Source organism: Acanthaster planci, linkage group LG01 (assembly GCF_054643075.1).
Source record: "Acanthaster planci isolate LZ-2023a linkage group LG01, COTS_SCS, whole genome shotgun sequence".
Lineage (NCBI taxonomy): Eukaryota > Metazoa > Echinodermata > Asteroidea > Valvatida > Acanthasteridae > Acanthaster > Acanthaster planci.
The window spans coordinates 1,085,817-1,200,478 of NC_141777.1; the positions used below are offsets into that span (position 1 = coordinate 1,085,817).

A 114,662-nucleotide genomic window follows, 5' to 3' on the forward strand; every position below is an offset into this window, starting at 1 on the left:
ACGAAGAGTTTAAAGCCCAGCAGAGCAAATCGAATATATATAGGCTGGTTATATGCATTCGGTGTTTGATTTAGTACGTTACTAATTCATTTCCATTGTGTCGTCAATTGTGTCGAGTTTTATTTATGGAGCTGTGATTTCACGAAAGAGTGAAACTTTATTTTTTTTTAAATTTAATTACAATTGATAACTTTTTTCGGAAGAGGACCCTAGAGTTGATAAGCAACAAACTTTAGTTTGACAAAATGACAAGTATTGATCACGTGATAGTGAAGAAACCCGGTTTGTGCTCCGTGTAAAATTTATATTAGTGTAAACGTTATATTTAAAGGCAATACTCTTATGCTTACAGTTACCCTCGTTTCCATTTTCCCCCAAATTTTATGAAAAAAAAACGGTCTAGCTTCAGTTTGACTGCTAAAAAAGACGCCAGCTTAAGGTTGCAATACCGTCAAAGGCTTTTAAACAGTCTTGGCCGGCCTTCCACAGCCAAACAGATGTACAGGTTATTATGATTACTGTTAACTATGCCCAGTCTTTAGATTGTAAAGTTATGCACATAAAGCCCGCGTTGAGTCAAATGGTGTTGCTTGGAATTTAGGCTTCACAAACAAATAGTCTTTCTTCAAGTCGTCCATGGGACGAACGAGACAGCGACCCAATCTAGAACCATCGTGCACTGCAAGGGTAAATTAAAGGCGAACATGCGGAGAACCGCATATTATTGCCAACGCACTTCCTGAGGAAAAAAGTGTGCTAATTATTGGCACCGTTAGTGCGGTAATCATAAAAAACACCCCGTCGTATGCCCCCTACCCTTTGAGGAGAGGACAAGGGGGTTTTCATCGGCTGCTCGCCCTCTGCGGGTGGTGTGGAATAGCCGGTGTTACTGGCCGGGCCTCAAAGAAGACAGAGACCATAGCGAACCTTGAAACCAAGTGACACGCTCATATTAGACCGAAAAAAAAACACTTATCGCAAGATGTCACTTCTAAATGTGCATCTGCTATCTTACTGTGACATGTGTGCCTCAACAATGGTTTGGACGGGATTGTGCGCAGGCGTAGATGATGGGGAGATATCGTACTAAATTATAATGTCGGATTTGAGTTTTGCGAGTCCATCGTTCGCTGCAAATGAGTTCAGTTACCCTCTCAATGATGATAATATTTCTGGTGCTGTATTCCTCTATTTCGAAACAAAGTTTAACGCAAAGGCCCGATGCTAATCATAGATCGGTTCATTCCCAAACGCTGTCGATCTTCCTTCTCAAGAGCTATAATATAGGCAAAACAAAGTTTTAACAACGTCGCCACAATGCAATATCTTAGAGGCGACACAACTCAGGGATACTCATCGTTAAAAGACTTTTTCATGGAAACTAAAGCGGAGAATTCTCATGAAAGTGTTCAGCGGACCGAGGGCACATAAAGACGTCTGCTTGACTGTGTTATTGAAAAAAAAGATCTGAGCAAAGTCCGAAACAGCAAGAATTTGAGAGGACCGTGGGAATCGAACACAGTGCAAAAGTCAAGCCGTGTCACCTGCGTGAGTTTGATTCAAATCCGGGTCATGTAGCTCAAGGTCGGGGTTGGGGGGGACCAAGCCTGCCCCGTGCTTGGAGTCTCCCAAATTGACCTTTATTTTGTCGGTGTTTGATACGCAGTCGTTGATAATCAACATGCGTTCAATTCAATGCGAATACAAAGTTAGTATTTATAAAAGTTAGTGTGCTGTCTTCATAAGAATATTTGGGTTTGTTCAATCGTGGCTGGAGATGTTAACTTAGTAAGTCTGTGTACGAACGAAAACGGACAAAATTGACTCCTGAGGTCTGAAAGTGAAGCGCTATCAACAGATTACACGCTTTTGCTGGCTCGCTATTTCGCGTGGGGTAGGCATTTTAGGGATGACAGTTGGAGCTAATAGCCACACACATGATCCCGGTATTTATCTCCCTTAATCCAAGCCCAACAACTGTTCGTCCAGGCATTCAAGCCCAACCCCATACTAGCTCCAGCTGAGAGGCCAGTCCACTGCGGCCGGGGCGGTCTGCCAGCATCTCATCCGCCCCACACGGCGGCGCGGCGCATCGCAGGCGTGAGCATAGACCAGGCCCAGTCCCGGGCCCATAGCCTGCCTGCAACCATTCCCTCTTCAGCCCGTGCTGTGTACAGCCTGGAATGCCTGTCCTCTTTAATTTGGTTGTCACAATTGCAAATCGGTCTTTTGTGGCCGGCACAATACGCTCGCCACCTGCACTGCTCTATTTGGGCCCTTCTGCATTGTCCGGACAAAGTGGAGACGATTTTTAGCAAGGACGGGGCCAAAACACACCCAGCGGGATGCCGCTAGATACGATCGCATCCCCGCTCGGTTTATCGAGGGCTTTTCGAGCTTTTCTGCCAATCTTCTTATGAGCCAGCCGTACACATTCAATGTGATAACACATAAACAAATTAGTGAATTTTGTTTGGCTTTGCAAAAACAGACGCTTTGCTCTGTATCCGGAAAGCATGCTACTTAATCACTATTTATAAAATGTCATTTCAATCAAAACGGGGACTTGCCAATGCACACTGTCATCAAACCCAATTACAGGTTGCTGGAAATTGTAATAACGAATTGGCCAAGTTAAAAAATGCGCAGTATGTCAGGGTAACGAAAGGGCAAAATGTATCTTTCCTTTATACCCAAGTATGAAAGATGTCACTGATAAACTTAACCTTTTTTATTGAAGGTGTGAAGGCACAAATATGGTATTACGACTGATATATGTCAATGGATCCCAATGGTCGTACTTCGATTCATACAAAGCTTGTTAGAAAAATCTTGCTGTCTTGAGCACTTTTACTATTGTAAAAATTATGACATCACATTGTACACTCTGTAGTCGTGGTTTTCGTATCATTCCACGATGTATTGATTCTGTTCTCTATCTTCATAAGGATGTTGGGGGTTTCGACAAGTGGATGTCTCAAAACGTCTCAAGAGCGTAGTAGGTGTGAACGATATCACATCTTTGGCTTTGTACAAGCCGTTAAATTGGGCTCCTGCTGGGAACGAGGGAGCATTACTTGGCCTCTAACGAGAGTGTTGGGAGGAAACCAGGGGATGGAAAGGGAACTAGAAAGGACCTGTGAAAGCACCAAATCCCGCCAGTGTTAGTCCATGTCGTCTTGACTGATGGGTGGTGATCTGTCATGATATTGTCTCTGGATGAGAAGGACATGAAATCCGTCTCATTTTGACTGGATGCACTGCCATGATGCAGTTGTTGCTGATTATCGCGTCTGTCCCGTCATCAGCTCCACAAACCAGTGTTGCAGCTTCTTCATGAACGTCCCACATCAAGAAGGACTATAGGTAAAGTATCGGGCCGACTGGGTCCATAAAGGAGCACTTGTCTCACTGAAGTTAGACCGACATAAACGGAAACATTGATTTTAGATTGACTTGTTTGTTTGCATGATTGCGTTTTTCTTTCAATACGGTACTATCATTTCCGTTCTAGACCAAAGCCTTTCCATCATGACCAAAATGCGATCACAAATGCTGGTCGGCATATTACTAACTCTAATGGGAATAGGGCTACATAGGTGATCAACTAAAAGTTTATCGGTGCACTGTATGAATAACTCGGCAAGTAACCTCTGAAAGTCCACCAGCCACCAAACCCAAACCAATCATTATAATAATTCTGAAGGCATAATGATCTCATTCCTCACAAAACCCTAATCACAGTTGTGACCGGAGGGTACAAAATGAGGCGGACGGTCATATCGTTGGTGATTCAGTTTTAGTTTCGACTAGAAAGAGCAAAGTGAGTTCTTCGTTTTGACGTATAACTCATTTTCGTATCCCGGTGAAAATGGACAAGAAAGTGGATGGAATATGTTGACATTTCCCATTGACTTTTTGATTCTTTGTTGGGGTGGTCACAATACACCATTATTTTCAAAGAAGCCATTGTTGGTCTTGTTCCCTGAATCTATCTCATTCAATGTAATCTGTCAAATGGAACGGTGCTAGACTAGTTGGGTTACATGCCTCACTTTCAAAAATTTGTGCTTAAAAATGTTGGTTAAAACATTAAGATCATCTGTAATGAACTTTCATTTCATTGCTTTCGCTTTTATTCTTAGGTTTCCTGAATCGATACAAGTGAACCTCGCTTTCATTTCAATATGGCCGTCTTGTGAAAGAGGTCAATTAAGCCAATCTTGTAGGCAAAACAATTAAATATTTGGTGATGTATTTTGAAAATGGGAACGACTTTTTGAACCAAAATCATGTTCGTTCACAACTGTGCTCGGTTCGTCATCGGTAAACACGACTCCAGAGGTGGATATTCCAAATGGTTAAAGCAGCATAGGCCCCATAAAACGTGCTTTTCCGAGACCGTTTTTTGAAAGGAATGAGTTCTAGTGAACGTTATTCCTCAACAAAGGAAAAGTCAACAGGAAAACAAGGCGTCTATGGATATATATGGAGCCAAGAGGAAAGAGAAAACATGGTTGCGGTAGTAGTGAGGGGAGGGGGAAGGGCCGCGGTAGCTACGTCTCAAAGCCTGGCAGGTTATTCCTACCCACCAAAGGATTTATGATTTTGTTATTTTGAGCTGTCCTTTACAATGTGCTGTATCAACGATGACCCCGGTCCAGAAGCAGGTTAGATGACGAATCTTTGGAAAAACGCGGGCTTATAGACAATCCGTAATGCAGACATCAGAGAAGATACTGACCGAAACTGCCTGCAAAACGAATAAAATTGGATACCACAAAACAGTAGTTGTGAAGGATTTATGTCTGTTTTTATAGCACTTTTGCGCGGAATGGCAGGGCTGGAGCTACATGTTCATGTCACGTTAACTGGCAGGAATTAGTGACAGACGATAGGATGGGCGGATTCTACCGAGCCCGGTCATCGCAGACCACGGTCAATGATCCCAGCACTGACCGACAGCTGTGGCGAAAGGGCCGGACATGCGGGTCTCTGCTACCAAGAAAGCATCAGCACAGATCATGTTTGTCCCGATGTGTACTCTAGACAGGCTGTCCTTAACCTATATCAAACGGCGGGACGGGAATCGCAGAGCAAACATTACCACAGATTGAGTACGAGATCTGGCTCCACTCTCATTATAATACCTAAACCGGCACACACGGGCTGGTTCCGCGCTCATTGCTATCTACGGAAGACGAATCGAAACCACGTACACACACACAACGGAAGAAAGGCGACATGTCGTAGTTGTATCATCGTTATCCGTATCACTCCACAGCTGTGTGTACCACAACTAATATTTGTAATAGGTTCGTTTCGGGGGTCTGTGGGTGTTTGACTTTGATCTGGCGCTAATCAATTAGGTATACATGTAATGGTGAATTGATTCCCGCCTTGGGATCCATGTTTGCTATCTGCAGGACGAGCTACGTGAGAGATCGAACGGCTCTTGGAGGCTGATAAATGAACTTCAGACGTAAACGCGTTTTGTGTTCTTTATCAACTACAGTGTACAAACCCGTGAATCTTACACAGTACCCATTACTAGCTGATAAGAACCGGGGGAGTTAAATTTAGAGTTCAAATTGAAAGATAACTTGGTGTCACACGACCAATGCACTGTTGCCCTGGTCTCATGACTACGACACTTTCTGACATCGTTCATTCAATTGTTTAAAAAAACATACTAACCCCCCCCCACAAAAAATTAAGTAAAATGAGTGGAGGAGAACAAAGAGGAAAAAAACTGAGAAAGAAAAGAGGAAATGAATGGAAATACCCAATTTGCCTGAAAATGCCTGGTATTAAACCGCCTTCCACCATACTTTATCAGTGTGCTCATGGGTGTTTGGCTGCCCCCTCCTGAGCAAAAGCGCTTTGCCTCTTCCTGGGACACTCATGCATTCGTTTTCTTCTTTTTTAAAACACGACAGCTTTTTATCGGATATAGAGTTACCGATTCCTCGACTTCTCGCACTTCTAAAACAGGGCATATCAAACAATAGTTTACATTCACTTTTACTTCTGTTAACAAAGCAAATAGGAATCATTCGTACCTTGTTTATACGGTTTGCGTTTTGAAAGAGATTTTTGACGTTTTGGTATGTTGCATGCCTCCAGGAGGCTGTAAGAACACCACACCGTGGATATAGTAGGACCGATTTCGCAATAGGGTCTGCCCGAAGCAGGCGGGTATTTTCCGCTAAAAATGCTCCTGTCGGTTTGGCACATGTCTCCAGGAACCAAACTCTTTAAAGGTACTGTTGCTCTGACTGGCAACATCCCAAGTCCCAAAAAAGCCCTACATAAGGTAAATCGTTTGCTAATAACAGAAATAACTACCCACAGCGGCATATTCATGTTTTGGTGTCGGGCAATTTCCAAAGCGAAAGCGGCTAGGCTTCGGGCTCGTTAACATGATGTTGTGGAGAAAAAATTGAAGGTCCCGACATCCTTTTATTTGCTGATGGAGTTTTTCCAGGGTTTTGGTGATAATACTTATAAACATACCGATTACTTTCTTTCCTGCTCACCTATTCTTTGGAATAAACAAACAAACCATGTGTGCGTGTGGGGGGGGCAAGTTTCCCTGCCCCCACCCCTGCTGGATACGTCACTGGTTGCCCGTATATAGCAGCAAACTTTTGTTAAAATATTGAGGAGCCTTACGTTCTTGATCCTTGCTTCTGCGGGTAATGGTTGGAAAAAAATGTATCCATCAATTGGAATTCGGCTAAAATTTATTAAAGGTTTAGCGAGGAAATTTGCCTGTTACCCGTTCAGTGGGTGAATCGGTGGGGGGAGTTGAAAGCTCCAACTGGCGCAGTTGGAAAGGCCTTCGTAAAAAAAAAAAAAACATTCTTTTGATTATTAAAAGTTAGTCCGGCTCTATGTCTTACATGACCAATTTAAATTAGACCGGCCAACAACTAACATTTATTAGTCCACAATAAGTCAAATATTAGTCAAATTTGACCAAAGTCAGTCACTTTTGACTAAAAATTAGTCCTGTCTTGATTTAATAAGTCATCAAGACCTGTCTTACTTAGATTAGTCATTTTGAGCAAAAACTGACTAACTTTTGTGTACATATTTGGAGTTGCTCTGAGCTTAAAGATAACTTCGTATTGTGCAGCAAATATTTCCAGCTCCAAGGAATTTTATTCTTTGTGCTTTTTGTCTGTGAAGAGAAACATTGGTTTCAGTTCTCAAATTCAGTTACTGGGAAGTTTTAAAGGCATCAGGATCTACTTAGAATTGACAATACAAAATACGCAAACTAAAAAAGATCATAAATTTGTACACGTTCAAGAACTGTTTATGGCCAATAGAAGTAGACCTTTTTTACGGTTATCCCACTTCAACCGAACCCCTTCAACATGATACCATTCATTAGTAGAGTGTCTTTATTGCGGCCAAGTTACACATTCACTGTCACAAGAGTCATCTTCCAGTGTTTGCGAAATCATCCAGTGCTCTCGTCGGCCCAACGACCACAATGCGGGCCCCAGTAGGCAGATGAAGCCGAAGAGCACTTGTCCGATGTTCAAATTGTTTTCAAGTCTCAGCAATTCAAAGATAATAATTCCGTGTTCAAACTTCAAAGTACCACCCCGTAATCATATTTCTGGAGATTTAAAGTCAACACACGGGACAACCTGATAGTCTTGAACCCTTCGGGGTCGCGCCCGAGTCCCTGATAACGCGTTTTTCTGCTGGCCCGTTGAAATGAGCCAATGGGCGGGGTGCAGAAAACAAGTCGTTTGGACAACTAAACCGCTTATTTTGCCTTTATATTGTCGGTTGACTGCTCCTCATAAATGCTGCAAACTGTTTGCTTTCAGGTGAAGGTCTACTCATGACATGAATAACACGTTCATTATCAACTGTTAACCTCAGAGTTACCAAAACACCTGCACAGTACAACATGAAAAACAGTGCTTGTTTCCCATTGATAATCACCGTTGTAATTATTACTGTACACCTTGTTTAATTCGGCACCGTATTCCACATGCTCGTGAAAACCTTTGCGGAAAGAAAAATATCTGAAAAGCGCTAAAGAAATGATACTTTGAGGGCGCAATCATTATCTCAATCATGCATGGACAGACTTTAGACTAAGTATCCACACACTGAAGGCACCAACATCGGACCACACGCTTAAACTAATAAGCCATTTGCAAATTAACTTTGAATAAAATCTGTAACGCTGAATTCTTTAATTTCACGCGAACATAACAACTTGAATTCTTCATACTAAAACCACTGTTGCTATACCTCGTGATTCGGGGCAAGCTTTTGCATAGCGACCACCATCTCTGGGATGGTCTAGTTCCCTTGTGTCCTTTTTCATTGAGAACAGTGTATCGTTGCAAGGCAATATGTAACTAAGGAAAAGCTTGCCCCGAATCACGAGGTATAGCAACAGTGGCATAAGTATGGAGAATTCCAGTTGTTATGTTCACGTAAATTAAAGAACTCAGTGTACCAGATTTTATTCAAATTTAACTCGCAAAAGGCTTATTGCAATATACGTGTCGTGTTTAACACTGCCGTCTTGGAATGACAATTTCATTTGCTAATATTCATACTCAGGTTAGGTGCGTCTGACGATATTTAGCAAGAATGCATTTTATTGAAGTGGCGTTAAATTGAGCACGAGACCTCACTCGGCAAACAAGAAATCAAAGACTCCATACGAAACATGTACGTCAGTTGTTAGACGATAGCGTAATACTCAGGAGGGCGGCATTTTACCCACAGAGGAGATGCAATGAATTTCGTCGTGTGCAAGTAATGCAGAATATTTTCAGTGCCCTTTTCGCTATGAAAAGTCAACCATTAAGTAAGTGCATAACAGTTCCCCAAAATTTCGAAATCAGTGCCCGATAATGATCAGCGATCAACCATGGAAATCATCGCGAGTGGAGTGTCCCTCACGCCCTCAACGTCAGCTTAGACGCGTGCGAATTCGTCGACAGCGAGCTTAGTGCGAAAGTTGCCTTGTACTTTGAAAAGCCAGATTAAAGAACATTTTCTGTCGGGTATTATCGAGCGTCCAACGACGAAACAGAAGGGGGCAGGGATTGAAAAAAGGCCACTTTTATGTGTAGATGTACACTTCGACATCCGACACACAGCATTAGCATTAGGATATATCTTAACGTATAATAATGCTCGTTCGAGTATGACTTCGATAATGCCGAGACAGGTATGTAAGGAGAAAGACAAATCTTAGTTTGCGATTTCCACCATTTAGGTAAAGCAACCCTTTTGACTAATACACGTACCAGCTTCTTTCAGGCTGTTTATTTTACCTATCTTTTTACAGGGCATCATAACATTTTACGACACTGCTTCAAGGTTGACTCTTTTGGGGGAAACCGGTATGGTTGTTTGTACAAAGCGCAAGTGAAATAGTAATTAGCAGACTGGCAACAAGTGAACGGCGCAGCATTTATCATCGAGTGGCCAGTGCTAAATGAATAGAGGCTTGTGGTAATTACATGCGTGTGGGTTTAATCCATTACGCGCGCACCTTCATTCAGTACTGATCTTAGCGAGGCGTTCCTGCAACTTCACTTCAGTGCAAACTGTCTTCAGTGCCGACCACGTCCGCAGTACGTGACTTAAAGGACTTTCTTGTGATGAGAAAACCAACAACAAATTTATATCCGACAGACATTGATAGTTAACTAGGAATCTTTATAGTTTGGATGCCGCGGTCAAATTTTAATGAAAAATTAACAGAATAGATGACTATATTGAACAGTAACGAGGCCAATACATAAAGAAACGGGCGCACAAATACTGGCTCAAGGTCTCACGAGAACGAGTATATGGAACATTGTGTGAAACAATTAAAAATCGCAGGGCAAGCACTGTGAATTTCATTGCTACGTGAGCATTTATTTCATCTCTCTTTTAGATTAAGAAAGTGTTATAAATACACTGTACAGCAATAAAGAACAGACGTTGTTTCTTCAATATACACTGCAATTATTCGGAGGTACGAATTCAATGTCACCATGTATTTCATGTAAATGCACGAGCATCAACAATAACATAAGGCACGCTCATCGACATAAATCAGAAATCTGATCCCGTATTTTTACACTGTGGAACAACTACAATTCGGTTCCGGCAATATACCTGTTAATATTCAGGTATTGAGCTTCATGGCTGCTAGGGAAAGAAAAACCTACTTTCGTACCGACGATGATTCGTATCGTCTATGTTACTGTCGAGGCTGATGATATCTAAGTAATACAGTGTGGTGATCCAGACTTGAATGTGTGCACATGGCGGTGAACACATTTAAGAAATTTCTGCATGTTTTTAAAACAAAACTAATGACATTTCATAATTTGATACAGATATAATTCATCACCGGTAATGCATACTCATGTCTTGAGTGATCCTTTCTTACAGTCCAGGTATTTTGAAAAAAAGAAGAAACCTTCAAAACCCCCATGATGTATCCTCAACACACACCAAATAAGCTGGAACAGCGCAAACATATTGCGAAAAGGCTGATGAAAATATGAATACACGCCATATATGTGTGGTTTGGCTTCATATGTGTGATTGCATATATAGCACCACACACCTACGGACAAACAAAAAAGACACTTCATGATTCGATTCAAAATAAAAAAAAATGTTGCCGAAATATGCAGATATTCTACGGCATTACTCTCGCGCATCATAAACCGGGCCAAATGGGAATATTTTCCAATCCATTTTTCAGAATTAAATCAATTCAAAATAAAAAATGAACATTTAAAAATGCCTAACCGTCGTTATCACACGCTCCTCTTGCCACACTTTGGGTCAAAGATGAAAAACTCATCTTGTTTGTTTGTTTGTTTGTTTGAAATAGTAAAAAAAAACAACTCATTTCAGAAGAACAGAAGTTATCAATTAAAAAACCCTCTCCACCCTATAGATGGGGTTCAGTTGTAAAATCTGGTATTTCGAGGGTAATCCTGTCTGGGTTTGTTGAAGTTCACTAAAATCAATCCGCACGTCCAGCATTTACTACATCATTCACAACTAAAACACCGACAAGCAAACGACAGCACCGGTCCATAAAACAGAATACTACCAGAACATTTACAGATGAGTGGTGCCGTTTCCAATGTGAGGGTTCGAAAGTATGTCAAGAGTTTTTCAGGGAAGCAACCGACACTGCAAATAAACGGAAGTTGTCTTCTTCCCCGTACACAAGGACCTGCTCTCTGGAGTCGATACATGTAGTTTCATGTCATCCTGAAGTATTTCCCAACACGTCCTGGAGAAAACAAGCTCCTGTCTGGGCGGATTAAGTAGCGTCAGCTTCACAGAGGCAAAGAAACCTACACATTGTACGTTTTAAAAATTTTTTTACAGTGCGGAATGCAAATTTGGGGAGCTTTGTTTATTTTGACGACACAACTCAATTTACCACAGGTTTAATGAGTCGACACGAACACCACCCAGGTCTGAACCAACGTATAATTTTACATGGATTCCGGATGAATGAAGCTGTCTTCCTAAACTCTCTGATGTAACAATGAAGATAACACAGAATTCCAAGTCATCTTGCAGATTGACTGCGATTCAAATGACCTCAGCTTACACATTTTGCTCATCGTTTTTTCTTCTTTCATTATTAGCATCTCTATTAAACTACATTTAATTCACATCCTTAATGACAAAGACGCTTAACACCTTAATAAACACACTAAGGAAAACCTGATTTGCTGGCATGAGCGTGAATGGAGCATACATTGCATGAGGGCCCATGGCTACACGCAGTATTAGCTCTGTATGCACAGAATGGTGACCATGGCAAACAAACAGCCATCAAATTCAGCCTGGGGCAGACATTACCTAGGGTAAACGTCAGAACATACTCTATCACTTGAGACTCCCTGATCCAAGACAGGGTACTGGTGCATTAACCTGCCTTACAAGCATCCAAATGAACAGCAGCCTCATGGAGGATTGCAACAGCTGCGTTTCAAATTTGGAGACAAAATGGCTTCAAACACCAGCAAATGGACACCATTTTCCATGCGGACTCTTGCGTGGCAAAACTTTCTCTTAAGGGTTTCTGACAACATCATGGGCTGCCGAGCAAAACCTGGCTACCAGCTAAAATAAAATGTGGTGTACACTGACTGTAACTGGTTCCCAGCTGAGTTTTGCTGATTCTCAAGTCACAATATACCAGAATGTAAAAAAAAAAAAAAAAGCAAACTAAACCAAATACCGCAAGGGCTGTAGCTGTGTCATTTCACCTTTTCCAGCTTTCATAAAACTAAGATATCATCACATAAATCACATCTGACGGTAGCCTGACAACAGAGGGCAGTGTTGATGTAAATTTTCACTGGAGCTGTGGTTGGAGAGTTGCTATACATAGTTCAGAGACATAAACAAAAATAGCTCATGTGCACAACGACATGTGCACAGGAGCCATCTTTCTGGGAACTGCTTTTGTTATGAAGGGATAGTGCAAAAGGTCTACTCACTGGCTGAGTTCTGGTGGCTTGTTCTTATATGTTCACGAACAGCTCGAGTTGTTGTTTGTGGGTCGGCTGCTTGGACACCGGGAATGTACAACCGGTTATCGTTACCAGTTATTTGTAGCATGCAAGCAACATGCAACAAGGCAGCATCCTCGTGCATTCTTTGAGAGTTAATGTTTGGATAACTGGGCTAACTTCTTTTCCATTAAACATGTTAAAAGAAATCATATCTGTCATGGAAAATTATAAATGTCAATTTTGCAAAACTTTCTATTGTCTCCTGCTTTGTAAGCCATATTGATAGTTTTTGCAGCTTTTTAAAATCAAATTTCACGAGTTTTTCTGTGTGTTTGTGTAAAACCCTAACAAGGAGGTGGTGTGTGAACCTGTTCCGAAAATGGTGTTCTTGGGTCATGTTTCTGCCGTTCGAGCACGAGAACACAAAACATGTGTCAAGAAGGCCGCCCGAACCCGACCATTGGTACCCCTGTGGAACAAAAGCCCTCAAACAACGGTTTCCATGCACAACCTTTATTTGGTCTGGGCCACCTTCCAAGCCATGGCTTTGTCTGACTTCAAGCTTTCATGCTTGAGCCAATGAAATTACTGCCAAATCTGGCTTCACTGTGCACAATTCACCATTCGTGTGGCAACATTTGGACAAATAGACCCATAATCAAGGCCCAAGACAGAGTCATCTGAGATTAAAGCTATTTGTTGGAGATGAAGTCAAAGGTTTGGAAACTGGCCTTAACATGTACACGGGCACTGGATCAGAGTAAAGCCACTTTAATATTCAAATTACTGAAATTCACAGTGAAACCAGGAACTTGGTGGCCTAACCAAAATTTCCGTTAAAAGACAATCTTTATGAAATTCTCTTACATGGTCTCTGATTTCTGGCTTTTATGCATATGCTGGAAATTGAAAAAGATTTAGGAGGAAACCAAACATTCTTCAGTAGTCATTTTGATTGAGATATTGTTAAAGTTTTCTGACAGCAATTCTGATGTCTGTGGATCAAACTATTTGTACTTCACTGTAGATAACAAAAGAGAGAAAAAGAAATCGTATATCACCCAGTGAAGGCTGACTTTTTGAAAATGTAAATTTGGCTGAACTGCCAACTGATGGAACACAGCTACATGTACATCCACTAAGCAAAATCAAGAAAATCAAACCATCTTACAGTACACCACACCTTAGCATGAAGCAGGTGACACCACAGCTCAGTAGCGACGTTGATGCTGGGATGGGGGCAGAGGGTATGAACGCTGGGCCTAGAAGGGGGATAAAGAAGGAATGGTGAGAACTGAAAAAAGAGGTATGGAATAAGAAGTGAAATGTGAACCTCGAATGGAATGGACTTGTATGATAACAGCAGGTGCCTCCAATGTTGAATGAGAGTCTGGGTTATCATTAATCATATTCATTTGGGGCAATTGAACGTACAACAAGACAATCACAAGACACAGCGGGGTGCCCAGGAGAACATAAACGTTTAAAAGTAAACTGTCGCCAAAAGGCGTATGTCTCCCAAGACATGAGTGCGAGTCCCATGTCCTGAAGTCCCATAAGGAGCCATTTGAGAATCATTGTATCATTGTAAGAAAGTATCAGTGAATACAGAAAACTCCCTTTCTATCCTTTCTTATTTCTTCCAAGAGGTGTTCTTTGGGATCAGGGATTTTCAACTTGTGTATACAAACCAGTCACAACAAAATCAAAGCAACCTTGCAAACATTTTAGTGCAACAGGTATGACTCAAAATGAGTCTGTACCATTCTCACTGCTTAAAATCTTCAAGAGATTTTCTCTCGATGTCTTGTGGTCCTTTTGACACAAATTTTGTGTGAACTGGACACAATCCCAGTGCAAAATGCCCAATGTTTTAATACAGGCAAGATAAAAAATGGAGCCCACTAATCTGGTCATTTGGCCTAGGCTTGAACACAAATGTTGAACCTTATGTGTATCATCATAATATATTACAGAACTATTTATAACAAAAATATCTGTTGCAGATGTATGGGGTGATGGATATCTTTATGAGTATGCCAAATTTTCATAATTTCATCCCATTTGGCATGTGGACAGTCCTGCACACTTGGGTTTTTTTAGGGTTGTACTGTTTTAGTTTTGTATTTTTGGTATGTAGTTTTGATATGTTTTCTACAATGCCTATAATCACAATGCTCTCCATTTTCATATGACTGAGTTCTACATTCCTACAGAAACAAGCATTACGTTGGTGAACCTCATAAATCCAACTGATTTCCACTGAGCCAGGTTTATAACTCGCAGTTCATATGGTTGGGTTGGGTGACACTGGCCTGGGTGGAATTTGAACTCTTGTCACACTAAAAATGCCACACCACAACGAAAGTAGCACCAAGTCTGGCCTAGGTCATCAGGCAGATGCTAAGTCTGATTTTTCACTGCAGAGATCGTAACAGGTACACAATTCATCAGCAATGCACAGGCCAATGACAGGAACGTTGTATCATCCACACACAAAGTACCAGGTAGCTGTAGCCCCCCCGAAGACAGTAAGCAGTCATATCGTGCATTTACTAATCAAAGAAATAAACCATCCAGTTTGGCTTTTTCACTGGAGGTTTGGGGAGTCTTCTTTTTTTTCCCCTTCGCAATGTGCGAGAGTGAAAATGCTTATTCTAGTGGTGTATCCAGGTCTTGGATTCGGGGAGGACAAATGGAATTTTTTCCCTAAACGATTCTTCAACTGTTTTCAATCGTAACAGAATCCTCCTTCCTCCCCAAAGAAAGGTGGAAGTACTGTTTCTAGAATGCAGGTGCTTTTAGTTTCTGACAAAAAAAGGCACTGGGTAATTCTTTTGTGAATACAACTATTATTTTTTCCCCCCAAACTGGAAGTGCCTCTTGCATCCAGCCAATATGAACACTGATATTTCAGTATAAGCTATTAGCAATTTTGTTAAATTCAAGGTTGTATCACCAATATGATCATTATTTCAAACAGACCGGGTTACAGACTGGCATGAAAATACAACAACTCTTTTGAAGATAACTTGACCCCCCCCAAAAGGGTGAAAAATCACCTTCTAATGACCACTGAATATGCTTCAACATCCATGTCAACAATTCAACAGTATGTTTAAAATCACTCCAGGTGGAATAGTGTTGTTGAACTCAATACCAATCTCAACAATCCACTCTCCGTTCTCCCAGGAAGGTTTGATGACGATGACAAGGATGGGGCACATAAATTACTTGGACAACTTGACACTGCCAAGTTCAGTCACTCCAGGCATGTAAGTGTACTCAAATGAGTAAAAAAAAAATCCTTTAATTAACTCGTCCGAACTAAGACCAGGGGAAAAAAATGGATGAACTCAAATTGTCGGACGTACAAATCACTCTTCTTTCTCTTGCTCCGCAAGTGTCATTAACAGATGAGGAGCAATCCTCACTCAGTGCACACGTGGAAGCACATTTAATCCCTGAGTGTTTTCAAATCCCTCTGCTATGCTCAGAAGAGGTCCAGAGAGGCAAACACACACTTTACAATCCTTCAGACCTATATTAAATTGGGGGCTAACAAATGGCTCGATAAAACACTCTGGCCCCGTCTTACACCTGTATTTGTTTCTTTCCTGGGGGGGAGGCAAACAGACCAGGAAATCATAAACCATAGTTCAATTCCAACTCCAACGAGCCAATAAAGCATGATGGTAAAAATGTCATTTATCTCCTTTCTTCTGTTATCTTTGTGGTGCCTTGATCTATCCCCTGCCAGCTCTTCCTTACACCGACTACCATAAATATCTGAAGTGGACTGCCACACAGGTGATCAACAGTATGTGGGGTGCTACTGTTTTATGAGGTGAGCAAACCGCAGGAAATTAACAGCTGAAATTAACAGCCGATCCATTCTGAATTTCGTAAAAAAAAAAAACGGAATGAACTGACACTAGCTGAAGACGATTATCATAAATGTCTGGCGTGAGTTGCTCCCAGATAAAAAAAATCCCTTTACCCAAGGCCAAAAAATAAAGTCTCCGGTTTCTGGTCACCGCACGCGTTGCTGCAGACTTGTGTGACCTGCACGTTGACAAAATAAAGAATTTCTTTATTTTGCATAAAACAATTTCAAAAGGCTGCTAAACTTACTTGATCAGCAGGAATTCAGCTACCGCATAATTTTAACATGCTTTTGATGGGTGGGGTTGAGTAATATGTATGGTGAAGAAATCTCCATAGGCCTCCGTACACTTCAATTGGGTACTCTTATCAAATGACATCATTCGTGTATCTTTACACGAAGGCCATGTCCAAAACAATTGGCTGTGGCTTGATATTATGCATGATTCTATGGGAACTGGCTGTGGATGCTGCCAAATACTTGGTGTAATTTTTAGCCATAGCCAATTGATTCGGACCCGGGCCCACATCTGTGAAGCAGACCAACAAAGTGGTCTCACATCTTGCTCATGTATACAAATTAAAAACACTTTTAAGCAACAAACAGTGAGGGGCCAGTCTATTTCTGTGTCGGTGAGGTAGTGGCGGTACATACATGTACGCATGCAGTGGCGATGGACATCACGTTATGACAACCATACATGTATGTATGTCACTTGCCAAGAACAAAGGTAGATTAGAGTGAGAGGAGATTTTACTTTCTGAGCTGAAAAGTGGAACTGTTTTTCACAACTGATTTGTGACAACTGATTTGTAGCAGCTGATTTGTAGCAACTGATTTGTAACAAATGACAAAACTATACATGTGTAAGAAATATTCATCTCTAACCCAACTCCTACACTGAGCGTCACTATGCAGTATCGTTACACTTTGAACACACACAAGTCCAACATACCATTCAGGCAAATTGTCATTACATGAATGCAGGATGCTGTGAAATGCCATTTTGCAATGGATAGGATAAACCCCTATACATGTAAATGTTGGCCAGTACAGTTTATATTGCAGCGCCGGCGGGTTCGGCCGGTGAGGGCGCCAGCTCGGACCCGCATGGAGCTAGCTGGCTGCCCCCACTGGTATGCGAACGGCTTGCAGCTTTCTCGCCTCGCGCCTGTGCAGTCCCTGTCTAGACACCTGGTGTCTGGAGCTTTGTGTGTCAGACAGCCCTTTTGCTTTCGTGGAAAAAGACAGAGCAGTTTTGCCCGGAACGGAGATTTGAGCGTGACCGAGTAGTTCTTGTCAGCGTCAGAGCCCATAGACAGGACACGCTACAATATACACAAACAGACATGGCTGTGCTTTGCTGAATTCAATTTAAAAATTGAATCTCTACAGCGGTCCTGTATATTCAATGTCGCGCAAGTTGACAGAACACTTCAAAAAGGTCACAACAAACTGAGGGGGAGGCGATTCTTTTATAAAGAAAAAAAAATGGGATGACTGTTTTTGGAAAAAAATCCCCATTCTGCCTTGTCTCCCCCCCCCAAATTGATAAAACTTGGATATGATGCAGAATCACATGCCAAGGAATTATAGTTACTAATGTCTTTCTTCAAAATTTTCATCACATGCTATTTGTGAGGATCTATGCACAGAACAGCTAACTTGAATTTGAAATCTTTTAAATGTTAAAGGGCTGATTCTTGTGTGTGATGTTTTAAAGGAAAGCTCATTGGTTGATCTAGTTTTGAAATTACACTTAATTTCAGTGCGGCAAATTGGCAATCTGCATATGACTGTAACAAAAATGGCTTCAACCTTTAATAAAACGTCAATCACTTTTTCACAGGCAGTAAAATACATAGTCTTAACACTGGACAATGACATGATCTTAATTGTGCTCGCTGTAATTCCTTAGACAGGTTACAATTGTGAATAAAATGAAGACAAACACATTCAACCAAAGCCACTCAAATATGCCCCCCCTCCAAGTTAAGCAGAACTCCCTCTCCCCACAGGCCCTGTAAGAGAGAATAAAGGACAATGCCAAGATCAACAAGGGATCGTTCTTGAATGGCAAACACAGCACAACTTCTACGAGCATGTTGGTATAACCTGGACCAGCGTGAATGAATAGAGCGCAAGGCTATGAAACGTGTTCTTGATGGCACTGTGTACATACAGACACAAAAGGAGGGAACAGTGCTGGAAGTCAAGGAACTTGTCCTGAATGGGACTGACCTGCCTAGTCCCCCCGCCCACCCACTAACTCATGCACACAAAGAACAAGTCAAGGCAGAGTTAATACGATGAAAAAAGTATGGGACTCCATCCCAAGTCCTAGGTACACTTTTCAACATCATGATCACCACGGCAACCACCCAAAACCCAAGGAAGTGTAACTTGATGCCAAATGCCTAGTGTGCATACATCCCCTATCTGGTTCAACCCTCGGAAAGATTGCCGAGAGAGACTGGGAGGGAGAGAGAGAGAAGGGGAGGGAGGGACGGGACGGGGAGAAGGCCCCAACTCTCTGACTAGTGCACGGGTAAATGTTTGCACAGGGATTTACCCTGCTCTAATCGACTTGTAGTCGGCTGGTGGACCTCTGGGCCATGACATGGGATATGGGGCGGCCGGCTGCGACCAGCCAGGCATTGTGGGCCCTTCCCCTCGCCGACGAAGGTGATCAGCATTCATTAACTCTTAATTAACCTGGGAGTCTCCTCTGCCATGGTCCCCCCCCAGCTCAGTTTATGCGGTGTTACCGCTGCTATGGCTCCAGCCACGGTGGTGAACTCTTCTTGCTCTAAGATGTCACCCTGCTCTCCTGATTCAACTTCCCCCCACATTTCCCTTCCCAACTCTGTGACCATCCCCTGAAGACAAACGGCAGTGTGCGGTGTTCTGCCCACGTGCTAGGCCCGGCGAGTTCTTGCAAGTTGAGACACCACGAACGTGCCATCTAACAATACTTGGCCGAGGCATCCACCACAATACCTGGTAGTGATTACAGAGGAGACAGTGCCCCCCCAACACGGGTCATTCTATAAATTCGGGGTCCAAATGTGTGACATTTTTGTGTCTCTGTTACACCAGCCAGCCTTGTGTAATTTGACATGGAAATATCACTGAAATTGATTTCAAACGATTTCTATTTGTTGGGCAGGTAATTTCCTTTAATTCATCACTTTCGGATATTAGAGAATGCGTTCTGAACTTACAAAATCACATGTCAGATAAGACAGGGATATGCAAAAAATTGGACCCCTGACTTATAGAATGACCCACACATAAAAGTCCAAACTTCACTAAGAGAAAAGAAATTCAAACATAAAGGGCTACTCCATTCTTACAACCCACATATCTTCCTGTATTAAAATTAAAAACTGAAATCAAGACTGAACATTTCTTTGGTTTCTGCAAAAGCAAGGCACTGAGTACTGGGTGATAAAGATGCCAGTGGTTGCAGCGGGGAAGGGAGGTTAGGAACGCCAACAAGGGTCTACCACTTGCTTTGTTGGTGGCATTCAAATGAGGCTGTCTCTCACGTGTCGGCCGTCTCTTATTACACAGAAGTCAACTTGGGCTGCATTTCCGAGTAAGCCAACAAAAGCAGGCACAAAACGGAATGACCACAGGGAACCAAGGCAGGGGAGGGGAATAAAAAAGAGGTTTCAGACAACAATGCCTGACGCACACACAGAATCTGGCCCCCTCATAATGACAGGGTCACTTTGAGCTAAAAGTGCAATTAGGCCACTACAGCATGGAAGCAAAAAAGGTGCCAAACAATGCACATGAAAAATGTAAGAACAGGTGCCTAACAATGCACAGGAAAAATGTAAGGAGAACAGGTGCCAAACAATGCACAGGAAAAATGTAAGGAGAACAGGTGCCAAACAATGCACATGAAAAATGTAAGGAAAAAAGGTGCCAAACAATGCACATGAAAAATGTTAAGGAGAACGGGAGACAAAATTACCGTGCTTGGCTTCTGGGTATGCTAACACTTTGATATGGCTGCACAACAAACATGCTCAGGAAAAGAAAATATAGAAAGTATCTTAAATGACAAAACCATCATCAGGCAGGCGCTGAGAGTGGGAGTACATGTAGAGTTGGTGTACACACGTATAGATTCCTCTACCCTTTCCGGTAATGCCCCTCTTTTTCCCCGACCGAGGACAAATGGAGAATGAATGGAGAAGCAAAGAGTGTACACAGCACTCCATGGGAAGAACATTGGCCTGCTGCAGGTCGGCCGGACAAACGAGGGAAAGAATGGTGATAGATAGCTCATATCTTGGGGATGGAATGTTAATGAGAGATGATGGAAGGGGAAGGGGGGTCAGACGGTGGGTGGTGTGCATTCACTGGCCAGGGGAGTGGACCGCCACCAGGCTTACTGCAGGAAGCCCGAGTGGATTATGAAATATTATCTTTGATCAAACATAGGAAGTGGGCAATCCAGCACGTGGAGGAAAGGCCCGTTTGCTGATGAGAGGCGGCTGACGGAACCACAAGCCACGTGCAACTGAGGGGGGGGTGGTTCATATCAGAATAAAGCTTTCAGCGAGTGGGAGCAAAAGCCCAGGTCAGGGGCCTGCTTACGCAGGTCCCAAGGAATCGATCAACAAACTCCTTTGAAAAAAAAAAAAATTTCCACCCATCACGCGTGCAAGGGGTACCGGGGAGACTGCTGGAAGTTTACCCGTCATGCTACGCGGAAATTTGAAGTGTAATTACATCAGTTTGTAGGGATACGTTTACCTGGCTGAAAGCCCTCAAGTGGCCCACTCTCCAATCTGAACGACTCATGAGGCCGGGGGCTGGGCGCACCGTATACGGTCGTCGGGCACTCGTGCCATTGTTGGAGGGGAAGTCGTTGAGCGGCCGGGCGCAGGGCCCGGCCAGTGCCAGCATCTTTCACCCAACCCCCCCCCGCACCATCTCTGATGGATTGCGGGGGACCCTCACCGACGGATCTCCCCAAGCATGGAAGATGATGACTAAATGAGGCACTCAATGAGGCTAGGCCTAATGGATCAAGACGGGGGTCCCCCCGGCCGGAAGTCGGGCCCTTCCACGGCCAAGCAGGGGGAAACACGCCACAATGGGCCACACGCAAGTGCCAATTTGTTTATCTTGTTCCCCTTAGGCGACGCATAATATCGGATGAAAACTCCTGCCCACTTCAGCCGGGAAACTTGAACCTTCATTTTGTTCCCCGTCTTGCCTCTTTCTGGAATATTCCCTTGTCATCTCTGTCTCTCATTTTTCTTGTCTCTCTCAGTTCTTCACGGTTCCTGGCGGGGGTTATGATAATGCAGGAATCACTGCGAATATTTTTTTTTCCTCCGCGGTCTCCTCTTCTTTTCTGTCATCATTCTGGCTCAAATTGCTGCGTCAACAATCAGCCAATTGGCGTACATGTCAGGCCTTCCTGCTCTCTTCTCCGCACTGTCGTGCACCCACACACCAGAATAATGCTCCATGCCTAATAGGAAAGTAAGTGAAGGCACTCCATAATGGGGAAATGGACCCTCCAAAGGTCAAGACAATTCTTCTCCATCATTAAGGAGTACTCCAGTCCAGGAGAAACTGGAGAGACACATTCTGCTCATCAAAGAGCTGATTAAATGGATCATATATTGCTGTCAGTTGAGTATAAAACAGTACCAACTACATGCAGTATGAACAGGGCAGATATGGCAATCAGTGTGGTGCCATCTTGCTTACCACTGACATATACATGTACTGTACATGTACATGAGGCCGTTTGTTTCCCTTTGAAGTGTGCAGCTTTCTACATTCTGGGCACTTACAAAAGAAAGAATTCTTCTATCTGCAAGTACATTTTGTTTATAAAACCCCAATATTTTCCAAATCTTAAGGAAAAAATTCAATTCAACTTTCTATTTTCTTTCCAAAAATAGCTCTGCCAAGTGCCCTGAAACGTACCTGACACCCTCTCCTTTACAAGCACATAAGGGCCTCGGGTCCGACCCAGAACAAATGACAATTTCTGTGCGCAATCTTCATGGTCTCTCTGTGACCTGAGGCTACATTTTGTGGCATTTTACACAATCATAAGAGGAAAGGAAATAAAAACAGGTGCCAAAACGTTATCCTTTCCACCTACATGTACCTTAAAAGCAATGTCCGGTGGACACAGCCTCCCATCCCTCCCACACCTGCCAGTGCAATGACGGCTTATTAACTGGTACATGCCATAAAAAACATACTATGGTATTTCTCTCCAAGGTCTCATAATTACATGTACTTTTCCTAAAGTACATCCCTTTTTTTGTCACATGGTGTGTGTAACGGTCCATATATCTTTGCAAACGGACTAGATTTCAATTTTGTTCATAATGTGCTGAGATGAAGAAACTGAAATAAAGTCAAAAGACTTCTTCAAGCTTCAGAAAACATTGCTCAAGTTTCAGACGAGCCCTTTCCTCTTGTAAACACTTACACAAACATGTAACATGCTGGTAAGAAGGTCAAGGAGAGAGGTATTCAGGGGGGGGATTTCATTCTCAAAATAAGAAAAAAATCTCCAGACTAAGAACAAAACCAAAGGTCACAGCTTCTTGAGGAACTAACAAATTACCAACAAATGGAGCATTACATGTCAAATAAGCATCCAATGCAAGGAAAACCCAGGTAGAAAATGCTGGTATTAATTATTGATTGTTACAGTAGCCTGTTTTGTACTGACACAAGTCAAATGAAAGGGTCAAAAGAGGACAATGATTTTCTACCTGTAAACCTACATTGTATCCAGGTACTACGTCTCCATGACCTGGGCCGGGTTCAACCCTTTCGCAAACTGCAGTCACGGGGTTGCTGTCCAGGCAACATTTGACTATTCTTGTGGTGTCATTTGACCCACCTAGTTATACTAATTTACTGGAGACCCTCAGTAACATTTCCAATGATTCAACGATGGAATTTCCAACTTGCCGTGGTTAGATTGAGTGGACATTGGGACATGGTTATACAAACTGACTATACGGTCGTTAATCAGAGATAAACCAAGAAGTGGGCTATTCACTTTCTAGCTTAAACATTTTTAGGTACATGTGCATGTACATGTATGTAGGAAACGTTAACATTCATGTACAGAATGATGCAAATAATTTGTCTAAACTTTTAAGGACGAATATTGCAAAATACTTAAGAACTGACTATTGCTTAAGGCCATCTTTGATCAATATGTCTAGGACTTTCCTCACACATTCTTAACTGAGGTTTTCTTCAATTTTTCTGTTTTCCTAGATGTATTTCAAATAATCTCTGCACTGTCTTACCGACAGGGAATGATCACATTATCTTCATAATACAGCTGGCAGAAAAAGGCGATCACAACAACTTATAATTGAAAACAAAACTGTTTTGCACTTGTGAAAGAAAGGTGATCCAGAACATTTTCACATTCAAATGTTATGTTGCCAGATATGTTCGTACATTAACAAAAACAAGACCAAAAAAAAAAAAAGGCAAGGGCTTTTGTTTTGTTCAAAATTCTACTCCTCTGCATGGGTTCACTCGCTCCAATGAGTGCAAATTAAAAAAGGGGGGGCCAAAAAGCCATCAAAGTAAAAAAAAGTTCAGACTCTCCAAACAAATTAGCTCTCTTCAGTTTAGTTTCAAAGTATGTTTCATTTCCTACAGTTGGCAACTCCCTCATGTAATGAAAAGCCTACCAGCAGATTTAAACTCTTCCATGGATGTGCACTTGCACTTTTGTCTCAAATGTTAAAAAAATTCCAATGTACATATACAAAAAGAACAGGCCATTTATGATCAATCATGTAGTCAAGCACACATTTATTAACAAGCCATTGAAAGAGGCTGGTCCTCCATGAATTCATGTCCTCACAGAGACTGTCTACATTACTCAACCCGCACTTGTTCTCAAATTCCATATTGGCCTGTCAAAAATCACCCAGTAAATATGAGCGATGCATTATTTATTAGAGTGTGCCTGATGAAGAAAGACAAACCCTCTTCCCACCCTTTTCACAAAGCTCCAGGAGTCAGTTTCCAGTGCAACTCAGTTCAGTTTTCAGGGCAACCAGCAAGTTTTTCCAAAGCCCCGTGGCAGTCCACATGTATCAAAACTGCAACAAATATTACAGGCATGGACTCACTAACATCATCTGGACTGTGGTGCTGTGTTTGTGTTCGCAAGCACTGTTTCAGTATTCTGACACAATATTGAAACAAAGGTTGTCAAGTACGAATTAACCACAGGCAGGGGTGAGATTGACCAGAGATAAAAACTAGCTGAAAACAGCTGAAAAAAGGCATAAGGAAGTTGAACTGTGGAAAATCTCCTGTACTTTTGTACACAGCCAGTGAAGATAAAAAGCTGAAATCCAAAATAAAAAAGCTGAAATCAGCTAAAAAGCTGAGAAATCTCACTCCAGGACAAAAAAGACCAGAACAAAAGAGTGCACATCGAATTTGATGGTATCAACACAACACATATGAAAGTAAGTAAAGATATACACATGTATTTATGAAAAGAGGGAAAATAAACTACAAAGCGCATAGTACAATAAACCAACAGCACTTTCTGAGTGGCACCTCAGGTACAATGCATAAAGTAATGGTGACTGTCTTCTAAAACCATCAAAACGATGTCAAATCTGGTGCTTCATTGAATTTCTGGTCAAGTACATGTACATGTAGGGAGTAGCATACCACTAGGGGTGGGGAGATAACTTGTCCATCCCTCCCCTCCCCAGGGGACATGTTGCGAATTTCCTTTTTCATTAGGAATTTTATTGAAAACAACAACATATCATACACATAAATGGTACTAACTTCGTTTCAGAAAAAAATTCCCGGTTTGCCACACAAGACTCAAAGCTTGGATACAGAAGGTTTGCATGGGAGCCATCTCGCACTGTAATTCTTTTGTTCCGTGGGAAAACCCCTTTTATACACATCCTGTGGAACAAAAGCACTGGCCTGCATGATGGCTGCCACTCAAATCCTCTATACATATGCTACTGCAAAGAATGAAACCTGGGCCCAGCCTACCTGGTGATAGCCTCCACTGCGTCCATACTGCGGCTGATGATGCTGTTGTTGCTGCTGTTGTCTGTACCTGGCCTGATTCTGCTGGTAGGCCGACTGCTGGCCCTGAATGCTACGAGACCATCCAGTCCCTCTGTAACCACTGCAGGTGAAAGAGAATCAACAGAAGTTAGAGTGGGGTGCTACAGTCGCACACAATCACACCTGTGCAGGCGTGGCATACATTGTGTGGACCCATGCACAAAAGAAGTCCACGTAATGCAGGGTACGATGGCATTGTGTGAACTCGCACATGTCCACACAATGCTTCCCCTCTCTGAAAAACAGCTCCAGAGGCATTTTGGGGTCAAGGTTATCTGCGGTAAAATGAAGAGAAACAGTCCAGGAAATCATCATCAAAAATCCAGCACAAAGGAGTTATCCTAGTGGGAGAAAAAGGAGCATTTTTCCCTAGTTTTCTTAACCACAGGAGAACAAAAGGAATGTCCACACTTTGTATGTGAAATAGGTATCGCTGTACATGTACACCGAGTTGAATAGCCCAATGGTGCAACCTATTATCAGAGTCAGGAAATGAAGACGTTACACAACATTTTAACAGAATACTATTTGATTTGTAAAATTACATTGCCGAGGGTTAAAACCAGGCCATTATGCACAAATTTGCAGTTTGTTGTACTGTAGAGTTTACTAGAGCATTTGATTGGGAGACCCATGGAGTTGTTATTACCAGCTAATCAACCTCGGGGTCTGGAAGTCAATTACTCACACACTCTGTAGCTTTCTCTTAGCTGTATCCAGTGCACAGAATTTACTGGGCTCATCTCATCTTCTCAACAAATATCCTGCAGTGTTTCACAGTGAACTAAACTAGGTCCTATTTCTGGATTTCTTTTTTTTTCGGGGGGAGCAGTTTTACAGTGATGAATAATGGTCAAATGTGACCACTGTCCACACTAAGGCTTTTAACAAGGAGAAAATAATACTGAAATCTTTGGAAAGTTAGCTGAGCTGTTAGTATGATGACTCATGGGGGAGGGGCACTTTACGTGACCTTAATTTATCCGAATGTTGTGTTTTCTTTTCATTGTAAGATGCAATGTTGTTTTCCTTTATTATCTGGGAACAATGCCAATTACACTTCCAAAAGGGGAACAATGCCCTAGAAAATAGCTGAATACACTCAGCACCATGGTGACACATGTAAAGCACATGGTGTCCCTGTGCAGCAAGATCTTGTGCTGGGGGACAGATGTCTGGGGCCACTTTTACCGACTCACTGTCTGCACTAGACCTATCGTCCCAGCCTCTCAGGACAGGTGACATGTATCTGGTCAGTTTTCCTGGACAGCAGTTGGTCAGTAAAGCTACCGGTAGCTCCTGGACTCAGGAAGAGTAACTGAGAGGAAAAAGTTATGTCTCAGGCTGTCTGTGCGGGACTTCAAGTAAGAGAAATAGCCATTGTCTCGGTAAGCTTTACCGCAAAAAAAAGTCCAGTGCGGACAGGGCTTAAAATATGCATGTCAGGCGTGGCACATATCTATCACCCGACAGCAATGTCTGATTATAGAGAATCCAAAACGGGCATGCTGCAGGCCTATGCTCTTGGTTCTCAAAATACGTTATGCTCCGATGCTCAGGAATCTTTCCAAGTAATATCAACAGTTCAACACCAATGACACATCTTACTGTGTAAGTCGGGGGGGGGGGGATTGGCTTTGATGGACACTGTACTGTGCTTACAGATTAGCCAATACAGCTAAGTCGTCTATAGTCCAACCACACATCACTACTGAGAGACACGTTGGTGATCCGTGACGAAAGGATAACACAAATCTTGAATGGAAAGACACAAGTGTGTTTTAATGTTATAAACACGGTTTAATATATAAATGTTTTATGATGTATTCACTACATATTTTTCAAATGGACACTGAAATGTTTTTTCTTTGGCTCTTTGGGGTCACAAGTTTTTGATCCCTAAATGTGAAATAATAAATTAGTAATATAAGCTGCTAAGCCACAACACGGTGCGTGTACCGGTACCATACCACAATAATAGTTATGGGAACTACACACATGTTTGTAGAAATGAAGTCTGGTGCCCACAACTACCAGAAGGTTCCAAATTTCCCAACAAAAGAAACAGTCCCACCTACTGCTGGGCCTGCCAGGGCTAGGTACAGGTACATGTACATTACGGCAGGTACTTCCACTTTGTACATTTCAGGGGAACTCAAAGATTAAACATGCAACATACATGTACATACATGCACAGGTATAAGCTGATAAGTACATGTAGACCTGCTCCTACATGAACCTGGTACATCCAATGTCAGCACTGTAACCTTCCTTAATATGTGAAATAACATTTACAACATGTTCAGGCATTTTAAAGAGGGGTCTAACATTTTAATTACTGTACATATCAAGTATAAAAATAAGTTACATGAAGATATCAGGGTGATATCAGCTTGAACAAACATGTTTCAGATAGGATGGTTTTGAAACAGGAACGTCTGCTCACAAAAAAATACATGGGGTGGGGGGGTTGTTATTCACTTGCTGGATGCACACAGTTGCCTAATCAAACATACCTTTCCTGGAAAATGAGAGGTTGGATCCTTTCAACAGAGGGTCTGTAAAGCAGTGTTCCCATTGGACTTTTTCTTCCGCGAGACATTCCTTTGTGTCAATCTACTGCGCATTCCCATGTGAACGTTTTTACCATAACAGAATGTTTATTCGCTGTGTTAGGCCTAATGACAACAGCTGATTATGTTGCTTGCGCTGTACAGATTATGAAGAAATTGGCAAAATCTGACAAAAACAAAGACAAAATCAGACGAATTCGGCCAAATCTGCCACAAAGAAGACGAACCCAAACAGAAAAAGCCCCGTACACAATGTGTCATAGCCATGGTATACAGGTAGCTTTATCCGGACACGCTTCACCGTTTATGGGTGGCATGCTGCTATAATGTATGTATGGAGCTGGAGACTGGGAACCATACAACCATTTTCATGTGCCTGCTATCGATCTGTGTGTAGGAAGTAGTAGTCTGGCATGTCTGGTGCGTATGTTCAGCATGGTCGTAGTCAATCTACATTGTATGGGAACTGGCCCATAGGACTTTTTTGCACCCCTGCTAACTTACCGTGGCTGCGCTGAAATCTTCCATGACCCCTTTAAGCCTGCTAGTTTTACATAACGATCGCGGTAAGTTGACAGGGACATCATGCGTTCCCATTGGACTTAATTTTGTAATTCTACAGGAAAGTCGCTGTAACTTAACCAAAAAACGGCCAATGGGAACGCTGCTCAGGCAGTCCTGTTTCAACCAGGAAATGCATGAATGACAAGAAATTACAAGCTTAATGGAATTTAAATACATGTAGCAACATGAACCAATGTACACCATGACAATGGAATCACAGAACAAAGTTTACAAAGCTGTGGATGATCTGCTTTTCAACTTCAACGGCTTTACATCAGTTGTGAACCACATTATAATTGGACGTTGTGTTGCATAAATTAGCATAATTTGGCCAAACTTCTTTCCACTCCAAGCCCTGCAGCCAAGCTCTACGACCAAAAGGAGATAAGGCCGAAATGGTTGCTTACCAAAGCAAAGCTACTGCAGTCACACACAGGAAACGGTACAGGGTAAATCCAACAAAAGACGGACGGCGTCCGTTTTGGACCCGACCACCAAGCAAACTGCGACAAGCCTGACAAAAACCTCGCCAGAGGTACAGAGCAAAGAGAGAATCGCTGGCATGCACGTATTTATATAACACAACCCCCCGCTCGCAGCCAGCCTACTACCACTCTACCTAGCACTGGAGATGGCAGTTGAGTGTGTAAAGACCCGAGCCATTGAGGCCCTGAACCACAGCCTTCCCACCCCCCTTGAATTTGGTCAGAAGTGTAGCACAAGTACCATTACCACAGCCAGGCTCGGGCCTGCGCCTGGTCTGTGGAGACACCTTCTCTTTCCTCTCCTCTTCCCTACCGAGCACACACCGGGTAAATCCTGTTACATCCCCATGGCCAAACTTTGCTGGCGGCATCGGACAAGAGCCCAATCTGAGAACGTGGGATGAGGTCTACGAGTATGACAACCATCCAAGTGGGGCTGAGTATTTTCTCTCCTCTTGTCGGTTTCGTTCTCCCTGCTTTTTTTTTTTTCTCCCTTCCCTCCCCTGCCCTCTCTCACTCCCTCTCTGTCAGTCTCTCCTATTTCTCTTGTCTTTGAGAGGACCATCTTGAGCTAAGTCAGACCTGGCCATCAAGACTGAACCAGAAGGGTACTTGTGGACAGCCTACTTGATTTGTCACGGGTCTAGCTTGGGTATTGGCACGACGTTATCCATTCAGACATGCACAGAATGCACTCGAGGCTTCACAAGTCAATCACTCCTCCCCTCCCCCAAAATAGCTCAGTCAATCCTGTAAAGGTCTGGTTAAAAATGTATGCGGATAAAAATCATACTTGTGTACTGAATACAGCCCAGCAAGGTTAAAGAGCATTGCGGTACATTGTCAGTGTATGCAAGTTCACACTGCATTTGGTGTGGGCTTACCAATATACTGCATTGGTTTTCCTCTGCAAATCCAGCACCAGAGGCTGGCCTCTTGATAAAAACAGATCCACGACCAAATTTTCAAGGGGGGCCAAACTTGTTATTAAAATTTCATGTACCCGTTTATGGCCTTTATGAGGAGTGAGGCTACATTTGAGGCTTTTTACTAGCATTTTGAGGGGGGATCAAAAATGCCAAAGAATTTGCCTGTCACCATATTTTTCAAATTGAAGTTTTTATGTGGCTCATTTTGGGGGGGTCATTGAGTAACTCAGACAGCTGAAGATGCGGGACCCTGCCCGCAACATTTAATGCAAATGAGAACTAAACTCCCCCCCCTACATGTATGTTACAAGAACACTGGACTGAAACTAATTCAAATAAATGTCTGTTTACTCAAAACCACAAAACAGCAATGTAAGAGTGTAGGCAACAGTAGATGCAGTCAACCCTAACACTCCAAATAAATGTACCCATGTGGCACACTCGCCTGTAAGAATAAACAGCATACAATGCAAACGGAGGAACATAAGCCAATATGCCCAGCAGCAAACAGAATAATGTTGAACTTTCATCTTTAAAAGAAGAAAACATTTTTAATGGGAATGCCCTCATAATTCCTACTTGTTTCAAGTATGTATTGTAAGCCGACAGAATTGTGCAAGCGTTCTGAGTGCTGGCTCAAAAAAAACACCGACCAAAAGTTGCAGACAAAGGCAAAGGCAGATGAAATGTGGCTCTATGCCAGGGACAGGGCACACACAAAGAGGAATACTCTTGCCATCTGGAAAGGATACAATTTTTGTCTGCCTGACACTTTCTGGCGGCAGCGTGATAAGGAGAAACAGCCGGATTGCAAAGGGAAGTCCCTCCTTGTGCGGCCTTGTTTATTTCCATTTGGCAGGACACCTGGCTCCACTCAGGTGAATACGTCCTCAGAAAAATGGTAACAAATCAGGCGGATGAAAGAGAAAAAAAGGTATCAAAAGGGAGGGGAAAAATGACAAAGGTGAGGGGGAAAGGAGAGGAAATCAGTGCAAAATCCACTTCACGTCTCCAGAGAAGGGACTGAGGTGTCAGCTGAGAGGTGCTTCAATACCAACAAGGAGGGCGGAAAGCAAGGACTTAATTGGGCTGGTCACGGGTGGCTTTTGTGCAGCTAATTGAGGAAGGGGGTTGAGGGGTCTCAGAGCCTGGTCCTTAGGACAGGGTCCGTCCATCGGAGTAACTCATCCATCTGGTGGGATGAGGATTAGGAAGGGATTAAAGTGGGATTGAGAATGGGACTCAGAGAGGTGGACTTAGGTTGTGGGCGACTTTGTCGGATAAAGCCTTTGTGCCACTTGACGACAGTCAAACTTTGACAACCGCATTAACTTAGATGTTACAGTTCACTTTGCCAACTTATTCAATGACTTCCGCACACTTTTGACAAAAACAGTAAACTTTAAATGGGGATTGAGAAGAACAATTGCTGCAAAGAGTACGAAAAAAATGACTGAATAGGCCCTTCAACTACTGATCTTTTAACCTAAACTTTACAGTCACAAGTACAAAACAAAATGTAAATGCCAATGTGTCCCCTTCTTCTACATACAAAAACATTCCTTCAAACATTGAAACATTATTCAACACCAAGTTTGTATAAATCTAAATTTTCCCTCAAAAAAGTACAAAAAAGGGCAAAAAATACACAAACAAAGATGTAAAGGTGCAACACAGAGTAAACAAAAATTCTCATTTTAGTGTCTCAAAACTTGAAAAGACCTGCATCCAACTTCCTTATCTGACCAGGTATTCCCTAGAAGACTTGTGAGATAATTTGATCTCGACAACTCATGAAACACATGATCTGCACTGACATGACTGACAGAGCACGCAGCACGCTGGACTTGCACTGGGCATCGGACTCTGCCCAGCTGCGTTTTGAGCTTTAAAATATCTGCATGTATAACCTGGAGGCTGCCATAGCAACAATCAAGTCAAGCAACAACAAAAAAGGACTATGACCGAGAAGAGACCAAATGTCGTCCCTGACACATGTACCTCAGCATCAACTAATTTTCCAAATACTATGTGCAAATGGATCCTACTTAAGGCCATCTTTTCAATTCGTTTCAAATTGTGCTGTAGCAGAGAGATCTTCATTTTAATGTATCATTCAATCTGGCAACTTAACCCAAACAGTCCTCAGTCCTCTGATAGGTGAAGGATTGAGGACTGTTAGGGTTAATAAAATGGACACTATATGGGTACAAACTACTATTAAAGGATCATATTGGTTGACATTGCACAAGATTCCTTCAAAGTCTTTATGACCTACAAGTGGCCATGGTAACCGGAGACTCATTTGTTTTAAGTCGGAAACACATTAAGCAAAATTTCAGAATTTTGGGGACAAATCTGCCTTTAAATCAAAACCAGATGTTGCGCGTCATTTTGCACATGTGCATGACGACCCTCCCCACTGATCTAACTCATTCTGGTCTCGTGAAACCACCCCCCCCCCAAGTTACAAGTTGGGGATGTCCCATACACTTGAATGGTTTACAAGAAACAGCTCTCTTGTTTGGTGGTCACCCTACGCCTATTCAGATGTGCCATAATCAGGGATCAATGGAGGATAATCCTTACAAATAGCCACCAGATTTTTTTTCTCAAACTCCTTGATTAATAACTAAGTACATGTACATGTAGGTGACTTCACAGCCTACCAACCCAAGTATTTTAGTGGCATTTGCAGAAATGTTAACTCTCACATTTTCTTATGCAGGGAAAACGGCTCTTGTACAAAATTAACCAATTTCAAAGGTATGATGATACCTCATGGAAACTTACTTGAGTGGGAGATCATAATTTTTTTTGGGGGGGTTGTACTTCTGAAGTGGAAGGATTGCATCTTGGTACCAAATACTGATTTTATTTAAGTAAGCATCAAAGGGCTGGCAGCCAAGGAGAAAAGGTTTTACAGACACTCAATGTACTGGTGAGGCTTGAAGCTCTCACAAAATGGTTTGAAGATGGCCCGCAATAAGGGACAAATGTGGAAGCAGAGTTACTTCTGAAGTAGGCTTCTAGCTTTACAAGCAGTAATGTGAGGATCTCCACTATTGGCCAACAGGTATTCTATCTATGCTTCAAAGGACTTTAATCTCATCAATTTATTTCTTAATTGTGAAGGACAGTATAAAAACATAGATCTTGCACAAAACTTCACTTTCAGGACATAACTTTCCCAGAGTTGCCCTCCACCCTGTAACAAAGCTTGGTAGTAATACACACCGACAACGCAGTGCTCTGCAAAATTTAAACTGCTCAGCACAAACTGCAAGTTATAATTCTGGGTCACAACACATTCACATGACATAAGCACTTGACTTTGCAAAGACTGTGTGAGCGTACCTTTGTGACTGTCCCTGGTGCCCACTGTAACCCACATTGTTGTTGCCCTGTCTGCTCTGGTAGGAGTTTCCTCGGTAACCTACAGAATGAACAAAGGATAGGGTACATGCAGGTGTCATGCTAACTGATTCAAACGTGAACGACTGAACTTAAAATAATGCACATTGCACCACAATATCAGACTGAAGCAGGTTTAGTCAGTATAATTACACAATAACAGTGGTTATAATTGGACCCAATGGGCAGGGATAAAAATAATGGAAAGTGCTTTGATCTTATTATTATTATTTTAATTATTAAACGAAGCATCCTGTTACCGGTACATGTGACTAATAAACTGCACTTAGGTGATGTACACATATCCGTGATCTTTCCCTTTCTTTTCCGGACAGTTCTTTTTCAAACACTGCAGTAGCCAGGCCAATTTCACCTTTCACAAATTGGGAGTTGAATGAAATCAACATTATTTCTATCAAAATAACAACTGTGGGTGACTGACTCTGGAGAAAACAGACTGGATTTGGAATGACTAGGGAGTGACCGTACCACAATCCTGCCAACAGAGAGAGAGAGAAGGGGAGAGAGAGAGAGAGGGGGGGGATAGGACTGCAAACAACAAACCCCCAAAATTACCATTCGGATTATGGTAATTACCATTCGGACCCATCTTCCTTCCCACGGTACACAGCAGAGCAGCCTAATTGCAGTGGCCGGCTCCCTGGTAGATGCCACTGAAACATGACCCCAGGGGCCAAGCAGGGGCGAATCCCACCGAGACACTAGCCCCCTCCCCCTCGCATCTGATATAGAATCAGACAGTCCTTTCTCCCATTCCCCTCCCCAAATGAGCAGACACAATGGCAGGTAGCACTCATTAGGAGCATCATGTCAGAGGAACCAGACCGGGGACAGATTATCAGTGGGCTATGGGGAGGAAACAGAGCGCGACCGAAAAGAGTAGTTGAATGCACTATTCAACAAAGGCAACAGAATGCGCCGGTTACTGCCAAAAAATAAGGAAGCCGCAAACCAATGAGGATTATCGATGGCTAAAAAGTGCCCCTGATGTTCAAAAAATGCTAAGTCTATTAAAGGCTACTCCTGGGATCGCATTTTTCGCATACTTCTCATTGGGATAAGAATAATTTTGAACCCATTTGGCCTTGTCTGAAGTTTGGACCATTACATTATTACAGATTACATGAAAGATGTCCTGACAATGCTAGATAAAAGACAACATCTTGTTTGCAACAAATGCATACACTTTAGTGAAGTAAACAAAAACAAAGTCACACTTCTCAATATCCCCAACAGCAATTGACAGTGTTCATCTACATGTAGGTTATCTTTAAAGTGAAATAACACCAATTCATGGTAGTTTTTGTTGAGAATAATTTAAAATTTGTGATAAAACATATCTAAATATTTTACGCCAAATAAAAAAAAGTCTGGAACCCAACATAGTCTGGCATCAACTCCTTTAACAGATTGATACTGAATGCGATAAAATCAGGGAACAAAACAAAACATTGCTTCCCCATACTATCCACTGTACATGTGTTTTTATGCATATAACACACCCATTTTCTTAGTACGTCAAACTTTTAAACCCCTCAATGACAAGACCCGGTACAGAGTGTAGCCAACTGACTGAATCCATGAGGATGATACAGGCATATTGTTGTTCAACAAGGAATCTGTTTCTTAAGTTTCTCTGGATTCAACCGAAATGCTAAAAATGTAGAATACTGCGAGATTTTGCAAGATTAGGGTTATAAGTTGACTTCATTTGTGGAAGGAAGCAATACAAGTAAGCAATAAGATCACCTCAAATTATATGAAGCAGGCCTACAAAACACAAGAGAAGTACAGTCATGCATTATTTGACAAGAGAGAAAGAAACATTGCCCTGTCAATCTTGTGACTGCTGATAAATCCTAAATCAATCAAAGGCAAAAGGAGCCATTTTGTAAAGATGTTCTACCAACAGCTCTCTTCAGTATCAGCAAAGATGATTAATTCTGGAGCTAATTGATTCAGTGGATGGCCCTGGACAAAAAGCTCTTTATGAAGATTGTACAGAAGGGGAACTAAGTGGGGGGTCTTGGGATGCATTAGTTTTAGCAAGAGGGGAGCACTCCTTCAGGAGTCTGCAACAACTGTGGGGGGCAGAATAGGAGGAAAGTTGGAGGTGTTTACCAAGCTCACTATGGCTTAGACCTCCTTGATGAAATGGATAAAGAGAACTGCATGTTGACACGGTCCAGGAGCTCCTCATTTGGGGCTAAAATGGTGACCATCATTACTGGAAGATGATGTCTTCTGTCTCCCACCACCAGCACCACAAAGTAACAGCCAACCTCCCACACAAGTAGCTGCTGCCAAACTGGAGATCGGTACCCTCATCAGAGTCCTCCCCCCCACTGTAGACGCAGAGGCTGTACAGGTACATTGTAGGTGGGCACCGGATATCAATTGGGCTCTCTTCTCTTTCTATTCATGCAATAGCCCAGATGCACATTTAATGAAGTGGCATCTTGGTCAACAGACCAATTATCAGATTAGAGTCATTAGTAGAGTACAGCCCAAAGGCCTCACTGGCAAATCACAATAACCAGCCAAGAAGGCGTCTGCTGATAAAAATTCTTGAATTAATTCTGTTTCCTATAAAATACCAGTTACTCATGTCACAGTTGGTTTTTCAAGTCACAGTTGGTTTAAGGTAACTTAAGGGGACTTACTTAGACATGAAAAAATTAATTGTTTTTCATGTTCCAAGCTTTTCCTTCTCATTTGCACAAAAAATGGAATTAGCAGTGCATACATATGTAAACACCATATTTAAAGAAACTGATATTTCAAGATCTACCCTTTGAATCACGGACTAGCCCTTTCACACCAAAATATGGCAGACTTTAAATTCAATTAAAAACCCTTCCATGCTAAAGGGAAAAAAAGCCACACGTTTTCTATAGATCATACAATTTTGTTTCAGAGAAACCAAGTTTATGTGCATGTACATGTACCTTGCCCAGTGGTTCTCAACAACACTTGAAGTCGGCCCCTTCCATTATTAAAAGAGGTACACTGTGCTTTATACACGTACATGTATGCATAGTGACCTATTCAGTGTTGATGACAGAAACAAGGAAATCTGCAAACAGTTTCTTTCTAACAGGTCTACTAGCAGGCACAGAGCAACTAGAGTTATGGGACGGTGATACATTCACACTACAAATCCTGTCCTCAACCACAAGGAAACAACAGATTGCTTACAATGTCCTTTGTCCATCTCACACTGCAGGACCCTGCCACTTGTACTGAAACCCCATTTTATTTACGTTTCATTTTCACACGTATGTTCAAAGTTCCTGAAGAAGACGGCCAAGGAGGGCAAAAACTCTTAATACCTACGAACAAGCCCTTTCTAAAAAAGCAAAAAAGGCAGCCTGTGGACACAAAAATCTACTGTCTGTTTTGATGTTTACTTTTTCTTCCCAGTCTTTAAAACCCACTCTGAGCTGTCAATCAATCATCCGGTTTATAGTCGACATTGAAAGCCTACTGCGAGCTTGGCGGAATACAAACCTCCCATCAGTCCACACTTTTTGTTTACTGTTTTGATACATGTACATACTTTCAGAAACAGAGATAACTGAGGTTTGAAGTGTGCGTGGGTGTGCCTGTGTGTGTGGGGGGGGTGTATGGATGGGGGGAGGTTGACTGGTGATAAGGCTCCTGGTCTTGAATTTGTACAAAGGTGGTTTACCACAGGAAAAGTAAACTCCAGGCTGAACGACAATTTGAACAACTACCAAACTGCAATTGACATTCTCGTGGGGACGTCTTTTTTGAGCATTTAGGATGGACACACCAACGGTTCAATTTCTTGAAGTAATTAGTATTACAAACCAACTTCAATACAGGAACAACAGAGGTGGCATTCATAAGTAATGGTTGGATGCATTCACACAAAATGAAACAGATACTATTGGTTGTCTTCGAGAAAATAGTGTCATTATTACTGACAAACACTTCCAAAATCTTACCCAATTCACCCCAGCACCAGCTAGGTCACACATGCATGTGAAGGATTTACAGATTAAATTTGGAAAAACATTTAACCATTTTTTTTGACGGGGGAATGGAGGGCAGAACAAGCACGCCGCATACACTGGATGAATTTTAAATTCAGTAGACTCATCAAACGGGTCTAGCTCAGAAAGCAACATTTGTAATTTCTCCAGCTCACCCAATAAGCCAAGCCAAGCTTTTAAGAAAAATGCTGAAAATAATAAAAAGCCTTGCAAATCAAATTCAAGCAGCAAGAAATGTTCCCACAGCCTTTTTTTTTCAGAGTTTTTTTTTTGTTTTTCAAGAGCCCTCATTACTATTCAACACAGACCATCAGCGGTTATTTTTTTCCCCTCGCTGTTGGCTTCACCCGCAGTCTCTGCACATAGTTCTCCCGTTCCATGCCCACTGCAATTTTTTTCCCCTCCGAGTCTCTCTTCCTTCCATGCCCCCGCTCTGGACATTACTTGCGGCACGCATGCATATCGGTGAAACTGTGTCTCTCCTTGAGAGCTGCCAATCACGCAGGCCCACGTTGTTGAGAGCGGGCAACGCGCATTTTCAAGGGCCTCTTATCCTGCGGCCTTCGCGGACGATGTCCCCGAAAAACAGAGCAGGCAGTTATGAAGAGAAGAGGGAGAACGAGCAAGGCAGAGGCAGGGGAAGAAAAAAATACCATGGTAATGGAAAAAAGAAAAGAAAAGAAGACAGAACATAAACAAAGGTATCAGCTGGAAAATAGGCTCAAAATGGCTTGGAATTTCAGAAAACAAAAAGATTGCAAGCAGCAAATAAGAACAATGATCTCCTAATAAATGGGATAAATACATGTAAGTCTACAGAACTACAGAAACGCAAGGAAAGTTTGCAGTTGATGAAAACAGCAGCGATAAAAAACATGTTCTCCTGACTCTGAGTTCTTGTGAACAAAGAAAGCATTTTAGATACATGTAGTTTCACGGCAATACAAATTTGGTGTCTGTTGAATCACCAGGGGCTTTAACACTGCGTGCGAATTTCATTTCCATTCCTTTCCCTGAATTCCTCTCAAACAGCATCAGACTTGGAGGTATGATTATTACAAAATAGGCAAAGTGGGAGGGAAGCGGTGATCGCAACATTTCCCCATGGTGACATGGCAACAGGTACCTGTCAAATGCTATTATGCCTATTTTGCACATCGCCACGGCAATGCATCAAGGAAGAGCCTGGGGACAGTTGCTTTGAAACGGAAACAAAAGACAAGGCTGAGTCCAAGATTCTATGACCATCAAAATGAATGGAAATCTCCTGGATGGAGAAAATATCCCGTACATAGTCACTCTGACTATGAGAGGCTCCCTGACTGTCCAAAATAACAAGATGGGAGGATATTGGATGTCTAATGAGGAAAATGCCTACGGCCTGAAATCAATTTATGACAGAATGCAAACCGGAGATAAGGATGCCAGGTTTGCTTTGTCCAGTCTGTCCTTGGGACACATGATGACTACTTCAAACAAAATTGAGTGAGAAAATGGGAGCTCATCTTTTTGGAACAATTGCACTGCCAGTGATTTCTTTTTTTTACACCATTTTCTGAAGCATGACCATTTTATACACGAGAAAACTCAGGCCCTATTAAGGATAGTTCATTCAAATCAAATTCAATATGGAAAAGTAGAATCTACGACCCATGCTTCCTTCAAAAAGACAAAAAAAATCAGATAGACAAAGACAGAGAGGCAAGGCAATAGAAATAACCACACAAATAAAATTCGGCCTTCTTAATAACCCTTTCCTCGGCATAATACGTCTTCAATGACAACCTTACTGAATGGCTCTTCTGAGATGCTCAGCATCACTACAGCATTATTCTAGTGCCATCAATAACAACACTGCCTGTACACCACACCGGGGCAAGATGGGCTGACGAGCAGTGTGTGAATACGCTCAGCCTGGGCTCAGCCTGAAGAGGCAAGAAACACAACTCGAGGAGCTGCTTCACCAGAGGAAGAAGGGGGGGGGAGAGCGAGGAGATGTGGTCCAGAGAAGCCTGCACCTTAACTGCATCCTCTACGTTTTTGGTTTTTCCCTCAACTAACGATGACTCTGTTCTCCATTGATGGGGATACACTACATGTACCAGTACATGTAGATGGTTGGTCAGCTGGCCAGGGCCCTCTGGTTATCTATGCAATGAGCCGTCTTGACAAAACGAGCACTTGCATGTGCGTTAAGTCTACTCACAAGTCTTGGAAAACACTATGAGCCAGGCACTCCGGGATAGAGTAAACCTTTCCTGATTGAGGTCTCATCTTCTCATCTCAAAACTGACTACACATCTTCGGCACTTAGTTCTGACAAGAAAAAGCCACACTACAGACATACAATGTGTTCTGTGATCCATGACAAGTAATGAGGCATGAGTAACTTGGGGTGAAACATATGAAAGCAAAGCCATTAAAAGGGCCCTGTGTCTTCAAGTATTTTTCACTGGAACGTTGTAGATAAGTGACCAAAATACAAGGCACTGGACAATGGTCAGCAAGGTCTGGAGTAAGAGCAGATCCGGACTACACCTAATTAGGGGAAATGGTTGCCCCATTCCTTCCCCTTATGTGTGGGGTAGTGGAGCAGGAGGGCGTTTTACATGTATTTTGGAATGCAAACTTTTCAAGTGCTGAAAAAGATTTTAGGAGAATTTAGGACTTCCACTGTTGGGAAACTGGTTGCTCTTGGCCTCACAATGGAAATGTGCACGTACACTGAACAGGTACATGAACACTGTATGTGCCACTTTGGCGATGCATTTGACTTTAAATAACACTTTGAATGTTCACTTCTGTCGAGTTGTTGCTCATCTGTCGGGGCAGCCATTTGTCAGCCATCTTCTTGACAGTGGATTCTGGGACTCTAGTCCAGTTTGGCTGTTTGGACGTCAATAATGTGATGGGCCATTTGCATCTCTCCGCATTTACATGTACAAGGCTGGGAGGGTACGCAAAAGGTGCCAATCCTTCAGTGATATCATTGCATGAATACTGTGATAAATCAATTCTTATACTGACAGGTGACACACTGAAGACAGAACTCTCAAGTGTAGAAGATAGTCATTCAGTTGTAAAAATCCTATAAAATAGATCAATATAATTTGTGCTGAAAGAAGAAAAAAGGAGTGGAGGTAAAAAGAACATGAATCTTCGATTGTTGAGCATCCCAATTGGTGACTTGACTCAATTCAGACTCACACTCAGCTACATTGGTGACTTGACTCAATTCAGACTCACACTCAGCTACATTGGTGACTTGACTCAATTCAGACTCACAGTCAGCTACATTGGTGACTTGACTCAATTCAGACTCACAGTCAGCTACATTGGTGACTTGACTCAATTCAGACTCACAGTCCGCTACATTGGTGACTTGACTCAATTCAGACTCACAGTCAGCTACATTGGTGACTTGACTCAATTCAGACTCACAGTCAGCTACATTGGTGACTTGACTCAATTCAGACTCACACTCAGCTACATTGGTGACTTGACTCAATTCAGACTCACAGTCAGCTACATTGGTGACTTGACTCAATTCAGACTCACACTCAGCTACATTGGTGACTTGACTCAATTCAGACTCACAGTCAGCTACATGTATGTTACAGGAGGCTTACAAAAACTGGGGGGGCAGGAAGCTGTGAGGAGGACCTCACCAAGAGTTCGCTAACCGCCCTTGATTTTTTTCTTGGATGGCCGGCCATAGACGCTGGTTCATTACATCGGGTAAGTTGGGGGATTAAAACAGAATGAAACACTGAAATGCCAGTCAAAAGCAATTACAAATAAAACAAACAAGGACCCTCCGAATGCACTGAAGAGGCCCCTTCAGATAGATTGTCGCGTCACGCAGTCGACAAGCTCATTTCCAAACTGAAATTGCTCTTGCAAATGTGTGGGTAGGGGAAGCATCTCTGATGTCTCAACTGCTCCCAGGCCTTTGGTTTTAATTGAATCCTTGTGTTCCAAGCTCATTTGCATAAAAATGAAAAGTCAATAAATTTGATGAATACTGCAATCATCATAAAGACGACGACATATTAAACATCGAAGTACAAATTCTTTTTAATACTTAGCTTGTGTTCTTCTGTTACGTGTTTTTGGTTTTTTTGCCAATTTATATCATGGATTATGCATTGTGTGAGTTGTTTTAATAGAAAGCCTCTGTGACTTACTTTGCATTACATGTATACCTGTACACAGAGTTATTTGTGACTGGTTGTAGAGTTTGCATGGTTCAAAATGCCCAATTTACTAGTTCACCCATCTGCCCATGTCACTGATTATAATGTTGGCCTTAGTACAGTGATAGCAATAAGGAGGCTAGCTCTTTGATGGTTTTTCTAACATATTGATGCATTAAATATTCCAAATTTTCCCCGATATGGAATCGTGCAAGCTTAATATTTTTCTACCGGTAGTTGAGCACATATTCACAATTTTTCAACCAGAAACCTGGGCAACATTTACAAATGATGATGATGCTTCAATGCAAAGTCAATAGAAGGGGGGCTTATCTCTCAGTAATTTTGGTTTTAATATTTAACCAGAAAGCAATGGTCATTATGTTTTATAGCACCACGGCACATCATTATCACCTCATAAAACCTGTGAAAATGTGGAGATGATATTCAAACAGATTCCAAATGTATCAAGAACCTCTGAACAGACACTTGAAGTTTCAATCTGATCCTTTTCAAGGAAAAATACATGTATATGCATTTGAGCAAGCAGTCCCGAGGTGCCATTTGGACATTTTCTCAATCTGAAATGCCTCCACTGGCACCTTAAATCTTTGGAAACCAGCCGCATGTTGGCAGTTTTTCCAAACAGCTTCAACGACTAAGAAACCGGTCCATTTTTACCACACTTGCAAGTAATTTCCATCAAGGAGGCATCAGCAATGGAGACGGCGCTTTGAAGCACAAAAGAATGTCTGTAAATTAGCCCTGCTGGCTGTTAGAATAGCAGTCGCCAAAATTACATGTACATGTATCTACCGGTACCTGGTCCCCCCCCCCCGCAAAGCCCCAAACTATAGTAAAAATCCCTGAATTTGCTCAACAATTCATTGGCAGTGACACAAAGAGTCTTAGTGCATAGGCACGTGTACATGTATGTGCATGTATTGTAAGCAGCAGACAATGCAATGGTACTTGCTGGTACGTCCAAACCATTCTATCCTCACTTTGTTTTGCAGCATTACAAGCTTTGTGAATGTAACAGATGGGTACGATTAAGGAATAAAGTACTCTCTCAGGTATGTGTCCTGAAATGCTGTAGTTAAACAGAGTCGTTTCTTATTTAGCCTACTGCTGAAGTTTTAGAAGCACTGTATACTTACTGTTGACTGAAAGCTTACCCCCCCCCCAAAAAAAAATCAAAAGGTTGTAAGTTAGGAAGGGCTGGAACCTAAACTGTCCTGTTTACCAGTGAAGGCACTTCACCACAGAGCTTGCTGGGGTCACCTGGCCAGAGAAAAACTACACTCCCAGTGTAGAATCAACACTTTCCCAATGACATAAATAAAGTCTTCTTATAAATAAATACGAACAGTTCTTGAAGTTCGAGAACAAAAAAGGGTTCCAGTACAAAGACATGGGCAAACCAAACTGAACTGTAACACTGGCATGCAGCTTCAAGTGCCCATGTACAGGTGCATGAATGCTCCAACATTCCAATTACATGCATGCTGTGATCAGAGAGCCATTGCTCAATTCCCATGGCTGGTAAAAAAAACAGCAACAGCGCCCCCATAGTTCTAGCAAAGTATCCAACTGCTGAGTACAAACATCTAGAAGAGAAACAGAATGTTTCAAAATCTAGCCCTTAAAGTGCAGAGCACCTGGTTCAGTAAACAAACTACACCGTGTGAGGAAAAAAAACAACAGAGGAACGTATGGCCAGAATCAATAGAGAAGCAAAAAAGAAGGCTGAATGGAGAACAATGGGCCATTCTCTTCACATTGGTTATTGATCTGAAGGAGGCTACAGACGGCAAACACCAAACACTTGGAACAGTCTTGAGTGCAACTCTTACCAGTAAACGCGGGGGAGGGGGACTTGTAAAATCTGGACGCTTTGCTACTCTCTTGTTCTGATTTTTTTTCTCAAAACATGCTGCGCATGGTATTGGGCCACAAGGTTTTGGGTTTCATGAATGCAGATTTCAATTGGGACAACTGCGAGGATGCAAGAAAAAAATATTAGCAAGCAGGATTTTGCAAAACAGGTAACGTCAATTCTTCAGAATAATAAAATATAAAATTTTCTCAGTTAAGTCAGTCTCATCACTTCACACTAACAAACAGAGAGCAAAATGTAAATTCATCAATATCCTCATTCAAAGTTCGTCCATGAACAAAAACAAAATGTCATTATTCGATGGGCTCAATAAGAGACTGGAACAAAAAAAGAGATGATGTTAGTGAGCAACAAGGTGGTCAGTTGGACAACAAAGGACCGGCGAGGGCAGTGTTTGGGTGCGGGACCACTCCAATGAGTGGGCTCAAGGTGGACCGAGTATGGCCACTGGACATGCCAGACAAAGGCTCCTCACACCTGTGCCACTCTTTAAGAGCTCTCAACTCTACAAACACGCCTCTACAAACACAGCGCTTGGCTACATATTACAAAAGGTCAGCACATTTCCCTAGATTCATCTGGCCAATTTCTTTTTTAAAATACAAATACTTTTTTTCTTTTCCAAAACTGCCAACCTCAAAAAAAATATGCTTACTTATTGAGTGGCCATTGAGCCAGTCTAACTGCAATACGGTCAAGGAGGTGCAGTCCAGCTGTGTTTGCAATACTGCTCCTACATTATTTTTTCAAGTAAACAACTTGGGTGTGAAGTAACAAGTGTACACATATCCCCCATTTGTATTTATGATGTTCCTCTCAAGTTTAAATATCACTGGGTAAAATTTTATACAGCTACATGAATGAAATTACATGAACATACATGTACGTGTATGTGTCCAACACATGTACATGTACATGTGTGTGTAGCACCATTTATATGTATGTGTCATCATTCTGCCAAGTTGGACTCATTAAAGTGTTCACCCACAATCTCTTGTTTAGTACAAAAAGTCATGCAAACTGCTTACTACATTGATCTGAAAAAACACATTTCAATCCAAGCAATATCTTTCTCAAAGGCCACCCCAGTGTCTGGCGAAGTTGACTAAAATGAGTAACAGGTACAAAAATAGTATGCTATTAAACAATACTATGCGCTGTTTTCATTTAGAATACGTGTTGCAAGGAAGCAGGTCAATAGCCTTCTTAGAGACACACATTTCAGGATTCAGTCTGAATTCAGCTTGTAACTGTTGTTTTTAGTGAAGGGTGGCATAAGAGATGCATCCGGCCTTTCGGCAGAATAGTCTTAATTTGACACTGTTGCAAGCATGTGAGCTGAAACATGTCTGACAAGCTATCACCAAAAGTTGTCAGTATCAAACCTTGTCTCAAGAATCACCACCTAAGAGAGTGCTTGAAATCTCTGGAGTAAAGTTTCATTTCTCAAGAGACTTTCTCCATTAAGTCTTTTGTTGATGTTTTGTATAACAACTAGCACAAAGAGTCCATCTTGGAAACGGAAGCAACAACTGCGAGCTTTCACTTTCTAAGCAATGTCCGGAAAGATCAGAGAGTAATGAGAAGCTTGGAATTCGGCCATTGTCTGAAAAAGTACAGGCCCCCCTATTTGGAGCTGGAGACAGGGGGAAAATGGACAGTGGTATGTTAGCACAGAGGACGAGTAAACACAGCATCGTCGTGGGCATTTTGTAGCAAGTTGACATAGGTCTCGGACCATTTAGCAGGGCTTTCTCTCCCTGCTAATCCATCTTCTTTTGCTGATGAATGGCACTACGCTGGATCCACAACGGATCATCTGCTAAACAAATCTAACCTCCTGAAATGATTTTTTTTCTTTTCTTTTTATTCAGAGAGGCTTCTGATATGTCGGATTGTTGACAGGTCCATATCTGTGCCTCTCTTGAGCACTTGCTAAAACAAATGGCCAAAGAGACTTCAATGGGGTCCTCTCATCCATGAAGGCAGGGCCCTAACTGCTGGATAAATTGAATGTACATGTAAATGTGGTCAGAGCAGGGGCAGGGCAGGGGAGAAATTCGGCAGAGAGGATTAAAGACCTATTACCACTCCATTCCACTGGGAACCCTAAATTGCAGTGGCATGTTAGCAGACCGAGTTAGAGTACAGCCTAAGCGCACACTTGACTCTGGAGTCTTCCGCTGACAGAGGGGCAGAGGGGGAGTTTGCCTAAGAAGTACAGTGCCAGGTCAAGACAACTTTGGGCAATCCTCCAGTGTAGTCAGAAACCCTTCTCCACTAGTACTAAATACTCCTTCTGCTTCCCTTCATCATGTGCCAGTCCCTCCACTCAAATATAAAAAACAATCGAGCAGGGGCCATAGCCAGTCCGATGGAAGGGGAGAGTGACCTGACCATGACTTGGATCTTTCCGTGTCTAATAAACAGAGCCGAATATGCTCGCCTGTGCTGCCGCTGTTCCTGATTTTTTTACATCCATGGCGAGTCCAACTGAGTACTGCTCATAGCCATGAGTATCCTGCTCTCAATCACAAAGATGCCTTCTTAGTCACTCTAACCCATCATATGACCAGGCTAGCTGTTACAACTGCCATGCCCACTAGAATCTACAGCACACATTTTGAAGACAAGTACCCAGGCTATGTCTAAGTAGTATACAATTGCGATACAAATGGAGAACTTTATACACTGCAGGTGATAATATTTGGATTTCATCTTCAGGTCCTGACAAAATTTGTCTTCCAAAGACCGTGCATACTGGCATTGGTACCTGTACATTTAAGCCAAACTCAATGTCAATCAGGAGGAAAAAGTGTCAGTATAACACTACGAACATCTAACAGAAGAAAACACTGAGCGGTGACAAAATGAGCCCATGCTGTCAGAGAGGCAATGGAAAATTTCAAATCAGATATACAGATGCTTGAGTGGCTTCTTACCTCCGCGCTGCTGCTGGTACTGGCCATAGCCGCCTTGCTGGCCGTAGCCACTTTGCTGACCGTAGCCACGCTGCTTCTGTTGCTGCTGCTGGTAGTAACCCCCTTGGTGTTGCCGGCTGCGTGCAAATGACTGCGGCGGCGGCACGCTGGCGTAGGGAACGTTATGCCTACAGAGGAGGACGAGGATGAAGCAAACTCTTCAAGCGGCATTTACGTTGGGGCAGGGCATTAGCGATAATTGGGAACAAAGGTGGTGAGACAAAGTTTAGAAAAGAACCTGCAAGTCTTGAAACACAAACTTCACTGGCTACGTCTGAATTTACTTGGCTGCACCATGAAATGGCATGAGACTATACAAGAGTGGCCGCCGCCAGAACTCATTGAGTCATTTGTAATTTCAGGCCACACACGAGTAAATTGGAACATGAACTAAGTGTCCTATATTTACAAAAGAGCAAACATTTTTGCCCACCTTATTTCCATGAAAAGTCGCAGAGTTAACCACGGATGAATTGGATGAATTTTTCTCCTTTTTAACAGTTTCGAACCATTTCCATTCAGTACATGTGTTGCCAGAGACGGATATATTTACAAATAGAAACAAATTCAGTTGAGTGTATCTACCAAAGCAAATGAACTGGCAGTACACTTATTTCAGTCCATAACGCAACAAAGAGGATACATGTAAGAAGTGACCGGCCAAGTGATGGTCAATTTACTTCTGTTTAGACTATTAAGTTTGCCAATGACAATGACTTGACGGCGGTTAGTTTTTTCTTTTTTAGAAGACTCAGTCGACTCCAATTAACATGAAGAATGAGTGACATCTGCTTGGTGCCTGTACCACTGAGCTACCTGTATGCGGAGGATCATCCCTTCCCTCATGGACTTTGCATGACAACAGATTGATGCCGATTTACCAGTTAAAGTGTACTGCATGTAGCGGGGTATGTTCAGTCCGCTTACAAGCTGACCTCAGCCTTAAATTTTGCTTCCTCGCTCTCTTACTGGTGTCTCTTGTAACCAGAGGGTTTGTTTTAGATGGGTCATTCCATGAGAATGGGGCATAATTTGTGACGGTGTCTATTGTTACGTGGGTGCAGTAAAAAGAACAGCTACTTCCCTGCGTGTAGATTTCAAATTGACGTTGTTACACACCTTGCAAGGCTGAATACAGAGGTGTGTATTATTTTTACAGAGTAAATAACCTACTGTACAGGTCATGACAGGTGGTAAAAGTTACTCATGTAACAAGGACACCGTCACAAGTTGTGCCCCAACCTCATGGAATGACCAAGATACTTCTGACAGGAGTGTACGATCAGCTTCAAAATATGAGTCAGTGAAATATGATCCCAGAATTGGAGTTGGATTAATACATGTGATCCGGCACGACAAAATGAGCGTAAAGTCACATTCGCTCTTTCTTATTTTGAGGGTTCAACGTCAAGCATTGAAGCGGAGGTCAATTTGGGGGTTTTGAAATATTTGGAAAGAGTAACCCGTCTTTTTAATTCCAAAGTGTTTGCAGGATCAAAGGTTTTAAATGTCATTTTCTAAGCAAGTTCGATGACAATATTTGTTCATACCAAGTTACAAATGTTGAAACAATGTTGAAAACAAAGACGTAAAGCTGTCAGGATAATGTCACATTGTCACCTTATATTTTTATCCAAAGTTCTCCACGTACATACCACTGGAGAGCTCACTCTCTGCTGAATTCAAAATACCAATATCTCGGTTTTTGAAAATTCCAACTTTCAGCTCATTTTGTGGTGACACCTCACATATACAATAAAAAACAGACTTAAAATTCCAAAGTCTGTCACTTTATGTAAAACTCCCACTTAAACTGCTTCTTAATTTACAAAATATTAACAATTACTGGTTTCTGAAACTAATAACACAGTAACAATGAATTACATGACATACAACGGCATACACTGGAGAAAAGAACGAAATAAACACTTGTTTTACACTGTCAACAAATCATAAACCACAAACACAACAAGTCCAAACATAAGATCAACCACAAATGTACATAAACATGCAGAAGACACAAAATATGTGGCATTTCTAAGGAGGAGCAATTACACCAGAGAGTATGTACCATTCACCTGGTTAAAGAGACGACATGGAGGTAATTCACATACATGCACATATTTCAACACACAGTAATTCTCAATCTCTTCCTTTGTTTAATATTGGATGACACCTTTCATAAGCTGGGAAATAGCTCTGCAGCTCAAAAAGCTAGTTTGGGAAAAATGGATGCAAATTGCAGGAAGGGATGAGATGCAGTGTCTTTGTCAACAAAGGTGCTGTGGGACACTCTGACTAGGTTCAGCGCCTCGTGTTCAACCATAAGGGCTGAGCCACAGTGGCAATCCACACAGTCATTCAGACATTCAACCACCATTCCCTGCATTTAATAGAGATGAGGGCCCATTCTCATGCACTGCTGCATCTCAAGGTTTGACCAGCGAGTGTTAAATAACTTCCCAAATTAACCCCCCCTCCCAAATAGATGTCACCTGTACTCATCTTTTTTCTACTAATTGTGCAGGCAGGCAATTAAATACCAGCCAAAATGTCCCCATGCACGCAAACAAAGCTCCTTGAAAAATTAATCACATCTAAACGCCTATAAAAAAGTTAATTATACTGTGCATAATTGAACTGGTGGTGTTTGAAATTATGAGACAGGTTATTTGTTAAGCAGTCATTGTTATGTATGACTTCTCAGTACTGCCAACTCTTACGCACAACAGTTCCTGCTTTCCAAACCACTTTGCAGTGCCTTGAAACTTACGGCACTAGTTGAGAAGATAGACTTTGATCAAACCGAAACTTGGTGTTTGTTGATTCGAGAAAACTGCCTAACAAAGATCACCCAACCAGGGACTCACAGGAAATGCATTCATGCACAATGATATTTGGAGTATGATATTTGACAGTAAAAGACCAACTTCTGTTTCTGTGTTTGCCTTTTCAGTGAGTTATACTACATGTACCTGTGGTCTGAGACCAAAAAAAATGCTTAAATGTAAACTTAAAAAAAAAAAATTCATAGCTTCTATGAAACTGTTTTTTATCTCCAAAATATTTGCGTTATTCTTAATCTGCAATTACACTGATCATTTTTAGAGGAGTGCTAACAGAATCAAATTGTGAACTGCCAACATTGTACAGCCAGCATTCATGACCATATGCCCATAATAATTACAAAATCCACACGTAATTATTCTGAAGGTTTGGTGCTGCCTTTTTCCTGCACAACATGACAATATTCAATAGCAAGAGTTACCGGTAGTTTGAGGACTTATCAACAAGGACTCAACCAGGCTCTGACAAGTCTGTCAAAATTTTCAGATATACAAGAAAAGATCACACCAACGCAAGGTGCAGGCATGTTCACTAAACTGAGAAGTAGCCAGACATTAGGGAATTGCATAAAGACTGGCGTAAAAAAGGAAGGTGTATTCAATAAGAACTATTCAAAGTGGGATCTTTGGGGTAGACATTTAAATATTGGTAATTCCAACTCAAAGGGCCATTGCATTTCTAAGGCTAAAATTTTAGCAGGCCATATCCATCAATAATTCACGTACGTAGATCTTGAATGCTGTCACCAAAGTTTCACTAAACAAACCAAAATCCACAGAACGTAAAGAGTGAAGGGGAAGGGTACAAGACCTCCTCAGACTCAAACAATTCTCATTTCTGAAGCTCCGAAGCTCAAAAGAGAGGCCACACTGGCAGGCCTGTGCCACTGAAGTAGGTTCTTATGCATACCTTGGCAAACCTACCAAGCAATGGCTTCATCTGCTTTGCAAGTGCAGCCTCACTTTCATTTCAACATAAAGACAGTGTCTATGCACAGAACCACAAAGTGTGTGGTCCAACCCTCATTTTACATGTACAGGTACCTGCACCAAGGGGGGAGGGCGTAACTCATGTCAGGGCGCTGTAGAACCACAGGGGTAAGCAGCGGCAACCAACTCCCAATTTGCCACTTCATCATCTCCACGTCTTCGTGCCCACTGAAAATGCAATCTTGGTTTAACAAGGATGGCTATGTACATGAACTGTACATACACGTGTGTCCAACGATGCACGATGACCTCTTCGGTGTTATTTCTCACTTGGATTTTTATCATTATTCAGGCGACTAGCATAACAGAAAATGTTTTAAATAATACTCTTTGTCGTCTCTCTTGAGTATGATTTAAACAGAGAAGAGTGTGATAAAACCATGCAGCAAAAGTCCAAAACAATACCACAATATCTGGGTTGCTCAGGTTGCCAAGATTTCGCTGCTGAAACAACTTTATCAAGTGACACAGTCTTGATCTGAGGTCTCTGCATCGTTGGAGATAATGTCAGTGCATGCACCTACCAGCTAAACTAGACAAACTTATGAAAGGAGTCCAGGTGCTCCTTGTACAAGGAAAAGATGCCCGTGCAAGATGGCTTTACAGTGCAGCCTGGTACCTCTTGTTAGCTTTAAAAGTCGGTCCCACACCAAACCAAACCAAGCAATAAATTGATGAGATTTTAGTTTTCCTTCTCAAAGCTGCTGTCAAAGCAGGAGATTGGCAACTGTGGTATCTTTCAGAATTTTAGAGAAAACATTTCAAAAATTCTTGAGTTCACAAACTTGGATTTGAGTTGGTGTGGAACAGATCCCATTGCATATAAGCTCATCTTCTGATGTTAATAAGCCAAATGAAGTTATGTGTAACAAGACAACATGTCCGTTTGAAATGAAAGAAAAAAAATTATATATGCACATAGTGTACATGAAGACTTACAAAATGAATCATACATAAATTTGACAGAGACATGTAAATACATGTACAGCATTAATGCTTGATTTCGTGAAACGGACAGGTAATGAAATAGGAAATTACACTGGCTCCCTACAACCAATAACTTCATCATGCACCGATGGTAGAGGCAGAAAGCCATCTTATGATACTGCCTGCAATACAAGCTTGTCATGTAACAATTTCTCTAGCCAGCTCAAACATCATGAGTATCCTGGTGAGACCAGTTTTTATTGCAGACTCTATAGAGGGCGCCCTTAACACATGGTGACTGCCAGCACATGCTGAAAACATATCTATGCATTAACCACAAACTTATAACCAAAAAGATCTTCTCTGCAAAAACGATGACTTAATGTAAAAACTCTCCACTTGACAGTCTGATTTTTTTTACTATACTCTTTACCTTTTTTCAATTAGAGATCACATTCCTTAATTAAAAAATTAAAGCCAAATCAGCATGATTCAAAAATCTGAATGAAGATTGACAGGTACAAATGTGTATACATAAACAATTTCTCAAACAGTGGGCATGTCCTTTTTTTTAATAACCATGATAACAAGGGACAAACTCCAACAAAACGATACATTCATTAAAATAACACAATTTCACAAAACTGACACAAATGATATTTATGTTTTTAAGACTAACCAACCTGTGTCAAATCACTGTACTTTTTTTTTCAATTTATTTTTTAAACAATGATAATTTTTGCCATTTGCCAGTTTTACTTTTGCCATTTTGATAAAACTCTTCAGAAAGTATCAGCATGCAAGATGTTCCTCTTCAGTACATCTGAGCTCTAACTAAAGAAAGTATTTTCGGCTGAACAGAAAAACTCTCAGACATCCTTTCAGACATCAGTTCTTAAAACCTGGCTTGGAATTGTTTACATGGTCACAGGTAGTTGCAGTAATGAAATGTCCCAGGCAGAAAGCTGTGAGAAAACGTCCAACAGATTCACGGAGGGAAGAATATTACACTTGACACTTTCTTTGACACTTTCAGCCAACTCAGAATGGGTCAAATATCACCTCAGTGAGTTGACACAGGACTATCTCCTATTAAACATGATAAGCATAAATGGAGAAACTGAAAGACAAGTTGTTATTTTTTGTAAAATAATAAAAACAGAGCATCACCTACAGTAGGAGGACATTAGTTTAATCGAAAAGCAAAAACAAGACATCATGCTCTTTGTGAAATGCTTCAAAACAGAGACAAACAACAAAACAGGAACTGAAGAAATACCACATGTCAAGAATGTGTTAGCAACCAAAAGTAAATACATGCTGGTTATTTGAAATGGCAAAACTAAACAGTGTTGGATGTTTCATGTGCTGCCCTTTGAACGGCATGCAAGCTTTATCTGAGGGCAATCTGACTCCAAATAACTTAGGCTAGGGGCGACACCTTGAACTAAACCATAACACACCAACGAGGAAAACAAATACATGTATGAGTCACAAGGAAGACAAATACAAGTAATGGGCTGGATTAATGTTTACAAAACAAAACCAAAACTCAGAAATGATGAGGAAAAGACAATCCCATGCTTGACAAAAACACACAAAACTGAAACTTCTTCGGCTTGATAAGAAGAGAAGCTCAACACAAAATGACCACCTGCTATCCCGCTGTGAAAAAATACATACAGATATTCTGATGCTGGGAACTGCGCCACAGGAGATTTCAAAGTCAAATGGTAACATTACCTGAGACTTGAGATTTCCAGCAAATTTTTCGGACATTTTCTGTAGCCTACCTAGGATTGGGTTCCCTGTGTCCATGAGCAGGATAATATTGAAACACATCGCCAACTCAACAAGTATTACAGATAATCACCACATTACAATAACTAATTGTGATACCCTGGGTTTGGAAAAGCAAATTAAAAGGAAACAAAAAACAGTGCACCTTCACACATTTGCAACTAAGAGGCCATTTTTAACAGTCAAATTCCTAGAGTAACTCCTCTGTCCATCATTAAAATGAAACTGTTGTAGTGTGGTCCACACAGTGCATTTTGTAAGCAAAAGTTTAACCTTACATAAATACAATCATCATGCATTAACAGAATTGTGAGCTTTTGTCACCCCAGATATCCACTTGGATCTCCACTTGGAACTCCACTTGGATCTCCACTTGGAACTCCACTTGGATCCCCACTTGGATCTCCACAAGGATCTCCACAGGGATCTCCACAAGGATCTCCACAAGGATCTCCACCTGGATCTCCACCTGGATCTCCACTTGGTTCTCCACCTGGATCTCCACTTGGATCTCCACTTGGTTCTTCACAAGGATCTCCACTTGAAAAATCCACTTGGATCTCCACTTGGATCTCCACAAGGATCTCCACCTGGATCTACACAAGGATCTCCACAAGGATCTCCACTTGGAACTCCACTTAGATCTCCACTTGGATCTGCACTTGGAACTCCATCTGGATCTCCACTTGGGTCTCCATCTGGATCTCCATCTGGATCTCCACCTGGATCTCCACCTGGATCTCCACCTGGATCTCCAATTGGAACTCCACTTGGCTCTCCACTTGGAACTCCACTTGGATCTCCACCTGGATCTCCACTTGGATCTCCACTTGGATCTCCACTTGGATCTCCACTTGGATCTCCACCTGGATCTCCACTTGGATCTCCACTTGGATCTCCACTTGGATCTCCACCTGGATCTGCACCTGGATCTCCATTTGGATCTCCACCTGGATCTCCACTTGGAACTTCACTTGGCTCTCCACTTGGAACTCCACAAAGATCTCCACCTGGATCTCCACTTGGATCTCCACTTGGATCTCCACTTGGATCTCCACCTGGATCTCCACCTGGATCTCCACTTGGATCTCCACTTGGATCTCCACTTGGATCTCCACTTGGATCTCCACTTGGATCTCCACTTGGATCTCCACCTGGATCTCCACTTGGATCTCCATTTGGATCTCCACAAGGATCTCCACCTGGATCTCCACTTGGAACTCCACTTAGATCTCCACTTGGATCTGCACTTGGAACTCCATCTGGATCTCCACTTGGGTCTCCATCTGGATCTCCATCTGGATCTCCACCTGGATCTCCACCTGGATCTCCACCTGGATCTCCAATTGGAACTCCACTTGGCTCTCCACTTGGAACTCCACTTGGATCTCCACCTGGATCTCCACTTGGATCTCCACCTGGATCTCCACCTGGATCTCCACTTGGATCTCCACTTGGATCTCCACTTGGATCTCCACTTGGATCTCCACTTGGATCTCCACTTGGATCTCCACCTGGATCTCCACTTGGATCTCCATTTGGATCTCCACAAGGATCTCCACCTGGATCTCCACTTGGATCTACACTTGGATCTCCACCTGGATCTCCACTTGGATCTCCACATGGATCTCCACTTGGATCTCCACCTGGATCTCCACAAGGATCTCCACCTGGATCTCCACTTGGATCTCCACCTGGATCTCCACTTGGATCTCCACATGGATCTCCACTTGGATCTCCACATGGATCTCCACTTGGATCTCCACTTGGAACTCCACTTGAATCTTCACCTGGATCTCCACTTGGATCTCCACTTGGAACTCCACAAAGATTTCCACTTGGATCTATATATATGCAGAATGATTAACTTTTTCTTACATTTGTAAGCTGATCTGACTTCTTCACCTCAATTCCCAATAAGGATATGATTCTCCAGCGGCAGCCTCTATACATTATAAATTAGTAAAATTGCAAAAATTGGTCTTGCTCATGGACACAGGCACCGTAATCTCAGTTAGTTTCTGAACCCCCTTCTGCAAGAAGTTTGAATGCTGTAAATTTTTAACCATCAATCGTATATTACCAACAAGCAATGGGAAAAACATGGTCACAACTTGAAAGGACATGTGCCCATGGAAGTGTTACCGGTATTTCCAACAAGGAAAGAGTTCACACACAGACATCACTTACTTTTCCCTGCAGTGATAAATTAGCCATCACAAAGCAACAACATCCTACAAAGTCCAATTTAGCAGAGGGAATGGTGAAGAATTTACACAGGATTGCTTAAAGTTATTTTGGATAAACCACATAGGGTTTGTGCATGGGGTGTCGTGATGTCTGTGTAGAGAACTCGTTCCTCTAGTTGTAGCCAGATAGTACACAGTTGGCCTCATTTTATGACCCGTGTAGACACCTCTGTGCACCCGTGCTGGCTTATAATCCAGCCACCCAGGAAATTCAAGCTTTGTTTTCAATTGTGTGTCTCAGTGAATACGTCCATCATACAATTCAAAGATTATTTCAATGAGCTGAGGCCTGAGCTTACCTGATGGTACGCTGGGCCGTCATACTGGAGAAGCTCCCCCCTCGGTAGCCGCTGTCCCTTTGGAAACCCAGCTGCGGTCTGTATCTGCCACCGCCCCGATTCACTCTGTCAAAATCTTCGGGCTTCAGGACCTTGCCAGGAGGCCTATTGTAAAGAACAAAATCAATACAATTTGATTAGAAAATAAAAAGCAATTATTCACGCACACTTGAGTGTAACCTTTCCCCAACGGAGATTGCAGAATGGGAGAAAAATATTGTTTGGGTTTTGCCGGGACTGCCAACAATTTGATGTTGGATTGTGTGTTCGAAACGTAAGCCAAACAGAAATGCACGGAAGAGCCAGGATAATGCACAATTTACGGTTTCAAAACCGAGCATGTCTGCGCAATGTTCAGACATAACAATAAAGTGCCCCACCAAATGTTTGACAACTCTAAGGAGGCTCAAAATATCCACTACTATGCTGGATCAGAAATTGAACAATGAGAAAGGGTAACTTACTTGGCTCCAGGTAACTGCTTGGCAGGAAACAGGTGACCTACAGGGTACTGTGGGTCCTTAAAGCTTACGCTGTGGGGAGAGATTAAATTAAAAGCAACTATCTCTGAGTTTTAAAGTTTTCTTATTCAGTAATGTTACAGAATATGTGCTGGATATCAGATGTCAAATAAAATGACCTCAAAACTATTGATGTCAGATGTCAAATAAAATGACCTCAAAACTGTTGATGTCAGATGTCAAATAAATGACCTCAAAACTGTTGAGAATGGAACCTCTTTAACTCTAAAAATGCCATGTGGCAGATTTTCAGAAATGCTGTCAGATTTTTGGATGTCACAATTTTTTGCAGGTAGTCTTGACATTTTCACTGAAAAGTGACAGGAAAAAGTAAGTGTGGGTAGAATGCAGGGTAGAGCCCTTCCGATACATTCTTCCTTGAAGAATGCAATTCATAAAAAGCCATTGTCGTTACAGAGGATCCGTCCAACAGACTGGTCGGCACTGAGACATGCTGAGGTAGAAGTCTGTAGTACAAGCTTTGTATTGCCACCCTCTGGTCTACAATGGGGAGGGGGGGGTGCTCAGAAATTAAAGCCAGGGACCCGGCATTAGTGATTCCGCATGTTCTGTCAAGGAGCTGGCGTCCAACTGGGCATGAACTCTGCTGAACCAAACACGAACAGACTCGATTGAAATATATCTCACCTTAGGACATTGTTGTGTGTGACGTCTTCCAGTGCCGGCACCGGACATTTCTTCGTTCTGAAATAACAAGGATAACCACAGTTTACTGGACGTCATCTCATCCCTTTGCTCGACTCATGCAACTTGTTTGGCGTAAACTTTTTGAGGTAATCAGCCCAACTCTACACATTAAAGTGCATTTGAGGAAGCAACTCGTAAAATGGAGGTTACCCCTTTACATGTCGGATTATTGGTTTGACACTCCTTGGAGTGTGTGTGGCTGCTCTTTGCATAGGGCATTTTCCTAGCACCAATACTGAAGTGATTTGGATGATGTAGAGCCAACATAAAATTCTCAAAAACAACAGAAACAACTCATCAATGCGTATCTTGGCATTTGAGTTTCTTGTCATGCTTTAGCAAAATACGGAATTGCAAAGCTTGAAAATACAAGTTGAATGGTGAGTCCATTCCATTACATGGGACAGCGAAGTCAATATCTCCACAAGCTTCAAAGAAAGCTAACAAATTGGTATGATTGACTTCCTCCTGTGATTTATACAATATCTGTCATCTGGACTCAAATTAATATTTGTGCTGATCCGTGAAGACAGAAAATTACTCCAGAACAGCCAGAATAAATAAGTCCCAACAGAATTTCTTTTTGACTGTAACATTCAAATAGCAATGCAAGGTCAGAATGGCAATGTCCATCCTTTTCCTATCCACAATGACTAGAAGCAAAGAGGAATGAACAGAATGGGGCATATGAACACTACATTCCATGGGTCATGCCAGCTCAGTGCATCCAGTACCGAACACACCTTACATTCCACTGGTCACGCCAGCTCAGTGCATCCAGTACTGAATATACCTTACATTCCACTGGTCACGCCAGCTCAGTGCATCCAGTACTGAATACACCTTACATTCCACTGGTCACGCCAGCTCAGTGCATCCAGTACTGAATACACCTTACATTCCACTGGTCACGCCAGCTCAGTGCATCCAGTACTGAATACACCTTACATTCCACTGGTCATGCCAGCCCAGTGAATCCAGTACTGAATACACCTTACATTCCACTGGTCATGCCAGCTCAGTGCATCCAGTACTGAATACACCTTACATTCCACTGGTCACACCAGCTCAGTGCATCCAGTACTGAATACACCTTACATTCCACTGGTCACGCCAGCTCAGTGCATCCAGTACTGAATACACCTTACATTCCACTGGTCACGCCAGCTCAGTGCATCCAGTACTGAATACACCTTACATTCCACTGGTCATGCCAGCTCAGTGCATCCAGTACTGAATACACCTTACATTCCACTGGTCATGCCAGCTCAGTGCATCCAGTACCAAATACACCTTACATTCCACTGGTCACGCCAGCTCAGTGCATCCAGTACTGAATACACCTTACATTCCACTGGTCATGCCAGCCCAGTGAATCCAGTACTGAATACACCTTACATTCCACTGGTCATGACAGCTCAGTGCATCCAGTACTGAATACACCTTACATTCCACTGGTCATGCCAGCCCAGTGAATCCAGTACTGAATACACCTTACATTCCACTGGTCACGCCAGCTCAGTGCATCCAGTACTGAATACACCTTACATTCCACTGGTCACGCCAGCTCAGTGCATCCAGTACTGAATACACCTTACATTCCACTGGTCACGCCAGCCCAGTGCATCCAGTACTGAATACACCTTACATTCCACTGGTCATGCCAGCTCAGTGCATCCAGTACTGAATACACCTTACATTCCACTGGTCATGCCAGCTCAGTGCATCCAGTACCAAATACACCTTACATTCCACTGGTCACGCCAGCTCAGTGCATCCAGTACTGAATACACCTTACATTCCACTGGTCATGCCAGCCCAGTGAATCCAGTACTGAATACACCTTACATTCCACTGGTCATGACAGCTCAGTGCATCCAGTACTGAATACACCTTACATTCCACTGGTCATGCCAGCCCAGTGAATCCAGTACTGAATACACCTTACATTCCACTGGTCATGCCAGCTCAGTGCATCCAGTAACGAACACACCTTACATTCCACTGGTCACGCCAGCTCAGTGCATCTAGTAACGAACACACCTTACATTCCACTGGTCATGCCAGCTCAGTGCATCCAGTACTGAATACACCTTACATTCCACTGGTCATGCCAGCTCAGTGCATCCAGTAACGAACACACCTTACATTCCACTGGTCACGCCAGCTCAGTGCATCTAGTAACGAACACACCTTACATTCCACTGGTCATGCCAGCTCAGTGCATCCAGTACCAAATACACATGAACCAGTGTGCACGCGCACATACCAAGAGCTCCCACCAAAGGAATGTCATAGCTTTGTGAAAACATGCAATTTTTTTTCCTGCATAGACTGGATAGTCCTACAATCCAAAACCTATTCAATACAGCATCGCACTGACCACTTACCCTCCAGGGAAGCAGATGTACTCATCATAACCAACGGTGCCTCTCATGCCATTGGCTAGGGAGGGGTCCACGTCGACATTGATTTTGTCCTGGAGCAAGAGAAATCAACAAACTGTGATTTGAAACTGAAGCAATGCCGTGCTGTGCAAAGATATTGACTAAACTTAGAGTGGAACCTATGACATCCGGAACGAGTACTCCACCCAGTAAAGTAGCGAGTCCGAAATTGACAAATGTCAACAAAGTTGGAGTAAATTTCTTGACAAAAGAAGAAAGTTCTATCGTCAATTTCAGATTTAAACCACCACACTCTAGTTCTACTAGAGCCCAGTACACCACAGGAACAGTGATTTTAGCCTTGAAGAAATAAGTCTTGGGAGCTATCCATAAAAAAAATTATTACTGTGACACCAAGGATACTACACTGGCTTTCTCAGTCACCGAAGGGGGGGGGGAATTTGTGACTTGAATTTAGCAGCCGATTGTGAAGTGAGACCTTGGGTTAGGCTCTTCAGAAAAGCCACTCGCCTTTCTCTATCTAATGGTATGAATGGTTACTAACATGGGGGGTGGGTGGAGGTTACAGCAATCGACTTGCTCTTCTGGGAATGACGATACAGAGCTGGAGGGCTCCACAGAAATCTGAAAACCAGATTTCAGGACTTTTCAAGGACTTTCCGAGACTAAATGTGACGATTTCCATGACATTTTAAAAATGCCATTTTACAGAGAAAAAAAGTTTGGTATTTAATATGAAAGGGAAGACTGCCATAGCCACTACTGTACACAGACTGACAAGGATATCACTTGTTAATTTATTATTCTGTTACCACATTAAAAGCTGCCCATCAAAAACAATCACTACATGATCTTGATTTCCATGACGTTTCAGGATGACTGTTTCTCCAGCACTTTTCCATGACCATGGGGACCCTGGCCTGTGACTTTGATACCAGTACTTGGAACTTGACTCCAACACAAAACAACACCTTCTGCAATCCCTGTGTGGAGCCTGCATGCATGTACTTACCTTATCCAAGGCATCCGAGTCATAGAGTTCTTTGAGAAACGAGAACAAGGCATTGTTCTTATGGACAAACAGGCGATCCGGTCCCAGGCTGTTCCTTTTCTCTGCAAAAATGGAGGGTGATTCACAAATACACCTTATTCATGGGGAAACCATTGTTATCTTTTTCCTGAATCTATCGTATTCAATGTAATCTCTTGAATGGGATGGTTCCAGACTATTTTGGGTTCCAAACCTCGCTTTCATAATAATAATAACAGTCAGTTCTTATATACATGTAGCTCATATCACGGAATGTACATGTATCCATGCGCTTATAATTATCCCCCTGCACAATGGGCTCATATCATCTGAAAACATTCCTGAAACGATCTCAGCTCCTCTGGGAGTATACTAGGCTAATACAGCCATTTTTGGCCCAAACAGCTAAACATAACTGTGTCCGCCCTCACTGGTACCCATTTACTCCTGGGTAGAGAGAGGCACAACATGCTGCCACCAACTGGATTTGAACCTCCCACCCTAAAATCAGAAGCTACAAACCCTGACCACCCGGGCACATGTCCCGTAGGGCTGGGTCAATTCAAATAATTCACTATTTGAATATTCAATTTCACTGTGATTGAATGTTCAGTCATACCGACTGCCAGATGAAGGAAAAACCTACATACAAAATCAGTTGCAATAATGGACACATTTGTACACTATAATCACCATAATAGCTTTTCATGTCTAAAGGTATCTCCAGCCACAATTTAGCAAGATTTGAGAGACAAATAATACTTCTTGTACTGTTGAAAATATATGTTCCTTTTCAAATTTGTTAATGAATAACGGACTTTTTGAATTGTTTTAAGGTTTCTGTGGCTTTTCATTTGAATCTGCTTGGAACAAGCCTCCACAGTGCAAATTTTTCTCAATTAAAACAAAAGAAAATTCTCCCTTCTTTTTTATGAATTTTGCATTCGAATATTCAGATTAAAAAAACTATTCGAATATTCGATATGGATTGATATTCGGATATTTGGCACAGCCTTACCTCAATTCCATTTACGTCGACTGTGACTCAACATTTTATAATTTATAACAAATTCTAAATTACTCTCAACAAAACTGGTATAAATATATGTGAACTTTTATTTTGTCAGTGTTATTTCTACACTTAGGTTCCAAAAAGGAAGAGTTTTACCTCAATTTTAAATATGTTGATTAACCACAAAATTCATTGTGTGGTGGTTGCACACTTGACATGATCATGGTTGATTTTACAGCAGTGCTTGCTCTTGGATCCAAATGTTCTTAGCTGTGGTTCTGAGCAAAACCTGGCACCAGGCAACGCATACAGTCTTCATTACAATGTAGCTTGTCGATAGAAGGCATTTTATCACGTGATCACATCCAACTCGCGGCAAGTACGCGTCAAAAGAGGGCGCTGCCACGAACGTGGAGCGTTGCGATACAGTACACGCACAAGATAACATGGACATTTTCCGGTAAATGATAGGTGTGTCAAAATTGTGATTTGGTGGAAATTTTAGAAGCGAAATTGGAATGATGGAAACAAAGTGAAAAAGCGGAAATTTGCTGCCAAAATCGAGAGGGTTGGGAGGTCTATTAAAGGTTTTACACTTAGGAAAAAACAAATGCCTAAAAAATCTTGTTTTGTGGGATGTATAAGTACAACCAATGAGGTCTTCAGATCATTAAAAAAAATGGAACAGTTTCTTACTTTCATCTTTGGTGAGGTTGGGATAAACTTCTTTAAGCGTATCCAACAAGCGCTTCTCATCCACAAAGGGTAACAAGGCAACACCTGTGTGTGAAAAAAAGATAACATTTGATGTCTTTGCTCAGTCTACCATGGGGGGGAAGGGTTCCAAATCTCACCTCTATCTTCAGGTTCAGCCTTCATTTTCACAATTTTAGTCCACTAGTTTTGAACCTAAAGCTCAATGCAGTTCCACATCTTGTTACATGTGCATCAACAATCTCTGATCTGAGGCCAAAGTTTGGGGTACTTTAATTTGGTCCCAATTATATAATTTCAAAAGTGGTTTGAGATGAGGCCAAAGACAAACATAAAGCCCAGATTCCGAAAAAAAGGCCACTGATTAAAGCCTAGTCAGCTTAGCCTAGTCAGTGAGCCTAGTCAGCTTAGCCTAGTCAGCTTAGCCTAGTAAGCTTAGCCTAGTCAGCTTAGCCTAGTCAGCTTAGCCTAGTCAGTGAGCCTAGTCAGCTTAGCCTAGTCAGCTTAGCCTAGTCAGCTTAGCCTAGTCAGCTTAACCTAGTCAGTGAGCCTGGTCAGCTTAGCCTAGTCAGCTTAGCCTAGTCAGCTTAACCTAGTCAGTGAGCCTGGTCAGCTTAGCCTGGTCAGTGAGCCTAGTCAGCTTAGCCTAGTCAGTGAGCCTAGTCAGCTTAGCCTAGTCAGCTTAACCTAGTCAGTGAGCCTAGTCAGCTTAGCCTAGTCAGCTTAACCTAGTCAGTGAGCCTAGTCAGCTTAGCCTAGTCAGCTTAACCTAGTCAGTGAGCCTAGTCAGCTTAACCTAGTCAGTGAGCCTGGTCAGCTTAGCCTGGTCAGTGAGCCTAGTCAGCTTAACCTAGTCAGTGAGCCTAGTCAGCTTAGCCTAGTCAGCTTAACCTAGTCAGTGAGCCTAGTCAGCTTAGCCTAGTCAACTTAACCTAGTCAGTGAGCCTAGTCAGCTTAGCCTAGTCAGCTTAACCTAGTCAGTGAGCCTAGTCAGCTTAACCTAGTCAGTGAGCCTGGTCAGCTTAGCCTAGTCAGCTTAGCCTAGTCAGCTTAACCTAGTCAGTGAGCCTGGTCAGCTTAGCCTGGTCAGTGAGCCTAGTCAGCTTAGCCTAGTCAGCTTAGCCTAGTCAGTGAGCCTAGTCAGCTTAGCCTAGTAAGCTTAGCCTAGTCAGCTTAGCCTAGTCAGCTTAGCCTAGTCAGTGAGCCTAGTCAGCTTAGCCTAGTCAGCTTAGCCTAGTCAGCTTAGCCTAGTCAGCTTAACCTAGTCAGTGAGCCTGGTCAGCTTAGCCTAGTCAGCTTAGCCTAGTCAGCTTAACCTAGTCAGTGAGCCTAGTCAGTTTCCGAAGGAGTTTTACTTGGTGACAAAAACCCATTTGATGACACTTGGAATCCATTACAAAGATATGACAAAAAGTTTTAATAACTGCAAGTCATCACACAGACAAGCATAATGTTCTATTTAAAAGTGACTGTTAAGCTCATTACCTTGCCATGCATACTTCTTGCCATTCAAATCAATGCGAAAGTTGGTAGGGTAGAAGTCGATGATTGGCGAATCCTGCATGATGGGAGTACACCGACTAGTTACCAATATACTCACAACAATGACAACACAGTACAACACTGGGGGCTCGTCACAGCACAGTATTTGAATTGTAACCATGAGAACCACTGCATATAGTCTGTATGAAGGTGTATCTTACATACTTCCCTGGCAGTTTTACAGTTTCATTCTTGGATTATGTCTCTGAATATGGAGGCATATAAACAGGCGAATGCCTGACGCAACAAGATGTCAACTGCAGAAATTTTCACATAAGGCTACGACTTACGATGCTGCCCATGAGTTCTCTCCAAGACGGGGGTAGGAAGTTGCCACTGGCTTCGGGGAAGACACTCATCAGCTGTTCTAGAGGCTTGAACTAAGAGAATAAAGATAGGGAGACAGAAAACAATGAGACAATCACTGATGAGTTTGTTTTATTAAACGCTGGGTTTTACACAAATTTTACACAGTTGCCAACATTTTAGCCAAATGCACGTTTTTGCAGCCATTTTCTTTTCTAATGCAGTGCCAAATATCAGTGTTTTTTTCCTCGCCAACTGCTTTGGATTACAGCCAAAGTTTGAATATATTTGCCATTTTTAAATGCAAAAGTGGAGAATGGCCGCAGACACCCCAAATGCCCTTATGTTGTCCTGCACACTCACCGGCTTGGTACCCAACTCAAACTCATGCGGCATCTTGGCCACCTCGTTGAAGTCGGATGCAAACGGCGCATAGTGATACGGATAGTACCAATCCCAAGATGGGCAGCCTTGATAGTAGTACCGAAGTACCCAGCACATCCCAAGAATGTAGGCCTCTGCCTAGGGTGTGAAGAAAGAAATAATGTCAATTAACCACTTGCTGCAGGGTGCCTTAGGAAATACAGTGTCTAAAACTGGGTGATTTTCAAAACCTTCAAAAGGTATTTTCAATTCTTTAAAAATTCACAACTTCATTTACTGGACATTTACACCCACACGAAGGACTGTCTAGTGGCTACTCTAATCTGACAGACAACATCTATTGATTTATTTCAGCCAAGCCTGTCGCCTTATAAAAAGAACCCAGATTGTGTGATGTTACTGAAGTTTCTTCTGTTCCTGAAACTGGCACAGTACGCTGCTGGCATCTTTTCAATACGGGCCAGATTAGCGTGCAGCAGTACTGTATCGCTCATCACTGAAATGCTGGAGCACTTTTGTTGCCAGCGGTAATCCGCTTGCGCTGAATGCCACATACAGTGTTATAATCTTCAAAACAACAACGGATTACCTCCGCTGTTGACAATTGAAAAAATGTTGGTAATTCCCAGCAGCTCGGTCTTTTGTTACACGGCCTAGCTCTTGTCTGATTTCGGGCACCCCAGCTATAGGTACAAACCCAAGGCACCCGAAACCGGGATCCCTGGCAAGTGGTTAAGTGACAGTTTACACAGAGCCATCTGGAATTACAAGTCATGATCAAGACAGAACAGCATTTAACAGCTAATCATGAACAGGTGGCACGTTCTGATTAGCTGGTTATTCATGCAGTATACGGCTAAATCTGGCACTGACTGATGGCTCTGCTCACCCTAAGGGAAGGATGTCTGCTTACCAAGGCACAAAACAGTAATCAAAAAGGTAAATCCTGTCACAAATGGCAGAACAAACATTTTCTTTGCTGGCACTCTAAAAAGATAGTTGCTATAGTTAGTAGAACAAGTAATAAAGCCCTATTCAAAATGCAACAGGGCCAAACTAGGATGCACCGAGTTCAATTCTCAGTGGCAATGTTTATAATGTCCGTGTCCTCCTCAGCTTAAGTGGTTTGAGTAGCCTAGCTAACAGAAAATTTGAATTTAGGGTGCTGAAGGGTTGCACTGAATACAGAAGTGCTAAGGATAACTGCTTGGTGTTTGTTTACCACTTCAGGACTTTGAACTGTACAGAAAGGCATCAAGGCATAACAACTAGCAAGAAATGTTATAAAATCAATCAACACAAAATTCCACTCCATGTTTTTTTTATACGTAACAAGAAATGTTTCTCAGCAGATGTCAACATCAACTGGGATAACATTCAACCATCTGAAGAAGTAGAAATGACTGTCCTGTCAGCTTACCACTTTGTGGCAGAATTCCTCATCGTCTCCTGGGACATCAAACTTGTGCTCGTAGTATCTCTCCTTCCATCCATCCTCCCATAGCCTACAAAACAAACAACATCTTGAAGAGCTTTTCTATTTTACACCCAGCATTTGAGAAACAAACCTTGTTTTCTTATTTTTTAGAATTTTGCGCCTTTTTTCCTAAACTTTAGAACATGTGATCACAGTTTACAAAACTCATCTGGGTCATGTTGCACTGACTTATGTGCACAATCACGCCAACCGTTTGATATGTTAAGTACTGCGAGCATTGTCAGAAAAAACACCTTAAAGTACAGTAACCTTTTTCGGAGAAACTTGATAGTGAAGCACACGAGATGAGGCCAGCATTATTGTGCACATACATGTACTCACAGGACCCGATGTCACAAACCCAGAGCTATATTAAATTGCAAATCACCAACTCACTAAGCAAAGTGAAAACTGCACAAAAAAAAGAAAAACTCGAAATTTTGTACGGTTTTTGTGCAGCAATTTGCATTTCTGCCTCTGCATGCTAAAACAATGCATCAACACAGCAAGTATAGCCCAAAACCTATTACTGACAGTAAATGAGCCTTTCGTTTTGCTCAGTGTAAACAAAGCAAACTAACCAACACCGATGCCTTGTAGATGAATTTGCTGAGGCTTTTAACATATTGCCTCATGGGCTTGTAACACTGTCAGAAAACGTGCTTATTTGTTACTTGCATACGTTAAACGCACATATTGCTTTAAGACTACATCATTCCAAATTTGTCCCGTCTTATTTCATTATACTCTGAAAACATGGACATGAACTTAAAATGTCTGGGCAATGGCGTACCGAAGTGTGATGTCATTTTGAACCAGGAAATGCAGTGCAAGCGAATGGGGTATGCACTCTGGTTGGTTTATGCACTGGTTCTCCCACAAATGCCTTTTACACACATAACTGTGCATGTGACCTATTCACTTTGGCACAATATCCCTAACCATCCTCAATCCTGGCTGAGGGTGTATCCTCACCAAAAGTGCCAAAGCAATTAGGGATATAGATGGTGTCTAAGCTTCTCCATGCGCAGAATGTGCAGTTAGCACTCCAGTCATCTATTACATCTCTATGCATAAAGCGTATCATCTCTACTCAGACACTATCCTCACTTGACCGTGTCTGTCTTGTCCAGCTTCTCGTATTCATCTTCCTCCTCATCGTCATGGGATCGCTTCATCCCTAAACCGTCCCTGGATTGGTTCCCCGTGCTCCCAGATGATGCAAAGGTTGCTTTCAGAGCCTGGGCTGCTGCCTAGTGAAAAGAAAAGGTCAGTGTTGGAAGGCCGTTACCTACAGGTCATCCAGACCATGGGTGATTACAATCAACGTCTTCGGATTCAGAAGAGTGATAGAAGGGAGCGACTTACGACGTTTGCTTGCTGGGATACAGTACTGCTATGCCGAGCATTGACAATCTCCCTGGCACTTGTCCGTGTAACATTCCGTGAAATGGCCTGCACAGGAAAATGTAAACAAAACAGTTAATTAATTTCTTCACTTTACATGACGACTATTTTATAAGGATCCATCAGATACCATCAAAGGGTGGAGTAGACATGAGCAATTACACCGAATTATCTGACTGCACATCAACACAACAATTTGAATTCCCCAGACTAAGACACTGTTGCTATACCTCGTGATTTGGGGCAAACGTTTGCACAGTGATACATCTCTGGAATGGACTGGTTCCTTTGTGCCCTTCTTATCCATGACAACATTGTATTGGTACAAGGTCTTACATAACCTAGCAAACTGCCCCAAATCACGAGGTAAAACATAGGTATAGCAACAGTGTCTTTAGTATGGAAAATTCAAATGTTTTGAGTTGACATGAATTTAAAGGACCCAGTGTACCAGATTTTATTTAAATTTAACTCACAAAAGGCTTATTGGTTCCTTAGTTGTTAAGGAAATTAATTTTGGGGAATAGAGCCCCTCGGATGTACAGTTTGTCATATTGGTCGTCAGCTGTACCACAGGCTTTGCACTGGAACCATTAAGTCCTGTGATTTATATGCATCTTGTGATAACCCAAACACAATTATCAGTACACAGTCGAACACACTTAATACAAGCTTGAAGCGACTCTCCAAAAAACCTCGTCTTACGGTAAACCTTGTGTTATACATGTTGACACTTATCCCATTCATAGAGCGCAAGCCTGGCGTGATGCACCAGCAAGCATTGTTATACACTACGGCAATGTAAGTGTGCAGCAGGCCAACATGTACCATACGATACAGTATATGCAGTGGATTAGTATTCGATGTACAGCCTTTAACTTGGTAATAAATTTTAAATCAGGGCTGGCCGCCCTGCACCATGCGGACGTGGCGTGGCCAGGCAAAGCACTCCTTGGAAACTGGTACCCGACGTTGCACGTAAATAAAGGTTTAAACTTGAGAACCAGTTCATATAAGGACCGGACATAAGAGGGCGTTGAAATTGGGGAATTTCCGTTGGTTTGTAATTGGCGGGAGGGGATCTATTTTCAACTCACGTTCACCCATAATTGTTCACGTTCAGCTAAAAAAAACGAAAACATTTTTTTTCGGACCAGACCCGCTGTGATCAAAACTCCTTTCATACCGCGACATCACAACACCTATTTTCGTCTAGAATAAAGCCCCCTCTAGTGGCACAAGCAACAGAGTCGCTAAGTCATCGTTGTCAAAACCGCCGCGCAAATTGCCGGGCAGATTATCATTTTTGGAGAACTACTGACGCACTCCATCAGGAATCACTTACTGGGATTAAGCTTTTGAAGATGCCTTTCAATTGTACTCGTATTAAAAATGCCATGGACAATGGTTTTTGACACTGCTGGTCAGGCAAAAGTGCTTGTCTTGTCAGAGTTCTCGTCTTAGCATAGCTCGTATTAAGTAAGTTTCCTGTCATAGGAATGTGTACATTTTGAACGGGACTGAAAAAATATGCTCATCTTAAGCGCGATCTAATCTCAAGCGTGCTCATGTTATTTGTGTTTGACTGTATTTGTGCACTTGAAATTTGAAGAAGTGTAGTCATTTTACGTGTACAAAAAAACACTGGTGTTCCTCTTACAACGTGAAGAAATTAAGCTACACACTGCAATCCGACACTATTTGGCATCTCAGTAAATACAGATATATCCTGGCCGACAGTATTGAGAGTTCAACTGACTTCCACTGGGACTCTGTTAAAAGAGCCGCATTGCAAAAACTGGTGGTGTGATGACTGGTGACTCATACTGTTAGGCTGGGCTGCACGTAGAATATAAGCACCAACTATGAGAATACGAGCGTTTCATAATAGTGCGCCACCAAGAGTTTGCAACGCATTGGCCAATCACAAGGTGCGAAATGTGTCGACCCTTTCCAAATGCGCATTGCCGGTCGACATGCCACTCCAGACGTGTCACTCCATTCAAATGTCCAATGCGAACAGTGGCCAACTCTTGCAAACTCTTGGCGGCCAACTATGTTGAAGCACCCGTATTGTTATTAGCGCTCATTTCATCGAGCCCACCTAAAACTAAAATTGTCATCACACACATACTTGTGCAGAATGCTAAATGTAGCGTTTCTGTGTTTGCTTAAGGTCTAGGGACTGGCGTCATGCATACGGAGAGTGAACACACAGAATATTTCTGCATTCTTGGTTTCTGACAACAGATGTACATGTACCAACCAGTGCAGAAACACAGGCATTAATGTTTAGACTGACCTGTGGCTCAAGCAAGCTTCCCTTGACAAAGTTATGGTCCTGCAGAGATAATAACACTCACAAATTACTAGCAATTCAAGATAAGGGATATTAGAAGAATAGTTATCACATGAGTGCGAGTAAGATAAATTTATCTTCAAGCAAACTTGATGTGCGGTAAAGATGTTAAAGGGGCCTATGCGCGCAAAAGTGCCACCTTTGAATTTACAGTAAATTTTGCAGTTGTGCATTTCACTTTTAGCGTAAAAACAGTACAGTTCGTTGAGTCAGAACTGGGCATTACGCGGGGTTTGACAGGGACTACGCAGCACAGTTACATGCCACACTGTTTGTTGCCACGGATCGACCAATCAGAAATGAGAATTCAAGTTTGCTTGAAGATAGACTGTGATGTCCACTGCTTTAAGTAATAACAGCACACTTGACAAGGCCTAGTTTTCTATCAATGTGAGTGACATCAGTGAGGGGCACTGTGGAAATACAGGCATCTGTGGCAGAGAATGCAGATAACACATTGCTATCTTGGACATAACCTAGTGATCACGATGGCTTCTCATCTGATTCATATGAAACCTGACTGAAAGCCTTGCACGCGTTGCAAGTTTAGAATTGGAACTAAATTCAAAATAAAAATCATATTCCACTCTCCTGGAGGCTTCTTGCCAACCTCCCAAGCAGAGAATTTGGGAGGGTTTTCAACCAAGTACAGCCAATAAATTTGAAGTCACTGAACATATGCTGTGTGATACAGCAGTTTTGAAGCCCCTCATCCTGGATTTTAAGGTATCTCCAGCAGGATCATTTTTTTTTCATTCCCGAGAGGTACATATCCTCCATAGAATTGTTTGGTTCTGGCCATTTCTGCCATTTTGACATTTGGCGTTAGGTTCTACCATTCACAAAAGGTAGGCTACCGATCCAATTTGAGCGAAGGACAAACATGTCCTATTAGAGAGACATGCCCTCTGGAATACTTTGGATCCCCTTCGCCCCCCCCTGTGCACTCTGGATCCTATTTACCAGTTTCATGCGTTTGTTCCTCTCTTTCTGGTTCCGTCTGAAGTTGAGTTCATTCTGTCTCCTCTGCTTAAAGATCTCGTCTTCCACCTCACCAAGATCTGATAAAGGGAGACAGGATGAGGACCAGCACATAACTAGAAAACCCTCTTGGGCATTTTGGCCAGACACCGTGCCTGTTGCATCAGTGGAAAGAGTTTCATATACGGACGCCAGTAACTATTCCCTACTATGACTTAACCACTTGGTGCCGGGGTCTCCGGAACCGGACTCTTTGGGTTTATACGCATAGCCGGGCTGCCCAAATCGGACAAGAGAGCTGGGCCTTGTAACAGAAGACCTTACTCAGAAAAAAAGACCTAGCTGCTAGGAATTTCCAACATTTTTTCAGTTGTCAATAGGAACAGAAATCTTGTATTGTTTTGAATGATTATACCACTGTTTGTGGCATTCAGTACAAGCAGGATTACCACAGAGGACAAAAGGGCTCCAGGGATGAGTGATACAATACCGCTGCACACTAATCTGGTCTGCATCTGAAAATATGCCAGGAGAGCACTGGGCCAGTTTCGGGAACAAAAGATAATTATGTAACACCACACAATCTGGGCTCTTTTTCAAGGCGGCAGGCCTGGCTGACATACTCAGGAGTCTGTAGATGTTGTCAGTCAGATTAGAGTAGCCACCAAACAGTTAGTCGCATGGGCGTAAACATCCAGTAAATGAAGTTATGAATTTTTAAAGAATTTTGAAAACAGAAAATTTTGAAAATCTCCCGGGTATACGTCATGCAACTTCACATCAAACCTGGCAGCATATGGTTAATAGCCATCACAAAGCAAAAACATGTCCAGAAAAGATCAGTTTAGGAGGAAAAATACCGAGTCATTTACTTAAATACTTAAACCTTTTCACACCAGTCTCAAAGGGTTTATGCACGGTTGTCAAGTACTGTAGCATCCGCATATGGAACTCTTTCTGCATCGATTCACATCACCTTTATGAGGCACCTGTCTGCACAAGCAACTAGGTCCAACAGGGCAACTATCTCCCAAGGCCAAACGAGGACCAGGAGCAAGTGGTTGCCAGCCTTCACAAGATCTAACAGTGGCATTATTCAATGGGACGACATTAGCTCTTAATGTCTCAACATAGCCAATTTATTCTGCTGCTGTTGATTGTCCCGTGTGACGTACCACTAGATTTGGACACCCACTTTCCTCCTGTTCATCTGCCACCATCTTTTCCCTCCAACAAAATAAAGGTATCAACCCATACTAGATTTCCTTCATCAAATCACAGCAATGAATTCCATTAAACATTCTTTTACTCTTGATGATCGGGCTTTCAAAGTATGTGCTGTGGTCAGGGCTTGACTCCCAAGGAGTTTTCAACCAAGTCCGTCCATACTCATGAGTTGGAACATGCAGCTGATTTCAATGTCTGTCAAATACGAGGTCTTGTCTGAATTTACTAATTGACTGGGGCTTGACATTACACACGAGTCTATGGCAGCGGCTCCAGTCACTACCCACAGAGGTGTGTGCAATATCAAAGCCTCAGCCACATAGTTGGCCACAGCCTGAAGTACCTGTCATGATGAGCTGTACTCTCTCAAGATTCACAATTCCGCTGTCTGTCAGGTAACCCTGGAAACGACAAAAAAATTGACGGTTCAGAGAGAGTGTGGGCTGACATTCTGTGGGGGTTATTGCAACTTCAAAAAAAAAATGGACAAGACTTATCACACAAGCTCGTACTGCATGATTCAAAGAAAATAGCAACAAAGCAAAGAAAAGGATAAAGGGTTCAGGCAATGAAGTTTTCCCAGACATAGCTGCCACCTGACAGTCATCTTCAATGAATAAAAACAGGAAATCTTTTCAGGTTAAACGTACTGAAATGCGAACTTCTAAAAAACTGTTTGTGCTTTTCTCAAGAACGGAGGGTGCCGTTGCTGTGATGTCAATCAGTGAAGACACTGCTCCGTTTATAGGGCTTTCTGTTCAATTGTGAATACAAAACTTGCTTACTGAAAACATTTCTCCAAAAATGTGGAAAAAGTTTTTACTGGCTGATCGAAATGTATTAAACCAATAAATAAGCAAAGGAAATTTGAAACAGAGAATTGCAAAAATTTCCAAATAAATTTTGCACTCAAGTCAATGTAGTGTTAAGGCTTTCTCCCTGGAATGACATCACAGCTTTGCTCATGAATATGGAAATAGCATTAGCATAGAAATAGAAAGACACTAAACATCTTTCAAAATAGCAAAACCAAAATTGGAAACAGGTTAGTAGAAACATAAGTGCGAATTTTCAAGACTGTAGTAATATACCTTCTAATACATAGACCCTTTAACGGACCCAAGACATAATGGCATCATACTGTGTCTTTCCTATGGGCACTTGGCAGATCTCATCCTTAAATGGCTCCCACTTGAAGGTACACAAAGAATGACATCATTATGTCTCAGGTCTATTGAATGTCAACTTATAAAGATGGGTCAATGTCATAAATTTCACTTGTGATGTCTTACACCTGTTTTGTAGACAGCTTTCTTGTACAGCTTCTGTAATCTATCTATCGCACCCTCCCTGGGAATTTAGAAAAAAGGAGGACCAGGTTACAGTTGGTATCTTGCTGGTGGACACTACATACATGTACATGTACACAGTCACTGCGTACGGTCTACAGCAAAGGCTGTGCATTGAAAGAGAAAGGCATGTTCAGCACATCCTTCAACAAGCACCCTCAAACTTGCAGGCTGTGTTGTCCTACCAAAGAGACTATCTCTTGCTCCTGCATGGAGCATACTGCAGGTATATGTATAGTCTCCATATCGAGGCTGCTAAGCATAGGACACATTTTCAAGGCACCATGTGGCGAACACCCACAATGCCATGTGATACAGATTGATTGTGACCAGTGCTTCTCATAGGAAATTTGCTAATAAAGGCACATAATTTGTTTCACTGTTTTTGCTTACAAGCTCCATGTGACTGGCCAATGGTATTTTTATTTTACAAACAGCCATCTGATTTTGAGCAGGGAAGCGCAAAGGATTTGAAAAAAATGATGTGTTTTAACCTGTTGATATTACATGACTGTGCTCTAAATTGAATTTATAGTAACAGAAAAAAGAACGATTTCTGAGGAAATCTAGACACCTGCTTTCTGCCACATCTGAAAAGTTGGAGATGTTTTGAGGATTGTGTTTGAGGATATCATTATGGTCATATGCATGACTAAGAGACGGCAAATGTTAACAACATTGTCCCTTGGGTTGGGTCATGTACAACATGCCTACACAGGTTCACGTGCAAGCTCTGCACGGACTCTTCTGAGCACTGAAAATCAAACTCTGTAGGAATGTACAGTCTTTGTCTGGGCTCCGCGCACCCAAGTTCAAACAGTCTCCCCCACTTCCGCTTATCATTGGGGGGGGTATTTCTTCTCAAAGCGGATAATGAGGCCACAGCCAAAGCCCATCCATGAATGTCTTTCTCTTGATGAGCCAATCACCAAAGATGCCCCATGTTTAGACAAGCTGTCCAAAGTGAACTCCCTACTTTTCAGGCAAATTAGGATGTCCCGTTATCTCACCTGATCTGCAGCGATGGCAAATGAGGCAGGAAGTCATTCCCAACGAAGAAACACATGAAGACCCAATCATCAATGGCTCTCTGCAAACAGAGGCAATTAACAACACTCTTGAAAACACTCTTTCATGTCTTCTTGCCTATCTGTCATCTTTTCAGAATGGATAAATCACTCCAAAAGTTATAAATGTTAACCAGGTATTAAAGGCAAATTAGAAAATTCGGGTGGCCATGTTTAAAGTGAACTGAAAGATTTACACAAGTTTCGGGACAAACTTATTTGGGCACACAAGGGAACCTGCACCAACATGTTGCAATAGCATTTTTGAATTTGAGAACTCACCTCCAGATCAAACGGAAAGGGCAGTCCAGTCATCCACAGTTCTTTTTCCAAGTACTGCAATAAAGTAGCAAGAATAAGAGGCGTATCATCCAAATTATTATTCTCGGTGCGCCGCACGTGGACGCACACAGCCTCCCGTGGCAGCCCGCCGATGTGCGGCGCCGTACGGCGCTGGTAGAAAACATGCATAACAATGGTTCACGGCCGAACGCATTTTATGACATACAGCCGGCGCGGAGCGCTGCCACGGATCAAGGAGGTAGGAATTTGCACTGATTTGCCTTGTATAAGTTGGCCTTGTTTTGAAAAAGAACTGTCACGATCAGAAACATAAAGAACGTTATTGGGGACGTTAATTTGGACTGAGCCTGGACTGAACAAATTAGCAACAGGATCAAAAAAACTTTGCATATTTGCAAGCTCCCTTCCATTTCCTTCAATTCTTTACATTCCTCACCAATCCAACGCAAAAGTCACTGGCATTGTTAATATTTCCCTTGCCCGCGAGAACCGCAGCAAGGTGAAAAGAATGCGAAGAACGTTGGTGGTTTGGATGCTTGTAATAAAAATAATAACACCATAGGACAGGGAAACAATCAAATCAACAAATGGTCCAGATTTGGATAAAGAAACACTGAGATGGGAAGATTGATATACTTGGAGGATTGGATGCTTCGAGTAAAAAAAAAAAATTACGCGGTTGGGCGGGGAAAAATAAAAACCAACAGGTTTCAATAAAGAAATGCTCCGTTGGGAAGGCTTAATATATTGACATGTTGGGTGCTCAGCATATTCATAATGATTACGCGGGGATAGGAAAAAAAAAACATGCATGATCCAGGTTTGGACAAAGAATGCTGAGATGGGAGGATTAATATTTTGATGGGAGGATTAATATTTTGGGTGCGGTGGATGCTCCGAATGAAAAGGTTTGGATGAAGAAATGCTGCGATGGGAAGGATTAATATTTTTGGCGGGTTGGATTCTATATTCCATGACAAGTTCTGTTTGAGATGTGAAATATAAGCTTCTTTTAAATAATTTGTTCTCAGAAAATTTCTAGAAAAGACGTTTTGGCTGGATTTGTTTCCCACTTTGACATTTTTGAACGGTTTGTACAAAATTAAAATTGACAAAAATCTACAGGGCGATAGGTCACTCGCTACGCGTGATTCAAAATAGTTTTTTCACACTCAACGGTCATATAAACATTTGTATCTGCTTTTAGAGCCACATAGCTGACAAATAGCTGACATATAATTGCTTGGAGGGGCCTATATATTCAGCAAGAAATGAGACCGAGGGGTACCCCCCCAACATGTCCAATTGCTATACACTCCCTAGACTTTTGTTATCTAACACATCCTCCCTAGATGTATGAAAGAATTCCTCAGATTCCAGTGAAACAATGACCAACACAAAGCAAGGGGGTTCTCTCGGTCTCATATCTTGCTTCACATGGAGGGGCCAATGTTGAATGGCAGGTACACTGTAGTTTTAAGTAATGTAAAACTCTCTCAGCTCTCCAGGGCACTATGACCACAAATCTTCTCAGCTGTGGCAGAACCTGGAATTTAGCACCACTGGGTGCTGCATCCACTGGGAAGATCAGAGATGGAAAAGAACTGCTGCAAAGCGCCGGGTGGGATGCGGTGCACTGATAAAAATAATTTGGACGCCTGCCCGGCCCATAGCCTGCCAATGGTTTTGAAGTGATAAATACACAGGGGTAGAGAACAAACATTTTCATTTTGTGCTGTAATGACATGTATATCTTCAGCCTAAAATAGGGAGAAAATGATCCTTCTGCATCCTTATACAAAATACACCCCCTTCTGTGAAAGGACAGCAGAACAAAGGCACCGAGCTTTAAATCATCTTCAAAAAGAATCTTGACACATTACCATAAATTATGCTTGCAACTTGAGGAGTGGATGGCAAGCAACTTATTTGACATTTATCCCACTTTTTTGGATATTGTTATTTCTTGTATCTACCATTCCGTCAGAGTACATCTTGAATCAAAAAAGAAATTTGGAATTAGATTTTAATTCCAAACAGCACAGGATTGTGCTGGCAATATTCACGTCCATTTTTTCACGGTTGGCTAAACACAGTGCATGGAAAAAATTAACCCTAAACCTTGGAAATGCATACACCCTATATGCGGGAAAAAAAACAAAAACGGATAACGTAATTTTGCAACTCCTGGCAATCAAAATAGCCTGGGGCTAGTCCATATTCGACCTGATCAAAGTCAGGGAACTAGACTCATCTCTCCTATCACCACATTCTCTATATATTACAAACCATCTATAGAAATGTACCTCTCTTAAGATGTTGAGCCGTAAGAAAATAAACTGTGTCTCCTCGCCAGAAGGTGGGGGAAGCTCATCAAACTGGATTAGAAACAAAAGATGTGAAACCAAAACAGTACGTAGCTGATGTCAGAATGGGCTTCAAGAGCAATGGCCACCTGTACTGTCCGCATTAAAACCCAGATGCTTACAGCCCACAAGTACCCAGACCTACATGTAGCTCTCAACACAAGATTCAGACACAGCTTAAACGAAAGACAGACCATTACGCGTACATTCAGTACCCCTTCACTGCCTAAGAGACAGGCTGGGGGGAAGTATTTCAACTGGGCAGATATTTTGTAAATGGCCGGATGGCTGACCAATTACTGGAGAAATTCAGACTTGCCATATTGGACCTACCTCCCCTGCCTTCTCCTTGGGTAGTCCTGTGCACTCGTCCATTTCATGACCTATGAAAACCAGAAACCCAAGTATTAGAAACCCAAATCTGCAAGTGTGCACTGAGTGAAACAGTATCATGTAACACTCTTCTGCAAAGATGGAGCATTGATACCAGAGATAGACTTAGTCGAGGGTTGCTGGCACTGCATGAATATCACACCGAGGCTCAAGAGGTCTCATGTTAACTGACTGCATTTCAGATGTTCATGCATTAGTTTACCACATTGAGAAAAGGTATAATCAGAACTGACTGAGATTTGTTTCTGCTGTAGGAAACTGAGAGAGATTGCAGAATTCCACAGGCTAAGATCATCAGATATTTCTTGTAAAGTGATAGATAGTGGCCAATGAACTTACGCAATGGGATGCCTTTTCTGCAGTGGGACGGAACTCACTGGTATGTTCTCAACCTTTACACATATGCGGATTTCTGACAAACCACAACATCCTAAATTGGTTTTCAAGGCATGTGATGTGCATGTACCACCTGCCCAAGAATGGTTTATGAAATCTCCCAATTCTGGTTGTTGAGTTAAGCCTTTATTTCCCTCACCAATTTGATTGCAGAGTTCACAAGGCTTCTTTTGGTTTGGTTTAAACTCCTCCCTGATGATGGTGAAGTGTGGCTCGTGTGTGGCAAGACCTACAAACGACAACAAGATGCACAGGATTGGAAAACAAGTACAAATGGAATCCATCAGAAACAGTACAATTGTGTTAGATATTTTGCATCTTAGGTATAAAATGCCTCAACGTGATTCAAAACTTCCAAACTGAAATTGAATTGAAAGTGGTTCCTTTGGCTTCAACAACTGAATCCCAATCTGCTTGTGTTGTAAAAAGCAAAACACTTCAATTCCACTCACCTAACATGATGAGATCCGCTGTAGAGGCAAATAAACAGGGGAGAAAAAGAAAGCCATTCAGCACACATTCCTGACCTCTTACTCAGAGGAGTGTACACATCAAAATTGAACTCATATTGTAAATGGCAATCATTGTGTTGGATGCAACAATAATTTGCAACCTTCCAGCAGAACTCTTGAGCCATTAATTAGTGAGATAGCAACAGGTCAACTTCCGAACAATGTGGCTATTACATGTAACATGGAGGTTCCTCTAGCTAACAGTGATCCAGATTCTAAAAATAAAACAGCAGCACTGTCTGTGATTTTTTAAAGCAGCCAATGAAAACTGTGCAGTGAATTTCAGAATTAACCATCCTTACTGGCGCTGGCTGAAATGACCGATTAGTTGATGATACAGAGCCATCCTTAAGACAAAAGACAATAGGTGAGCTAGATAAGATATTGAACAGACAATTGAAAGCAATAAAAAGACTATTCCAGACGAAAAGCCACATACCATCAGCTCCACAAAGACAGTGGTGTGTGTTCGGATCATGGTCAGGGTTGCCTGCGAAAACAAAACAAACAATTCCATAAGAGAGAGTTGTTATTCTCCTTGGACAAGACCAGCCAAATAAAACCTACCAATACATGGACAAAAATCACTCTGGTTGTTACGTTAGTGGATTCTATACAAATCTGCAACTTTTAACACTTTGCCTTGTTTGGATTATGATAGATTCTGCAGGGTGTTTGATACAAGGGGATTTTCCACAGAACCCAACTAAATATGACAGCAGGCACATTGTTATGAGGTAGGGTCATGGTTATAGGTGGGACCATGTTAATAGGTGGGACCATGTTTATAAGAGCCTAGAATCAACAGGTCTTGTTGACCGAGTTCAGTATTTGATGCTGTCCATGCAAACTATACCAAAGGTGGACTTTTAAACTAAAACATATAGAATGTTCTTGATGGAATGCAGGTGATACAAGGAGAAAGCAGAATTTGAGGTAGGTTAGGCCAACCCTTTAAAAAGAAAAAAAAAAGATTTGGTAGCCACTGGCTCCTAATGGGGAAAAATCTAGGTGCCTGCACTTTCATGAAAATTTAGGTAATCAATTGGCCCCAAAGGGAAAAATATTGTCGCCAGCAAAAAAGACGGCACTAACTTTTGATCATAGTCTACAGTAAAACTTAGGTAGAATTAGTACCTGTAATAAACATGGTAAGCACACATTGGTAACCTTCTGTACTTAATTGTGTACAGATTTGACGGTACTGTGCCACCTGATCGCCATGTGTGCTGAATATTCATGAATGTACATGTACATGTACACACAGACATGTAGTATAAATACATGTACCCGTGTTTACATCGTCCATCCATAACCGTAGAATCATAACCCACCCCCACATGTACACCACACAATGTGCATGTACATACACGAGCGCCAATGAGGTCAATCCAGGAAATCAGGGTTCTTGCCAAGGGGTTCAGCCACAGACGTCATGTCGTCAGTAGTTTCAGCATGTCAAGAGACACCCCGCTGCAGGAACAGCGCTATTTCCGACACTCTAAGTCACAGTGCCACCCTTTCATTCCGGTATGAGCTCCGATTCAGGATTCATTTATGTTGCCGTTGAAAAGCAGCAAAAACTGGAGCCCAAGCCGTGATTTATAAAATGGCCCTGGTGTCCATATACAGGGCGTCAACAACGTATGTTTAGATCGGGAACCAACCAACACTGACTTGTGCCGGTACCCAATGCAGATAGTGCATGTGAATACAATATACATGTTATGTACATGTACAGCGCACAAGGTAAACTTGAAATTCATGATGAGATTTGTACTGCCATTTATACCTTTCCAGAATGAATTTCGAGTACATAATTATTGCTTTTTTATTTTCAAGCACACTCAAAATTGTTCAAGTACATGTTGTATGTAGTTTTGAGCTTTCTTAAGTCGCAAATGGCGACTGTATGGTGAAAATATGATCGCATTGGCAAAAATTTGGCCGCATTTGCAACCAATTTAGGCACTATTAAAGCACAGGTTACAGATTCACAAATGCTTAGAACCAATTTAGGCACTATTAAAGCACAGGTTACAGATTCACAAATGCTTAGAACCAATTTAGGCACTATTAAAGCACAGGTTACAGATTCACAAATGCTTAGAACCGATTTAGGCACTATTAAAGCACAGGTTACAGATTCACAAATGCTTAGAACCGATTTAGGCACTATTAAAGCACAGGTTACAGATTCACAAATGCTTAGACCCAATTTAGGCACTATTAAAGCACAGGTTACAGATTCACAAATGCTTAGAACCAATTTAGGCACTATTAAAGCACAGGTTACAGATTCACAAATGCTTAGAACCAATTTAAGCACTATTAAAGCACAGGTTACAGATTCACAAATGCTTAGAACCAATTTAGGCACTATTAAAGCACAGGTTACAGATTCACAAATGCTTAGAACCAATTTAGGCACTATTAAAGCACAGGTTACAGATTCACAGATGCTTAAAAGGCCTACCTCTTTGCCTCCTGATGTAGTCCATGATTTTGTGTTCTCCTTCCCCAGGTGCGTTAGCATCGGAGAGAATCACCTGTACAAGAAACACAGGTAAGAATGTCAGGCTATCTTCAAGCTTAACAAAAGAATCAACAGAATCATGTCACTTTCGAATACACCAACGTCCAACAGATTTCTTTCAATCAGATGATACAAAACATATCATCTCCTGATGATGGGTAGAGCGGGTTAGCCGAAACACAGAGGGCATATCTTGCCAAACAACTGTGACAAGAAACAAGAAGTGCAAGAATGTTGAGACTTATGAGAAGTGGGAACTAAATAAGTACTCCGCAAGTACACACCACTACATACTGCAAACCAATAAAAACAACAACACATCCTGTTTTAATACCAACGGAGCTAAGCAACCTTCAACTAGCTGCAAGCATTCCTCGCCAAAAAGTGCAACAACTGAGGCAGGCCAACTGCACTGCCCTCTCACCTTGATATTCTGCCAGCCCAGGGCATTGTTGAGCCTATCTGTTATGTAGTAACGAAGGCACTCAGCTAACCTGGCCATGAACTCGGTTCCCTGAAAAATAAAACACCACAAAATGGTCTCATTTTTGGGTCAAACTGAAAATTTCGCTTATGCACTGTTATTAAACACTGAACTGGCCCAAAATGTGTCATTATTTTGGGTCAAAAATCTCTCCACTTAAAATGACAAGATGCCATCACCCTCTTTCATGAATTACTTGGACACCAAAAGTGGGACCTGCTGAATCTTAAGAATGGAGACAATACCTTCTCATAGATGTCAGCCCAGAATTTCATTGGCCAAAGATGGCGCCCTTGCACGACACTAATTTTTTTGAGGGGATGGCATAGCTACAGATCCATTTTCAATGTCTGGAGAGAGTTCTGGGAGAGACGCCAAATGCTCAGCAACGTAACGCAGTCCTTCATTGTAAGAAAATCCAGGACAGCTACAAATCCCTCCCCTCAAATCTCTCAGGACAGCAAATCACTCTTCTTAAAATAAACCATTTAACAGAAGTGCAAAATGAAGTCAAACGATAGTTGGTACCCTGAAGTCTATTGTTTCCACTTTTTCTGATGGCTTATAATGTTCTGGGGGCAATTTTGAAATTAATCTAGTTTCAGTTCATGAAAACATGGGTTTACGACACATAAACCATCTCAGTGCTTGTTTTCTTTTTATTTGAACCAGAATTTTTATACTAATTAACTAGTGTTACATGTAACTTTCAACCTACAAATCAACAGATGTACGTGTCCCTCTAATTAAAACAAAAGTGGAAGTGAACCTTTCTCATCCTGATTTGAGCATTTCTTTCACTTGAAACATTAACAGTAATCATAATTTTGAGAAAAAAAATATTTTTGAAATTTCAAACTGCACTTCAACTTTGTTCACTGATGCAGACTGTAATAAATAATCTACCTTAAACAAAATGGGAAAACGTCACAGCAACAAGCATGTGCGAACGTGACAATGTTTATGTATGATTATGGTCCGACACGCTGGAGGGTTTCCTGTACAAATTCAATGGGCACATACGTTGTATGTATGCACGGAGAAACGCTTTCATGATGAGCAATAGCTCATGGCACACTGCTTTCTGCTTAAGCGCCAGAAGAAAGAAGATCAATACAGATTGCCTCTCTTGTCGCTGAAAACTTTTAACCGACCAATAAAAACATGCAACAGATTGTACCACATACAGCCAAACTGTGCACACCATACCTGTACATGCAAGCATAATTATGTACAGTGTACATGCTATACGAGCATGCAGGGCCGGCTGGCCGGTCCAAAAGCAGGCCACGCTTGCGATAATCGTATTCGTACAATAATTGTACTTTATAGGCCTAGGTATGAAAGTAGCAGCAGTTTAAATGAGAAATCCTAAGTTACATACGAATCATGAAGTCCTTTTTGGTGATGTTGTCCACTGTTTTTGTCATATCGCTCATCATTTGTAAAGTGCCCTAAAATATTTTTCAGGAGTTTAATCTTTTATGCTCCATTAGGAGTGTTGAGGAGCACGGTAGGAGCGCCTGCACGATCGCGCTGCTTAGAAACGATGGACCGGTAACAATTAAATGAGATCTAACCTCCCCAGCCTGGCAAATGGGCAGTTTTCACTCTAAACAACTCCAGGGTTAAAAATGAAAACTTGTTACTTTAACACTCACTGGTGTGATACAGTTGCTGTCAAAGTGCTCCCCGCTTGGTTTGGGAGGTGGAAGGCATCCTCCTCTAGAGTACACCTCCTCCCGGATGCGAGCTATAGTCTCTTTCTTCTCTCTAGTGACAGGTAAGACATAAGGTATGCAAGAAATGTTACAAGGGCAAACTAGGTACAACAAAGAAAAAAATGGATCATTCAGCACATCTTGTTTCCAGGGCAACCATTCATAATGCTGCTGAACCACGTTAACATCGCATGTGAAGATTCTCTGCTCACTGTGGAACAAGTTTTTGCACTTCTAGCGATCTTCTCTTCAAGGGTTAGCAAACTGGGGGTCAGCTTGGCATAGAACTTTCACCTACGCAGCCCGGGTTCAATTCCTGGCTTGGTCCAGTGTGGATTGGGTTTTCAGTCCCGACCTGAAACAGGACTATACTAACCCTCCTATGGTTTTACAGCACAAATGTGCACAAATGCCCACAGTCACTGGTGAGCATCTAGTTTCTATATGGAACTCAAACATGCACAGGTTCAGTGTGTACACAGTAGATTGCCAGCACAAAATGACCCAGGGTCTTTTGTGCAGTCCTCTTCACTGCATTTGGTCTACTGCACAATGATGCACATGAAACAGTGAAGCACAGTTGTTGGGCACCACAAAAGTGCAATCTGATATTCCTGTGAGGGACTGTTTTTTAATGAAGCAGCAAACCGCATACAAGAATGTTGGCATGTAAGTTATACTGGTACCAAGGTTGTAGCTATGCTGGCTGGTGCTGGCCGGTGCTAGCCACCACTCAGGATGAAAAATGAAACTTGCCAACCAGCACAAATTCCAATCTGGATTGTGAAATCTCACCTTTTAGTCATTGACAGGCCAGATGTTCGTTTTTCTTCCTTTTGCAAGTGCTGATTTTTCAGTTTTTCTTTTTTTACCGATGTAATGGCCAGGCTAAACTTTTTATGAACAGCAGTGAACAGTAGTGTACATGTACATACACGTACATGGTTGGCTCGAGAGTGCATACATGTACATTGCAACCAGCATTCTGTAAAAAAATAGCCGGCACTAAAAACCTCCTAGCTACAACCCTGATAAATACAAAGGCATAATGTACATGGTATTCACAAAATGCAGTTTGCCACTTTGTAAACATGATGATGAACTCAGAGAGTAGCTACTAGGAGTTCACAGAGCTAGGCACTTTGCAAGTACTCAATACAGCCACTTTGTAAACATGACGATGAACTCAGAGAGTAGCTACTAGGAGTTCACAGAGCAAGGCACTTTGCAAGTACTCAATACAGTTATATGGGTAATGACAACATCAAAACTTGCCCAAATTCAATATTTAGCATTTGATCTGTTGAGGGCGATGCCGGCAACACTCATAACCTTTGCAAACGTACATGTACGAATAAAAATAGAAACCCACTGTTTGCAACCACTGAAAGTAATTTTATGGGAAGAATGCAACCTTAATACTTGAAGTAAATGTATTTTAGCTGTGATGGAAATAGCTGGATTCACACTGCAAAATGGGACACATTTTGCATGAAAAGTGAGCCAAACATGATATTGATGTGCTATTTTTGCGAATGAAAATTTCTCGTAAAATCGTGCAAAACAATGGCCATACAACCCGCTCCCGCTGGTCACTGTGCACGCAGCGAGCTCACGGCATGGATCGGATCGGAAACTGGCCTTGTGCGGAGCGCTAGCGGCTTCAAAGCAAAAATGAATTGTTTGACAAAACGAACTCGCGCCCAGTTTCTTGTCCTAGTTTTGCGCAGCGCGAGGCCCAAGGATCATGGGGGGAAACGAGGTTGCTGTGATTTGGTGGGATTATATAGCACGTGTAGTTCAGTACAATACGGTACGAGTGCACACATCAGGCAAAAATATACATTAAACGTGGGATAAGTGGCACCATGAAGTACACGTTGGTACATACATCCCAAGCACGATACCAACTTCGCACGTACGTATTGTGCATAAGCACGTGTTAACTTCTGTCATTTCCTGGTGATCAATGCCCAACAAAAATGCCGAAAGCACCGTCCAAATGCACCGTTGATAAACGGCAGAGCACAGAGATATGCCATGGCTGAAACAAAAGAATCAGCCGGAAGACATGGCCTTTACTGTGAGTCATGTAGCTTGCAAGAGGCCAAAATCAAAGCCGTTCGAAAGTCTGCAGAACATTTGTCAGATCTCAAAGCAAGCACAGACTCTGACAGCCACTTCAGATCAGTGCAATTTGTAGTGATGGATCCCATTTCCCTTTTCTTGTTAAATATTTGACTTATGTGTAAGTCACCAACCGTTCTAGGTCAAATGTAGAACATCTCAGGAGCTAAAATGGCACCCTAAAAAATCATGAGTAGGGACTCCCTGATAGCGGGTTTTTGTTTATTCTCTCCTTGTGTAAAAATTTGTTTCTCCACCCAAGTTTTGGCCAGAGCCATAGCCAACCACCATGCTATACCATACCTGTGTGTTGTTTCAATGTTTAGCCTTGGTGTACACATCAGTCGATATGTAAACTGTATACCATGGTATAATGGTACTGAATTAGGCCTATTTATTTTTTGCTAGTCAATTTCATCAAAATGCTAATCAAATGACAATATGATTAGCAAATTTGCTAATCAATTTTATTTTGTTATTTCCATCACTGCTTAGGGTCTCAATTGTAAGTCCCTGCCACATCATGTGGTTCAAGGAGGGGTGTGTTGCATATACATGTAGGCATCCCAATTTTTCTCCCCAAAAACAGGCCAATTTGAGAAATTTCCTGATCCAAGAAAGAGATTGCAGGTCAGGTGTATTTCCAACGCTTCTGTCTGACCTGGATTCCTTGGAGGCCCTGAAGCGACGGGATCTCTGCTGGTTCATCTTTGCCCTGGGTGCCACGCCATCGATGGCCATGTACAGCAGCCGTCGCGGCCGGATGATGCGCATCAGTCTGTCGATGTACTCAAAGATGGCCACCATCATCTCGTCCTCGTTCTTTGGGGCCGGCCTATCAGACAGAAGGACAGAAACAGACAGCATAAGGTCCTATTCTACAACTTGAATTGTACAACTCTCCCAGATGATATTAGCAATGCCTAGCACACAGTGAAAAATGCTGCTACCTCTCAGTTCACTCCAGAGCCTCCCCTACTCACTGAAGAGAAAGTGTACACGGATTTCCAAGGGTGTTGTCCCAAACTAGTCCACGTCGTTTCCTCCATCATGTCTCTTTGAATACCATTATACTATACTACATGTATCTGCATGAAAGTGGAGCAGTTTTCATTCATTCATAACCAGCTGAACCAACAGCTATGAAAGCAGTCATCACCACTAAAGAGGAGGTCAAATGCAAATGGGGATCTTTCTCCATCGTAGCTCATCAGCTGACTGGTTCCTTTTCTCAATTACTTTTGACAAACAGTGCACAGACTGTGAAAGATATTGCTGTCTGGTGCAAGTGGTCCATGTTGGGACTGCTAGTGAGCAAAGCCGCTCTACCGTGTTGTGGAACTTGGTCCACTAAATGCAGGAATGCAACTGGATGGGGGGAACAGAGACCTGTATGTTCCATTGTTGTCCTGTAGATTAAGCATAACATCCTTCAATTTTAATATGATTTTGCACACACCCTAGGGAGTTAGGGTTGAGGAATCTAGATCCATCCTTGACACTACATGTACACTGTGCACCAAATCAAATAGGGGAGGGATAAATGAAATGGTCATGATCATCCTACTCACTTGTTTTCTGGGTGGCAGCAGGGATGGATGATGCCATTCATGTCCAGGTAAAGATTGTCAAACTCAATGTCATTGAGGTTGGGTTCGCTGATGTCCACTGGCACGGGTACACCATCCACCACCTTCAACTGAACATGAATTTAAAGAACAAAAGTAAGAAATATCGTTTGTTCATTATTCTGGTAAAATACATGTAGATCCCCAACTACATGTGCATGTTCATAGGTGCATGCAACTATACGTATACTAGGACGGAGCATTAACATCGCATGAAAAGGGTTCGAATTGATGAATTCTTGCGATATTTCTCAGCAAGTGTTGAAATAGTCAAAGTTGTATGTCGACTCTACAGCCATTTTAAAAATTCCAGGCTGATCTATTCACCTCTTCATTCTGAAGTAAGTGACACCATTAAAAATATGTGTACATGTATTTCAAATGGAACCTCAGAGGCACAAGTTGCTGTCCTTAAATGTGCTGAAAAGGGGAGGGGGTTGTCCAGGTAATATCCCACAGTGATGAGTCGTACTGAATGATGGTAAAATGTAACAGATTCAGTAAAGTTCCATGTGCATAATGACCTGAAGGAGAAAGAAATCCCTGAACTGAGTTTATAATATCCAAAAAAAAATTAGAAACATTATTAGGCCAGCAAAACTGTCAAGAATCCATCCAGCAGTAGACGGAACTTTACCTTGCCATGAGACAATCATTTGAATTCCCTGAAATATTCTGGTTAAATTATGTACCCGGACTTCACATCTGAGTGTTTGAAGTTTAGCGGCTAGCCGCAATGAATTTTTCTAGACAATTTTTCTGTATTACTCTGTATTCTTCTTCAATACATGAAAACTCTTTTACATTCCTGTTTGCTTAAAATGCACTGAAAACTTCACTTTTTTAAACACTTAAAATTAGCCATGCTTTCCTGGACAACTGAGGGCACTGTTGCTAAGATGTAATCCACGGAAGACTACGGCTGTGTCCCAAATGAGCTTCCAGAGCTGCCGCTAGGTCTTTTCGGTGGAGGGGGTTAGTATTGGGGGTATCTTTACTTGTTTTCATCACGTGACCGCCATGAGGACACGCCACATGCTGTGCTAAGTACATGTAGCTGTCACAGATTGCAAGACTTGGAAATCCCCCCCCCCCGCCACCATGACCACCAAAAATGGTCAAACTACATGTAAGATGCAGAACAAACACGGTCATTGGTGGGCTCAATGCATGCGCAATCTGATAAACACAAATGGCATGAACAGAGTGAACGTCAGCAGGTGGAAGCAAGAAATTGGTGAGCAAAAATCTAATTTTTAAAAAAAAATACGCCTTGAAACCTTGTAAACCCCTTTAAGAGCTATAGATTACTCAGGTTTGCCAACGGGAAAATTTGATTTAATAGCTTTGTTACACCTTTGAATCATTCACCTATCAAGTTCGACTCCAAAACCCCATAGCTATGATAGCGTTACAACACCATGTAAACTGTTTTGGCTCCAAGTCACAAGGAGTATCACGGAGTAGTCACTTTGAGTTCTCAAGTAGGATGCCAGTCATTGGTCCCTACAGTGACATAGACCTACAGAGAGAAAAATGCATGCATGTGCCCACTCAAAGTCATATGCTTACAATGCCATGTCATGAAGTGCCATTTTTAGATGAATTGTGTCAAGTGTGAGATGTATAAACTTGGATAAAGTTAAGAAATTTTCTACAGGAATTAGTCAACTGTAGTGCTGCAGTTGGGCCAGCCCAGCACCAGCATAATTTTCTGCATAGTGCCTGCTGCAGGCATTTGCGCCGTTGGTTTACGTGACGGATGTCGAACAACCCGACCGTTTACCAACTTGACTTCCTTATTAACATTTTTTTGGGGGGGGGACTTCAATTTATTCTTATGGCTCTAGGAAAACATTCTTGGACTTTTCATTTTGTGGGGGAATAATGGCTTCGTTTAGAAACTTTTTTGGAGGGTGTACTTAATAAAACTTGATATGTCTTGATTTCTTTTGGAAATGTTTCTGGTCTCTGTTTTAATTTTTAGGGGATGGTTGCCTTCCTTATATAAACTCTTTTCTTTTTTTTTGACAAGTTACAACTGATATCACTTTAGAAACTTTGAAGTGAATAAAAACATGACATCACTCCATTATCATGGTGGACTGCACGGTGAAGATTCTAAATTGCATGCAACGACGGCTGGCCACATTGACCAGCGTCAGTTGCCTGACCATGCACGACATCGATGTGTCTCACATTAATGTCACTGCACCCGTGCGTAGGGAAGGCAGTGTAGCCAAAATGGCAAATTAGGTGACAAACACATGACTAAGAAATCAAATTATTGTTCAAGTTAATTACAGTTATTATAAGCTCTGATTTCTGTGAAGGTATGAGTTGTCTCATACGCAAAGTTGCGAGTTGTCTTTACTGGAAGTACGACGTCGAAGATGCGACTCGACAAAGGTACGAGTTGGTACAGTTACATGTATGTTGAGTCGATGGTACGAGTTGGGACAGTTGACCAACATTGACCCCTTCAACCCCCTGATCCATGGCAACAGTAAGATGCACATAGTGTTCAGTTGTGTATGTGTACAAGACGTGTGTTGATGCCACGCATACAATGCAACTTGTTCAAACACGAATCTCTGCACGACAACAGAGGAAATGTACATGTCAATCCAAATTGAATTCTCAATAATGAAAGCTCAGTGTACCCAAAGAAAGAGCATATGTTCTACTTCAAAGCTGTACAATGTATATCCATTTGGTGGTCTAGCTTGTTAAAGAAAGCGGCCACCTGGTGGTGAAATAAACTGTAGGCTACCAGTTTTTGATTTAATTTCGAGTGTAACGCCCTGGAGGTTCAATGAAAATTGTGGAAACTTACTTAGAAAGTTGTCCAAAAATGACAAAATGTCTTTGACATAAGCTTAAACAAGAAATAGCTGTTATTTCATTTCTTCATCATCAATAATGACCATAAAATGTTTTGTGTAGCTTGTCATGCTGGAGGTATAATCAACTGTGCCTTCAACAGTAATCACATGATTTTTGCCTGTTTACTTAGACCTGGAGGTTTTAATGAAACAAATTTAAACTTAACTGAAAAATTATGGCACAATTGACAAAAATTTCCAATTTAATATTTTCCGATGTATGGCACCTTAATAAAACCCGGCCTGCAGTATTTTGAAAAACGAAGGCAGCGCTTTGTGTGTTGGAAGTCAAGGCACCTGACAGGTGCTGTAGATGCATAATTCATGTTGTCACAGTATTGCTTAGTAATAAGTTGCACTCACACTATGCTAGTGTAAAGTACGCCCGCAGCACGTACGTGGAGCATGGCACAGTGACATGCATATTAATGTTATTCAAATTTAATTGCAACAGTTTCCTGTTCGTCTGCTTGTTGATTGTGACATTTGGGAGTGCTACCAGCGACTGTTTCCTGGTCAATGTGTCTTGTGCCCCGACTACATATGGGCCTCTCCTGCGGTTCCGTTAGAGGACCATGTTCGTCCATAGACTTATTGGCCAGAAACTCTACATGCCCGTATCTGAATGGGAGGAGGCAGCGAGAAGTTCAAGGTTTAAGTTTATGGAAGCCAGTCGGTGGTGACAGAGGTACTTTTGGTGAGTTTGGAAATTTTGAGAACCATTTTCACCTTATTCTATATACAGGCGTGGAGCGTTAGTATGACGATCCCATCCAAAATCGAAAAAGAGGAATACTAACGCTCCACTCAGTAGAGCTAGCATGTAAATATCACACGCTGGGTTTTCAAGGCACCATACATCGGAAAATATACGATTTTGGAAAGCCTTAGCCTAGGGTGCTCATACATGTACATCATGTACTACTACATGTCATATGAAAGTCCAAACTCTGAGGAATACATACGCCAGTGTAAGTAAAATTGTCGAGTCATTCTCATTTTGGAAGATTATTAGGATTCAAAGTTTGTGACAATCCTGCAGTTTGGATTTCAGGCATTTAAGACATGCCTTGAAGTAGGGCTGTGGTGGCGACAGATAAGAGATTGTAAAAGAGAGCCACTACAGCCCTACAACTTACAAGTCTTTTCGCAAATACTGCATAGGTGATTTTACACAATGGTAGAAAGGCATTGTCGTTGTGGGAAGGAAAAAGGAGCAGACATTACACCTTTTTCCTTCCCATAATGACTTTCTACCATCTGACCATTGTGCGATTTGCGATAAGGCTCACGTGCGGGGCTAGGGCGTATTAACAAACTCATTCAGAATGATGTCGGAAATAGGTGTCTTTTGTATCCTAATGGACGTGATACAACTTGTTTCGGCAAAACCCGCAAGGTTTTAATCCCTCTTTGAAGTAAAATGACCTAGGCCTACCTTTTCCTCATTACAATGTACGACTATGGATGGGTACTTTTTACTCAACCATCTAAAGAAGGCTGGAACTCCCATGGTGACGAGAATTTAATGGATAACTTTTCAGACTTTCTGACAAACCAATATTTCCTCTCGGGATAGGCCTGTCCGTGCGTCGCGTGAGTGAAGTGAAACAGCGCCCTCTTCATTGTGTTCGGCGTGTTTTTCGATGAAGCCTTGACGCCTGAGTGGTTTGGATGTCTTGGAGCATGCTTGGCTTGGAGGAAGAGGCGAAGGTTGTGTAAGTCGGTTCCACTGTCTGAGTTTCCTCTCACGGGCCACTAGTAATGTTTGATTTTATTTGAGGTGTTACTTTAAAGTCATTCCTTGCTTTCGCAATCCATGCTTAATAAGCTTTAGCTGTAGGCCTACTTGTTTACTCTGCCATGTTTTGACTGGTATGTCCTATACGCCCCAACTATAGCATAGGGCCCAAGTCCCAACTACGTGTATATGGGCTGGCCCAACTATTGTTGACCAATGTCTGTGGGAAATATCTCAACATTATTCAAGTCAATGTGTTTCACACTTGATGATGACACAATTCATCTGAAATGTGGCAGTTCATCTAGCTAGCCCTATGATCGATGACATGACATTTGTAAACATATGACTTTGGCACATGCTGGGCACATCATGCACACGGGACCTCTCTGCTGTAGTTGAGCCGGCCCAACTGTAGCACTCTAGTTGGGACGGGCCCAACTATAGTTGGGACTGATGCTGTAGTTGGGGTGTTACATACATGACACTCATGCGTGATGGAGGTAAGCCAAGGTTGGACGTTGTCTTCATTTCATTACAAAATGCATAGTACAGTCAAGGAGTCTGCCTGGGCTAGATGGAGGTATGACCAACACTCTTACCATCTGACCATTGAGCAAGCTCTCTAACTCTAACCAACAAGACACCCAGCCTACCCACTACTGTACCTGTGTGACGTCCGTGGGACGGAAGCGCGGTGGAGGACAAGTTTACCCCACACTTTGTGCTGGGGGTCGACGTCTTCATTGCACTGCAACTAACGTCAATCCTGTTGTAATGTAAAACTTTACATGACTGGCGTCCAACCTGGCATGCCTGGGCTTACACTTTACAGTCAGTGGCTTACTCCAATCCAACTTGGAGCATAGAAGAAGGATGCCTTGGAGTCCAAGACTAGTCGTTAGGCATCTTAGATTAAGCCTAGCCTAGGTCTACACCATCATGATGACAATTGAGCCCAGGTCAAACGCCAGTCTTCATGACAGCCCTCTGTAACGTAGTACACGTATACGGTGAGGGAGTCCATCTGAGCTGAATGACCATCCACAGTCTAAATGTTACGCCTGTATTCGGCTTTTAAAAGCAAATTTATTGTACTCCTTCCTGACATGCCAGACGTGCCTGAGTTGATTATCCTTTGAAAGGATTTCATTCAAAGGCAAATTGGGAAGAGTTCCACTTATGGATGCCTCTAATTTTCCTTGTAGTGACTATCAGAAAGCAATAATATGTCCCAAAAGGTCACATTTAGCAATGAAAATATGGAGGTATTCGTCATAGCTATGTACCGTATAGATAGGGTTTGTGCATAGTGTGTCAAGCAGATCAACTCAGGATAGAGTAGAATAAATTTGTGCCAGATGCAAGATTGTGCTGATGAACACCAGCATTACAACCATGGTATTCATTCATCATGTTCATGGTTTGCCAACATGTACATGTACCTCCATGAGCCATGGTACTTTACATTCGCTGGTGTTTAACCCCTTGACGCCGGGACTTTTTTCTGAAAGCTGACTCCGAGAATTCCAGCCTCGCTTGGCCATGAAGGCCACCTGCCAAACCACAGATCCTCGGTTTGTGGCCCTGCTTGCTCTGCATGCTTTGATTTACACAGTGAAAAGGCTCATTGTTCGGTGGCATGCGGCTCTACTTACGCTTCTACATTCCCGTTGCCTCTTTTCAAAGTGGGGACTATTGTGAAGCTGGTAATTATGATGTAAATTCGGTCTTTTCATTTCTGGGCCACACACAAAGGCCAATCACCATATATACAAGAGCCAGGGTCTGCCTTCTTTCACCGTGTTCGCTCGAGCGTGGGCCTAGAATAATAGCTGAAAAGCGGGCTGAGGAATCTCAATTTTTACGGCTGCTCTTATCGCTTCCTGTAGCGAAGGGGTTAAAAGGAGACTTGAAAAAGATTTCCACACATGCACATGGACATCATTCTTTGTCAGCAACTTTGAAATGTCAATAGGTTCAAAAGGGGCGATATATTTTACCTAGGGTAGAGATGTGAACGGAGATTTAGTCCCATAGAGGGGATGAGAACAGGTTGAAAGTTGGCCCATAACCTGGTCAAAAATTGGGGACGTATTCTCTGTCCCCTACCCCTGCCCTCAAGGATGTAGACCCATGGGAGTGGTAATTGAAGCCATGGTTTAGAATGCATCATTTCTCTGCTTACCATCAAAATCTATTGAAATATGTACCATCGTCATTTGTATTCCAAAGGAAGGAATTCTACGTAAAGAGTGCTTGTAAAGGGTGTCATCATTTTCCCCCATAGAGAGAAGTTTGTTGTTCTTGTGCGACAAGCATGGGTCAAAGCTTTGTACTTTCATTGTCACAAAATTTACACTTTGCAGTGTGTCCTCCGTGACAGCGCACTTTGCAGGCACTTTATTGTGATCGTCACAATTTTTGATCATGACACTGATCTGGGTTGAGTGCATGTGTTTTTCTTTTGCAGTACAGGACATGCAATATGGAAGGCTTCGGCACAAAAGCGCCATCTTAGAGCCTCACAAGCCCTGAGACATGACATCATGGCTTAGCAGTGCGCTCTTCTTGTTTGTGACGACGGCATTGGTCCAGTGCCTGACCCAAGTCTTCAGTTGCCCTGCCCGGGGCTCTAAGTGCATCTTTGATGAGGTTCGGCCAAAGGCATTGGGCAAGAACACCATGGTCCACTACGACAGTGCGAGGGGCAAGCGCTCGGCCGGCGATCTGTTCCGACCGATCAGGATCACTGCTAGCATAGTGGACCTTGAGAAAGTTGTGGACACGACTGATGTAGCGAGGATGCGGACTATCGTTGATGGAGCAATATCTATCATCGGTAAAATTCTCACAGGTGATTGAGAGCGAGTCTTTAGTTACACTGGAGTCTGTTACCTGTAAACCTTCTGTTGTGTGTTTTGTTCAAGTGTTGATCACCTGTAAGATGTGTGATAAATTATTGAAAATAAAATGATGAGTGCAGACTGCTTGGTATAACTTCAAATGGCAATCTGTATTTATTTAAAATGGTATTGTTTCTTCACAAAAGTTTTTCTCTAGCTTTGCATGTTTACCACTCTGTACGTTGTTGATGAAAACTTGAATTGTTCTTGTAGTTGTTCCAGTGTCAGGTCCTCTGTTGATGACCCGATCTGACGAGGCATGCTCCTGGACGTTTACCTCTGGCATTAACAGCGGAAAGTGAGTACAAAATCGCCCCTTTGTTTATAAGTACATCAAAGCTCTTGAGACTTCCTGATAAGTAAAGATGCAATGTACAACTACTTGCTTTAACATAGCCGTACATCTCAGTCCCCAGGGGACTTGGACTTGGGGGGGACTTGAGTATCATCAGGTCCGTTCCGGTCCAAACCTCGTCCCATGAGAAATCCTGAGCATGCTGCTGCAATAAGCCGCAGTAAAGTCAGAGATTCAAAAAGTGGACTGGGTTTTTAACACAGTGAGCCTGGTCTAATTGCACATGCCCAGTACAAGGCAACTCAGGAACAGCTACAATACACGGGTGCGTCTGATAGTCTGTCCTATCGGTGCAGCCATTTGCTGACCCATGCGCACGCTTTGTTACCGAAAGCTGTTGGCTTTTTGAAATACCGAACTGACTCGGTACATGTATGTCTTCTTCCTGTTGAGTGGGAAGTGCATGTGCATGTAAGTTACAGCTACATGTATCCAGCTAGGAAAGACTGAACTTGGCACAAAATGACTTGATTTACCCCAAATTTTAGACATTAGGATCAACTTACCCCAAATAGTGTTGTAAATTTGTCAGATATTTCTTCCATGTTACTTACAGTGTAATTTCAGCATCATTAACTTGGGTAAGCACCAGTCCCTAGGCATTTAAAGAAAATTATTGTTATTATTAATGATTTTCATTGGGTTCAAGTTGGATATGATCATAACACATGTATCCATTGGTCAAGTCTGCACTTTATAGTTAAACACAGTTAATACCATATCTATTTTTAGGTGAAGTAAATATTGTCTCTTATGGTCAGTTTCTTCATCAGCTTGAGAAACAGCTAGAGAAAATTTCACTTTTATTTTGCTTCATTTTTTGCTCATAGATGTGCTCATATTTCTCAAGGCTATGTAGGAGAAAAATGCTTGGATGATTTCCTGGTAAGAAAGTCAGCCTTTTATTTTTAATAAGCTCAAAAGACAGTGTACTATCACACAAATTTGCTTATTTTGGGGTCAATTGCAGACAGACATTGTTGGCTCCAGGTATGGCTGTTCTCCTTCCACTGACAAAGACAGAAATCATGTGAGAGAAGACATTGGAGGGTATGACAGTTGAAGATGTGGGGGAAACCCCTATCAGCTAAATACAAGGACTGAATCAATTTGAATAATTCACTATTAAAATATTTGACATTCAATTCGATCAAATATCTGAATATCCAGTCATACCTACCAGCAGATTGTTGATGAACAAATCATATACAAAATCAGTTGCAATAATGCACACAATTGTACATTATAATCACTTTAATAGCTTTTCAAGTCTAGGAGTATCTCCATGCAGCCATGATTTAGCATGATTTAAGAGAAGAATTTGTAATGAATAATTTACTCTTTGAATCGTTGTAAGATTTCTGTCGCTTCTCATTTGAATCTGCTTGAAACAAGCCTCCATAGTGCAGTTTTTCTAATTTAAAACAAAAGAAAATTCTCCCTTCCTTTTCGTGAATTTTGTGTTCGAATATTCAAATTTGGAAAGTAATATTTGAATATTCGATAATCGATTGAATATTCAGATATTCGGTACAGCCTGACTAAATACATGTACGTGTAGTTCAGTACACTGAAGTTTATTCAACCTGACCTACCATCTGGTAGTGTATCCCTAACAGTCCTCAATCCTCCAACAGGTGAAGGATTGAGGACTGTTAGCGTTAACCCTAACAGTCCTCCGTCCTCCAACAGGTGAAGGATTGAGGACTGTTAGCGTTAACCCTAACAGTCCTCAGTTCTCCAACAGGTGAAGGATTGAGGACTGTTAGCGTTAACCCTAACAGTCCTCCGTCCTCCAACAGGTGAAGGATTGAGGACTGTTAGCGTTAACCCTAACAGTCCTCCAACAGGTGAAGGATTGAGGACTGTTAGGGGTATGGACGTGGGGAATAAAAAGTGGGAGGTTCGGAAGTGGGCAGAGCAGTCTGTTTTTCCTTGGGTTCTTTTCAGAACTTTCCAAATCACTTTACACCCTACCCTCACAGAATGCTGTGAACATTTGTATTCCCAATTTGGAGGAATCAGGTGTATCAGAGCAAAGGTTTGGAAGGTCCGCTATTACACATGGGTCATTCTAGAAATTTGCAGTTCTAGTTTTTCCTGTCCGTTTTATCTGGCATATGATTTTCTAATTAGAACATTCTTTAATTTCCAAGTGTGATTAACTAATGAAAATTAATTACTAAACAAATTATAATAGCTTGAAATAAATTTAAATTATACAATTCTTGTCAAATTACACTGGTCAGGTGAAACAGACAGAAAATATCACACATAGAACCCCAAGTTTATAGAATGACGTACATGTATATGCCAACCTGACTGCCTCATTCCCCACTGTGTTTAACAACCTCACGATGCATTCCGTTGCACCTGAATCCCTTCAGATACCCGACGAGCATCTGCAGGGCTTGTGGACCTGGAACTCCACTTATCCGCAGCCAGTTCACCAGGTCTACCCTGACGGGCCAGGGCTGCCCGACACCGACACGGTGCTCTACGTCAAGGCAACACACACAAGTCAGTGCTCCTCAGGGGTAAGGAACTTAGCAGATTCTGGGGACTGTTCCATTAGCGAGCGGCGTGATTTTCATATTTTGTGTGCTGAAGACATAAGTTTTGTCTTTGATAATTCTCTTTGTGTCGGTGGGAAGTGTAGAAACATTGTTCATTTATAGTTGATGTTCTCCTCATGACACTAGTGATGAAAATGATTTTGTTACACTGTTCTAGTGATTTAAAAGCAATTTGACTCTCTATTAAAACTATGCCATTCCCAATGTCTTCCAACACAGCAAGTTGTGGCCTATGCATCCTACTGCAAGCTGGATCAGAATAACCGGCCTATCGCCGGAGTTGTCAACTTCTGCCCCGAACATCTGAAAGACGATTTGTATGACGAGCAAAAATTTATTCTGGTGAGTCTCGTGATTTGAGAGTCAGTTATTAATGTGCAGCACTTTTTTTGATAATGCCTCTTTTTGTTGGTGACATTGCCAATATAGTATTTAGGACGACCAGAATCTGGGAAGGGAAAAGTTTGAAGCTGGTGTCATCAAAGGACAGAAACTTTTCATGGTACAAAAGTTGAGATTTAGTGTACTTGCATCTTCATAACATCCCCAGCAAGTTTAGCCAGCTTCAAGTCGTGCGATGTTGACCTCGCTGCTTTGTGCTTGACTGAATATGTATTAAAAAACACATACATGCAGTTGTACCTTCACTGTTACAGCTTAACCCCATTTGCCTTAGTTTCAGGGTGGGAAGGTTTGAACAGTAAGACGTCCAACTCTGTAACCCAGGTTCAAATCTAACATTAGGATAGTTTTTCTGTCCCTGATTTCATTGTTTTCCAGAGCACTTATCTGGCTTTTTTACATCATGGTACGCAACACTTTTCATTGACCTCTGCCTCCAGATTGTACTCATGCTTTTCTGAAAAACTCCTGGTTTCATTTAAACCAACATGCATGGAAATCATTTTTAAGGATATCTCTTTAATGAGTATGTGTAGTTATGAAACAAACCGGAGGGTACTCAACATTTTGGACAGTATGCTCTGTCCCTCATTCAGTCTTCTGATGACGGACAAAGCATACCGTCCAAAACGTTGAGTACCCTGATCTTTTCTGAATTACACATACTAAAAGAGATGTCCTTATATGGTGCTGCCACAAACCTCTACAACTACATTGTAACTTGCTACCTTCACCATGAAAAAGCTTCAAAGCTCAATAATTCTGAAGTACAAAAAATGAAGGGAAATCCTGTCAAAATGTAAATGGCTAATAATCTACATAGATATTTTGCCTTTTTCTCATACGTGGTACTTGGCAACTCTCAGGAATAGGGCTGATCTTTCCAATTTCTGTCACATTTTTGATGGCTTTTTCTTACGTCTGCGGTTGCATTTACAGCTTGCTGTCCACGAAATCTTCCACGTCTTGGGCTTCTCCTCCTCTTTGTTCAACAAATTCAAGGAGTGCTCTGAATCTGGTAAGACACAGGTGCCTCAGTTTAGGAGGATGCTATGTACATGTAGCAACAGAATAAGCTAGTTCAGTTTCTCAAATATGTGTCAGAGAGGAGAAGGGTTGCACACGTGAAGAGTACTTGCCACCATTCCTAAGGTGTAGGAGAAAGGACTGGATAAAAAGAATTGGATTTGCTGAGTTTACATAAAAGACGCCTTACCTGAATACACATTTTTAAATGGATAAGAAGGGCACAAAGGAACTAGTCCGTTCCAGAGATGGTGGTCGCTATGCAAAAGCTTGCCCTAAATCACGAGGTATAGCAACAGTGTCTTTAGTCTCGGGAATTCAAATTATGTTTATGTGCAATCAGATAACTCAGTGTTCCAGATTTTATTTGAATTAATTTGCTCACTCTGATGTCAGTTTGTTGGTTAAAGTTGATGTTTCCACTGAATGCCCAGTAGCTTGCAATCTAGCTTTCTTTTATTTCCAGCCAATGGTCTGAATTGTATCGATCGGTGTACGACCACTGGTACAGACTCCCAAGGTACATCTCGTCTTATCACTCCTGCTGTCACTGCACACGCTCAGAAGCACTTTGATTGTCCCGAGTCTGGATTCGGTGGTCCACTTGAGAATCAGGTACAACTTTGTATTTGGTCAGTGATCTCATCTTCAAATTGCCCCCCCCCTCCCCGAAAAAAAACCCCAAAATCTAGATATGTTTTGTGAAGACGAAAGCATGCTTCTCTGGTTATTGACAAAGTATGACCATAATTTAATGAGATGGACTTCAAAAACATTTATGGGCTCACTTTGAATTCCAACGAATCTTGGATCTTTTCACGTCTCTCTTCATGCAGCAGGCAGATGATGGCATCTCGTCCCACTGGGAGACCAGAATGATGTATGGATCCATCATGGCTCCCATCATAGACCAGGTGAGGCAAACCGAGTGGATACCATGGCAACGAAAGGACTGATAACCAGGGGTCCATGTCGTGGAACCATTCAACACAGAAAGTTACCATTCAACACAGAAATTTTCCGTTTGAATTGCCTGATATGAAAAATGCACGCACGTTATTAATATCTAGTCAGAATATTCTGATATTTCCTATCATTGTTATCCTGACTGCATTAGCCCCATCAGACGTTCCTAGATAACTTGACCCTGGCAGTGTTTGAAGATTCAGGCTGGTACCGAGTGAATTACGAGTATGCGGAGGAGATGCCTTGGGGCAGAAACCAAGGCTGCGAGTTCGGGAGGGAGTCTAGGTGCCAGACAGCAGCAGACACGTTCTTCTGCAATGGCAGGTGCGCACATCCTTGCTTAATGGAAGGCCCTGTCTAAATCAGTCAGTTACAGAAGTGGCTATAGTGTGAAGTGGCTTTCATACACTGTATGTACCCATTACCAACCGTATCCAGCCATAGCCATTCGATTTCAGTATAGCCTGACAGTTTACTTCTGTTCATGAATCAAACCAACACACGCAATGAGGTCTATATGTTGTTGGTAATTTGAAGTGGGAAGAACACATCCTTTGGGTTTTTCTGAACGCATTCAAAGATGACTGATTACAAGTGAAAGGATTTTCCATCTGCTTTGTTGTGCAGCTCCTTGGGTTGTCACTATCTTCATAGGGATAAGGCAACGTGCTCCAGCAATGATTACTTGGAGGAGTGCAGGGTCATGAAGGGTAATATTCAGGTATGTTACATTGAAATGGCAAAATGAGTTTATGTTTATTCGATGCGTTGCGTTTGGTTTCTGTGATATTGTGTTCCTTTCCCATATCACGATGCTCTTGAAGCATCCAAATTAATGTGGATTATAGGCAGTCAGTGACATGCATTGTACACTACTCAAACAAAGTTAAGGAACCTCATTTTTCTTAACTTGTGACTTTTTTTCCAAGCAATGAGTGGGGTCTAGTTCTTTCATTTTTTGTTTGTCTAGATGGTGTTCTCATTGGAATAAAAAATTTAAAAATTATAACAAAACATCAAATTCACGTTTTCAGCATTAAAATATCTCATATTATAAAAAGTATACACAAAATCAAAAGTGGTCCTGAACTTTTTTTGAGGAGTTTATAAATGTCTCAAAATTGTTCTCTGAGTCTAGCAATTCAATCTGATTTATGATTTTGTTGTTACAGCCATTTGAAGTTCATGTCAACACCCATGTGATGAAGTTATGTGAAGGAATGCATGCATACGTGTTCATGCTATTGTAACTAGACTCTTATTAACATGTACCTTTAAGAGTGGATTAAATCTTTTGTGGAATAAATGCTGGCCGAAGACAGATTTCCAGAGAATGTGGAAAATCATTAGCATACGATTGCCAGGTGTATGATTCTGGTTGGCGTAGTCATAGACATATACTCTACTATCGGTGCTTTGTACTTCTGACATTTCTCTTCCACTGGAACAGATGTGCAGAGTTTTTGTTTATTGGAACTGTGTGTTTTTTTCCCTTGTCTTTGCTTTTTCTCCCCAGAATGACTCTATCGGGTTCTCCCACAGCTTTTAAAATTGAGTTTGGACTTTCGGAGAAAATTGTTAAAATAACCCAAGTCAACCTGAAGAAATGGATAAAAAGCACTCTCCACAAATGAAATGGTGTTGCTTGCTTTTGAATTTTCCCACAATGAGCATTCTTTCATTTCCCGCCCCCTCCACTTTCTTTTGTGGTAGGATTACTGTTCAGTGGCAAGTGATGGATCTCCTTCGGTCCGTGGTGAAGTTTTTCATGAAGACAGCAGATGCTTTGTCAGTAGTGCAATCAGCATTGAGGTACGTGGTCACGTAGAGGCTGTGATCAGTTTTTGAATGTTAAGTGTTGGTTGAACGGAAGACCCCAGGGTTTGCATTTTGCATGTGGCTGACTTGTGTGAAATAACAAAGAATACATACATGTAAGTTGAATAAGCAATGTGCGACTGGGCAAAGTAACAGCAAAAGGTGGTATACTAAAGGCCAAACCGAAAAATAACAGTGTTTTCTATTACATTGAATAAAGTTAGGATGCAGGATATGTACATATTGGTGAGTGAAATCCTCCTGTTTATTTCTTCTGTTTTGGCACTAATCGTTAGAGCCACAAATGTCAGTATGGGACGAATGTCTGTTACATTTTGTTTGCACTCATTTGTGAAAGTGATGATGTCAGATTTAATCAATGTTTTCAGTGTTTAATACGGTGTTTTTGAGTGTTTAATACGGTGTTTTTGGCGTTTAATATGGTGTTTTTGAGTGTTTAATATGGTGTTTAATGCTGTGTTTTCAGTGATCAATACGGTGTTGTTAGTGTCAAATACAGTGTTTCTGTGGTTGATACAGCTTGAGCGTTTTCATTATTAAATACAGCATTTGATGTTGTGTTTTTGTGTTTTGGAACAGCTGTCAGCCAAAATGCTCATTAACCTGTAAATTTGTGTTGACTTTTTGTCTCTTTCAGAGCAGGGTGGATCCGTGTGATTTCCAAGGTGTTTGCTACCTTACACGGTGTAACAATGACTCCAGGTCATATGAGGTCAAAGTAGGCGAGGCAGACTGGTTATCTTGTCCTGACAACACGACCATCACTGTGAGTGGTGACATTAACCAGAAGCAGAAACAAAATAGAAATCCACCTTCCGGAGAGCTTACAAGCAAAACCATGCCAGCAGAGCAGTCTCTGCTCATTGTAGATGGTTCAAACTAAACTGTGCGTATGAAAATAATGCAGTGATACAGAATTAATGAATGACGACCTGTATCAGAACAAGGCTTTATCCCGCTGGTCTGTAACTTTCTTTTTAGGAGGACCTTCATTTTTAGTTACTCCTACAAAAACAAACAAATAAACCTCAGAAGTCAGGTCAAATTACTGAAAATTTGCCATGTAGTCTGGAGTTGAATGTTGCAATTGAATATAGTCTTTGATGTTTGCATGTTGCAGGACTTAAACTTCACTTTCATGGTGTCATTTTCTTGGTTTTACTTTTAGATCCCAGGTTACCACGGAACGGTGCAATGCCCATCGACAGAGATCATCTGTCGACAGAAGACTTCAATTCTTGATCTAGTGGATGCGGTGTGCGATTCCTGCACCACCATTACTGGACCAACACCCCAAGGTGAGAAACATATTGAAAATGGATTCTTAGTCGGCATGGAGATGCACCTGCATTAAATACTTTACAGTTTGGAAAGTTGGTTTGGGAATAGCAATCCTCTAAGGAAAAGGAGATATTTTGGAAGATCTGACCAGCAGGAAATGTTGGCATGTTTGAGGAAAGTCTATTCAGGGATTTTGGAAAAAGTTGATTGTATTTGAAAAAAAAACCCACAGAGACAGGCTGGCATCTCTCCTGGTTTGCTTGAAGTAATTGACAAAGTCTGGTAACCCTCTGATGTATTAATAAGATATTTGCAAGAAAATCTTATGACTATATTGTCATATGGTATCGTTCATCATCTTCATCTTCAGTGTTACGTCCTTCTTTCCCTAGAAGCAGGGATTGGACGGGTCCTCCCTATCGTTAAACTTGAAATTTCAGAAAGAATGTTATACAACTTTTATTCAAATTTCACATTGATTGGCTGTTTACACTGAGTGTGTGGTATGGATGACAAGCAAACACAGCTATCGTTTTCTTTATTTATTGCCGTAACCCATCCAACTAAAGCTGATCATTTGGGGCCGTGTAACCCATCCAACAAAAGCTGATCATTTGGGCCCATGTAACCCATCCAACAAAAGCTGATCATTTGGGGCCGTGTAACCCATCCAACAAAAGCTGATCATTTGGGGCCGTGTAACCCATCCAACAAAAGCTGATCATTTGGGGCCGTGTAACCCATCCAACAAAAGCTGATCATTTGGGGCCGTGTAACCCATCCAACAAAAGCTGATCATTTGTGACCTTCACAGTGAAGGTGACAAAGAGGTGAGAGGAAAGCGCCAGAAAAATTATCCAGGGAAGACCCACAGAATCACATTGGGACTGAAAACCCAATCCACATGCCATCCTAGGTGGGATTCGAACCCGAGCCGGAGGGGGGACAGGCACAAGACTGAGGAAAAACCACTACATCAACCATTGTCAACCTGATTTTTCTGTTGTTAATCTGTCTTGGCTACATAATACAGGACCCGACACTACCCCCGCGCAGCCAGTGGAACATGCCCTGTGTGTAAGCCTGGAGATCGGGGAGATAGACTTTTCCATTTTGGATGGGGAAGAGCAAATGCATGTCTTCAGTGAGGCCGTTGTCAAAGGCATCTGTGACATCACAGAAATACATGAGTAAGTGGTGAAGTCTTATGTACATGTATGTCTCCAATCATGGGTACACTTGACATCATTTTAAGCATAAGAATTAGAAGTTGTTGTCTGCAAGTAAAATATGAAAGTGTTTGTATAAAAGCAAAGCCAAAAGGCAAGTCAGTGGTGAAGCCAAGGTTTTAGAAATGCTCTTTGACTTAAGTGCGTAATACCCATAAGGCTCTTTGGTACTCATAAAGCCCTGTTTAATACCCATAAGGACCTGTTTAATACCCATAAGGCTTTTTGGTACCCATAAAGCCCTGTTTAATACCCATAAGGACCTGTTTAATGCCCGTAAGGCTCTTTGGTACCCATAAAGCCCTGTTTAATACTCATAAGGACCTGTTTAATACCCATAAGGCTCTTTGGTACCCATAAAGCCCTGTTTAATACCCATAAGGACCTGTTTAATGCCCATAAGGCTCTTTGGTACCCATAAAGCCCTGTTTAATACTCATAAGGACCTGTTTAATACCCATAAGGCTCTTTGGTACCCATAAAGCCCTGTTTAATACCCATAAGGGCCTGTTTAATACCCATAAGGCTCTGTTTAATACCCATAAGGCTCTGTTTGGCACCAATGAATCTCTGTTTGGCAGCCATTAGGCTCCATTTAATACCCATAGCACTCGGTTTAATACCCATAATGTTTTGTTTGGTACCCAGTAGGCTCTATTTAATACCAATACGGCTCTGTTATGTACCCATAAGGTTCCATTTGGTACCCATATGGCTCCATTTGGTACCCATCAGGCTCCATTTAATACCCATTAAGGCCTGCTGAAGAGGGGAGTCCAAGAATATCTGTTGAATATCTGTTGAATATCTGTCTTGTATCATTTGGGTTCTTTTGAAGGAGCCGTATTCATGTTAAGGGACTGAGCGCAGGAAGCTCGCCCCTTGAACAAGGGGTGAACTTAGTGTGTGTGACCTTTGACATTGCTGAGGCAGAGGAGAGCAGTGGTGAGTCTCAGCATGATTGCTCTTTACTTTGGGGTAATAGGGCGTTGGTATGAGTGCAGGTTCGCTTCCTCTGTCACCAGAAAATTGTGGCTGATGGATGCATAAACTTCAATTGAACAAAATTGCATGAAGGGTTTTAAGAATTATGGTACACCTTTTTTGCAGGTTTGTAGTTCCAGTACCTATATTGATACATTGTTTCTGATATTTCTAACCCAGGGTCAGTTCGATCAGTGACACAATGTCAACCGGTGGTCAATTTTGACTGGTAACCTATGCATGAAACATAGACCAGACACAAGGCAAAGTCGACCAGTGCACAGTGGTTTAAGATACAGATACTCGGTCTGATTTATGTTTTTCAATTTTCAACAAAAACCTCTTCATTGCAGTCTGAAAATCAAGTTTTAAGTGTGAAAAACTTCATTTTAAAATGTCATGTTCTATTTCTGAGATATAACAGTTTTAATGTATAAGCTAACATGATTAGAGAATTAAAAAAGATTCATATTTTGTTTCAATATAAAACATCTGTCGAGGCAAATAAAACTTCATTTAAATATAAAATATTGCTTTTTTATGTTGCCAAGATGTACCCCCTTCGATTCTTGGATGATACGGTAACATAACATTGAAAAAAGTCAACTAAAATAGCACAAAATACATATGTTTAAAAATATTTACGATAAGACATTTTGAAGAGTACCTTCTAGTACCCATGGTAGAATGCCATAAATTTGTAACATATCAAGAGAGTAAATATTCCTTGTCAAGGTAAAATTGCAGTAAATTCGCGGAAATGCCCTTTACACTCGTATGAGATGAAATTTCAATCGATGTTTTCTCTAGAAATATTGCTGATCGTGCGCGAACGAGCACCCTCTGTTGACAGGAATTGTCCGCACAATTCAGCAACACGTGCCCTACATTTTTCTCTCCGATCCCACACGGTTTGTTCAATGTCATCGCATTGAATATTGAAGAGCCGAAGCCAGTTATATTTTTTATGAAGTGCTTTATTTGCCCATATGCAATGAAATAAGGATATCTTACCACTAGTTGCATGGAATGTAAGAAGCATTGTTGAAGAAAAGTCTTGCCAAACAAATTACAAATGAACAAAGTTTTTTTTTTAGGTAAATGTAAACTTGACCAGGATGGAGCACAGTATTCGAGCAGAGAGAAAAGGGTCAACTATTTTAGCCAGCCAGATGTGTTTTCTTAGGGGAAGCCAGATACACTGGTACTTTCATCTTGGACTGATTTTTGTCCAGTCAAAAAACAAAAAACAAGCCAAGAAAAGGTCATTGAGCTGTCATTGTGATGTAGAGTAGACATTAATGGCTTTATCGTAACTCAGTAGAGATCTTATTTCCTGGAACTTTTCCCACCTGAAACCAAACCACAGGTAGCCATCCGACTCCTTATAAGAACCCCTCAATTTGCAAAGCTACATGGGCACAGATAGCCTGAGTAGCTGAAAGCGCCATTAAAACAAAATACCAAAGCTTCATATTTTACAGTTTTCTGTCGTCAATAGCCAGGTAGATGGAACTCTCTAACAATGAGACCTGAAATAAATACCTAAAGACAGGATGGATCGGGCACAACAAGAAGCCAGACTATAAACATAGCTCGAGAAATTATAACAGACTACAACCTAAAGGGAAAGTTTACGGAACTGTACATTTCCAAGCTACTAAAAGCACTGAGGGAGAAATGTATTAAATTGAACAAATCACTGTCCACTTAGCATTCAAGAAATTTTCTTTGAGGAATCATTTCTAGTTTTTGAGAAAGAGCCGTCCCCAAAACAAATGACACATCATCAATTACTGTTGCAGAGGCTTGTCCAAAAAGCATGAAGCTGATGTTTACACTCGCCCGAGAGTTAATCCCCTAGATGAAGTGGGACCTCGCAAACGGACGCGATATTAGATGAGTTGCGAGTAGAAGCCGTGGAAAATGGAGTATCCCAAACTCAGTTACTTGGTTTTATATGACATAATGAGAAAAAAATGTTGATGCTGGCATGAGGCTATTTACAGAAGAGCCATTTAATTCCTTCCTTTGATAAGGCAAAAGGAACTCCAGCAGGTATTCCATTCATTTCATGAAGACGTAATATCAGAAAACTGTAAATTCAACAATTTATTTCAGAATTTATTTGACTGCTTTTAAAATGGGGTAAGAAACTGACATACATGAAATAAAAAGCACCCATGAAAAATGCTTGTACAAATCACCGAAACCTTCCTTTAATCTTTATTTACCCCCAAATCAACAACAAAGAGTGTTTTAATACCACTCTGGTATGACAGAACAAACAGTACAAACATTTATGCAATCATAGCTGAAGAGGGCGCTATGCATAAGTAGCGCCCTGTTTCAGACGTTGCTCCTGTTTTTGACCATTTCCTTGAATTCTTCGGTTAGATGTTTCCAACCCGGGTTTCTGTATTTGGAGATGATGTTCAAACATGCTTGATATAGTTTTTAGGAATTTGGACCCTTTAGTGTCTCGATATCTATTAATGACTGGACCAAATATGGTTTTAAACCACTGTGGCAAATTTTTGCTGATTAAACTTGCCTCAACATTTAGGCAGTTTTTCAAAGATTGATTGTCCATTCTATCTCACAGACATTCCTGCCTACGTGGCCTATTGGAATCTGGAGGAAGCAGTTTTCTCTAACCAGATGCAAGTAAAGTACTTGGACATGAACTACACTGCTGTCAGCATCCGGTAAAAAATAAACACAAACTATCCCTTTTGGTCTTTCAAGGCAAATGATCTAAGCCCATTTTCCAGGCTGTGCTAACCTCAATATCGTTTTTAGTTGAGATTCGCTGCTTACAGCATGAGCACAGGGATTATTTCCTGTCCTTTGTAAGCGCAAAACCCTTAGAGGACTTGCATATGCCTGTAAACTCATTGAATGCACAGCTGACTGTTCAGTTTTCTGTTGTAAGTAGACAGCCTTCAGTTACTGTAATCGGGAGTCATGCAGCTGACCCTGAGTTCGTGTAGGTTGATTTTTGCATCTGAAAGATGGTTCAGAAAGGGATTTACCTGTAGGGATGTCTTCAGCGCATGGTCAGTAGCTGCTATGAATTTAGAATGGTGTTTCCTGTTTCTGTTCTATCCTTCACCTGTTCCTTCTGTTGTCTGGTCATCGGGCATTGGCTGATGTTCTGTGAAGTCGGGGAACTACCTCATTTCATTGATGATCATCACATGTAATTTCTTGACAGACTCCTCAGTGGCGAGGAGCCTACATCCCCTCAACCCCAGAGCCCAGCAGTCGTCTCAGAGAGTGACGTGAGCACCTGGATTGCCTTGGGGGCATGTCTCGCCCTGCTTGTCGTGGTAGTTGTCGTGGGTTGTGCCTGTCACAAGGCAAAGCGCAATAATGCCGTCGGCCCCTCTGATGGGGACGCGGCTGGTGAGACACCAGCCGAACGGATACCAGGTATGGTCTACGTGGTCAAAGAAAAGACGGTTACCAAGTTATGAGTACCGTATATGTGGTGTCACCCAAATAGTGGCTTCATACTATTTAAAAGATCTGTACTTTTTCCTTGTAGCATTTAAAAGAACTTTATGCTGTCCAGAGAAAATCAGCCAGAGTTATCCAAAGGCATTTTCCAGTGTTCATTAATACCCCCAATCTCCCAAGCTACTCAGAGCAGGGAATTCCTTCTTGTAATACCCTGATTGGGGCTTGGTTTTTTCCCCCGAAGTTTTAGTAATGTGTCACCCACTATTCCAAAACCGGGTTGGAGAATGATTCTTGTTTCATCGGACCGTTCCCACTAGAACGCTGGCGTTCCCTCGGAACGTGCCCACATCGCAGGCATGTTCCAGACTATTCCAGGCAACGTTTCGTTGGGAACGCGAGTTCCCAGTGGAACAGTCCTGCAGTTACATTTGCAATCAGGAAGAAAGATTTCTGGCATTCATTTTCTTGACCCTGAGTCTGAAGGATGGCAGCTGAAATGTAGCATTTTGTGATTTACTCCTCATGAAGGTTAACATTTCTCCCGTGTTTCATTTCCTTATTCACCATGGCATAGCTTACCATGCCATGACTCTAGAGTATATCTGGATACCGTTAATTTTATCGTGTTACCGTTAGTGTTTCGTTCATTGTCAGGTTTGCATGATGGAGGGTTTTATCATCGCAATGTTTCTATGCGTAAACATTCCATCATATCAGAAACAATTTAAAACCTAACCTGTAATTGAAGGGGTGAAGGGTGAGGTCTTCAAGTATCACGGAAAAGGTTGAACGACACGACTAAGGCAATTAAGCTCGATGTTGGTATTGCAGCCTATAACCCGGTGATTCACACACCGACATATACATGTACTCTGCATGAAGTCAGCACGTAGTGATTTTCACTTTTATATCGCAGTTAGAAACAAAATTTCCATCATCACATTAACAAATTTTACTACCTCACATTTCCATCTTCAGTTTACTTCCAATTCTTATTGAAATGAGGCCTATCATAAAAGTAAAGTAAATTACCTACGCTCGTTTGACATGGCAGGCTCCGTTTTTGGACATTGGCTAAGGAAAGATTTGTACATGGGTGATACCCGAATGGAGATGTTTCAGTGGGAACGGGTGTTCCCATTGAACCATTCTCACACGGGAACACAGCAATATGTGTGGAACGCCGCGTTCCCAACGGAACGGCCGACCATTCCGAATGAGAACACTGTGTTCCAATGGGAACGTTCCGACCATTCCAAATTTTGAGACACTCCCTTAGCCATGTGGACGATGATACCAATATTCACATGCACAGTTATGACCACGACAGTGGACATTCTGCCAACTTTCACTGCCGTGACGAAGCTCGCTGCAGAGTATGTTCATTTTCTTTGGGTCATTCTGGAGTATGGAAATTATAAAATGGCAGTAAGGACTCCTGTCCAACATCCAAATTTTCTACTCCAGCCTGGCTTTGGAATAGTGGGTTGTGTTTATAGTTTGTTAGCATCATGCACGCGAGGAAACCTAACCTGTGTACATAAAACTTGAGGCAGGAGTGACTGAGAAAATTGCTTTGATGCCTGCTTGGAAAATGGCTGAAATTAGTGTAAAATAGATAAAGCAAAATCAAAAAGAAAGAACAGAATTCTGGTGCTTCCAAAAAGGGTCTGGCATTGAAGAATTGAAAAACTGCTTCCTGTCAAGCCAAGAAGTCAACTCCTTCAATTCGGCTATGTATGACTGAGGCTAAGTACTTATATATCCAGCTGGGTTCTTGTTGGCCACGGCACTGGCCGAAGTCACTTGTTAGCTGGGATGTTTTATGAGCAAAGGTGTGTTGACTGAACCTTTCTTTAGTCCTCGTCATAAAGACGTGGTACATCACAACTCTTGGTGATATATTTTTTCATTCTACATTTGTTGTAGTCCTCCAAACTTTGCAAAAACTTTGTAAAACCTGTGCTTGGTAAGTCTATGAGTGGTGATAGTCAATAAGGTCATTGATATTTTGATGTCCCTGACTATGGCATCATCTCCAGCAACAGTACAATGGGAATGGTCCAACTATCATTGGCAAATTTGTATAGAAAATGTCTCAACCATTTCCATGTTTTTGTGGCTCAAGCCCAACAGAATTCGTCCAGAATATTCCATTGTGGTATTTTGACTAGCTTCTGCTTGCACGAGTCACAAAGAGATGACAATGTCACATGCTAAAGAACACTCTGGCACTCAATGATTTAGTTTGGCCAGCCCAGCTATTGCACTATAGTTGGTTGGGACCCAAGTATAGAGACCCTCATTGGGGACTTGGAGTGTAACAATATAACAACGGGGCATAATAATATTAAACTGCCCACTCTCTAATTTTAAGATGGCATTTTGAAATATTTTGGCTTGACGTGACCAATGAATATTTGTGTGTGTACTGACAGTCTTTGCATCTCTGATGTCTGTTTGAAACTCATTTACAGTATTTATGATACTCGATGCAGAAATGCAGCTCTGAATCCACAGAATTATGTAAATATAATCATACTGAAGTTTTATTTTTGTTTTACTTGTTTAGTTTTGATATCAGTCAGTTCAAGCCAACTGTAGATTTTTATCGTACATGTAAATGAACATAGTATGCATTATTCATAAACCAATGTGCCTTGATATTTGGCAACAGTATTCATATTTTCCCACTTCTGAAACCTGTATTCTGTTTCTATTTTCAGTTTGATTCATTTCTAAAAGGAAATGTATATACATGTATATGGATTAGGAGTAAATGACCTAATTGGCTTTATTTTTATCTGTAAAGAAGTGAATACTGTTTTGGTTTTTTTTCCCCTCCAAAACCATTTTCCCATTCTTTCAGTTTACGATAACCCTTTCATTTTGCAATTTCATTGTTATCAGGCCTTAGCATCTTCCAATCCTTTCTGCAGTGCCATCATAAAGCACACAGCCATGCCCCAATCCTTTCTACAGCACCCTCATAAAGCTCACAGCCATGCCCCAATCCTTTCTACAGCACCCTCATAAAGCTCACAGCCATGCCCCAATCCTTTCTACAGCACCCTCATAAAGCACACAGCCATGCCCCAATCCTTTCTACAGCACCCTCATAAAGCTCACAGCCATGCCCCAATCCTTTTTGCAGCACCCTCATAAAGCACACAGCCATGCCCCAATCCTTTTTGCAGCACCCTCATAAAGCTCACAGCCATGCCCCAATCCTTTTTGCAGCACCCTCATAAAGCTCACAGCCATGCCCCAATCCTTTCTACAGCACCCTCATAAAGCTCACAGCCATGCCCCAATCCTTTCTACAGCACCCTCATAAAGCACACAGCCATGCCCCAATCCTTTCTGCAGCACCCTCATAAAGCACACAGCCATGCCCCAATCCTTTCTACAGCACCCTCATAAAGCTCACAGCCATGCCCCAATCCTTTCTACAGCACCCTCATAAAGCTCACAGCCATGCCCCAATCCTTTCTACAGCACCCTCATAAAGCACACAGCCATGCCCCAATCCTTTCTGCAGTACCCTCATAAAGCTCACAGCCATGCCCCAATCCTTTCTACAGCACCCTCATAAAGCTCACAGCCATGCCCCAATCCTTTCTACAGCACCCTCATAAAGCTCACAGCCATGCCCCAATCCTTTCTACAGCACCCTCATAAAGCTCACAGCCATGCCCCAATCCTTTCTACAGCACCCTCATAAAGCTCACAGCCATGCCCCAATCCTTTCTACAGCACCCTCATAAAGCTCACAGCCATGCCCCAATCCTTTCTGCAGTACCCTCATAAAGCTCACAGCCATGCCCCAATCCTTTCTACAGCACCCTCATAAAGCTCACAGCCATGCCCCAATCCTTTCTACAGCACCCTCATAAAGCTCACAGCCATGCCCCAATCCTTTCTGCAGTACCCTCATAAAGCTCACAGCCATGCCCCAATCCTTTCTACAGCACCCTCATAAAGCTCACAGCCATGCCCCAATCCTTTCTACAGCACCCTCATAAAGCTCACAGCCATGCCCCAATCCTTTCTACAGCACCCTCATAAAGCACACAGCCATGCCCCAATCCTTTCTGCAGCACCCTCATAAAGCACACAGCCATGCCCCAATCCTTTCTACAGCACCCTCATAAAGCACACAGCCATGCCCCAATCCTTTCTGCAGCACCCTCATAAAGCTCACAGCCATGCCCCAATCCTTTCTACAGTACCCTCATAAAGCACACAGCCATGCCCCAATCCTTTCTACAGCACCCTCATAAAGCTCACAGCCATGCCCCAATCCTTTCTGCAGCACCCTCATAAAGCTCACAGCCATGCCCCAATCCTTTCTACAGCACCCTCATAAAGCACACAGCCATGCCCCAATCCTTTCTGCAGCACCCTCATAAAGCACACAGCCATGCCCCAATCCTTTCTGCAGCACCCTCATAAAGCACACAGCCATGCCCCAATCCTTTCTACAGCACCCTCATAAAGCACACAGCCATGCCCCAATCCTTTCTACAGCACCCTCATAAAGCACACAGCCATGCCCCAATCCTTTCTGCAGCACCCTCATAAAGCTCACAGCCATGCCCCAATCCTTTCTGCAGCACCCTCATAAAGCTCACAGCCATGCCCCAATCCTTTCTACAGCACCCTCATAAAGCTCACAGCCATGCCCCAATCCTTTCTACAGCACCCTCATAAAGCACACAGCCATGCCCCAATCCTTTTTGCAGCACCCTCATAAAGCACACAGCCATGCCCCAATCCTTTCTGCAGCACCCTCATAAAGCACACAGCCATGCCCCAATCCTTTCTGCAGCACCCTCATAAAGCTCACAGCCATGCCCCAATCCTTTCTGCAGCACCCTCATAAAGCACACAGCCATGCCCCAATCCTTTCTACAGCACCCTCATAAAGCTCACAGCCATGCCCCAATCCTTTCTACAGCACCCTCATAAAGCTCACAGCCATGCCCCAATCCTTTTTGCAGCACCCTCATAAAGCCCCAATCCTTTCTGCAGCACCCTCATAAAGCACACAGCCATGCCCCAATCCTTTCTACAGCACCCTCATAAAGCACACAGCCATGCCCCAATCCTTTCTACAGCACCCTCATAAAGCACACAGCCATGCCCCAATCCTTTCTACAGCACCCTCATAAAGCACACAGCCATGCCCCAATCCTTTCTACAGCACCCTCATAAAGCACACAGCCATGCCCCAATCCTTTCTGCAGCACCCTCATAAAGCACACAGCCATGCAAATTTTTCGTAATTTTGAATTCCGTGTGTTTTCTTTAGTTTGTTTTTACTCCCTTTGCATGTTATTACAAAGGAAAAAAAATGACTGCACAAAGTCTTCTGCATCTGTGAAACTTTCTTTTATTACCTCACCTAGTTCCATTCTTGGCAACCTCCAACCCCTTCACAACATTTTACTGATGGCCCTATGTGCATGTAACTGTAGATAATTCAATTTATCACAAATGTGATAAGCTGGGTTGGGTACCTAACAATGTTTTTCAAACTCGGGCAGAATCAATATTAAGTCCATGTGTTTAAACTTACATAATCACCTGAAGAAATTGGAAGTAAATAGCTTTTAGTACTAAGAGAGGTTGACCTTTTTTAACTCCAAGGATTATTTTTTTTGAGGGGAGGGTAAAAATACATTTTTACAATTCATCCAAATCCAACTTGTTGAGATATTTACTGTGAAACAACGGGAATTTGTGAGATACTCAAACAACATGATGTCACAGCTGTGCCTTAACTATAAAGCTTTCATTTGTCAAAATAAACAAACCAAGAAGTACATGAATTGGACAGTTTCACAGAAGGTACACTCACCATGTGTCTCTACAGCTTTACATTTCTCTATTTTTAAGTGTGTTCAGTTTCAGCTGTAGAGTTGCACATCAATTTGATGGTGTAATATTTTCAGGGTGTTAGATTTTCTTATTGTCGTTTTACACATAAAATATGCAAAAGGAGGAATGAGACAGTACCATGCAAACTTGTTTAATGCCATATTTTGGTCTGATATGCTCTCTAAGCCGAGATTTATTTTATGATGGATCTCATGAAATGTGCTATGCACTAGATTGCTCTCCATTTCTGAGTCTAAAGGTAAGAGTTTAGCTTTTACTAACTGTTACGTGGCTTGCTTATTTATTTGTTACTATTCGAACATTTGAATAAGTTTGGAATTAGTGATGAAATAAAATCATGGCCAGTTTCA

At 42.0% G+C, this 114,662-nt stretch overlaps 2 protein-coding genes across 4 annotated transcripts; one reads left to right on the forward strand and one right to left on the reverse strand.

The window, feature by feature from the left end:
- Nucleotides 1-9,890: 9,890 nt before the first annotated feature.
- On the reverse strand, nt 9,891-91,269 carry xrn2 (5'-3' exoribonuclease 2). Of its 2 annotated transcripts, XM_087132494.1 has the most exons (34): nt 91,077-91,269; nt 86,697-86,824; nt 85,787-85,960; nt 82,939-83,050; nt 81,218-81,307; nt 80,734-80,806; nt 78,697-78,747; nt 78,198-78,215; nt 77,885-77,974; nt 77,290-77,339; nt 76,897-76,968; nt 74,570-74,623; nt 74,231-74,310; nt 73,164-73,221; nt 72,215-72,272; nt 70,627-70,724; nt 69,607-69,645; nt 67,266-67,352; nt 67,008-67,150; nt 65,841-65,925; nt 64,400-64,558; nt 64,021-64,110; nt 63,674-63,746; nt 62,171-62,254; nt 60,445-60,545; nt 59,415-59,503; nt 56,965-57,021; nt 56,260-56,328; nt 55,757-55,900; nt 50,536-50,649; nt 46,607-46,773; nt 33,472-33,550; nt 25,486-25,624; nt 9,891-13,801 (listed from the first exon to the last, which is right to left on the reverse strand). In XM_087132494.1, exons 1-34 carry the CDS (start codon nt 91,149-91,151, stop codon nt 13,751-13,753), a joined length of 3,051 nt encoding a protein of 1,016 aa, XP_086988620.1. In that variant the 5' UTR covers nt 91,152-91,269; the 3' UTR covers nt 9,891-13,750. The 2 variants fall into 2 exon arrangements, with proteins under 2 accessions (XP_086988620.1, XP_086988628.1); XM_087132502.1 differs by lacking the exon at nt 50,536-50,649 and having other exon boundaries at nt 91,077-91,267.
- Nucleotides 91,270-91,306: 37 nt separating this feature from the next.
- On the forward strand, nt 91,307-111,805 carry LOC110977608 (ciliated left-right organizer metallopeptidase-like). 2 transcript variants are annotated; one of them, XM_022231879.2, is made up of 18 exons: nt 91,307-91,356; nt 93,853-94,236; nt 94,499-94,583; nt 95,471-95,525; nt 97,028-97,177; nt 97,436-97,558; nt 98,558-98,636; nt 99,111-99,259; nt 99,481-99,558; nt 99,762-99,934; nt 100,238-100,331; nt 101,324-101,422; nt 102,087-102,215; nt 102,618-102,747; nt 103,764-103,920; nt 104,798-104,904; nt 107,549-107,651; nt 108,161-111,805. In XM_022231879.2, the coding sequence occupies exons 2-18, from the start codon at nt 93,921-93,923 to the stop codon at nt 108,420-108,422; spliced, it is 2,289 nt and encodes a 762-aa protein (XP_022087571.2). In that variant the 5' UTR covers nt 91,307-91,356; nt 93,853-93,920; the 3' UTR covers nt 108,423-111,805. The 2 variants fall into 2 exon arrangements, with proteins under 2 accessions (XP_022087571.2, XP_022087572.2); XM_022231880.2 differs by having other exon boundaries at nt 91,330-91,356; nt 93,858-94,236.
- Nucleotides 111,806-114,662: the final 2,857 nt, after the last annotated feature.

Excerpts from the sequence above, each read along its gene's own strand:
- xrn2 (XM_087132494.1), bottom strand. The coding sequence starts at position 91,151 with ATGGGAGTTCCAGCCTTCTTTAGATGGTTGAGTAAAAAGTACCCATCC. Across the intron at positions 64,559-65,840 it reads AGGAATTCTGCCACAAAGTG|GCAGAGGCCTACATTCTTGG; the intron begins GTAAGCTGACAG and ends TTCACACCCTAG. Across the intron at positions 64,111-64,399 it reads TTGAGTTGGGTACCAAGCCG|TTCAAGCCTCTAGAACAGCT; the intron begins GTGAGTGTGCAG and ends TTATTCTCTTAG.
- LOC110977608 (XM_022231879.2), top strand. The coding sequence starts at position 93,921 with ATGACATCATGGCTTAGCAGTGCGCTCTTCTTGTTTGTGACGACGGCA. Across the intron at positions 95,526-97,027 it reads AATGCTTGGATGATTTCCTG|ATACCCGACGAGCATCTGCA; the intron begins GTAAGAAAGTCA and ends GAATCCCTTCAG. Across the intron at positions 101,423-102,086 it reads GTAGTGCAATCAGCATTGAG|AGCAGGGTGGATCCGTGTGA; the intron begins GTACGTGGTCAC and ends TGTCTCTTTCAG.